General features: G+C 40.5%; 3 protein-coding genes, 1 long non-coding RNA gene and 1 pseudogene across 7 annotated transcripts; 4 read left to right on the top strand and 1 right to left on the bottom strand.

Moving 5' to 3' along the window:
* The first annotated feature begins 32035 nt into the window (after positions 1-32035).
* Positions 32036-47733, top strand: SERPINB2 (serpin family B member 2). Its single transcript, XM_014830775.3, has 8 exons — positions 32036-32152; positions 36159-36335; positions 39612-39731; positions 41068-41196; positions 41696-41813; positions 45279-45421; positions 46046-46210; positions 46765-47733. Exons 2-8 carry the CDS (start codon positions 36168-36170, stop codon positions 47167-47169), a joined length of 1248 nt encoding a protein of 415 aa, XP_014686261.2. The 5' UTR covers positions 32036-32152; positions 36159-36167; the 3' UTR covers positions 47170-47733.
* Positions 47734-49329: 1596 nt separating this feature from the next.
* LOC139045636 (uncharacterized) lies at positions 49330-78057 on the bottom strand. Its single transcript, XR_011504371.1, has 3 exons — positions 77924-78057; positions 61509-61583; positions 49330-49449 (listed from the first exon to the last, which is right to left on the bottom strand). It is a non-coding gene; the product is annotated as an uncharacterized lncRNA (long non-coding RNA).
* On the top strand, positions 51108-73593 carry LOC106824471 (serpin B10). The gene is made up of 8 exons (XM_014830780.3): positions 51108-51280; positions 55231-55407; positions 57612-57677; positions 58113-58250; positions 60099-60216; positions 66816-66958; positions 69959-70114; positions 72203-73593. The coding sequence occupies exons 2-8, from the start codon at positions 55240-55242 to the stop codon at positions 72605-72607; spliced, it is 1194 nt and encodes a 397-aa protein (XP_014686266.3). The 5' UTR covers positions 51108-51280; positions 55231-55239; the 3' UTR covers positions 72608-73593.
* A 42-nt stretch (positions 78058-78099) lies between the features above and the next one.
* Positions 78100-90659, top strand: LOC139045635 (serpin B6-like; annotated as a pseudogene).
* On the top strand, positions 90305-116398 carry LOC106824470 (serpin B8). 4 transcript variants are annotated; one of them, XM_070512891.1, is made up of 7 exons: positions 90305-90324; positions 106009-106186; positions 107498-107635; positions 109473-109590; positions 111545-111687; positions 113289-113441; positions 114986-116398. In XM_070512891.1, the coding sequence occupies exons 2-7, from the start codon at positions 106019-106021 to the stop codon at positions 115388-115390; spliced, it is 1125 nt and encodes a 374-aa protein (XP_070368992.1). In that variant the 5' UTR covers positions 90305-90324; positions 106009-106018; the 3' UTR covers positions 115391-116398. The 4 variants fall into 4 exon arrangements, with proteins under 4 accessions (XP_070368992.1, XP_070368991.1, XP_070368993.1 ...); XM_070512890.1 differs by lacking the exon at positions 90305-90324 and adding an exon at positions 99403-99606; XM_070512892.1 differs by lacking the exon at positions 90305-90324 and adding an exon at positions 100007-100069.
* Positions 116399-125021: the final 8623 nt, after the last annotated feature.

Genomic DNA, 125021 nt, shown 5'->3' with positions numbered 1-125021 from the left:
ATACAGAAATGTAGCAAGTTGTATGTGTGTGTGCATTGTGTTTGTGTTTGTAGGGCCTGGGCCTTGCTTGCTCAGCAAAAGCCCCCAAGCCCACTGCAACCATGTGTCCTCCTTGCTCCTTTCTGGGCAGGACATCCGGTTGCTGGGATGTGTAAGAATCCAGGGCCTGGCCAGCCTGAATCCTACCTTACCTCACTTCAAGAACATCACGTCTTAAAGGGACACAGAGCCCCTCCATGTGAGTTACTGTTCCTGGGAACGCTGGTCATTCCAAGGACAGGCCCTTGGCAAGTATATAGCCTTTGTGTCCCCTGCCTATGTAAGAAACACCCTCGCCACCCGCATTTGCAGGTGCATGCTGCTGTCCAGCCGGCTGCCACTGGACCTCCCTATGAGTAACTCCCAATAAACCCGTATGTCTTGTTCGCCGACTCCGGGTCTTTGGTCTCTCCACAACCTATCCCGCACTGCTCACGCAGCTGGGCATGTGGTGGAACAGTGTTTTATGGTCTTAGGCTAAAGAATGAACAGGCAGAGCCCTTGGACCCCCAAAATGCCCTCCTGGAGGAATTCTACAGTGAACTTGAGCCTGAGGATTCTTCAGAGTTACCAATCATTAGAAAACACCCATCTGTGGGATGGTGGATGGAAATACATCAACTGAATACAGGATAAAATTCAAAATTTTTATTGTTTAGTGGTAGCAAAAAAACACAATGATTTAATTTTAATGAATGGCAATATGTTTTGTTCCAAGAGTTTCCATGAATTAAATATTGCATGCCACACACTCATGAAGCAGAGTGCTCAAACTGACGAACACACACTTAGCATAATTACGTGCAGCCTTACATTAGTGGGATGTCTGCTATCTTAATGGACTTCTTACAATCATGGACTCCTTTTAGAATCTGCTGAAAACTATCAACCTTTCACCATAAAACATGAGGACATGCACATTCACACAAAACGTTTTACACAATTTCCCTGACCTCTTTAAATTGTCCACGCATCCCAAGCTAAGAAGTCCTCATACGTATGTGGATATACATTTGCATTACAGGTTCTCAAGCCCATCTAGGTGGCAGAGCACCTGAACATTACGATAATCTTTGTGAAACATCACCTATTTTCATTCCATCATACAATCTAGAAAAAATTTAATATACATGGATATATGTATGTCTATATATTCCTATATATATTATATGCATTATACACACACATATGTACGGATACGACTACTTTATATATATACTAAAAATTTCATATCATGTCCATTACTAAACAGCAGTGAAGTTAAATCCAATTGACTACTTCAAGTTCTTCTATTAATAGTTCTTTGCTACTTGTTTATGAAGTGGTATATTATATGTTAAAAAAATATATATTTCTGGGGCTGGCCTGGTGGCATAGTGGTTAAGTTCATGTACTCCACTTTGGTGGCCTAGGATTCGCTGGTTCAGATTCTGAGCATGGACCTACACACTGCTCATCAAACCATGCTGTGGCAGGGTCCCAGGTACAAAATAGGGGAAGACTGGCACAGATGTTAGTTCAGCAATAATCTTCCTGAAACAAAAAGAGGAGGATTAGCAACAGATGTTAGCTCAGGACCAATCTTCCTCAGGGGAAAAAAAAAAAAAGTTTCTGCAGAAAAAAGCTTAACATTAATAGAGTTTTATTCATGCATTTAGAAAGGTTTGTTTGCTGTTTTGTTTTCTGAGAATTTTTAAAAGCCTGCCTGTTTTTCTGCCCCAGTTTGCAGTTGTAGTTTCTGTGAAGGCCCGAGTGAGGAACAGTTAGCAAATACAGACTGTAGTGATTTCTGGGAGTGGGGTGGGATGGGGGCAGGGGGAGAAATGCAGATTTAAATATTGAATAAAAGTATATGAAATTTTATTTTCAGTTCTTCATCTTTTGGAGTCTATCCCCGAATTCCAGCAGTTTCACCCGCTTCCAGTGACTAAAGGTGCCTGAATGTGGCTCCCACACCTGGGGGTTCGGGAGGCCTCTCTGCACTGAATCCATGCCTTCTTCAAATATAGCGCCTTCTCCTTTGGGTACACCTGGGGGCAATTTAACCAACGTCACCCATCATTGTGTCAACAGCTGCTTGTGTGTACGCGTTGAGTGTCAGGCAGAGGCTGGGTACCGGACATACAGTGAGAACAAATTAGACCCAGCACCTGTCCTCATGGAACTTAGAAACACTTTAAAAAGCAAACACAAGAGTGTATATACGCTTATCCATTTTGATGAACACTATGAAGGACAAATGTAGTGTTTTAGGAGAGAAACCAGAGAGGAAATCTTCCCCCAGTGAATTTTCAAAGAAGGTCTGTCTGAGGAAAATAAGTGAATTAGAAATTGAGCCTTAATTCAGGTGAACATTAGAATTCTGCCTTGTGCAGATGTGGATATTACCACAAAATTGCTTCCTTCGTGTGCCAAGGAGCTGTAACAGGAAATAATTGATTGTGTCGGTCAGCTCATTTGAATGCCCTCTGAGTCAAAGCTAGCTTGACATGAGCACAAACCCTGACTCAGCTGCTGCAGGTGGCGCCTCCTGGAGCTTGCTGGAAGATTCCCTCCTTCCTTTGGGTAAGTTCCTGCAGACCCATCACTGACAAACTAAGGACCACCGACGAACACGACAGGGAAAGCTGCGATTCTCCGACAGAGCATTTGAATGTCGTTTAAGGGTCAGGGCTTTGAACATCTCATTTTATATTTGAAAACTTAAAGCCATTCATTTCTAGCAGAAAGGAGCCCAAGGCACCATCCTTTTTGTTAAAGATGCATTTGTATGTACACCAGAGTCCTTCGAAAGTATGTGGAGCTGAAGAAAAAAACTTACCATTACTAGTAATGGTAGTGATGGAAGGTGAAAAGTGTCTTCATTATTTTTCAACTGCTATTGACTAGTGCAAAATCTTCCCCCTATTTTTTTATTTTGAAAAGTTTCAAAACTATACAATGAACATCTGCACACTCTTCATCCAGATTCACCAATGTTAACATTTTGTTACACATGCTTTATATTTATCATCTGTCTATTATGGTGCTGTCTCTGTATTATTTCTCTACGTATCTATACATTGCCTGAACAATTTGAATGTAAGTTACAGACACCATGACACATTTCCTCAAATCCTTTACTATGCCTAAGAATAAGGACAGTTTTCTTCACACCACAATACCATTATTACACTTGAGAAAATTAGCTTTAACCAAATGTATCATATATGATAATTAAATTTTCTTAATTGCCCTAAAAGTGTTATCTATAATAATTTTTTGTGGGGAAGGAGATCCAGGATGCAACAAAGGTTTTCATGTTGTATTTTGTTGTATGTCTCATTAATCTCTTTAATCTGGATCTATCACTGATTTGTTTTGTTTAGTGTTTTGTGACCTTGACTTTTTTGAAAGGTTCAGAGCAGTGGTCTTGTATAAATTCCCACATCTTGGATTTTTTTAATCGTGTCTTCGTGGTAGATTCAGGTTAAACATTTTGGCAAGATTACTACATGGATGATGTGTCTTCCTCCGTGGATGACATTGACAGCATGTGATGTTAGGTTGTCCACTCTTGTCAAGCTAAGTTTGACCACCCCGTGCAGGTGACTGACAGATCTGTCTACTGTAAGCAGACATTTTCCTTTTGTTATTAATAAGTAGGCCATGGGGTGACACTTCTAGACAGTGACTGTACCTTCCCCAGTAACATTTCATCTAGTGGTTTTGACATCTGTTGATGATCTTTGTTGGAAGCAACAACTCCATTTGGGATTAAAAATCATAAAACCATATTTTAAAATTCTGTCCTTCCTTCTATGTTTATTAGCTAGCATTCTTCTATAAATAATATCCTCTCTCTGATTAATTTGTACCTTTTTTATTAATTCAAGGTATTATATCCAGTCTTTTGTTATCTTTTATCATTCACAAATGGCCCCAAATCTGGCCATTGGAAGCCCCCTCAAGCCAGATCGCATGACCTTTTGACATGCCCTCATCATGCTTTGAGCACTTCCTTACTCTCTGGCCCAACAACACAACAAAGGTTCATCTATCCTTTCTCTTTCCCACCCCTTGATTCAGCCAGTTCTTTGAGAACCTCTAGTTCCTTTTAGTAGAGAATGGTATTTAGAAAAGAAGATTTGGGTGTCAGGAGTGCTCCTTGCTTAATAGATGTCTTTATTTCTAAGCCTTTTCAGTGGGCAGAGATAGAATATTAATATGCAGGGTTCTTTCTCACCTCGTCCCATTTTTTATTTATAGATCTCTTCTCCCACAGAGCAAAGATTTAGTTCCCCCAAACATCAATATAGTTACTCGCTCCCTACAATACATGCCAAAAAGAGTTTTAGAATCAATGTGAAACTCATTGAACAGGTTGAAGATGACTTAGGCAGTGACATTTCATGAGCTTTTACTGACCCCTAGTGTTTTCTTTGTTGCCTCTGTAGTTTTCAAATGATTATTCATGAAGGGGATGCCTGCTCTACATCAGGTTTTCTCAACCTCAGTTCTGGTGATATCTGTGCCAGGTGGTGGACTTTCCTATACACTGAATGATACTCAGCAGCATCCATTGCCTCTACCCACTAGATACTAATAGCACCACTACCTCCTAAGTTGTGACCGTCAAAAATGTCTCCAGAAATTGCTAACGCCCCCCGGGGGGCAAAATCAATCCTGGCTGAGAACCACTGCTCCACTTAGACATGCAGTAGAGGAAAACCCCTATCACAAATACTTTATAAATATAAATATCTAACTTTCTGATTAAAAACTAAATCATTACCAGGATTTTTCACTTTGCTCCATTTAGTGGTGTTTACCAAGTTGCCCAGGACTGTGGAATTTACTATTGTAGAGTTTGATCTTTTGCTATGCAGTTTTCAGACAGAATAATATTAAAATAAAAGCAACTAGAGAATATGAATATATCCTGAACATATAGCCAAGACAGTCAAGTAAGCTAGGTAGGGCTGTTTTCAGCTACACCTTAAATTTGGTCTATCACTGATTACCTTTCCAATGAGTATCAGTTTGGCTAATCCCCAAAGGGGATATGTGAAAATTTCATTGGTTTGAAAGCATATCACTTCATTATATTTTTATTGTACTTTATTATGGTCATTCCGACATTCTGGGAAGAGACAGAACTTTGAGAAATGTAAGTAGGTCATGTTGTAAAGGACAAATTCAAGAGGAACTCACAAAGTTGCATATTTTCTTATTTCTAGAACTGAATGGCATCATTTCTCAGAAAGCCTCAAACCACTAACCTTAACCAAAAGAAGTAAATAGGAGTTTTGAACTCTCCAGATATCTTATTTGAATAACAAGAGCAAATAACAAAATACTCTCTTTTTAGTTCAAGCAATGTTTACTAAGAAATACCCACATAGAAAGCACTCCATGAGGCACAAGGAGGGTATGCAGATGAGTAAAGACAATCTGTTTCCAAGGATTAATGGTTCATTTGGAGAGAGGCGTTGCAATGTGCTACAGAATGAAATAAGTGCCATCACAGAGATGTGATTAGGAAGAGACTGAATCTAGGGTTGGGAGGTGGAGGGATAGTACCTAAGGATAGAAATAAGGGTGGGTTTCTTAGAAGCACTGGGACTGAACTAAATTTTGAAGGTCAAGTGGCATTTGCACAGGCAGATGGCCGATGAGAAAGTCCACGCCAGGCCACGGGCCAAGGAAACTCTCTAAAGGAAGACTCAAAGATGTGAAAGTTCAGGGCACATCTGAGAGGTTGGTCCAACTTGACCGCATCTGAAATTGTGTGGAGTGCTGTGGGATGAAGGCTGGCTGGATAATTTGTGAAGGGCCTTCGATGCCATAATACAATGTGGAGTATTACGTGTTGTTTTGTTCCAGGATAACGAGGAGGTATTTGAATAGAAGAGGGACCTACTTAAATATGACAATCTTTGTAGTTTGATGGCACACTTAGGAGTAAACAGGCAGGCAGCTGATACAATTCTGATCAGCACTTCTCAACCACGGGTCCTATCTCCCTGGAGGCCTCAATGTGTATAAGAGGAAACGGTAGCAGAGTAACAGCTACCGAACTGCACTTGGGCATAACCCACAGCCTATTTTATCTACACCACAATCCCTCAGTGTGTGTTGAGCATATGAACTATCTTGTGTATTGTGGCATGAAAATGTTTAAAATAGCTTATCTTAGATTTGCGGTGACTTGCCATGCTCAATTCTGATTTGAAGATAGTAGACAAAGTAATAGTATCTATAAAGAGTTTAAAATAAATGATTGAATGAAAAAAAAGAGGTGAAGAGAGGTGATAGTCAAATTACTTAATTATATTGTTTAATTACTTTTGCCAGTGCATCAACCCATAAGACTGACTCCAGATGTGGAATTGGAGCAGGATCCCAGAGGGCCCCTGCTGTGACACATGGTAAAGTTATAGGATCACTGAGTGACCCGGAATTCCCAAGGGAGGGATAGGGGCAGGGGAAGGGGGGATTGGGGAAATTGGTGTGCTAGAAATTTCTTGGTATGGAAGTATTGCAAGACTATTACTATGAGTCTACTGTACTGTACAGACCAGCTGAATATCAGCTCTGAGCATCAATATAATAAAACACGTTCTCTTAGTCCAGTCTTAATGAGAGAGTGTAATGAGTTCCAGAGGTGATGGACTATTATAGGTTTAATTAATTAGTCTTTGCTATATAAACTCCTAAATTTGAATTTCAGTCTTTTAAGTGGACATTTCCTAGGTAGCTTGGGATATAAGTGTTGTCCCCCAAACCATATATCAGGCCAGCTTTATGGCAAATCAGTGGAATTATATTTTTGGCCTTTGTTCCTAAATTTTTAGTCAACTACAATATTATCTTTGCCTCAGAGAAGAAAGAATGGAAGTACTACCAAGTTTTGGGATTTTAAAAAAAAGAATAAAGAGATCAAGATCATTGAGAGTAAGGCCTTCAACTCAGGAATCAGGGTTTTGGAGACTTGGCTGACCCAGGAAGGTGATCTTCTGGACTAGAAAAAACTACCTGTAGTGTGACCTGGGAAGAATCAGATAATATGACCAGATTCCCCGAGCGTTACGATCCTAAGTTATATGGAATATGCATATTGTTTTTATATTCTTGTAGTCCTAGCCAATTTCCAAAATGAATCAGCAATTTAGCATCTGCCTGACTCCATGTGGAACTAAGAAGCCAGCATTCCAGGATCCCAAGATGTGCTTCTTGATAGACAAGCCCTCGATGTTGATCTGGATGATATCAGCGGCCTCAGTTGGTTCCAAATTTTATCACTTGTCCTGGGTGTGCTAATCTCTTTAACAAGGAATCATAGAGAATTTATTCTTTAAATTACCCCTTTCTCTGCTTCCTCCAAATAGCTTGAATGGGAGCCAGGGGTACCTCCTTTCTGGTCTAGGCCAACAGTCTCCTATATGGTGTGAGAGTCACAGACTCAAGAATATTGCCCCATTTCCAGAAGCTTGAATCCTCCCTCTACATCACTCTTGCAAAGCTCTGCAAAGCTTTAAAAAAATCCATCCCTGTTAAAGTTTATATTTTTGGATTGAGTATATCCTGAATGTATTATCCAAATTCTTCCCCTTAGATTCTTGTCATCCACAAATTCAAACAACTTGTCATCAGTGCCCTCTGTGAAGTGATTAAACAGCATGTCCAATGACACTGTCTGTCCTTGAGTGTGATATGAACAGCTGTTAAAAACTCTCTGGCCAAAAACTTCACACATGGCTGAAAATTGCTTATATTAATAAATTATACCTTTGGATTAAGGTCTGAGAAGCGTTGTTGAAATAAAAATGTAATATCTTGCAGTGGTAATTGATGACATTTTGCAGCAACAAGACCAAGACTTGAAGCCAAGCCCCGTTGCCATGGGAATTTGGAGACTTAATTTGCCCCTCTGCTTCTTCTCTAGTGAAAGCACTTCCCTTAATATGATAGCATACATAATGTACCTAGTAAAGTCCCAGGTACATATAGACCCTCGATAAATGATTGTTCTTTATTAAATTGTTCCCACATTCACTTATGGCAGGAAGTAACCTGAATAGCTAGGTATGCCTGTTTCTTCCAAAGTGCTTCTGGCTTAAAAATCTTCATGGAACCAGTAGTTCCTGATTTAGGATCCCTTTTAGACTTGTCTAAAATGTTCTCTTCCCCTCAAATGTTAACTGTTGCAGCCTCACTGTAGGGGAATGCTTTCTCAGGGGGCAGAGGGGCTCTTCTACTAAACCATACTAGTTTTTGATTTGATGCAAATTAAATACACACACACACACACACACAGATTTCCTCCAACACTTCTTAAGGCTACTTTCCAGAGTGAAGGGGAGCCAGTGTATTTACAAGCTTCCTGACTTATTTTTCTGGAACAAGCCTGACCCCTAGAGGACAGAGGTTGCATGTAAAATGTCAAGAGCCTGTGTCAGCTACCGCTAAGTTATGGAGTCTTACGGTGGTACAAGGAGTCAAACAGATGCTGGGGTTGGCATGGTGTGAGCATAGGATCTTAATTCTGCACCAACTAGCTTGAGCAAAAGTCCATATGTTTTTGATCTCAAATGTATATTTTTTTCAACTTTATTGACAGATGTTATGTATAATAAACCACACCTATTTAAAATAAACAATTTGATCAGCTCGACATTTGTGACACACCAGGACAATCAAGATACCAAATATTTCTGTCTGAAGTTTCCTCATTTCCTTTTGCAATTCACCCTGCCTCCATCCTCTTTCTCAGACACTCTCTAATCTGCTTTCTGTCACTGTAGAAGAGTTTGCATTTTCTAGAAATTTTTATAAATGGAATGACAAAGCATCTACTCTCTTGTGCCTGGCCTCTTTTACTCAGCCTAACAATTGTGAGAGTCATCTAAAGTTGTGTGTGTCAGTGATTTGTTCCTTTTTATTGCTAAGTTGTATTCCATTGTACAGATATACCACACTTTGTTTAACTTGAGGTAGAGCATAAACTTTAATGTAAAAGTTAAAACTTCTAGGAGAAAATATGGGAGAAAATTTTTATGACCTGAGTTGGCAAAGTTTTCTTAGAATACCAAGTGAATAGATGGTAAATGAAAAAAAAAACATAATTGGACATTATCAAAGTTAAAAACATTTGCTCTTTGAAAGAAGCTGTTAAGAAAACAAAAAAGCAAGTCACAGATTGGGAGCAAATATTTGTACATATGTATCAGATGAAGGACTTGTATTCAAAATAATAATGACCTCAAAGACAAATATTCAATTTTTTAAAAAACAGGCAAAACATTTGACCAGCCACTTCACAAAAGAAAATGTACAAATAGCCAATAAGCAAATGAAAAGATACAGAACATCAATAGCTCTCGGGAAAATAATAATGTATATTTTAATGCCTCTGAAATTGGGTTACATCTTACAATTGATGAGTTTGCGATTGATGTGCTCCTTTTTATGTAAAGTTAATATTTTTATTTTTAGAAGCTAATATTTACTGAGTACCAAGATGCATGGCCAAGGAATTGAAAGAAATATTTCTTGGACTCTCAAGGTCTGGTAGTAGTTCTCCTTTACTCAGAGAATAGCGTGGAGTACCACGGGGACAGGACCCATGGGCAGTGAAGAGCTGCAATGGGTGGAGGGCAGGGCTAAATTTATAAGGCATAGGTATGTGAGTTATTTCTTTACAAGACAAATGAAAAATCATGTAAAAAAGACGCTAAAATGGTGTCAGTGCCGGTGAGGTCTGGTTATCGGGTGGTCCTATAACTTTGGATACATATCAGGTCGAATCCAGTCAGGACATCCTATACTTCCAGGAGGATGATACAGAACATCCTGTACTTCCCGGAGGATGATATATATGGGTATGTAGGGCCGGATGCCTTGGGCTTCTCTCCCTGGGGCAGCCTTGATCCGCATCACTAAGGTTTAACAGCATTCTAAGTACTTTGCATGCACTGTTTCATTTAATCTTCACAAAACCCTATCTTCACGGGTGAGGAAATTGAAGCTCAGAGAGTTTAGGTAACTTGCCCCCATCACACAGCTAGTAGGTGGCAAAACCAGGCTTGGAACCCACTATCTTCCTCTTTAGCTCGTGGGCTTAACTATTATGCTGTTCTTTTATCATCACACTGGTCTTAAATTGTCAGTGGGTAACATCTGAGACAACGGGACCTTCCCTGAGTCCTGATATTAATTTACTTCATTACATAGTGTGGGTTGTTAAATGAGCCAATATGAGTTAAGTGCCTAACTCCTAGCAGGTTTACTACATATATGCTAGCTCCCTTTCTGCCACATGTTTTGAGACATCTTGAAATTGCCAAGATAAATATTCCATTTACACAATTCAACGAATTTAAGCCAGATTTTATGTATCACTCCTTTTATTCAACTTTCATGGCCATCTTTCATGGGAAAGCAATTTGAATGCTGCAATATTCGTTATCCGTGTTTCTCAACTAGGAGTGATGTTGCAACATTTGGCAATGTCTGGAGACACTTTTGATTGTGAGATTTTGGGGGAGGTCCACTGGTGAGTCGAAGTCAGAAATGCTGCCAAACATCCTACAGTATACAAGATAGCCCCTACCACAAAGAATTCTCCAGCCCAAAATGTCAGTAGTGCGGAGGTTGGGAAATTCTGCTCTATGCAAACATGCAGGACTATTCTTTATTGATATCAGTGGAGAATAGTGAGAGGTTGCAGGAGATTAAGGAGGAGGAAGATGTGATCCCTGTTATCACAAAGAAATGAATCCAATGAGGGAAAATAACACCAGCAAATCTAACGCTTAGAACAATATAATAAATGTCACAATAGAAAATAATAGAATATGTTAATGTTTCAAACAAGGAGAATATAACCAGATAATCCAGTTGAGAAAATCAGTAAATGCTCTGTGAAGATCAAGGATAGAAATACCCTCCCTCCTTAATAAAACTAAAACTTGGCTTCTCCCAGGTTGGATAGAAGACAATTCTTAGTTGCCAAACATCATCTACTTTGTAGCACTCTGAGCTCAGCTAGAAGAGGGTTGAAATTGTTTAATGAAATTTTGTTAAAGGTGGTGGAGTTAACCAAACAGAGGACCATGAAACTAGATGATGCGTTACACAGAACGCTTGCTCTCTGGGGCTTGCAAGTACATCTCATGCTGATCTCGGCTCCCCTCTCCAGTGGAGGTGTCTCTGAGTACATACTCCTCCAAAGCACAAATACAGGCATCTAAACATCCTTAACTCTGTCCCCAGAGAGAATTAGAATCCAGCTCTGACTCTTACTACTGCGTAGCTGGCCTTCATGAGCAGGGGCCTTCAGGTCTTGAAGCTTCAGTTTTCTCCTCTATGCTGTGGTGTACTACTAGTATTAACGCATATGGTCACTATGTAAATTGAACTAGACAACACATGTAAGCTGCTTAGTACAGTGAAGGTACATGGTAGATATTCAATGACTGTTATTCATCATTACATTTTTATTATTGTTATTAATTGAACAAAGCCTTGTGCTCTTTTCACTAGGAAAAAAAATACTGTCTGCATGTAAGTACAAAAATAGAGGAGCACAAATGAGGAGGTTACTTCAGCCCAGCATTGATGGGAGAGGGTTGTGGGGCATGGATGAAGTGGTTCTTGGAAGTTTCACAGAGAAGGTCTTGGAACGGACCTGCAAATGATGTGGAGGACGGCACTGGGTAGCTGGGAGCTTGATTCAGTAGCGTAAAAAATAATTCAACTGGATTAAATTCACTCAACATTCACTGAATGCTTGCTCTACTCAAAGCAAAAACAAATGTGATTGACTGCAAAATTATAGCCTAGAGAACAAGATAGATATGTAAACATCCTTCTGTTAGAGTTTGGGGTGAAGGATCCAGGTACGTGCGGTGAGGGGGGAGGAGACGTTCTCATCCCAGGAAATAGCCACAGCAAAAATAAGGAGCAAGAAGACTAGAAATTAGGTGGGAAAGTCTTCATCCAAAAAAAAAAAGCAAAAAGGGGCATTTAAGAATCACCAAAGCCAAAGCAGGCCAAAAGCAATTACAAAGACTGGGATACGGAATCAGGAAGGAATACATATGTTTAAACAAGTTGAGAATAACTGGGTGGGGTGGGGTGGGAGTAGAGAGAGGCAAATATTTTGCATAGCTGTTTATGCTCGTGGATAAGTTTTATGATAGTAACATAATATTTTTTAATTAATATAATCTAAATCTTCACTGTGAATTTAAAAATATTAATGATTTTTATTGAATGAAATGAATAAATTAAAATAAACTGATGAATTGTTAATGAATGAGTGTTCACAATCTCCCCCACCCCTGCCTCCCTCCTTTCTCTTTGCTTCTATTATGTGGGGATGTTTCTTGCTTCATAGATTAGCTTCCAGGCAGGAGAAGCTGAGTAATGCACAGAACAAAGAGGAAATGAAAAGAACCCAGAGGGTAAATTAACTGATACAATCAAGGGCTGATAAAAAGGAAGGAGGGGCCCGCTCAGCTGCGGTGGCCCAGGGTTCGGATCCTGGGTGAGGACGTGGCACCGCTCGTCAGGCCTTGGTGAGGCCGCCTCCCACATCCCACAACTAGAAGGACCTGCAACTAAGATATGCAACTATGCACAGGGGGGGTTTAGGGAGATAAAGCAGAAAAGACAAAAAAAAAAAAAAGAAAGATTGGCAACGGTTGTTAGCCCAGGTGCCAATCTTTTAAAAAAAAAAAACAAAAGGAGGAAATGAAAAGAACCCAGAGGGTAAATTAACTGATGCAATCAAGAGCTGATAAAAAGGAAGGAAGGAGAGAGACACGATGAATTGTAGAGTAAAGGGTCCTGCCCAGGCTGGGCCAGTGTTGAGAGAACTGGAAAAGAATTGCAAAGGGATTTACAAGATGGTGCTATCGGTTGCCAACTGGAAACCCTCTAATGTTCTTCCAAGAGATGGAAGTAAAGGGAGGGACAGCTTTTTGATTATTTCTCATCGCTGTACTGACAGGACAAACTGTGGTATGGACTACACATTTCTGTTGATGTTAAATATAGAACTTGAATGGGCATTATCTTGGTGGACACTTGGGCAATGGGTATCAAAAAAGGACCCAGACTCAGAAACACGTAGATAGGAAAAGAAAAAGTTAACTTTAGGTTTCAGAAGGAAAAAAATGTGCAAAATTACTAAGGTTTCCAAATTTACATTAGTCCATCCATGATGGTCATTCCTGGTGGAAAAACAACTTTCATGCACCCTTGTCATATCAATATGGCAAAAATTGGGGCTAGTCCCAATAGCAGAACCAGAAGGACCTGCAACTAGAATATACAACTGTATACAGGAGGGCTTTGAGGAGAAGCAGAAAAAAAACCCAGAAGATTGGCAACAGAAGGTAGCTCAGGTGCCAATCTTAAAGAAAAGAAACATGTGGCAAACATCAGAAATACAATTGTTTCTTTTAGGGAGTCCAGGTTTATTCGAGGTTTTATTATTTGAGAGACCATCACCAGATCTGAGTGTGTTATTAATTATCTCAGGATGCAATTTTTTCCTCCCCATATGCAAAGTGCTTTATCATAATGAAAGCAAGGAAAAGTGTCTGTTTTTGTTTCCACACGAACAGGGTTTCCTAGTCTACTATAAAAGCATGAAGGAATAATCAGAAATGAATTAGAATGGACCAATACTACAATAACCCATTAAACAAGAGAAAACTGTGTGAAGAATCACCGGATGCAGACCAGCAATGCAAAATGTAAAACAGAGAGACTTACCTGTCACCCAAGTGTATGGGAGAGTGTTTTAGGCAAACATCCTTTGTCATTGATTCCACTCCTTTGAAAGCCAACATCAGATGCTTCAAACCTCTCCTCAGGGATGGAAATTGTTACTTGAGGCAAACATTTGGTTAACTTTTTATGTTTGTGTGTTTCTATTGTCAACTACATCTCTAATTCTATTATTTTGTTTCGCCTCTACATGGGCCATGATACTCATTCACTTTCTCTTCCATTTCTCTTTATGCTATGCAATAATTTGAGGAAGCGTAATAAAAAGATTTTGTGAACATTTTCCTCAAAATGTGCCATGCAAATTCATTGTCCTTAGAATGACGATGCTTCATACCATACGTGTATTTGCTGGGCCTGCATTCCAAAAGTCTTGCAAGAATACGTACACTGCAGGGTTGCCACATGACACAGCAGCTGTGTGATTTGTGCTGCCATTACAAATACAGAGGAAATGGGGTTTGCGTGTGGAGTGATCTTCCTGTCTTTCCTCATGATTAGAAAGATATGTTATTAGGGAGGAGCGCTGGGTCAGCAGCTCTGTGTTGACGTGGCAATTTGCTAGACGCTCTGGTATTCTTTCCTGGGGCAGGGGTGGAGGTTGGGCCAGGGGCAGTCATGCCAACCACTAAAGCCTTCAGCACAGATCTAAGTGGGGTCTGGCGACATGTGATGCTGAAACTTCTGTATCTCCTAGAGATCCCCGAATAGTATTCGGGTGGTTTAGAGGTGAGAGAGCGAATGGGCCAGCCCTGCCTCGGCTGGTACTTGGGTATCATGAGGGCTCAGGTTCTGCCATGACCACATGATCAAAAAATCAGGAAAGGTTTTAAATCAACTCTTTCAAGAAATTTGGTTTCATCATCCAATAAGTCACTCAGTTTGTCAAATTACAAAACTAAAACAATTAGTAACAAGTTTGATGTACTATATTCAAGGGAACACAACCCATGGTTGGGGGGAGGACAGTGCCTCACAAGCAGTGGAGCACTGTTCCCGAAGAGCCGCTTTCATAGAGTGTTAGAAGGGGCAACGCAGAAACAGGGCATGATGGGCTAAGAAGTCGAGGATTCCTGTAAATCTAGCAGGTCCTGTTTGCGAGGCCAAGAAGCTAAAACTGAGTTGGAGGATTGCGACTGGTTATGTGTTAGGTTCCTTGACAGGTATTTCTTGACTTAGGTTTAGATTTGTGATGTGGGCTGGGCCACTGGGCAGGTGGCCTCCATTTTATGCATACAGATATACAAATTAACTTTATCACGCTGAACCTGATGAAGCACTGACTATGTGCCAGGCGCTGTGCTGGGTGCTGGAAAACAGAGCACATGATCTCTTAATATGGAATTTTTCTGCTATAATCCCTCTCTTTTTAGATTCCATTAGAATATAAGAACCACTATGGAAGAGGCCACCTGTTTTAGCTTGGATTCTCTCAAAAGCAGATCTTAAGCTTAGGATTCATGTAGAAGTGATTTACTTAAGGAAGTGGCTCCAGGGAAAACCAGGAAGGGTCTAGGGGAGGCAAGATGAGGAAGGAGAAGAAGCCAAACAAGAGGGAGAGTTCAGGTGAAGTCCTAGATTCTGCCTTCTATCATGGTGAGCTCAAACTTCAGAGTTTGCACCACATCAAGACCAAGGAGTCAGGCTTTTGTATTCCCACAACAGTCAGCTATTGGCTATGAGCCTCTTGTAGGAGACACAAAACTCCCAGGCACTTCCAGCTCTCATTATTGGAGACGTAACTCTGGCATCCAATGGAAATTCTCTAAATGTTGCAGGCGCAAGCCATTAGCAACAAAGCAGACAGAACTGGGGCATGAGCACATAGGCAGGGCATCAACAGTGTCCACTACACCCCACCAGTGTGGGCAGCTGTAGACAGGAAATAAAGAAGGAGAGAGCACCCAGAGTCTTGCTCCTCAAAGTGTGGGCCTCAGACCAGCAGCATCTGGTCTAACAGAGATCCATCACCAAGGAGCTTATTAGAAATGTGGAATCTCAGGCCTCACTGAAGACCCAGTTTAATCAGAATCTGAATATTGAGAAGGTCTCCAGGAGACTTGTATGTACATTAATTTCTAAGAAACTTGGCTCTAGAGTGTTATAAAAAATGATTTACTGACCTCCTAAACTGGCAGGAAGAAGCATCAAGATCAGTGCTGCAACATGGTGGACTCGGAAAGTGCTCAGTCTAAAGATTCTCTGGCCTAGCAGCTGAAACCAGGGGAAAGAGAAGGCATTTCCAGCTGAAAGCAGGGCAGCGCCAGCTTCCCTACTCAATGCTCTATCACACCAGGCTGGCAGGTCCCAAATTCTCAGACTCTGCAGTCTGCATTACTTCACCCAGAACAGACATCTTTTTGGGTGTCAAGGGGTAGAAGATGAGGAGAGAGTGACTGAGGAGGAATGGTTTGGGGATGGACATAGGAAAGAGCAAAATCCAAAATAAGGCAAGATTTAGAGTTGACCCCACAATTGAAGCTTGAAAGACATTTTGAAGTGTCGCAGGTAAAGCACTTGACTCAGATATGCATCATTAAGGAGTCACGACACAACTCATACATGAGGAGGAACCTCTAGGCTATAATATATTGGTCACCAAAAGGCCCCCCACAGTACAAAAATGTCTCTTCTGCAACTTTGAAAATTCCTGCCCTCAGACTCACAATGTGGTCAGTCAACTAACACAGGGATGCTGCGGGAAATACTGGGAGACAACTTAAAGATGGGAGATTACACACACTCCTTTAACCTCAGGATCTTCCTAAAATCACACAAGAATATCATAAGGTTTTCTTATTTTTGCTGCTGTTGTTTAAAATTGACCCAAGAAGATAAAGGTAATAAAATAGAATATAACAGTAATAACATTTTGGAGGTTAAAAGGCAGAATGATTATTATGAGTGGTAATTGACTTAGCAGAACCAAGAAATCCTAGCAGGTGAGCAACGGGGAAGGCTGATAATTAACCTAATGTAACCACAGAATCTCTCTAAGGGCTGAAGATTAGCAGCGCCAGTGACCTCAGGAATGGAAGCTTGAGCCAAAAATAGACAAACAGAAGGACTGGTAGTCTGTTGAAGAGGCAGTTTGACATTCAGATCCTCTCCCACGCTCCACGCAGCCAGCACACTGCCCCACCTCTGCCAGGAAGGGAGGCAGATGACTGGAGGTTGATTCCTTAGAGGGAGTAAAACAGAGGGTAACCTCCAGATTGCAGTAAACCAGATACAGATAAGATCAGCGTTGCCATAATAAAAAAGGAGGAGTAAGTGAAAGTCTAAATTCTGAATTATACAGGCACCCCCTGGGCCCCAGAAAACTGGCAGGACTATCTTGCAGGCAGGAGATTGGAATATCTTCTTTGGGCATCTAAAGAAAATAATACTGGGAATATGCAAAAGAAACAGCCCAGCTAGATCATTCTACATTCAACACTTTCTCCCCTGTTCCCAGGCTCCCTTCTTCCCCCGCCTCCCTCAAGATTAGCCCTGAGTTAACATCTGCCAATCCTCCTCTTTTTTCTGAGGAAGACTGGCCTGAGCTAACATCCGTGCCCATCTTCCTCCACTTTATATGTGCAACGCCTATCACCTTGCCACACAGTACCATGTCTGCAACCGGGATCTGGACTGGCAAACCCGGGCCACCAAAGCAGAACGCGCGCACTTAACTGCTCCCCACTGGGCTGGCCCCTCCCAGGCTCCCTTCTAAGCAGAGTTCCAGTTAGCTTTTTGGTGCCCTATTCTGAAACAGGAGTAGACTGACAAGCATCCACAAGCATTTAAGGAAATCATCTAAAAATGAAAAAATGAAAAAATATCAAAGCATTTCTCATGTTAGAGATGCTTCTCCCAGAAGCTGTCCAGAGGGGCTGGGAAAGAACCCAGAAGCTGAAAGAGATAGGTTCCGCAGAACAAACTTGGACTAGACAGAGACAGGAGACCAGAATAAGCCTACAGGTAAAGCCCTCTCTTTTTCACATTGAAGGACTGTTCCAAGATGTGCTATTTCCATATAGCTTCCCTGAGATGTCCTGTGTGAATGAACATCTGGCTGGTTTTCTAGCTGGGGTCAGTTAGGTAATGGACCACTTGGTAACAGCTTTCCTTCTTTCTCTGCATCACTTCCTTTCTTCCTTCCCTCTTGAAGTTCCAGAATTGCACCCTATAATAATCATTAGTGTGTAAGCTTTGCCTTAGGCCCTTTGGCTAGGTGACACAGGATATTACACCTGGGTCTGGTTATGACTGCATAGAACAGAGCGTTCACCCTATACCCACTGATTCACACGGGACCATGAAGTAATTGAAAAAGGTCTTTTATTATATTAGGGTATTGATTTTTATTTTACGTTGATTATGGAAAATTTCAAACATTTACAAAAGTAGAAATAACAGTTTAATGAACCTCAATATACTCATCAACTAGCTGAAATGATTATCACCCTGTGACCTCTGTGTCACCTACACCTCCACCCCCCTTCTCCCTCGACTTTGATTACTTTGAAGCAAAATCTAGGCATCATCTCATCTCATCTTATCCACAAATATTTCAGTATATCTCATTAAAAGTCTGGATTCTTTAAAGTCATAACACAATATCCTTTATCATAACTAAAAAAATAACCATTTCTTTATGTCATCAAAAAGCCAGTCGTTTAAATTTCTCCACTTGACTACTAATTTCGTCCTTTTGTAGTTGGTTAGTTCTAACCAGACTACAAATAAGGTTCACAAATTGCATTTTTAAAGTATATCTCTTATCTCTTTCAATCTAGTTTTCTCCTTTGTACTGTCCTTGAAATATAATTTTTGAAGAAAATTAGTAATTTCTCCTAAATATTTTCCTATGAAATTCTATAGTTGCACTGTTGCATTTTTTGGTGGCTTTTCCTTTAAGTATCATTTTAACTCATGAATTTTAACATTCTTGAAATATTTAAATTCATCGCCGTTATATAGACAACCACTATTGTACTCAAAATCTTTACCTTTCTTCAGTTGTAAATAAACAAAAAGTTATGTGTAAAAACGATTCCTATATCAAACTCTTTTTTTTCACATTTTGAACCAACACCAGGCAAATCAATATTTAAAGTTTTTAATGTGACAAATGAGCTTGCTCCTTACTTTCTCATTTATCTAATGCAAATTGCATGAATAAATTTCTAAATTTTGATCTCTGAAAAAAGAATTCATCACTGTTATTATTATTTTTCATGCTCAAATTGCCTTATTTTTGTCCAGTGGGAGCTTTTTCAGATTGGTTTCTGTGTCCTTTTGACATAACCCTAGTAGTCTTTGATGGCCTTTTTGCTTTCTGGTGCGAAAATATGTTCCAGACTCATCTTATATATTTCCTTCCTCAGACATAGAAAAAATTATTTTTTCAAGGAGCACTAGTCCTCTCTAGAGGCAAAAGTTTTAGAAGTTACTATAGGAGAATATCTTTCTGACTTTGAGATAGAAAAGATTTCCTTAAAAAGACACAAAATACTGAGCATGTAAGAATGTATAGACAGACATAACAGCATCAAAAGACATCTTAAACAAATTTAAAAAATAGCAAACTAGAATATTTTTGCAACATATATAGTTGAAAATATGCATAAAGAACTCCAATAAGTCAATAAGAGAAAGACAAATAACAAAGCAAAAAATGCCTCCCCAAACTATTCCCCACAAAAAACATTTCAAGTAAGCATTTCACAGAAGAGGAAATCCACATAATCATAGAATTACGGAAGGATGTTCAATATCTTTGGCAATCAGGGAAATGCAGATTATGACACACCATTTTATACATGCCAGGTTGCCAAAAATTCAGAAATTGAACAATATCAAGTACTGGAGAGGTGTGCATTGGGGATATCTTTGCATATCGTTGATGGGAATATGTGTTAGAAAACCACATCAGAAGACAAAAACTGGAAACAACTTAAATATATATTAACAGGAGAACGGATAAATAAATTGTGATGCTTTAATTCATTCAACGGAGTAGCAATGACAAAATGAATTATACTGACAAGAAACAATGTGGCTGAATTTTAGAAACACACTGTAGAAGGGGGAAAACCAAGATCCAGAAGACTTGATAGAATATGTAAAATTTTTGTAAAGAATTTGGCATTGTTTTGTATATACCCAAGAAACTCTTGCATTTCCTGTGTACGTGTGCAGAGCTGGAGTCAGTAAACTACAGCGCATGGCCCACCACCTGTTATTGTAAGTAAAATTGTATTCAGACACAGCCATACCCACTTGTTTGTGACTGCTTTCCCACCACAACAAGAGTTGAATAGTGATGACAGAGACCATACAGCCCGCAAAGGCTAGAACATTTACTCTCTGGCCTTTTACCAAACAAATTTGCTGACCCCAGCTCTAGAATATGTATAAGATAATGCCAAATTTTTATGAAGCTCACCCACAAGCAAAAATAAACAATATGTTATTTGGTCATACTTTCATGTGATAAAGATATAAAAACAAAACTAGAGAATGATGAATATAAATTCAGAATAGTGTTTAATTTGGGTAGGGATTGGAAGACAGAGAATCAAACTGGAAGGAATCCATAGTAAATGGAAGTTAATAGTAATATTCCCTTCCATGCATTAAATGTTATATTACAAATATAACAAAAAACAAATTGGGGCTGGTCTGGTGGCACAGCGGTTAAGTGTGCATGTTCCGCTTTGGCGGCCCGGGGTTCGCGGGTTCGGATCCCGGGTGCGGACATGGCACCACTTGGCAAAGCCATGCTGTGGTAGGTGTCCCACATATAAAGTAGAGGAAGATGGGCATGGATGTTAGGCCAGGGCCAGTCTTCCTCAGTGAAAAGAGGAGGATTGGCAGCAGTTAGCTCAGGGCTAATCTTCCTCAAATAAATAAATAAATAGATAAATAAATAAATAAATAAAATTAAAAAGACAAAAAGAAATAATTCAAGAAAATTTCTCAAGATGAATGACATAAGCTTCTAGTTTAAAAGGGCCTACTGTGTACCAATAACCTAGATAGAGGTAAGCCACCTCAAGGCACATTATCGTGACTTTTCAGGACACTGGAGACAGAAGACTATAAGCTTCCAGAGATCAAAATTAAGGTCATATACAAAAGATCAGAAATTAGAGTGACATTGGACATTTTAATAGCAAGACTAAAGGCTAGACTATGATGGAAAACACCTTCAATTTTGGAGGGAAAATATTTTTTTAATCTGGAATTCTATACATCACCAAACTACCAATTTAGTAGAGGGGAGAGAAGAGGCATTTTCAGATGTTTGTGATTTCTTATCCTCATGTCTGTTTTCTCACGTAGCCAGTGGAGCACGTGCTCCACAAAAGTGAGTCAGTGAACCACGAAGAGGACGATAGAGGATGTAGGAAAAAGAGAACCCAATCCTGGAGAGATGTAGAAGGAATCTTCAGGATTTTAAGGCATCACAAGAAGATAGACCTTCAGAGGCCGAGAGAGCCATCCGTTTACTGTGGAGCAAGTCAGAGGCTCCAAGTGTCATTATTTGAAGAAAATGAAATTGATTAGATACTTCAAGTGTTTGAATGCATTAAAATAAGATTTGTTCAGCTAGGAGAGGCTTTTGTGTTTGAGTTAGTAAGTATATATAAAAATAAATTTAAAAAATGAGATAATTGATAATGGTAGGAAAACAAAATGTGCAGAGTGCAGTTCCAGAATATGACCCAGCTGTGAATTCCATGCACATAGTTACAATAATGTAAACAATTACTGACGTAATCAATAAAATCAAAACTAATATCAGAAACAGCAGGATGGGAAATGTACCTGTGTTTATCTCTAAAGACCATGTTTACCTTGATACTTCTTAAACAGTTTTAGGAGAGGTATGGAGGTAAATGCCAAAAGAATTAGCTAAAAGACTTAAGAATAATTACCTTTAAGGAGTGGGAAACATGAGAAAAAAGTTATATTCATGTATGGTTTTAATTAAAAATTTTAAAAGAAATACCAAGTATTGGAGAGGATGTGGAGAAAAGGGAACACTTATACGCTGCTGATGGGAATGTAAACTGGTGCAGCTACTATGCAAAACAGTACAGAGAGTCCTCAAAAGATTAAAAATAGGAATACCATATTGTCCAGCTATTCTACTTCTGGGTATTCATCCAAAGAACATGAAAACACTAACTAAAAAAGATATATGCACCCCTATGTTCATTTCAGCATTATTCACAATAGCCAAGATGTGGAAGCAACCTAAGTGCCCATCAACAGATGAATGGATAAAGAAGATATGGTATATATACACAATGGAATACTACTCAGCCACAAAAAAGATGAAATAGTGCCATTTGCAACAACATGGCTGAACCTGAAGGATATTATGCTAAGTGAAATAAGTCAGACAGAGAAGGATAAATACTGTATGATTTCACGCATATGTGAAAGATAAACAAACACATAGATATCGAGAACAGATTGGTGGTTACCAGAGGGGAAGTGGGTGGAGGGAGGGCGAAAGGGGAAAATGGGCACATTTGTATGGTGATAGATGGAAATTAGACTTTGGGAGGTGAACATGGTACAGTCTATACAGAAGCTGAAATATAGTGGTGAACACCTGATATTTACCCAATGTTATAAGTCAATGTGACTTCAATAAAATAGTAATCAATAATAAAATAAATTACAAAAATTACACTGTAAACCAAAACCTGATGTATTAAATATGATTGTCCTCTCCAAATCTAATGAATCGAAAAACAAAATATAGCAGTATCTGGAATTGGGTCTTCCTTAAAAGAAATTGGTTAAACAAGTTAGCTTGAACTCCTGAGGCTGTGATGCTCTTTTGTAATCTCTTTAGTACATGATGCAATCTTTCAATCCACGTGAAGTTGTTCCTCCAGAAATGAGGGCTGTTTGGCAGTTAGAGAGAGAAAAAAAAGAGCAGCCTCTGATATTCAGAAGCTGGTGTGACACTTACAGCCAGGTCCTCTTATTCTCATATTAGACGTAAACCATGTCACAGAATATCAACCTCAGACAAGTTACTCTGAGACCATGATAAAACGAGACAAAATAAAGCCATTTGTCCAAGCAAAGACAAAAGTGAGGTCTCCTTACCCCCCATAAAATACCAATTACCTCCATCCTCACCCAAAAATGATTGACTGCTATGTCTTTATTCTTTACAGTTTTATCCTCTTTTGAGTATCTCATCCCTATAGATGAGATTTATTGGGATACAAATCAAAGAATTACTCCAGCTTTCTGAACGCATCCAGCGTAGAGTATACCCCAGCCATAAATGGGGGTGGGATGTTTGATAATGCTTTGTCAGAGGAAACATGGCTGAAGAGGATCCAATTTAGTGCATGTAGTGAGGACTTACCATTTGCTAATTACATTGCTACCACTGGAGAAGTCAAGAGCTGTCCACTGTCTCTGTCCTTGAGGTCCTAACAGCTCCTTAAACAATCACAGAAACATAGAATCACACATTTCAGAACTGGAGAGAGCATGAAAAGTATTGTCAGTGGAAGGAGCACTGACCTAAACCACTTGGGTTTAGTTTAATCCTTCACCTTTCATTAACAATGAGAAAATCCCTGACTACTCTATTCTTCCATTTCCTCAACTGTAAAACAATGATTTATCCTACTCAAGCAATCATTGGAAATATTAAGATAATGTAAATTAAAGTATTTTATAAATTATATGGGGTCGTTACAATGTAAAGAAAGGGGAGCCCAAAGAAGTTAAGTGACCCATCCAAGATCATGCATCTATATCTTATACTAGTCTAACACTCAAATGGAGATATTACCAACAGTACTTCAATCGTAATAACAATAATATTGAGTGCTTATTATGATTAAACATTCTGCCTAACACTTCACTTTCATTATTCCATTTATAACAACAATACTTTAGTTTTGCATATATAGCATATGACTCTTTCAAATCTCTCCTTCTTCATAATTTTATCCAGAGCTGTTGGAACTCATTAGCACAATCATATTTTAAATGACTATATCAGAAATTTTGAAAATGCAGAGGACGTATTTATCTTTCCACGTTAATATGATAAGAAGAAAGACGATCTTCAAGATTATATGCAACATAATTTCCATATGAGTCACAGATACAGGCTAAGAAGCCATAACTTTTCATTAGAAAAGTGTGATTGATCAAAGCTTCTTCCTTGATGATGAAGTCTTCCAAAAAATTTTTGAAATGGACTTTATGTGCTCATGTTCAGGCAAACAGGAATTTGGTGTGGAGTAAGAATGTTTAAATATTTGTAAACTCTAAGAGATGGCCACAAGGATATACATACCTGAGTGCTGTAGAGAAGTCTAGAACTTTCCTTCAGTAAATGGTATGGATTAATTCCATATCTCTCCATGTATTTGGGTTTCTTAGCACTGCTTGATGACACATGAGTTTAATACAATATGTAGCCATTTCTGACAAGTCAGAGAGCCATTGAACACTAAGAAGTCACTACTACAGAAAAGTTAAGTTACTGCAGTCAGTACACTACCCTGCCAGTGTGTGAAAAGAGGGAGCAGCATTTTCATATTAAGGCAACAAACATATGGGCGCAAATATTGAAATCACCAAGAAATATGGTTGAAATACTGTATGGAAGGGTGATAGCAAAAATCACTGAGAAATAATATAATTTGGGGGATATTCATTCCTTTGACTCAGAGTTCAAATAAGTAAGCACTTCAAAGGGATAGATTAAGTATCTAGAAAGAAACGTCAGGGAAAAAAGAAAGTCATCACAAGTCCTGACCTGATGGAAATACGAGATGTTCTGAACTTTGTACAATCTCATCAGCCTATTCATTTCAATGTCTAATACATAGATCATCTAAATTATTCCTTTCTCTGGAGCCAATAATATTCTTGCCAACACTATGTACAGCCACGTGGTGCTTAACAATGGGAACACGTTCTCAGAGATGCGTCATTGGGCAATTTCGCCATTGTGTGAACATCACAGAGTGTACTTACACAAACCTAGATGGTATAGCCTACCACATACCTAGGCTACATGGTACTAATCTTATGGGACCAACGTCATATATGTGGTTCGTCATTGACTGAAACGTTGTCATGTGGCATATGACTGTAATTTATTACCTGGTACGTTGTGCTGAGTGGCATCTTCCTAAGTTTTTTCCATTAAAAGTTTTATTCATTTCTGTGTGTAATCAAGTTTTCAATAAAAATCTTCGAAAATTGAGGCAAGTGAAGCAGGTTTCTTCCCTGTGAGTCCTCCTCCAGTGGCCTTAACCTCTACCATCTTCTCTTAGCTCTCTGCCTCCTTCCTCAGTAATTGATACTTGCTCACTGCTTAGGACTCCTATGATGCCTTCACCCAAAACCCGGCGAAAGGAGATATTTCCCCTTCCACAGGCCTGATCTCCTCTGTGCCTATTGCAGCTAGCTAAGATCGTGATTTCTGTTCCTTTGCCTATGGAGTCCTACCCCAGCAGCTGCCCCTGAAGCTCCCCCAGCTCCTAGACCCAGAATCCCAACATTCACCTCAAATCTAGTTCATGGGACCCCAAACTGCACCTTGTCCTGGAAGATAAAGTTTTCTATCCTCATAGTGAAGGGGGAAGAGAAGGAAGGTCACACTTTGAGGCTAGCTCAGTAGTGATAGGGAGGATCAAATTTGGGATACAAAAGTTTGTTTTCAGTTTAGTTCAAAAAAAAAAGAAGTAGGCATCCCCAGTGAGCATATACTATACTAAAGGTAAAAAATGAGATACACAATTTCAGCCCTCAAGAGCTTTACTGGGGGAAAAATATGTAAAAATAAAACTTTAATACAGTTTTCTAAGTACAGTAACAGAGGTAAAATAGATAGTAATTATTAATGCTAACCATTTTGAGTACCTACTATGTGTCAAATATTATGATAAAGACTTACCTAGAGTCTTTAATACAATGTGATTGAAGAGGAAGGCAGGGGCCAGATCACAGATGGTCTTGGACTCAAGTGAACCCAATTAGGACTTTATCCTGTAATTAATCAGGACTTGAAGAATTTTGAAAAGAGTCACGGCTGGGTCAGATTTACACTGTAAATAGATCAAGCTTATGGTGTAAGGGATAAGACACTAGAGATAGAGATTGGTCTCTGTCTCAGAGCCAGGGCAATAGTTTTAGAGAAAAAAGGAGGAGCACACTGACTCAAAAAGTATTTCAAAACTAAACTTAGTGGGACTTGTTAAATGATAGATCTGAAAGTAGATAAAAAGAAGAGTCAGGACGTTGCTTTGATTTTGGCTTGGACAACTAGTAGACAGATGGGAAGTAGACGGGGAGAAACAGGTCTGAGAGAATGACGGGGAGATGATGTGTTCAGTTTGGGACATGCTGAAACTGGAGTGGCCACTGGCAGTTAAGCGGAGATGTCCACTAGGAGGCTGGATTTGGCAATCTCAAGATCAGGAAGAGTTCAAGGCTGGAGAAAGAGTAGTAGGAGCCTTTGTTATCTCCTTTCCCTTCCTGCTCCCCAATCACCCACGCGTCCCATTTATGTTCCCACATTCCTGTCCATGCATTCCAAGGATTATGACTAGTTAACAGGGGAAGAACTGAGCAATGATTTCCTCTCCCTCGTCCTCATTTTTACACAAGTCTAACTAAGGCTGTCATGATTTGAAGACGATGTAAATTCTCTGGTCCACTCCTGTGATAAAATGCGTCACTGTCTCAGTCTATCTAACTTTCTTTGACATTCTCTTCCTAGAAATTAAGGGATTCTCCCAGTCATTTTACCTGGGACCAAATCTGAAGTCTGTGTGTGAATCATGCATTTATTTTAGTAGTAAGTATTGATTGGTCTCTGGCCTTTTATCTACTCTTGATACAGAAATCCATAAGAAGATAAACAAAAGTAACTGACATTTGGACTTGGAATGCATTCTATGATAATGTGGTTTTACATTTTACCTTCTAAGTATGTTTTATGAAAGCTAACATTGAAATTTGTTACTTTTTACTAGGCATACAGCATTGGCTGAGATGTACTAGGAATATGCTAGATAAGAGAGACATTAAATTAAGACTTGTTAAGTAGTATAGTAATCCATTTATCCCTAAATAATCCACAAGGATAAGAGAGAGTTGAATGATGCGTGTAATTGTGATTATGTCATTAGATCCTTGAAGGAAACGTATCATTATAAGCATAAGTTTTACCTGGTGTATATGAGGATTGAATTCATGATTCACAATGCATTCTGAAGCTGCTCTGAAAACGCAGTCTCTCTTTGCATGCTTTTGGCGTGACAAGGTTTAGGAAGGTTATTGGCTTTTTCAAAGAGCTGAATCACACAACACTGGATATTTGTTCCCACAGTCTACCAACCATGGCATCTATGTTGGGGTTATCACTTGGCAACAAGATAAATACTCTGACTGAGGTGTTACACTCCCTAACAAGGCTTGCTTCATGTGTAAACTTTCTCACACTCAATGGATGGCCCAGGGCAATATCTTAAATTAGGCGAGGTTTGCTTTCTGTTGCTCTGGATTCTGGACCATTCCTCTTTGCGGCTTAGGCCCACTCTCATTCAAAGCCTTCTCACTCTTCTGCTTATCCTCTTTACACACCCTGAAACTGCTTCTCTCACCACTCTCCCCCTACTCCCTCAAAATCTCCTCTGCAGGAACTTAGATACACGTATTATTTCTCCCAGAGCCATTAACATGATAAGTTTTATTGCTAATTGTAGAAGGAGGTGTTTATTCTCTGATAAAGATATATCGAGAAGCTTATATTGGAGAATGATTGAATGAAGGTGACCCCAAATTCACATCACAGAGGTGACCACATTCACATATATTTGGTTCTGCTCATGGCAGCAGCTCCTTAAGTTTCTAGAGTGAACGATGTTGTCTGAATACTTAGGCAAAATAGTATTAATGATCTTTGTTATAAAAACGGTGTTTAATATATTTAACTGAAGGTCATTAATAAAATAAGATTATTATATGCAATTTTATGTCAAAATGGGACTTCCTTTTTGACCTACAATCATATCAAGCTTTGGAAAATTTCAGTGCTGACATTTCAGCATTCAGTGCTGATGTAGAGATGATACATTTTTCTAATTTGTATATGTAGCATCTTCCAGTAAATCACATGTAAAGGAATTATGGAAGTGCCAGTGGTTGCTCATTCAAAGTGGAGAGGAGAATAGAAACTCTGCAACGTGCTGAGCATGAGTAAGTCATTTAGCAAACACTTAGTGAGCACGCAATATGAGCCAAGTGCCTGTCCTAGTCATTGGGAAAGACCATCATGGTTGTAGACCTCCACGTGGTACTTATCATCTAGCAGCAAGATAGACAGTGCATAGTTAACTCTTCAGTCAGGCTATTCGATCACAGTTGGATAGGTGTTTCAAAGAAAAAGCACAGTGTATGCAATCTCCAAATTATAATATTAGAACTTTATTCATAAAGTTGTTTTCTTATTCTGTGTATTATTTCTCCTTTGTACACAATTCATTGTAGTGCCACTGGGAAGAAAAGTAACACCTCAGGATACTTTGATAATATATTTCTGATTTTAAAAGTAATGTATATCTATTAGGGAAAATGTGGGAAATTTTTTAAAGTATAAAAAAAACAAATGACAAGCATTTATAACGTTACCACACAGAGACACTCACTGTTCACATTTTGACATATTTCCTTCAACATGTTTCTGCAAATATTTTATTTACACTGTATATATAATCTTAGATCCTTTTTTTAAAATTATGATTATCTCATACACTTTTTCCTAGAAGATAGGAAAATGAAAAAGTGACAGACTTTCTGTCTCACTGCTCTCAGCTTCTGTGGAAGTGGTCTATCCCATGACTGATACACGTATGATGTCGGGTAATTTGAAAGACCTTGATATTATCTATTTTATAAAGGTAAGGAGCACTTTGCAGTATCTGTGCTCTTTCATCTTGTCGACCTGCTGACTGGGTTACTGCAATGGTCTCCTAAGAGGTGACTCATCCTTTGGGTTCTTTGTCTTTCAGAATTTCCAGATTTTTCTTCTTGAAACACCACTTTTTACAAGTCACTTCCATTCGAGTCTCTAGAATTTGCAGTAGGCTGCCTTTAGTTTAGATCTTAACTCAGTCTGCAGTCAGAGGACCCTCTGTAAAATACTGTCCCTCTTTCTCACTCTTCCTCCCTTATGAGACCTCAGACAGCCACTCAATGATCTTTTCTTTTCACTTCTATAATTTCAGTGCCTCCCCTTTCAACCTTCAGTTTTTCTCATTTACCTTGACCCTTTCCTTGAGACCCTAACACACGTTTATCAATCCTTTCCCCTCCTTCCTATGAGACTTCCTACCCTCGGCACAACTCAATTTGGCTCTTAATCATATATTGCCTTTTACAACTTTCTCCAGTTGTTTGGTATGTGAACGTTTTGTCTTCCTATATTGAGCTCATAAAATTGCTCTAATCTAGGCAGAAAGGCAACACCTGGCCACCAACAATCACTCTGTCATACTAGCTAACACTTGGAGAACTCACTATAAGAAAGATAATATGCTAAGTACTTGACAGATATTACCTCATCTGTTCTTCACAAAAGTTTGTGTCATTTAGGAATGCTTTTGGCTGAAAATTACAGAGGACCCAACGTGTCTAACAATGCCTAAACAATAGAGACTTATTTATTATCTCATGTAACAATAACAACAAGAACAAAAACTGGAGGTGAGTGGTTTCCAGCACTGGTTTAGGATCTTTCTGATGTTTGGGCTCTGGTTTGGCATTTCTGAAAATCTCTTACTCTCCCTCTGTCATTGCCATATGGTTGCATCACATCCTCACACAACCATGCTCCTGAGTAGGAGGAGATGGTGTCAAATAAGGTTTTCTCTGCATGTCTCCCTCTTATCAGGAAAGAAAAATTCCCCCAAATAGTCCCCAAAAGACTTCTCCCACATCTCATTTACCAGACTGGATTATATAGCTGCCCCCTTTACCAGCAACTAGGTCCTCCTTGCCCAAGATCAAGAAATCTCTTAATAATACATAAACAAAATCAGGAAGAAGTATAGTAAAAATGGATTGCTTTTGCATAGGCAATGAGAAGTGCCAGCCTTGTAGCATTACTAGGAAATTAAAGCTCAGAGAGGTTGAGAAATTTGTGCAAGATTATACAACTAGTAAGTGGCAGAAAAAGGATTCAAATTAGACCTTTCCGAGTCTCTCAGAATCCATATCTTTGCTCCCCATACTAAAGGGCCTTTTGAGGAAGTTTTAGTATCTTACTCAATTAGTCAAAAAATATCTAGTGAGTGTCTACTTTATGTTCGGCATCGTTCTTGCTGCTAAAGGGGAACCAAGCATATAATTTATTTAGGGATAAAAGCCCAACTCAGACAAAACATCTAGAATCACAAGATTAATTAATTAATTAATTAATTGTACATTATTATATTGCAAGTTCAGCTTTAAGAGATACAGTTCTTTGTAGCAGGAATTCACTGAGGGTTGAAGTCAGACGGGACTTCAGGGAAGCTATGGGATGTGAGTTGAACCTCACAGATTTGGATCAGTGGGCAGAAGGAAGAATGGCATTCCTGTTGAGAAGAATAACTTGAGTGAAGGCAATGAGGTAGAAACAGTAGAGCCTTAAAAGTGAGCGAAGCAAAGGATGGCTAAGGTTCTAGGTACATTTGCTATTGGTTCAGAAGACTGTTGAGCTGTCAACGTGTGGTTAAAGAACAGTTGAACAGATTGGTCAACAGACATTGCCAGAGGGGACCCTCCAGGGGACTGAGGCCTAAAAGAGAGAGAGACTTAGACCAGCAAGCAACAGCATCTACTGAACACTCACTGGGGCAGAGACCTGGCCAAGTACCAAGGGATGTTAAAACCTGTAAAATGGTCGATGGCTGCCTAAACATTTCCTTGGGTCTAATAGAGGAATTTAAGAGCAGAAAGATCATCATTGAGGGTAGAATTCCAATTATTTTTCTTTATATGACCTGAGATCTTCTGGCAATTAAAAAATCAGGTAATTTGGCTTTTGACTGCTAGACACAGATACTGAAGATCACACTTACCCTACCATCCCTCTAATAATAATGAGAGTCTTGGGTTAAGTCTCCCCACTCCTTTGGACCAGAGATTCACATTAGCAAGTCTATCTACGGATAGATGTATCCATAACCAAGGACACATCTGGCTCTGTGGACCACAGCCAAGCTAAGAAGCTCACACAGGGCTCAGACCCACAGTCTTGGTTTCACTGACTCCCCAGATTGTCATCCCAGACACGGAGCCCACCACACCATCTGAGAAGAAATATGTGCTTTTACTTCTCTTCATCCTTTTCCCTTTGGGGATTTCCATACATAAAAGTAAGGTGAAGAGAAGCCATCTTTACAATGTGCTCTGAACACTTTTCAATAAGCTCTAACAACAAGAATATTTTCAGACTCAAATTATATTTCATCATGCATATCTTTTATCTATTTTTGTTTTTTAAATTCCTGTGGTCATATCTAAAAATCTAGCAACATTTTCAAACAAGTTTTTGACACTACAATTTTCAATCAACACCTATGATTTACTCAGAGCTAAAAATTAACTTTATGCACACAGTGGATTTTCACTGTTTAATAAAAGATAAGATCTATGTTCTAAACAAGGACAAATGGAAAGTTCTTTGGGTGTGGCTTGTGACAGGAGATTAGGGTGGAACCCAGAATTATTTAGGCAATTATAGCTTGGGAAAATGTAAGACAGTTTAAAGTAAACAATTTCTGTGAAAGAAAAATAGAGGAGTTTTTTTCCTTCCCATGACCAAAGGGTCACTTGGGGCTGCCTAGACTCAAAAGAGAGAAAGGATTCCACCATCTTTATGTATTTCAAAGATGCCACAGGCCATCCCTGTCAAAGACAGAAGGGGTATTGCAGAATTTGGCACTATCTTTGAACACAGGTATAGAGGGAGACACTTGAAAGTGGGGCTGACACGCTATAGCTAATTTTAACAGGCATGTGTAGATATTGCCAAATTCTTAAGTTTCTGAATGACATCATCCTCCCAACAAATTTCTGAAATGGTGTCTTAGCAAAGAGGCATTTCTATTCTAGTGATGTCTTTCTGAGTAAAATGTTGAATCACTCAAAAGATACAGATTAGAAACAGAGGGAAAAAAAAATGCTGTGTGGGAGGGGCAGAGCTTTATAAAACCAGGCATCACCATGTCTGACTCTAAGGACACTCTCGGAAGACTCTTTCCTGTCTGACAGCACCTCAGAGAATAACAAGGTATTTCAGTGATTTCCACGGGCATCTCTATATAATATAGTTTCATTTTTTCTCTTCTTTCATACTGGTATTATTAACACAATGAAAATTAAAATGGGGGAAGTTTTTAGAGGATGGGTACAAATTTAGTGGTATTTTCTTGTTTAGTTGTTTGTTTAACTTGAAATATTTTAGTTCTATTTGAGTTAAATTTAATGAGATGATCTTGAATCTCAGAAGCCAGCAAATGCCAATGCAACATTAACCAAACCAAAATGTACATTCAAGTTGTGATGTCAATTTTATCAAACAGTTTGAATATGTATATTTTTTTTACCAGCAGGTGTTTTGACACTGAGTTTGATGGAAATAGCTAGATCAATTAAAATATATTAATTTAAGCATTGAAAGTAGTCTATAAATTGTATATAAATATAATACAAATAAAAAGATGACTCAGTTTTCATCTAAAACAATCAGAAACTGCAGAAATTAAGCAGCAATCTGGATTGGGCCAGTTCAACACCAGAATATATTTATTGAATTTAGTTCAATAATTGGTCAATTTAGTGAAAGAGAAAAATCAGCCAAACTAGTTGTTGGATTGACTGAAATAATAGTCCAACAGATAATCTAATACCCCATAAGCAAACACTTATTCATTATGAAAGTCATCAAATAACAAACTGCTTTTAATATTGTAGGGGGAAATGTGTCAATTTTGCACAGGAAGTTTCCTCAAAGTTGTTGTTTTCTCTTTGCTTTCATTGACTTCTGTGGTCAATTTCAAAATATTTGCACTGTGTAGTTACAAAAAAAATTGTTCTAAGTGCCACAGCAAACTGAAATCTAACATCTAGTGCCAAGAAGAAGATGGAGTGGGGTAGTGTGCCTTGTGGCTCCTCTCAAGTGTTTTGTGACCTGTGCCAAGTTTCAGTGGCACATTTGTCAACTTGTGTTTCAGGAAACAACATAAACATCATGGAGCCCAGCCCCATGTATGCTTTCCATCCATTCTTCCCAATGATGCTATTCAACATTAATTAAGAGCATAAGATTTAGAAGTTAATGAAGTTGTGTAACTTACTCTAGTGTTAAGAAATTTACAACAGCTGTGACCTGTTCCGGGAGATTATGTGATTTCATGGCCCTCCGTGACTTCAACTTTACATTGTCTTAGGCAGATTCCCATCCAAATGTAAGGCATGGACTTGTCCAAGAGTTGGGAAATGCTAGATGGGTGCCTTCCTAAATTTCTAAAACTATGAACTTCTCAAACCTCATTTGAAAGGTTTACAGGAGAAGCACCACACTTGGAATCAGGAGGCTGAGGTTCAGTCTAGACTTTGAAACTAACTAGCTGTGCAATTTACATCTTCATATTTTCATTTGTACAACAGGAATTACTAGACTCTATGGGGCAAGGAATTATGCAAAGTAAACAAAACAACGCGGCTGAAGGGATTTGGCAAGTACAAATATAGACATGAAGGTTTTTTTATGTTAACGCACTTAATTGCATCTTTTAAAAATAAAATTTAGACTATTTTTTAAATGAAGTAAATGCACCTGGGACAATTTAATTCTGTTCTTATTTACTCTTTCTCCTTTATAAAGTCACTGATAGTTTTTCTTGACACTCAAATTTTGTTAGTGTCAAAGCGACCAACTATGCAGGTTGTTACAAAGAATTAGGGATAGCAGAAGCCTACATTTACTTTTCTGGCTCCTATATCTTATTTACTTTTTTCACATGGGGATAGAGAAATATTTAATGTATGTTATTAATTCTCAGTTTATTTCCAAAATGTTAGTGAGATGATTTACAAAAAAGATCTGCTCAGTAAGACTAATTAATTATAAAGACAATTTTAAAAAGGTAGAAGGAAGAGGGAGCAAATTGCTGAGCCACTCAAGCTACTCTAACCTCAGTGATGAAGCAAAAGAAAAGGTAGAGTGATCTTTTATTTTTTGAGGAACATTAGCCCTGAGCTAACATCTGCCACCAATCCTCCTCTTTGTGCTGAGGAAGACTGGCCCTGAGTTAACAACCGTGCCCACCTTCCTCTACTTTATATGTGGGATGCCTTCTACAGGATGGCTTGACAAGCGGTGCATAGGTCCCACCCAGGATCTGAATCCATAAATCCGGGGCCACTAAAGTGGAATGTGCAAACTTAACCGCTGCACCACCAGGCCGGCCCACAAGATAAAGTGATTTTCTTTACTTGATAAGCCTTCTAGGAGCATTACAGATTTGCCTCTTTCCTCTTTTTATTTCCTCTTTCCAGTATTTCTCAAACTAGCAGCTTGTCTGAACTCTTCCACATAATAGAGAAGTTAAACATCAGCAGGTGAGGCCGTGTGGGACATTGAATAGCGTGGGTTTCTAAAGCAGACCTAGGCTTGACTACCCGCACCGTTACATACGAACTGTGACCTTATACAAGTTAACTTCTCTGAGCATCAGGATGTAACCTACAAACTGAAGCTAATAGCATCTACCTCATACAGATCTTGTGACGGTTCAGTGAGAAGAAGAGGTGAGAGAGTTTCAGGGACAAGTTTTACCTAATTTACTATTTTGTCTTGATAAAACAAAATTGAGTGGTATTTCAAATGAGAGATTTTGATACAAATTGCAATCATTTTCTTAAAAAGAAATGCTCATGAACCAAGTGTTCACCTAAGATATCCATGGATCAGGGAGGGAAGTGACTGCTAGCCTTCATTGGGAAGCCCTGCTGAGTGAGCCAAGACAACAGCTGCAGGAAGTGCTTCATCCAGGGACTTCCCCAGCCCCTCCTCAGCTCTGGGAAGCCACTGTCACAAGAAGGTTTTCTGTGAGTGATGAGTGTCAGTATTGTTTAGTATATTTATATATTTTGGTAATTATAGGGTGTTTTAAGCCACAAGGAAAGCATATTATACAGTCAGAAAGATGATAATTGGCCAGTACCAACAGATACCCACACACCTCGGGTGTGTCCAAGCATTTGGCTGCATGCAGAGCCTTAGGTCATGGAAGGCGTGTCTGCCATTTACCTTCAGATGGTTGATGGGGGTGTGTGTGTTTCGTATACCCAGCATGATCCCTGCAGTGCTGCCTGGAATTGACTTCTCTGCTAGGGAGTGGCAGGAAAAGAGGGGGCTGTTCCAGCACACCCAGTACTGAACTCAGCATAGGAAGCTCTTTTGTAGCAAGGCTGGGTATGTGCATGTGTTTGGGGGTGGAAAAAGGTGGTAAGGGCTGGGTGAAAATACCAACCCTCAAATAGTGAATCTAAGCCACTTCTAGAATCAAGGAATTTGAAAGAAGATTGACCATCTCAACTGGAGCCAACAGGAATATGTGTGCATGTGGCATACATCTGAATACGTGTGTATTTGCCTGTCTGTGTGCTATGAATCTGTGGGTACAGCACAGAGGTTGAGAGCATGACCCTGGAGGCCACTCACCCGGCTTCAGCCTAGTCCTACCCCTGATACTCAAGTGGCACTGCTCACTTTTTTGACCCTGTCTGTGCAGCAGTTTCTTCCTTTGTAAAACAGAAATAGCAGTGCCCTCCTCTTAAGGTTTCGGTAATCGTTAGTACAGTAAAAGGTTTAGAACAGCATCTATTGTACAGTAAGAATTCAATAAATGATATTTATTGTTACTGCTATTATTATCTTTATTGTGATGTGGAGGGTCACTACTCACATATAACTGTTCATTATATCTCAAGATCAGCTATACAATTTGCAGGATCTGGTGCAAAAGGAACGTGCAGAGTCCCTGGTTTAAAATTGTTAAGAATTTCAAGATGGTGACAGCAGAGCATTGTACCAAGCATGGGGCCCTTTATGGCTGCACAGGTCACATGACCATGATGCTGCCCTGCTCTGCTTCACATTGTTCCACGAAGGAAGAACAGAGAGGGCATCCCTGCCCTATGTGTGGTACAGCCTGAACTACTCTGTTGACATCACCCAAAATGTTGTCATCTTTTAGAGCTGTTTTTTTTCTTCCTCACTTTCCTTCTAGGTTGAAACAATGGAAAACCTTTATGTGGCAAACACAATTTTTGCCCTCAATTTCTTCAAATATCTGGCAAATACAAACAGCACCCAGAATCTCTTCTTCTCTCCATGGAGCATCTCATCCACCATGGCCATGGTCTACCTGGGTGCCAGGGGCAACACTGCAGACCAGATGGCCAAGGTAAGCTTCTGTTAACGCTCCAAATTAGGACTGGATGATTCCTGAACTCAATTGTAGAATTGCTCTAATGTTACCCTTGCGATGTCTTGACTATAACTATCTTGTCTATAAAGTCAGCAATTACAACACAATTTCCTTAAATTCAAACTTACAAAACAGCCAAACCACAAAAACCCTCAACTGTAGATAGCAGAAGGCATATCAGAGTTTCTTGTCCTGCAAGGCTGGAAATTGGTAATAGTGACACCATCTCACATTTTAATAATACTATGTTTATACTTTTCGAAGTATTTTGCCTGCTTTATCTCTTTTGGCTTTAAGACAAGTGTCATTTCACGGGTGGGAAACTGGCAGTGTGAATGAAGCAACTTTCCCAGAGTCTCCCAAGGCTGCCTCACTCCTGGCGAAGTTTCTTCCACTGCTCTGCCACTGTGGTGTGTTTGTTCCCCATGTAAAAATTCCTCCCAGTGGTTTTAAGAGAGGGTCATGAAAAGAAAAATAAGTCTCGGAGCTGTGGTCTCCATACCCTTGGAGATGCACGGAGAGCAATGTGACTTCAGAGAACCTCAGCCACGTTATCAACCCCATGAGGTCATGTCAACAAAATGGGGCCTGGCATGATGACTGGTCTTCAAAATCAAGGTGGACAGTGTGTGGAGCAGCACTGTGAGGTACTTCTATCAAGGCCACTGGCTTCCTTCCTTGGTGAACGGACACAAGTTCAGTCAGGGGACACTTTCACTGAATCTGGTGCCTTGAAAATACATTGAACTACTTCAACTGCACACTGCAATATTCCTATGGAATGAATTCAGCACATTTAAAATTCACATGATCCTATTTCCTAGGTCAGTGACCCAGCCGAGGTCGTCATATGCTGTAATTAAAATTCTTTTATAGTCACATATACACAAACATTCAAATTGGATGCTTTAAGTACAGGCTTTGGTTTCTCACAAGCACGCATTGTGCTTTCAGTCACGCCAAAATGCCACGGGCTACTCTCGGGTTTCCCATGAGAAGTACCTGAGTATGTACATATACATATACCCTTCCCAGATACACAGGGACCCATTTCAGATGGGCTTTGTTTGAAGTGGCTCACAGAGAGAGCATTGGTCAATCTCACTCCAGGAGGAGGAGGGATGGCTGCATCACTTTCTGTGTTTGTGGCGGTTTAAACACTGACTTACAACTCAATTGCTCAACTCTCTAATAGCAGCGACATTTTGCAACACTCCTTCCCCTTTATTTTCTTATTGAAAAAATAGTGAACTGCATTGGAAACTTTAGAAAACATCAGGGTCTTAATTTTTTAAGTGTAAAGGAATCAAAAGCAATATATTTTGAAGGCAAATGCTACATGAAGTACTCTAGGCTGTTAAAGTAAAAAAATTGACTTTGATACCAAAGGAGAATTAACTTATTTGTCACCATGGGCACAATATAGCTTTTCTGTATCTGAAAAGTGCTTCAAGCATATGGAACTATGTAAAGATTTTATATAGCTTTCTTGTAAGTCTGCTGCATGTACATATGTGGATAATTCTTTACTAAAAGGAAAGAGGAGAAGCTCTTTTGCTTGGAGGAAGAAGCATGGACTTTGGGGACAGACCTACCTGTGTTGAGTGGTGGCTCTGCCACTTGCTAGGTGCATGAGTGAAGGCATTTAAACTCTCTGAGGCTCAGTTTTCTCATCTATAAAATGAGTATGAAAATGCATAACCCGCAAGACTGTTGTGAGGATTGGAGATAATGTGTAAAGCACCTCTTAGCAGAAGTTGTCACAATAGCTAATGTTTATTAGTGCCTGAGCCAAGCACCTTTCTAAGAACGCAATTTACCCACATACTACAAAATCCTAGGAGGTAGTAGGCGCTATGATTCCCGTACTCATTTTACAGATGAAGAAGTTAGGGCAAGAAGAGACCACACAGTTGGGAACTGGTGTACCTGGTAAGGGTGGTATGATTGTAGCAGAAAGAGAGGCATAACTGGAAGGCATCCACTCCTACAGAGCACAGGTCTATGAGGTTAGCATGCCAACAAGGACTGTTCTCCCAGCTCTTACGTTTAGGGTAAGGCGCTGACCCACCCAGACCAACCTCCTTTCTGGGTGGTATACCTACCTTGTAATTTTTCCATGCCTCTGCAAGGCTCAGGGTCACCTCGCCAAAACCCCTCCCCTGCAGGGACTTTTACAGTGGTTCTGGAAGGCTTTAGTGCTGACCTGGGACCCCTGATTGAAGGGTCAGTTTCCTTAGAAGGGAGGATAACAGGGGAAGCTGTTACAGGAACATTCTTCTCATATGTGGGGGCAGAGTAGGACCATTTTTTTTGATAGACTATTAGGTAGGACTTATAACATACACTCTGAGGAGCAGAGAAAGACCCCACAAACCCTGACTCCTCTCCTTCCAGCCCAGAAACTCACCACCTGCTGGACAAGCCTGCCTTTCCCTCATTACCAGAGGCCCCACCATCAATCCATTTACTAGATAAGCTCCTCCTCACTGTGGGCTCCACGGGGATGGGGAAGTTCCACAGGACCAATGGGATCCCAAGGATGTTGGAGGCGGAAGGGACGTCTGGGTGGCAGGGCCAGGTTGGGAAGGCTACAGTGTTAGTGGAGGGGATCTGAGGCAGCTTCCTAGGAGCCAATCTTTTCCTACCAGCTTCACTGTGTTATCTGGATCTGCTACTTACACTATAAACAGATTCGTATTGTCATCTGACCCATCATCTGTCCCCCGACATGGGTATTAGTTTCTCTCTGTGTGTGAATATCGTTTGTGTAAATGTTTTAGGTGATTCCTGTTAACACTAAGTGACCTGTTTTTATGCTTATGCTGACTTTGGCTTGGAGTTTTTTAACAGATTTAAGTGAATAATACATAAAGATGCTGAGTAGAGCAATAGGTACAAAGTCCCTGGTGAAGCTTATTACTTTCTTCAAAATACTGGCATTTTTTTCAAGGCAATTTATGGGTTGGATGATAATTTAGGGAAGATGTTATAAATCATCTCATAAAAACAAATCATTGTCCAAAATGGCCAGTATATGGATTAGTATGGAGTCTCTCATTTTGTTTCTTGTAAGAGAAATTTCTGTTGGCTGATACTTACTACATATAAAGAGTATCTGTGTTTTTTCCCCACATGCAAAAAGGCAGGGAACTAGACCTAAGACCACTAAGAGGTATCAGATAGCCATTGGTTTAAAGTTTAAGTAATTTAGCAGGAAAACGTACCCATTCTCTCTAATTCTAATTGCAGGTGCTTCAGTTTAACAAAGTTATAGTCTGTGATGTCCCCCCAGTGACCCCAGAGGAGTTCACCAGTGGTGAAATCATGCAGCAGATCCAGCAGGTCACTTATCCTGATGCTATTTTACAGGTATTTAACTCATTCATTCACATTTCTTTTATATTTTATTTTTGGAATCTTCTTGTCTTAAAAATCACAATGTTAGGGAAGGAACCTAGTACAACTTTCCCCATTCACAGAAAGAAAACTAAGACTCAGAGTCCTTAAGTAAATATCCTATGGTCACAGTAAGAAGTAAGGGCAGAGCCAGGGTAGAATCCAGACTTTGTGACTTCTAGGCCCAGACTGTTTCTAAATTCTATCACACCCCTGGCCATTAGTAGGTATGTGTAATTTATTTCAAGACCATGGTAGAGAGTCCTAGAAAACACATGCATAAATACAGCTTCCCAGAGGGGAGGCGGTAAGGAGTAACAAATAATTGAGGAATGGGGAAGGCCAGGACCGATAACTTCATAAGGGACCACAGACCCTCAATCAATCTATTTATCTATCATCTCTCTATCTCTCTCTCTCTATCATCTATCTATCTATCTATCTATCTATCTATCTATCATCTGTCTATCTCAAGTAGCAACATCTTTTCTCAATACTCCATTTCCTTAAACACTAGCTATCCACCTACTTTATAGGAACTTGTCATAGATGTGCTCTTATTGGTAAGCAACCTCCATAATCACATTCCTGAGTTAGGTTGTGTGGAGCTTTCTCCCATAGCTTCCTTCATAGGAGTGCTGATGCTCCATCTGCCCATCACCGGGGAATTATGGGCTAGAGGAGGTGGAGAGGGCCCCTTCAGCATGGAGATTCACCAGGTCTAAATGGACACTTGGCAGTCCATCTGCAGGGCTCTGTCCTCCACTTCACCTGGCCACCGCTGTGACTAACCCCTGTCTGTCCCCGTGCTTACAAACTTCAGGTTGGGGATTGGAATTCTCCTTCACTTTCATGGCTGTCTAAAACCAACATTTTCCAGTGCCCAAACTACCCCTCAATTATAAAATGGGTATTTTTAGAAGTTATGTGAACTCTGTTTAGAACAATTTTAAGGTAATATTTTAATATAATAAAAATTCCTTAGAGACCTTGAGGTTTAGGAAACTGTAAAAGGAGCCTGACTTTTTTCTAGGATGTTGGTTACTTCATGGTTAAATCCAATCCATAGGCACAACAAAATTCGAAATGACTAAAAAATTATCTTGTTAGTTTTAATGCACCACATCTATATCAAGAGCATTTCCTCAGAGATTCCTCTAAAGTGCCAGAAAAAAGTAAACATTAATACAGTATTTTACTAATTAATTAATACAGCAGTGTTGTTTTTAAAAAAAAATCCCATTGCTTATGAAATATCTTGCTTAGTAGTCCTGTGTTATATAAAGAGAATCTCTCCTTTCTGTTTAAGGCACAAGTTGGAGATAAAATCCATTCATCCTTCCGTTCTCTCATCTCTGCAATCAACACATCCACAGGGGAGTGTTTATTGGAAAGCGCCAGTAAGCTGTTTGGCGAGAAGTCTGCCAAATTCCGGGAAGTAAGTTAAACCTGTAATTGAAATGACAGCGCCCCAAACCTGCAATGACGTCACGTCCAAAACTGTTCTCTATGATCCATACAGAGAGTCAGAATTCCATGCAGCTTCCCGATAGCTTCCTAAGATATCCCACATGCTCCCTCTGTCGGTGCTTCCTCTCCCTGCTGCAAAATTCCCACTAGATGAGTAGTAAGCACTTAGGAAGAACACAACTGATTTCCAGCACCAGCACTGCTATCCGTCTAGTTCAACCTTTACCCTCAAATTCAGTGTCTACAATGAAAAGAATGCAGGAGGGCAAATAGAATTGGGGATGAGTGTGGGGTAAGCAGGTCAAGAGAGCACTTAGAATCTGCATTCCCTCTTTCAGCCCACCCCATAGACCCCTTCCCCTACCTCAGTTCCCCCAGTCTTGACCGGAAGCCTGTAATTCACAATTACACCAAGGCTCGTTCAGTACATATTCTATGTAACCTTTACCGTTTTTCTTGCTTTAAAGGAATACATACAACTCTGTAAGAAATATTACTCTACAGAACCCCAGGCAGTCGACTTCCTAGAACATGCAGAAGAAGCCAGAAAAAAGATTAATTCTTGGGTTGAGACCCAAACCAAAGGTAAAACTAAGGAAATATTTTGTGTTCATTCCACTTAGAAAACTCTGATCTATTTTTTAAAACCATCCCTGGACTTAGCCCTTGCTCCCTTAAAATTCATTCAACCTTAGTTATTTTGGTTAAGGTAATCTTACTCTTATTTAGCTGAGTGGTGTTTTAAATAATTGAGGCCTACTAACAGAAGACATGGTTCAGTACTTAAATAATCTGATTTTGGATATTACCTTAGAATAGAACATGAGAGGAGGCAGACATTTTTCAACATAGGAAATATCAGTGTTGAAATAATTGTGACTGTACATCCACTGTGGACAAAAACAAAGAAAAAGGCTTGACCCTCACCTGAGTGATTGGTGTGAGACTATTGGCAATGGAAGAGGGCGGGATCATAAAATTATTTAACTCTTTCTTCTCTTTCACCATTCAGAGTCAATCTGCTTTCAAGTTCTTTTGGTCTCTGCTTCATCTCTCCTTGATTGTCGAAGCCACTTCTATCATAGTAACTTATGTCCTTAGTTCTTTCTTAAGCTCCTGTCTCTCTTTGTAATTTTTACAAGGACTGAAATGTAATTAAATCATTTATTCATTGTTATTGAATTCAGTCCTTCAGCCAACAATGATTTAGCCACCGCATATTATGTGCCAGACACTGTACGTGGAGAGGAGGATAAAAATGGTAAACAACACAGAATCCAGACCCTGCCATCATGGGACTGATGGTCTAGGGAGACATTCAATCCCATTGGCATTTGCTATCAATGGTGATAGGTGCTTCTACAGGGAAGCACAGGACCCAGCATGGGAGCACAGAGGAAAGGTACCTGACTCCAGTGCCCTGATAAGAGGAGACTTCCTGGAATAAGAAACATTTATGTTGTGATTAGGAGGATGGGCTGCAGCTGGCCAGGCAGAGGGCATTGTCTCTGGGGAGAGAGTTCGAGGCAAAGGGCACAGATGTGCAAAGATCCAGAGGTGAGAGACCGTGGTCTCTGGGGAAATGAATGGAGTTTGGTTTGACTGGAGAGTGGAGCTGAAAGGAGGAAATGAAGCTAAAGGGGTGAAGTAACACGTTTATCATGCTAGCCCCACACTAAAATCTCTCTGGGGACCTCCTACTGTGCTCAGCAGAAGATCCTACTCTACCTTGACTTTTGTGTTCTCCATAATCCGACAGACTATACTTGACTACTGCTGACTCCTGAGCTCTCATAAACACATCGCGACCTCCATACTTTCTTTCAATACATTCCTCAACTTCAGAATGTTAAATGGCAATCAGAGTCTTAGTCTTTCCTAGAGGGATCTCCCAACCATGTCTTCATCTTCCCTCTTCTCGACTCCTCTAGTACTTTGTCAGCTTCATGATTCATGTTAACATTTGCCATATATGGCCTTGAACTGTTATTGAACTGACTTTATTTTGTTTGCTTTGCCATCCCACTTAGACTATAATTATTTTAGAGTAGGGCCAGTATGTTACGCTCCTCCTGTGTCCCCACAAAAATTAGCACAGTCTTTTGATGATAGCTAAAATCCTTCTTTCCTCTAAATTTCCAGGTATTATTATAGGTCTTAAATAAGTAATTATTAAATAGTCACATATAGATGGGTTTCTAAGAGGAAAAAAGTAGAGATTATTACGGATGTAGAACTGTTTTGGTATTTCACAGATTTATGAGCTGCTAGGATTGCAATGGTCTTTGAGGATGATTTATCCAAACTGCCACTTTATGGTTGTGGACTCCAAACCCCTGAGGGGCTAACTGCCTCATCTAAGAACCCACTGCCACTTAGGGGTGAGGCTGGGGTTCCCTCTTCCGTCTAACCGTCTAACTCTGGAAGTCTTCATCTGGATGTTTAAAGAGTTTGATGACAACGCAAAAAAGTGGATCTTTATTTAACTCATGTTTAAAACATTGTTCCAAGCAATAGTTTGGTGTCTTGATTTTTTAGCTACGATAATGGGAAAAAGCACATAAATTAAGTTCTATAAAATTTAAAAAATACTTTTGTTTTTCTGAAAATAGTTGATCTGCTTTAGTTCTTAATTTTCATTACGAATTTTTAAATTACTGTCCTAAAATATTGACAAACCACTGACACAAAGGAAGCAGGGAAAGTGAAGATTCACGGAAGTGAAAGTAAAAACGGAGTGCAAAATTAGAGACACACGACAGTTTTGTTTTTTGCAGAACAGGATGAATTGTTTTTCTCTTTAAGCTTCATGTTGCATGGCTGTAAGTGAATCAGTTGTATTGCCAAACTGCCAAGTAGTCATTGGGCTGACTGTTTTACCAAATTTTACAATAATTTGAGAGAATTTTCTGTTTTATTTGTTATGATCAAATACTAGTTTTGTCATATGCATCACAAAGTTAAAGAAAACATTAGTAGATTTCAATGGTAACCAAGAATTTTAAGTGCCTGGGGATGTATTGAATGGAGATATTGAACGTATGCATTGACGGTGGTCAGAATACAGCGACCTTTTTACTAGAGTCCTGTATCTATCTGTAGGATTGGGAGGTGCTGAACTAAGAAGACAGAATCCTGATTAGCTTACCAGCATTGTGACCTCGGGAGGATTGCTAACCTCTCTCACCATGGTGTCCTTTTGTGTAAAAGGACACTAATAACACCAAATAAAATAGCTGTGAGGATTATATACAATAATGTACTTAGTGGCTGAAATATTGCAGAGCAGGTATTCACTATAAATGGGCTGTTTCTTAAACCAACTTTATCTTTTAAAAAACTATCACACTTGGATGTTATCATTTCTGAGACCTTTCTCCGGCTCACTCATTTACTCTGTTCTCTGTTTTGTCATAGCACTTTGCATTATTTAGCTCTATTATAGAACTTATCACACATTGTTTTACAATGTTTTCCAACTGATTTTGAAAGTCTCTTCCAATATTCTCAGCCTTATGAGGACAATTCTTGCTTTCTCCCCTCTTGTATCTGCACTATTCCTCGTGTAGGTCTAGGCCTAGCACAGCTTCCAAAAAAGTGTTGTTGAATGAATCAGTGAGTAGGACCCACAGATGGTCCAGACAGGTGTAGAAGGAGCACTAAGCGACATACTGTACAAAGGCACTGTTATCCTTCAGAGACTCCCTTTCACTCCCATCTGAACTGAATAACTTCATACAACTACAAAACTTTGAGAAAACAGTAGAAAATGAAGTGAAAATCTCCTCTCCAAGTTTGATAGTCATTCTAAATTTCAAATGCATTACTTCTTCATTTTCTCTCAGATTTTGCAAACCTGAGAAATTTGGTCTGAGTTTTACTTATGCTTTAAATAAATCCAGAGAAAAACTTGAGCTTGAAGATAAATCTCTCTGCAGAGTTTGACAAATGTGGGTGCTGGGTTTGAGGGCAACTCAAAAGATTCAAGAAATCATAATAACTTAACAGCTCTTTATCGTGAAACCTAAACATATGTCATGTTCTCCACAGGCAAAATCTCAAAGTTACTACCACAAGGTTCTGTAGATGGGGACACCAGGATGGTCTTGGTGAATGCTGTCTACTTCAAAGGAAAGTGGAAAACTCCATTTCAGAAGAAATTAAATGGGCTTTATCCTTTCCGTGTGAACTCGGTATGAAACAACAAGCCACATTTTCCTAACATATATTTTAGGACCTTAGACAAGAAAGAGAAAGAATTAGAGACGACGCATTGATGCTCATACATGACTTGCTAGTTATAAGTTACGCACATTGGACAGTTGATTGACTTTTTCAAGTTACTGAATATCATTCAGGAATTTTTTGAGAAGCCACATGAGCAGTGGTGAAAGACCATGGGCTTTATAATTCACAATCCTGGACTCGATGTAGGCTCTACCACTCACCAGCTATGACTTTACTTATGTTTGATGCATTACATGTTTTGATCTGTAAAACTGGGATAATAATAACATCCAACTCAAAATGTTGTTGTAAAGATTCAATGAAATTTAGCAGAGTTCTTGACCCATAGTAGGTACTGAACAAATGTTTTAGTATTATTACTATTATCGTCCATCTTATGAGTAATGGGTGTAATCTTGAAAGCTAATAAGATCAGAGCCATTGTAAGGGTATACAAATAACTTATTTTATTGACTTTAAAAAACATATTTCTTCAACACTTAAGCAGAACCCATTCTCTTTTATGTCTAATTGTAAATCTCTTGACATCTTAGTATCAACTTTCATAGTTTACTTTTTAATAATTTTAGATTCGGCGTAAACCTATACAGATGATGTACTTGCGTGAAAAGCTGAACATTGGATACATAGGAGACCTAAAGACTCAGATTTTAGAACTTCCATATGCTGGAGATATCAGCATGTTCCTGTTGCTTCCAGATGAAATTACTGACGTGTCCACTGGCTTGGAGTTGGTAAGCCTTTCCAACTTTAACTGTTTTAGACTTCTGGGGCTAAACTTACCTGTCACGGTGAATGTATCTACACCTTCGGAAATGATGTGCAAAAATAAAAAAATATATGAGTTGCGGCCGGCCCGGTGGCATGGCAAAGTTCACATGCTCCGTTTCGGTGGCTCAGGGTTTGCCAGTTCAGATCCTGGATGCAGACATGCACGGCTTATCCAGCCATGCTGTGGCAGGTGTCCCACATATAAAATAGAGGAAGATGGGCACAGATGTTAGCTCAGGGCCAATATTCCTCAGCAAAAAGAGGAGGATTGGCGGTGGATGTTAGCTCAGGACTAATCTGCCTCAAAAAAAAAAAAAAAATGTGAGTTGAGAGTAAATGTAACATGTCTCAAACATACATGCTACCTTCTTGCCAAAGTTTTACCAATCTAGTCAATTTTTTTGTCACCCGCAATACGGTAAAGTTAAAGTCACTGATTTTTAACATAGACTTAGAAGTTGTTTTCCTTCTCTTCTAAGCGCTCAGTGGTTCTGTTTTTTTGTTTGTTTATTTGTAGCTGGAAAGTGAAATAACCTATGACAAACTCAACAAGTGGACCAGCAAAGACACAATGGCTGAAGATGACGTGGAGGTGTTTGTCCCACAGTTCAAATTAGAAGAGCATTATGAACTCAAATCCATTCTGAGAAGAATGGGCATGGATGATGCCTTCAACGAGGGCCAGGCTAATTTCTCAGGCATGTCAGAAAGAAACGACCTGTTTCTGTCTGAAGTGTTCCATCAAGCCACTGTGGATGTTAACGAGGAGGGCACTGAAGCAGCTGCTGGCACTGGGACCATTATGTCAGGGAGAACTGGCCATGGAGGCCCACAGTTTGTGGCAGATCATCCTTTCCTCTTCTTTATCATGCACAAAATAACCAAGAACATCCTCTTTTTTGGCAGATTTGCCTCACCCTAAAATTGAAAGGTTCTGTTTCTGCACAGGATTTTGTAATATGAGCTATAAGCCTCAGATTTGCTCTAGTGCCCAAAATTTAGAGACTTTTTCTATATATTTCTGTTTTTCTGAACCTCTATTACCCCCTAAATATAAATACAGAAATAACTAGACAACTGTCAATCACAGCGTTAGCAACCCTATTAATCCTTTGATCTAAAATGGGATTATGTCCCATTTAGTTCTTCCTTACTCTTAGTTTATTTCATAGCATTATCTTTTGCTGTATTATTTATTATTTTGTAAAATGGTTTTTTAATTGTTGTTCACTATTTAATGAGGCTGATACCATTACAAAGCAGGTGATCAGTTATTTTTGTTTCTAAGGAAATGCATTTATTTGTTCTTATCATGAAGGATCAGTAGGTGTCCTCTGTGCCCGTTTATAATAAAAATCTAGAAGAAAGTATTGAACAACAAGGAAATATATATTTGCATTTCTAGCATTATGTATCACATAGATGTGTCAGTAACTTATGTAAAATCACAAATATACAATAAATAAACATGTTTCACACAACCATTTATTTGTTGTCATTTTATTAGGTCTTCAGATCATAAGACCTGTTATATCTTGATTCTCAGGAATCAGGCATTATGGTTCATTTGTGGGAATGAAGAAAAAATAGACAGAATAAAGGAACCAAGGAGATAACCAAACCTCTTGCAAGGAGCCATAGTGTTGGGGGTGGGATGATGTTATGTGAAAAATGCTTTAGAGCTTAGAGCTGCCTTCTCACACCAGTAAAAGGCATAGCAATTCAGAATAGTTTGGATCAGAGTCCCTTGGGGACACTCATGTTTAAACCTCAAGAACATCAAGAATAAGCCTCAAGTCCAGTGGTCCAGACATAGAATCAAGGTCACAGTCACTGAGCTGACAGTTCAGAGGAGTGGAGATGGGCTGGGTGCAAGAGCAGGAGGGGAAACACAAGATGGCTTCTTTTAAAGGCGTTTGGTTCAAATAGCACTGAATACTTTTGAGTGAACATAACAGAAGTGCTGAGAGCTAAGGCAGATCCGAGGTTTGGAGAGTCTGAGCTCACTGCAGGGTCTGGCTGCAGAAGTGTGGCTGGATCCTGGAAATGCACCTCAGGCATCACCCTCCTTGTGGCGGAAGGTGGGGATGGATGACCCCCTGGAGCGTGGTGGCTAAAGAGGTAGCCTCAGGACCTTGACTCCAAATCCCAGTTCTAACACTTACAAGTCTAACCATGGGCGAGGAGTGGTGCTTTGTCACGCTTCGGTTTTCTTTCAGTGTAAGCTGGGAAGATAATGCTTTCCTCGTAAGGCTGCTATGATGATCAAATGAATTCATACATAAGCAATTGAAAGAATGCTTAGCATATACAGTATTTAACAAATAATAGTGATTATGATTATTATCTTTGTCAGTAACAAAACTGTCTCACTTTCAGCTGATCAAACATGGAATCCCAGAAAATTATTCAGTTAATTTTTTAAGGCTGGAATTGTGATTTTTTTCCCCCTTTAATCAGATATTCATAAAAATTGGGGCGGTTCTTGCTTCTTGCATTCTTCTTCTTACTTTTAGATTCATTTTTCTATGTAGTTCAATAATTCATTCAGCAAGTCAACAGGTAGCAGCTTTCTGAATCACTGTGAATCTTAAGATATCCATATTTCTCTCTCGTTATTGAATTAGAGCATGAGCGTAGAATTCTAGGTTCGAAGCACTCTTCAGCACTTTAAGGGGAAGATTTTTCTATCTTCTGGCACCAAAGTTGCTGATGGGAAAGTTGATATCAAGATAATTCTTGTGCTGATAATTTTAATAATTTTCTCTTTATTCTTGATGATGTTCCTGATATTTCATTGCATTAAGGGTAATTTTTAAATTGTTTTTTAAAATTTATCTTGCTTATCAGCAGATTTTTTTTCCATCTGGAAACTTGCATATTGCTTCACTTCTGGGAAAGTCTCGGTCATTGCTATGGACTGAATGTTTGTGTCCCCCTAATAGATATATTGAAATCCTAATTCCCAGTGTGATGGTACTTGGAAGTGGGGCCTATGGGAGGGAATTAGGGTTAGCTTAGATCATGAGGGTGGAATCCTCCTGATAAATTCGTGCCTTTACAAGGAGAAGAAGGGACCAGAGCTTCCTCTTTCCACCATATGTGGACACAGAGAGTAGGCAGCCATCTGAACCAAGAAGAGAGCCCTCACCGAGAATCCAACTATGCTGGCACCCTGATCTCATGCTTCCAGCTTCCAGAACTGTAAAAAATAAATGTTTGCTGTTTAAGCCACCCAAGCTATGGTACTTTGTTATAGCAACCCAAATTGAATAAGACAGCCATGCCATTATCCACTCAGTTGTCTCTGCTCCACTCTATTGACTTTCTTCCAGATTCCTATTAGAATAACACTGATGCACCTGGAGTTCTTCTCTCTGTTTCAACAAATTTTTGAATGCCTACTAAAGTCATTCAGTCTAAACATTAAATATCATAAAAGGACTAGAACAAAAATTCTTCCTCCCACCCCAGTTCCCCATTCATTTAGTTCATATTCTTCCATCCCCACTAGTAATAACTGTACATATTACTAAATACACATAGGACAGGCCATAAATAACAACAAACAAAATTATGCTAACGGTATTATATTGTTAACCTAAGATATTATTATCTCTTTCTTCCCCCTCCCCAACAGGCACCAAAATAATGGGCAATTATGATTTTATTGATGTAGGTAGTATATCTATGTGTAAGGATTTTAATCAAGAGCTAAGTGAGGAAGAAATCTGGAGAAGGTTTTGGGGGAAAAAATGAGTAAAACTTAGTCTGTGACTTTAAAGAAGATGGAACAATTTCTTGGCTGGTTCAGAAGAATCTACATTGATGCATTTAATGCAAGATAAGTAACTGAAGCAAGTCTCCACGCTGTGCAGTGACGCAGCACAAGCCATTCTCTGGTGAACCACTGTGACTCAAGATGAGCAGTCCCTCTATCTAGAGCCTCCTTATGACAGTTTCAGCTAATAATAGTCTGGAGGCATCCTTGGATAATAATATCTGCTCAGCACACGTCAGTCAGGCAGGCCTCACAGGATTTCCTACCACAAGTCACATTTTCTGGTGAAATCCAGAGAAACATTCTGCTCTAGGTTCCACACCGACATTCAAATATTAAACTCCGAGCCAGTTTACCAGAAGATATGTGTGCCTCTATGAAGGGACAAATGGAAACTACATGAAGAAAAACATACCAAATATATTATAAACAAATAGGCTCTGCTTTTCCCTTAATCCCTTCTGGTTTGTTTCTCCATTCCCATCCGTCTCTTCACACCCTCCTCTGTTCCTTGAAGCACATGCATGCTGTGGTAGAAAATGAGACTATAAAGTATTGTTTTCCTTCCTAGTAAATATGGAGGAGTGAGGGAACACTCACAGGGAGAAATAAAAGAGAACCAGAAAATGATGAACCAACATCTGACTCAGTGACTGTATCTAAAACACTGATCTAGACCTCTTGTCCCTGGGGTGGGGAGAATGGACATCTCACTCATTGGAGTTACGCTTAGGGTTCTATACCAAAACTCCAAATGAGAAGAGTAACCTTAACAGTTTAACAGTAAATACTTCACCAATAATATTTTCCATTTCATTGCCCATTATTATTCCACTAATTTCGAGCTTTTTCTTTTTTGGTTTTTTAAAAAAAGATCTATTGGGAGAAGCACTCTAATTGTTGCCAGTTGGCAGACTAGAGAGGAGATCAAGCAAGGAAACTGTGAATTACGATTTGTCAGAATTCAGGTTTTGACATGTGAACAGACATGGAAAATGTGAGTAATTAAATAATTTAGGCAGAATCTTAATCTTCTATCTCTTTGTCTTTTTATTTGAGCTTCTGGCCAAGATAAACCTGAAAAGAAGAGTGTACAGTCTTGCGAATATGGATCAAAGGGTGGGGCTAAGAAGAAGGAGGTGCTAGAATTTTTTTTAAATTTCTACAGTTAAAAGTTACTTAACTCAGCCACAATCCCTCTATCTTACTGAAGAAGCAAATTGCCAATCCTGTTCCGGTGGAAGAAAACAAGGTATTGTAAACACTTCTTCTTAAAATGTTTATTTATGTTTTCCTTCTTTGTTGAAGTGCCTAGCTAAATAACAAATGATCAGGAACCTCCAAAACAGAAATAATAGATAAAGTTTCAACCCCCATGAATTCTGTGCCAGTCAGAGAGATTTAACCTTGAGCTGGTTAAAAGTTTGTACTAGAAAGAGCGTTAAGAGGGAGAGAGCATTCATTTCCAAAGAAGGTAAATTGTTTTGCCAGGAATTGTGAGACAATGAATGGAGTTTCCTCCAGTCACATTTCTGGATTTGTTACCTCTGTATCTGTCAACATCGGCAAAGAGACATAGACCATTCTCAGAATAATTGAGCCAAAACCCTTCTAACTCTTCAACAGAGTGGGCTTGGCAACATGAATTTGACCCTGGTCATTAATGTATGGAGCTAATGGTTTCACTCTTTACCCCTCATCCCCACCCAATGTTACCCAACCTGAAGTAAGTTCGCTCACCCGTTGCACAGCAAGCCAAATTCTGACACCGGGTGTGGTGGAAGAAAGTAGGAATTTATTTTTGCACAGCACTGAGCAAGGAGAGAGGGCAGCTAATGCTGAAATCCCAAACTCCCCGAAAAGCTAAAAGGAAGGGTTTTTATTTGGGGTTTTAGATAGGGGAGGGGGAGCATATGGCCTTGCTGATCCGAGCTTTCCCACCAGCCTGTCTTTGGCCTTGAGACAATTGCAGAGAGGATGGAGCCCGTGACCTTGCTGGTCACCAGCTTTCCCACCAGCCTGATCTCTTTGTGGGGAGGAGATAATCCAGGTGCTTGTCTTTGATGGCATCTGTCTCCATGGAGGATAGCGGATTCTGGAGCCAGGAAGCCAGAGTGTTTTGGTTTTAACCCCGTATATGCTGGGTTTAATGTGGGGAAACTGATATCAGGGTCAGTATCACCAACATTCAGTCCTGGCCACCATTCCATGAGCCATTAGCTTTCTTCCATGGAATAGTCTAAGCCCTGGCTGCCCCCACCTTATACTAGGTGCCCATCATAAAACACCCCAAACTATTACTTCCCTAAAATGGCTTTAGGTGAATATAGAAGTGCTGGGGAGAGATGTCATCTTCTGAAATGCACACCTCCGTGAAGTGGGTAATATCATCAGTATCTTCAGGAAGTCAAGAGGCCTTGGCTATTTCTTTATGGAAAAGGGGATGAAAATCCTTCCCACTGCCTCCTCCTGCTCATTGTCATCCCTCTTGTCTTCCTTCTCCTGTTCATCCTCTTTCATGACCCAATCCTTACCTTTATCATTAAAATCTTAAAGACAACTAAATACAATGACCAAAGCAATTCTATTCAGAATCCGGAGAATGGGAGTACTGTGATAACTCTGCTATTAGCAAGCGTTGCCCGTTAGTCAGCACATGTAACCGCTCCAGGCACTGTTTCCCAGCAGTTAAGTGAGTCAACTGGATTAGAGGGATTCCAGGTTCTTTCCAACTCTAATATGCTAAGAGTGTGTGTGTCTAGGAGGAGATACTTTGATGAGTAACACTATCCTTGTCTTACTCTCATAGTTGTCTCGCTTCTCCCCTAAGCCCCTTCATAGACCGAGATTTTACATATATATGTATTTATTTACCTAAACTGATATATCTTATATCCATGCACCTGTTGAGAGCTCCTGAAAATTTCAAAAGAGCAGTTCATTCTGAAAATGGTACACTAGGCTTCTGAGCTAGCCATTTATAGTCTTCTCTGAAAAGATCATTGTCCAATCCTTGTATGGACAAATTACGTCCTATAAAATCTCATTCCAATATTCTGCATCCTTCAGAAAGCACTTCTTACTGTTGGGTTAAATTTTACTAATGACTACATTACTGTAAATTTCTTTAGGAAAAAAAAAAGGAAGGCAGGAATGTTTCCTCTTCTATGTTCTGGGCTACATCTGGACATATTAATGCTGTCATTAATGAGAGATAACTAGATAGTAACTTTTCACAAGAAATTGGCTCTTTCATTAGAGAGATTTATTGTTTTCAGGAATTTTTAACAAGTAATTAAACTCTAGAATAACCATAAACCACAGGTAGATAAAAATCTCAGGCCCTAAGATGGTACTGTCTCCTTTCTTCCCTTTACCATGAGTAAGGTTTGGCCACAGACTCAAGCATTTTCCACAGAATCTAGCTCACGAGTTCTAACAAGATAAAGTTTAATATGTAGACAGTAAACAAAGCAATATTTCAATGACTATAGCCCTAAAGGAAATAGAGACATTATTTCCAAGATCTGTCAAGGATTGGATAACAAGAAAAATTACTCACAGGTAAGTTTCAAATATTTTATGAAGGTGTGGAATTATTACAAAACTAGAATTATTTTTTTCTTTAATCAATTGTTTGCCTAGGATTATTACTAGTTTCTGGAATTCAACAGGGGCATGATTGAGAGGCTGGGAAACTGTTTTGTTAAGTGTAAGCCTATGGCTGGCGGGATTTCAACAGTATCACTGTTAATCCAAGTTACGATGAAACCAAAACTTTGTCTGCACATGTCTCCCCTTTGATTCAACTATTTAACTAGACAGAACTCCCGACCTTTCTAATGTTCTTATTCTAGGTTTCTCAGAGGGCCAGGTGATGTCAGGGGAAGACCAAGTTCTATACGACATTGACACTAATGGCACATTCTAGGCCCAGGAATTTGATTTATTTTTGGTCATTTAACAAGTTTGAGAAATTAGTTGGCTATAAAATGACCACAGATTGAACCAGCTATTTCTTTGATAGAGACTCAATCTTAAAAGACTTAAATAAAAATGTCAGAGTAATTAGAGGTGAAATTTAGAAGTTGAATATCAAAAAAATGAGACAACCTGAGTGCCAAGAAGACCAGTTTCAGAGGGTTTTGAGCGAGTGAGAATAAAGGCAAAAGAGTCTTGACTTCTCTACTTCTCTATAAGCATTTCCCACTAAATCGTGCATGATTTCAAGTCTAAATACATAAAAAAAGGTAGCGAGAGCCCAAGAAATAAGCATTGCAAACAAGTATTTATAAGTATCCATTTTGTGCAAAGTTCTGAGCTAGATGTTGTCCTCGGGATGTACAAAGCGGCGTAAGACAATTCTGCTCTCAAGGAACTTACCCTACAGTTGGAAAGATATAAACATGAAAACAGAACTAGTAGTGTGATCAGTGTGAAGCAAGTAGCAAAACTATGTTGTGGGACTTGGGTGGCAGACATGGTCCTGTGCACCCAAAACATCAGGAAAAACTTCCAGAGGAAAAAAAGGAATTTGAACAGACTTAGATTTCAATGGAATAAAGGAGGATAAAGGCATTCCAGAAACCAAGAGTATCACATATAAATGTGTAAAGGAATAAATAAAGTTAAAAAACATAAAATATGTATGGAAGATGAGTGAGAAAAATACAATGTGGAAAAGATGTATAATTATTTCTAATTTACTATGTAAAGTCAGCAGCCGCTTGGTATATTGAAAAGAAGCACTGGGCTGAGAGAGCACTGGGCTGGTTCCAAGGCCATTTTTACTGCGGCATTCCCAAGAAGGAGCTGCTAACAGACCAGAATCCAATCGTTCTCTGATGTGCTAGCACTAAAATTTGAGGCAATTCTCTTAAACTCTCTGGATTTCAGTTTTCCGATATACAAAATAATAATATTGGAGTAGAATTTTCCTAAAGTCCATTGGGGTCTAAAGAATACACACATACACACACACATATATACATATGATACATACAATTTCATATGCATACATATATGGATGGATTATATTTTAATGATTATGTATATATAATCAAATTGGATAATATATATTTTTGTCATTTCAATGAAGGATGATTAAAACAACAATTGTGTAAGCCTACAAATTCTTTCGCAAAAGTGAAATGAATGGAAAAGGTTATTAACATGTTCTCTATCTCTGCTTTATTTTCTTAGGTTTTCCCAATGGATTCTTTAGCAAAATCAATCAACCAATTTGCCCTTGAATTTAGCAAAAAGCTAGCTGAATCTGCTGAGGGTAAAAATATTTTCTTTTCTCCCTGGGGCATCTCAACCTCATTGGCCATGGTGTACTTGGGCGCCAAAGGGACCACTGCAGCCCAAATGGCCCAGGTGAGTGGGAAGGGTCAGTCATCCTATGCTGCCTTGAAACAAAATGTTTTCTTTACTTTGCATCTTCATTTTTCTCCTGCAATCCAAATAGCCCACATTTTACAACTATATCCTCTAAAACAAAAGATACACTTTGAAAAATTTTCTAGACCATAAAAAGAAGTCTGGGAAAGGCAATCAATTTGAAAACTGTTGATAAGAAAGCCACTTAAGATTCTGTGTTCTCTAGCAAAATCAGATGGAGAGATGATGAAGTTATCAACAATTTTATTTTGATTATTAAAATATTTCAAGTAGTTATGGAGCAAGCTTTAAATAATAGAGTTAGTGATCATCTTTCTAATCTCAGAAGGATTTTCTTGAAGACACAAACCCAAAAATCATGTGAATTCTGTTCCTCTTGCTTTGTTTGGTTGTCTGGATGAATTAAAGAGCCCATTTAGGGAGCCCGGCTCCACGGCATAGTGGTTAAGTCCAGCGTGCTCCATTTCAGCAGCCCAGGTTCACCGGTTTGGATCCTAGGTATGGATCTACACCACTCATGAAGTTGTGACGGAAGATCAGCACCAGATATTCACTCTGAGCTAATCTTCCTCACCAAAAATAAATAAATTAAAAAAAAGTAGAGTCCATTAGGAATGTTAAAAATAGAAAAATAATAGTATTGTATAAGCAATTATTAATTTTCTGTAAGCATCCTCAAAACATAATGTGTGCACAGCCATAGATAGCAAAATATACAATAAAATAGCCGTATGTATATGTATTTATCTATATATATATGCATGTATAAATAGACACACGTGTGTTTTAAATAAAAATAAAAACAGGAAAGAGTAAGCTAGCCTTAAATTACACAACAAGCGAAAGGCCAAGTGACAGAATTTCCACCCAAGAGGGTGCCCTCTGTGCCAAGTGTGGAAATGGGCACAGCCAGCAATGCTGAGTAAGACAGGCAGAATATATATTCTGTCAATTTGGACCTAGGATATCGCCTTATTCTTGTAGTTCACAGGATATTGTGTGGTTTAAAACAAAAATATCCTGGTTCACAACTAGTTAATAACTGGCTAATTATTAAAAGGCTCACACGGGAGCAGACCTGGTGGAGCAGCACTTAAGTTCGTGTGCTCGGCTTCAGTGGCCCGGGGTTTGCAGGCTCAGATCCTGGGTGCAGACATATGCACCACTTACCAAGCCATGCTGTGGTGGGCGTCCCACATATAAAGTGGAAGAGGATGGGCACAGATGTTAGCTCAGGGCCAGTCTTCCTCAGCAAAAAAGAGAAGGATTGGAGGAGGATGTTAGCTCAGGGCTAATCTTCCTCAAAAAACAAAAAAGCCAAAAAACGCTTAACCATTAATATGATAGATTTAATCTTAGATGGATACCACTTTGGCCCCATTTCATCTAAATATATTGCTGAGTGTTGTTTGCCCTTGTTTTATTTAGCATTTATTTAAATACTAACAGCTTCAGTTTGCAATTGAGACTAATGAGTTGCCTGTGCATCTTTTTTTCTATGGTAAATGGTCCCTGTTCTAGCACCACTTTTCAGCACAAGCGTTGGTAAAATAGACTTTATTCCTTATTGTGAGCCGAGTCCGGGATGTGGGAGGTGGAATTGTTGCCTTGTTTTCCACTGTTGTACAGTTCAGGGGAAACAAGGATGTCCACATCCCTTCTGTTAACTTTCAAATGAAACTCTAGTGTAAACACAGAGAAGGTGTCTATATGTCAAGTGGTGGTAGACAATGAGAACTGAAGTATTAACCCAGAAAAGACAATTAAAACCCCTGAATTTTCCAGAGAATTGGGGCAATGGCAGCTTTTGCTTAAATTGCTAAATGATGGTCTCAATTGAACACCTAGCCTTCCTTTCAAAAAACAACCATAGACAAAAATGAAACTTGGAAAACAAGGCACTCTAAGGGTATTCCCAACATCTTCCTAATATCCTACAAAAAGTATTAAAATAAAGTCTAGCAACCTAAATTATACTTTAAAAAATTTATTTAAAGGTAGCTCTTGACTTACTCTATTAGTTCAGCTAACACACCATTTAAGTCAAATCAGATCCCCAGTTAGTTAATTAGATGTTCTATAGCTTTAAGGATGATTGACTTGTATTTACCCATGTGTATTTCATATGATTACTTGCCTGCAAAGTGCGCTTACGTACTGTCTTTTTATTAAAATTACAGGTGCTTCAGTTTAACAGAGACCAGGACATCAAATGTTTTCATGAAAGTGAAAAGAAAATGAAAATGGTATATCTTATATTTTAATATCTATTTAATGTAAGGAGAAAGCACTTTTAGCACACGTATTTTAGTAGCTAATTTAAACAACCTTTTCTTAGAAACATATGCTAAAATTATAGAAACATTTTTCAAACTACAAAATGCCTACAATTTTTGGGTCATATTCTTCCCCATTATCTTTCCCCCTCTGCTTCCCTTTCAAAACTGCTCCACTTTCAAACTTGTTCTTGCCTTTGCAAACTAAATATGAAGGAAATGATACCCCAACAACTTTTAAATTCTTGCATTGATAACATTAAAGAAAACGTTTTTTATCTACTATACAATCAATTTCAGTTTTTGTTCGCTGTACACCAAATCATTTCATTTAGATACCAGATGTTCATATATATGTAGTTCTTGTTCAAAATTTTCATTTGACTAATCCTTTTTTTTTTTAAGGAATTCAACTTGGTAAAGGTTGAAGAAATCCACTCTAATTTCCAGACACTTATCTCAGAAATCAACAATTGCAGCAACGCCTGCATACTTAAAACAGCCAACAGGGTCTATGCGGAGAAAACTCATCCATTTCACATTGTAAGTGCAAATGTGTTATTTTAAGTTGATGGGGAAAAGAGAGCCATGTGACACCAGTCAATAAACTCTGTGTATTTCTCTAGAGGTCCCAGAGGCAGTCTTAAGGTGGTCAGCACTTCTGGTAAAAATCATTTAGACCACCTTATAAATGTTCAATTGTAAAGGAAACCAATACTGAGTCTCAACCCAGATCTAGTGGTCAGATCTCTATGCCCAGAATAAAGTGGCACACCGTGGCAACAGCCATGAACACACACAGAAATGTGGTTTATATAATCTCTGGGCCAACGTTTGTTTCACAGGAAATGGAGCAAAAGATGTGTACTAACTAAGAAGGGTAAATCTGAAAAGCAGAGGGCAGGGTTGATCATAGGAGTGTGGCTGGAGACTGTGTACTCAAGAGAAAAGCTGACTTTGGGGTCAGTCAAGTCTTTTCACATCATGACTTTAGAGACTTTAGGAAAGACTCTTAAGATGGAATAATATCAGCTTCTCCCCTTCTCTGATGGAGGAAACCCCACAGTGCAGGCTGTGACTTTGTCCTCAGTTTAGACTCAAAGGCTTCTCAGAGTGGTCCACCCTGAAGCAGACCAAGCATTTGCTCTTCTCACGTTTGTCCACCACACCCTTCGGCACATCTCAGAATAGAGCAGGGGTCCCAGGTGTCCAGTGGGCAAAGAGTAAGGAAACTGGATATGGTAGAGGGATAGCAACGGAAAAAACATGTGATTTCAAGCAGGGCTATCCCTGCCCATATCCAGGGAACTCTGGGGACTTCAGGACTTGGGCTTTGTTAATACAAAAGGCAAAAAAGGAACCAAATGAGGTCTTAAAGTCATTTTTATTGGTAGAAGTCTCATGGCCTTGGGTTTTATTCAGAAGTAAGAGAGATGATTGAGCTGGATGAGCACTTGGAAATAAGAAAGACACAGAGACACAGAAAGATACATCTTTTAAAATGTCCACAAGCCCTGGATGTGCTCAGAGAGGTTGATCAGAACCCATGAGTCAGATAGCGAACGGTGCCTCGTGAATCTTTAAATTTTCTTTTTACTAGATGATAAATTTGACAGAATTTAAATTTCATAATCTTCACACCACTGCCTGGAAGTTGAACTAACGCACCCCTTTTTACTGCATATAATTCCTTCATGAAGTAAGGAAACTGAAGGAGTACCACAAGCATCCTGAGGAATAAATTATGTCCCCAAGGCAGGCATCCTCTTAAGTAGCAACCCAGTTACAGCCCACTTATGATAACTGCCATGGGGGTAATATCAAAGGGCGGGAAGGAAGAGGCCCAGCTTTTTTCTCAGAATGCCTGAGGAAACCTTTGTCCATGCTTAGAAGTCAGTCTCCGTGGCAGCATAGTTTTCCTCAGTGGACCCCATTGGTTCTTGGGTGTTTTAGAGTCCACAGCAGACAGCTCCAGACCCACAAGCCTCACTTTGGGTCCATCTCTGCTGCAGGAAGAGAGCCAAGTACAACTCCCAATACTTCTTGTCCCTCAGAGTCACTCCTGGGTTCCTAGGGCACTCCCCCTTTTCACGCCAGCCCCATTTCCCGGGAATGAATAAAACAGAAAAGCAGAGGATGTGGAAGCTCCAGAACTGTGGGAGGCAGGCCTTCCTTCCACACCTGGAGTTCTTCATGGCTCCTCAAAGTCCAGAAAATTTAAAGAGGGGGGTGTTTAGTTTTTGACCATAACACAGTGAGGAAAAAGAGAAGGGAGCAATGGAGAGAGGAGGTTCAATGGTTCCTCTGCCTAGTTTTTTTGATAATCTAAACAGACTTGATTTCTCTGTTGTGGACAAGCTCAACAAAAGGAGGTTTTTCTATATTTTCCAGAAATATTTAGAAGACATGAAAACATACTTTGGTGCAGAGCCACAGTCTGTTAACTTTTTGGAAGCTTCTGGACGAGTCAGAAAGGAGATCAACTCTTGGGTCGAAAGCCAGACTGAGGGTAAGCTTTTACAAAGGTGCCCACAGAGGGCTTTCTCCAAGCATTGTTTCATTGTTTTGAATTCATGTTATGTGTAAGTTACGTATTTCTTAAGTAGAGCTGTAAATGCATTCTAAATATTCACAACATTTCTTTCTATTCACACCCATAATTTTTAGAATCACAGATTTCCCAATAAGCTTCATCTAAAACATGTAAGTCACAACACCCACTTTACCATGTAGATGAGAAAATTATCCTATCCACTAATTCCAAAGAGGAGTCCAGGGGTAAAAAGCAAGTAAATGAAAAAAAGAAATTTGAAAATTGCTGCATGAGTGGTTTTTAAAGAAAGATAGCTACTAATTAATAACAAAAATGTGGCATTAAATGTGCTATATAATGTTAATTTTCAAAATAAGGTCTTGTATTAGTTAGAGGATGGGCTAAGCTGCTGTAACAGAGAGACCCAAACTATAGTGGCTTAATAATAAGGATAGAAGTTTATCTTTCACTCACATAATAGTCAAAAGGTAGGTAAGCATCCTATTCCATAAGGCCATCCACAAACCCAAAATTATGAGTCAGCTCTGCCATCCTCAAGACATGGCTTTCACTTCTAAGTCTAAGATGATTCTTGCAAGTGTCAGTTTTATAGTCCACAGGAAATGGGGAAGTGAAAACCTCTTTGCTTTTAAGGGGTTGCCCTGAAAGTTTCACACATCCATTTCACTCATATCTCAAACTTAGTTACATGCACACTATGCTAGGGTGACCAACTTGTCCTGGTTTGCCTGGGTCTTTCCTGGTTTTGGCACCAAAAGTTCTCTCAGTCCCAGGCAAACTGGGATGGTTGGTCACCTGGACTTGCTATAATAAAGGTCTGTAAAATGTAGTTTTAGCTGGGTAGCCACATGCCCACCTAAAATTTGAGAGTTCTATTTCTAAAAGGAAATAGTGAAAGAATTCTCATAGGTAATTTAGCAGTCTTTTATTATGATCCTTATTTTAGCAATTAGGACTGAAGTTTTAGAGAAATAACACAAAGTTTAAAGCTTTAGAAACAGGATACAAATAGAACTCAGTTTAGTTCTAAAGTCTGAACTCATTTCAATACATTAGCAGACTGACTTTTAAACTGATATTTCTATTGATTGTCCATTACATCTCACAAAGAAATACAAAAGGTGTAATTATTAATGAAGATTAATAATTAAGCCCTTGCTTTGCATCAAAGTACATGAAATGTTTCTGAATTCGCCTTTTCTTTCCAATCTCTTCCTCCTCTGCTTTCATTCTTTGTCATCACTTACCTGCATTAATACAATAATCTGCCTCTAATCTTGCTTCCCTCAAATCCAGTCTCCATTTAGGCAACCAAATGACACCTAAAATAAGAATGAGACCAGAAGGACAGATCACTCCTGTACTCAAAACCCATCCATGGTGCCCCATGACCTACAGAATGAATTCGAGCTCCCTAAACTGACACTCCCTGACTCAAAATTGATACTTCAGGAATTCTCACTGGCACAGATCCCTGGATCTCCCTGTGTTACTTCACAACCCTGTGCCTTTGCTTATGCTCTTCCCTGTATCTGAAATACCTGTCCCTGCCCTGTCACTCTCAATCTCTCCACCACCACAGGAGAATTTCTCAGGGCTTCACTCAGCTATAAGTCCCCAGGAAGCTTCTGGCTCCCAGCTGGGCTGAGGCTTCCTTCCTCTGCTCTCATAGCACTCTGTGGGAACCATTACCTTGACACTTACCACACTGCTATTGATTAACTGCTGATGCCTCTTCCTCCCCTACTGGCCTCAAGGACCCTAATTGCAATAATGTTGCCTTATTGGAGCTTCAGCTTTGAATCACTCATACACAACAGGCCTGCTCATAGCAGTTATTTAGAACATTAATAGTTATTAGAATGAATTCAGGAAGTTGGCAGCCCTGTATTCTCAGTTCCTTTTTCATTGAACTAGTGACTCAAAAGCCACAGTGAGGCAAGAGTGACCACTATACTTAACCTACTCCTGATTTGCATTCATGCAAAAGGTCAGTTTTTTAGAATCATAAATTAGCTAGCATTTACTGAGTACTTGCATGGATACACTTTGCAAAAGGAGCAAATGTGATTTTACAGGGAAAAGCACAGTGTAATACAGGACACAAATTCAATGTAGTAGAAGTAGAAGTAAAAATAATGCTGGAAATGAGCTAAACCTCAGGTCTCAAATTCCCAGCCCAGAGAACCTTATGTTGTCTGGAAGACAGGTGGGAACCCTATGGATAGGAAGGCCAGGAGCAACTGATCTGCTCTCTTACACCCAGCAAAGCCTTTTGGAACCGAGGAGAGCCACTGTCTGATGCTGTTTAAGCGTGGTTCTTAGGGTCCTTACCATGCTTCCCCAGTGTAGACTGACACACTGAAGGAGCAGGATAAGACCCAACTGTCTAGATTCAGAGCTTTCCAAGAGATCTTCCTGTAATGATTAAATGTGCCAAAAAGCTGCACTGTCCAATGTGGTATAGTCACATGCTCTATCCACATGTGACTACAGATGATTTGAAACATGGCTAATGTGACTGGAATAGAAATTTTATCTTTAGTTCATTTTAATTAATTTAAATTTAAGCAGTCACATGTGTCTGGTGGCTACCCCATTTGACAGCACAGAAGTTTTGCTTTCAATGCCGAACCGAGAGAATAATATTTTAAATTGAGTAGACCTCAGATTACACTTACTATACAGTGAAGACATGGAACGGCCACACTTTGAAAAATCCTCTGTTGTCATACCACTGGTTAAATGAGAAGTCCCCCAAAATAAGCTCACCCTGGGCAAGGTCAGAATCTTTTATTAAGCCTCTGCTTCCTACTTCCCCTGACTTCATTTCTGCAGCTGGCCCTGCTGACTATATTTCTCAGAAGTAGAATCTTCCAGAAAGACAAAGCCGTAATCCTTCTGTATTTTCTTTTACATACTGAACACAATTATTTGGTATTTGAGGGCTATTCAACATCAAATAAAATGAGGAATTAATCAATTATTTAGAAACTTCCACTTTGTCAAGACAGAGTTTCACACATCCTAAAGGAAAAGTTGCCAGAAACTCTTTGGCATGACTAGGTTCTATCTAAACTACCTAAAAGAAGCTTCTTTCCTTAAACTTTGAACCAAATCTTCTTCCAAGTGGCCATGTGGACTACTGGGACAACTGGCGTTCAATCAAGTTCTCAATGATAATATCAGTAATAGGTTGCAATTATTTTTTTCTTGTTTGTTTCCCTTTATAGTCTATAATCTCCTTGAAAGTGGAGAATCAGCAATGATTACTGTCTACATGTTTGTAGACCTCAAATCTATCACACATTTGGCACATTGGGCACTCTAGTGTCACGTTAATATGTGCTCAACAGAACTAACCCTGATTTATCTACAAAGAGAATGTTCTTTTGATTACCTATAAGTACCAAGGATGTGAGCAATGAGTGAGCCAGTAGGTGGCACTTTCACACTCAAGAGGAGAGTAAAGCATTTTCTTTGGAGTCAAACTTGCTCTGTGTGTTACTTTGAAGGTGTATTTAAGCACATGTTACACACCCTTTGTAATCTAAATTATATTTTAAATGTCCTAACGTGGCTGTGGGTTCAAGAGGCTAGGTTCCTTGAAAGCTTGTGAACCTAGAGATCAATGCAGTAAAACTTAAATCACTGGATCTCAACTTGAGACCAATCTGTGCAAACCACAATCCTCAATATGTTCTATTTGCATATATAACTTTATCCAATGGTAGAGTAATTAAATAAAATGACACAGAGCTTTTAAAAAAAAAACTTTCGTGCAAAAAACAAAATACAGAATGCCACAGAAGACCTCCCCATGTTGAATCATCAAAGAAATTTTAAATTAAGCTCAATATATTATCTTCAATAAGATAGAAAAACAAGTACTAAAACGTTTCAGAAAGTTTTGACATCAGCATTTAAAACCAAATTTAAATTTAATTTTTAATACCAAAAAGTCAGGGCACAGGAGTGATGTCAGAAACATGGTAGAATGAGCTTTGCCAGTAATCTCTCCCCTCCAACAGACAACAAAATGAACATTCATATGCTAACAGAGGAACATCCAAACACAACACAAAAAGCATCAGAGAAATCCATGCAGCCATATGATGGAGGGCAGACAGGCTGGAGCCCCCCTTGGAGGAGGTCGAATGGGGTAAGAAAAAACTTCACTCCCTCCCATAAAGACTGTAATCTGGGACTGTAGGAGGCCTCTGAGAGGGAAGGAACGGGGGAGTGGAAGTTCATCTGCGGGAACATCAAAGATCCCCTACTGCCCTAGCAGCCTATCTTATCCACGAGATTTTGAATACAAACCTCATGGTAACCACTAAAGAAAAAAGCAGAACAGAGACACAAATTATAAGGAGAAAACAAAGAAACACAACATAAAAAACTACATAGCTCAATTCGTAGACCAAAACACACAGGATGAGAAACAAAGGAAATGCAGGAGAACCAGAATATGAGTGATAAAATGGCAGCATTAAGCCCTCATATATCGATAATCACCCTAAACGTAAATGGATTGAATTCTCCAATTGAAAGACATAGTGGCGAGATGGATTAAAGAACAAGACCTCCAGGAAACACATTCTAGCTCCAATGACAAACACAGCCTCAGAGTGAAGGGATGGAAGACGAAACTCCAAGCTAATGGCAAACAAAAGGAAGCAGGTGTCACAACACTTATATCAGACAACGTAGACTTCAAGATAAGATAGGTAAAGAGAGACAAAGAGGGACAATATATAATGATCAAAAGGGCACTTCATCAAGAAGAATAACACTTATAAATATCTATGCACCCAACACAGGAGCACCAAAGAACATAAAGCAACTATTAACAAACTTAAAAGGAGATATTAATAATAAGACAATATAGTAGGGGACTTCAACACTACACTCACATCAATGGATAGATCATCCAGACAAAATCAATAAGGAAACAGTGGAATTAAATGAAAAGCTAGACCAGTTGGACTTAATAGACATACACAGAAAACTCCATCCAAAAACAGCAGAATACACATTCTTCTCAAGTGCACATGGAACATTCTCAAGGATAGACCATATGTTGGGAAACAAGGCAAGCCTCAATAAACTTGAGAAGATTGAAATAACAACAGTCAGCTTTTCTGATCACAATGTTATAAAGCTGAAATTAATTACAAGGAAAAAGCTGAGAAAGGGACAAAGATGTGGAGACTAAACAACATGTTATTGAACAAGAAATGGATCACTGAAGAAATTAAAGGGTAAATAAAAAATATCTGGAGACAAATGAAAATGATAACATACCATACCAACTCATATGGGATGCAGCAAAAATCGTATTAAGAGGGAAATTCATCACAATACAGGTTCCACCTTAACAAACAAGAAAATCCCAAATAAGCAATCTCAAAGTACACATAATTGAATTAGAAAAAGAAGAACAAACAAAACCCAAATTCAGCAGAAGGAGAGAAATAATAAAAATCAGAGCAGAAATAAATGCTATTGAAACAAAAAGGGCAATAGAAAGGATCAATGAAACAAAGAGCTGGTTCTTTGAGAAGATAAACAAAATTGACAAACCCCTAGCTAGACTTACACAGAAAAAAAGAGAGAAAGCTCAGCTAAATAAAATTAGAAATGAAAGAGGAGAAATAACAATGGATACCACAGAAATACAATGGATTATGAGAGAATACTACGAAAAACTATGCGCCAGTAAAATGGACAATCTAGGGGAAATGGATAAATTCTTAGCACTTACAACCTCCCAAAGCTGAATCAAGAAGAAATGGAGAATCCGAAAAGATCAATCATAAGTAAAGAGATTGAAACAGTAATCAAAAGCATCCCAAAGAACAAATAAAAATAGCTACTAATTAACAAAAATGTGGTATTAAATGTTCTATATAACCTTAATTTTAAAAATAAGGTCATGTATTAGTTAGAGTATGGGCTAAGCTGCCATAACAAAGAGAGCCAAACTACCGTGGCTTAATAAGATAGATGTTTTTGACTTCACCTTAACTTGATTATATCTGCAAAGACCATATTTCCAAATGAGATCACATTCACAGAGACCAGAGTTTGGGACTTCATATGTCTTTTTGGGGGACACAATTCAACCCATAACAGTAGTATTCTCACAAAAGTGCATAACTAAATATTATCTTGAGGAAACATGAGACAAATCTGAACTGAGAATTGAGGGACATTCTATAAAACCTTTTCCAATGTGTCAAGGTTGTGAAAGACAAAAAAAGAATGAGGAAATGTCCTCGTTAAAGGTATCTATGAGGAAATAACAACTAAATGCAACTTGAGATCTTGGATTGATTTCTTGTCTGGAAAAAGAACTTTGTTAGAACAATAGATGAAATTTGAATAAGATCTGTTATTAGTATTCTATCAATGCTAACTTCCTGGTTGGGATCAGTGGTGGATATAAGATGTTATCATTTAACAATATTTCATAATCATCACTTTTATAAGTTTGGCGTATCACCAGGATGTAACTATATTATTTGAAACATGTCCTTTTGCTCTTGTAGGAAAAATCCTGGATCTCCTACCTGATGACTCTGTGGATCCTACAACCAAAATGGTTCTAGTGAACGCCCTTTACTTTAAAGGAATCTGGGAACAGCAATTCTTAGTCCAAGACACCACAGAAAAGCCTTTCAGAATAAACAAGGTGGGAACTTTTTAATAATCAATATGGATTTTTGCATGGAATCGTAAAGGGGATTCTATTTTAATTCACTCTTCTTTCTGAATATATGTTCCTGTAAACCATGGCTCTTACTAAGGCTGAGCTAAAAGGCCCCTGTGCCATCCTACCTGGAAATTCCTCTTTCATTGTTTTTCTCTAAAAATAAGACTATTCATATATATTGGCACTCAGTCCTTGCTACAACTATGGTAGAGTAGGTAAGGTAATTGTTATATTTATTTCCCAGGTGAGAAATACAGCATGGCTAAGTGCCTGGAGCCATGCCTAAGTTAGAAGTCTACCAGAACCACACTCCAAAACTCTTCACTGTTAGTTCTGTTTTCATTCTACTAAACCAATGCTATCTTCTACCAATTTCTTAACCTTCTATAAGTAAAAAAAAATAAAAAATAAAAATTTAAAATCTCACCGCTTCCATTAAGGTTTCTTTCTGTGTTAGGACACAACAAACTTGTTTTTGTAACTGGAACCCACTACAGCAAAAAGGGAGATTAATATAAAGTGACAGGTATATCTCATAGAATCCAAGGGCTGGAATGTGGCTGGAATCCAAGGTCTTGAGACTTGAGTGGAAACAAGGATTTAAATATTGTCAAGATTCATTCCGTATCGTTTCAACTTTGTTTCTCCCATCGTTCTTCTCCCAGGCTGAAGTCTAACTTTCTCTGCTTCCCAGTCCACAATGGCAGAACGTGGCTGCCCACAACACCTGCTCCATTCTAGAGACCAGTCTGATAGATCTCATTCCAAATTCTTAGGAAAGGAACTGATTAGCCAAAATTTGTTAAAGTTGTTTAGTCCTGGGGTGGGTCATCTCACACAAACAGTGCTGCTGAGGACCTATTGCTGTAATCACGTGGATGTGTGCAATAGGCAGTGCTCAGATAATCAGCGGAATCCAGGGAAGGGACTGAAGATGTAATCCAATAGGTTAACTAGAAATGAGTTAGATAGTTACCTGGCTTAATATATTCACCAGGAATTTTCAGCTGAAAAGCATTCCAAACTAGTTCTGGTAAAACAGGAATTGTATTATCATTAGCTTATGTAACTAAGAGGAACTAAGAAGCCCAGGAATGGGATCTCTAGAGTCTCAAAACACCATCTCAGTTCTCTCTCTCTCTTTCCCCTCTGGTTGTTGCCCTCCTCTAATACTGAAGATGAAATTGATCCATATGACCAGGGAACATGGCTGCCCCATATTCAGTCTTCTTGCTTCACAACTCTACTAGATAGGGAAAGTCTTTGCTACTAACCTTAATAGAATGCTCCCAAGTTTAACTCTGGTCGATGCCATTCGTGTGCTTATCCCTGAAACAATCGCTGTCTTGTGGAGTATCCCGCATGAACAGACATAGTCATATGGCCACTACGTTAGCAGAAGGGTGGGACTTTGTGATTGACACTTAGCTGCACATAGAATGGATAAATAACATATATCTACAACATCTGAATTGTAGGGTTCTGTTTTTGTTTTACCATTGGCTTTACTAAAAATGGACAATTTTGTAGACCGTTTTTAGATTTACAGCAAAATTGAGAGGAACATACAGAGTCCCCATATACCAGCCCCCCGCCACAAACATACACACACACACAGTTTCCCCTATTATTAACACCTTGCATCAGTGTGGTCCATTTGTTGCAATTAATAAGCCAATATTGATACATTATTATTAACTAAAGTCCCTACGGGTTTTGACAAATTCATGGTGTCATGTATCTACCATTACAGTATTATATAGAACAGTGTCACTGTCCTAAAAACGCCCTGTACTCCACCTATTCATCCCTCTCCCTAAACCCCTGGCAACCACTGATCTTTTTACTGTGTGTATAGTTTTGCCTTTTTCAGAATGTCATACTATTGGAACCATATTGTATGTAGCATTTTTGGACTGGCTTCTCCCACTTAGCAGTATGTATTTAAGGTTTCTTCATTTTTTTTGTGACTTGATAGATATTTCACTTTATTGGTGAGTAATATTCCATTGTATGGATGTAGCAGATTTTTTATCTGTTCACCTTATTGAAGGACATTTTGGTTGCTTCCAGTTTTTGTCAATTATGAGTAAAGCTGCCATAAACATTTGTGTCCAAGATTTTGTGTGGACACAAGTTTTTAACTCATTTTGGTAAATACCCAGGAGCACAGTTGCCAGATCACATGATAAAACTGTGTTTAGCTTTGGAAGAAACCACTAAACTGTCTTCCAAAGTGGCTTCCATTTTGCATTCCCATTGGCAGGGAATGAGTTCCTTCTGCTTTATATCCTCACCAGTTGATGATGTTGTCAGTGTTGTAGACTTTTAGCCACTCTTTTAGGTGTGTAGTGGTATCCTCATTGTTTTAATTTTCAATTCCCTAAGGACATATGATCGAACATCTTTTCATATGTTGTGTGTCTTCCTTGGGTGAAGTATCAGTTCATATCTTTTGCCTATTTTTAAAATTGGGTTGTTTGTTTTATTATTGTTGAGCTTTAAGAGTTCTTTGTAAATTTTAGATACCAGTCGTTTATCAAATACGTGTTTTTAAAGTATTATCTCTTAGTCTATTGCTTCTCTTTTCATTCTCTAAGTGAATTTCAGTTTTACGATACTAAAATACTTCTCGATTGTTTGCACATGAAACACACCTTACTCAATTTCTGAATCATTGGTATTTATCTAGTGGGCATAAGATTAGATACTCTTTTAAGTGTTTGGTAGAATGTAGCTTGCTATCTTTTATGAAGATTGCCACAATAGCATTAAGAAAGAAATTCTCAAAGCACCTATTGATGATGTTATTCTGTATAATACATATTTCCAGAAACAAGGTCTGAATAACCTTATTCAGCATTTAGCAGAGGATCACCAATTTTGCCAGTGTCCCAGACTACTGGGAACCAATGATGATGAAGAATTAAGCATTTGATGGAACTCCTCCTCAGTAACTTTGCTACTTATTTTTTACAGACTACAAGCAAACCAGTGCAAATGATGTCAATGAAACAAAAACTTCAAGTTTTTCACGTAGAAAACCCACAAGTCATAGGCCTTCAACTCTATTATGAGAACCGCGACCTCAGCCTGCTCATACTACTGCCAGAAGATGTTGGCGGGCTGGCTCAGGTAAACACGTTATCTGTCTGACATGAAGATGCTTCTCCTCCTGAGGAAAAAATAAGGAAATGTTCTCCCTGTTCTTTAATTCCTGTGGAGGAAGGCAACCAACCTACCTTGAGCCCTGGATACTTGACCTTCACAATATTGTTTAAGCTTCACAAAACTCTGTAAAGTTGATATTACTACTCCTCAGAAATGTTAAGCAATCTATAGACACCTCTAGCATGGGGTAGCCACACAAACAGCCATGCAAACAACAGATACAGATATTTTTGTCAGTCCCATGGCTGTCTGGATTAATCAGAACAATCTTTCCGTCAGCCTAAGTTTTTCTTCTCCCTCAGGTAGAACCTACCTACTTGGACATGAAATTCTTAGTCACTTGCATTAATCTAGCTTTAGATATATATTTTAAAATATTAAACTGACTTCTAAAACTTTTTAAAAGCATTTTTATCAAGTAAACAGTCTTAAGGAGAAATAGTCTGTCTCAGTACCATCTTCAAATATTATTCCAGTTGTTTATCAGCCTAGTTTGTATTAAGCCTGACATAACTTTGGTCAGACCATGTTTCTGAGCAATTGGTGTGTGTAAATTGAACACTAGTTTCTTGTGCAATAGGTGGTTTGTCTTCTTTGCACAGTGCTTATTTTTCACATGTGCCAGATTCTTTATACTTATAAGTTCCCATGGCCCTACTAGAGTGTAGAAAAGATTTCCAAATTGTGTTAAAAATTTGTGAAACTGGAGAGGATGGTAAAAACAAGACCAAGTGTGGACAGTAAACCATTAGAGTCACATTCTTCCTAAAAGTGTAGGTTCCTGAGCTAAAGAATTGCCACATTATTTTTTTTTAGATGTTTTTTATTTTTTCCTTTTCTCCCCAAAGCCCCCAGGTACATAGTTGTATATTCTTCGTTGTGGCTCCTTCTAGTTGTGGCATGTGGGACGCTGCCTCAGCGTAGTTTGATGAGCAGTGCCATGTCCGCACCCAGGATTCGAACCAACGAAACACTGGGCCGCCTGCAGCGGAGCGTGGGAACTTAACCACTCAGCCACGGGGCTAGTCCCAGAATTGCCACATTATTAATGTACATCATTTACATTTATGTCATTGACATTAGTACTTCAGTCCAAAATCTCTCAAAGTAGCCAAAGCATGTGCTTTGAATCAAACATGTTATGTAAAAAAAAAAAACTCACTTTTTTTTCCTCATACACACTATGCATATGTATATATACATAAATATATATTTATTGTTTTTAAAATTTAAAATATAAAGAGGAGAAAAAGCACCCTCAAAACCACTTTAAAAAAAATCATTACTCTTAAGATTTAGGGATTTTTCTTTCTTTTCTTTTCTTTTTTTTATAGTTTGTAGTTACTAATGTTATATTTTGATTATAGAATATAGACATACTATTTTATCTCAGAATTCTTTTTCAAAGAACTGTCTCCCATGTTATTGAAACTAATGTTTTTTTGTTGTTTTTTTAAATATTTGAATTTTCCTTTTTCTCTCCAAAGCCCCCTGGTACATAGTTGTGTATTTTAGTTGTGGGTCCTTCTAGTTGTGGCATGTGGGATGCTGCCTCAGTGTGGCTTGATGAGCGGTGCCATGTCCATGCCCAGGATCCGAAGCAGTGAAACCCTGGGCTGCTGCAGCAGAGCATCGAACTTAACCACTTGGGCACGAGGCCAGCCCCAAAACTAATGTTTTTTGTGCCCTGGTATACAACTTGTGGTAGAGTATACGCTTTTGTGTAGACAAGATCTCAATGCTTATTTGTATTGATGTATTCGTGAGTGTAGTCGATGTCTTGCATGTCATTATAGAAGTACTTTGATTTTGAATCATTGTCTAATTCTCCTGTATCCTGAGAACTATTAATCTGTAAAACAAAGATTCTGTCAGTCAACAGTGTGAAGGATCTCATTATAAACAGAGAATTTCCAAATGTGTGTTTCAATACCCTTGGTAATGGGAATAATCAAAATTCATCAGTATAATCTCTAGAGGTCTCCCTCAACCAATATTTCTCACTCCACTTTGAAATTAATGACTCTTTCTTCCTTGGTTCCAAACCTGCAGCTGGAAAAGGCCATCACCTATGAGAAGCTGAGTGAGTGGACCAGTGCAGACATGATGGAGTTGTATGACGTGCAGCTGCATCTTCCCAAGTTCAAACTGGAAGAGTCTTATGATCTCAAGTCAACCCTGAGCAACATGGGGATGAGTGATGCTTTTAACCCGAGCAAAGCTGATTTCTCAGGAATGTCTATGGACAGAAACCTATTTCTGTCCAAGGTTTTCCACAAGTCTTTTGTGGAAATAAATGAACAGGGTACAGAGGCTGCAGCTGGCACTGCGAGTGAGATGGTTTTGCGAATTAGACTCCCCTCCATTGAATTCAATGCAGACCACCCATTCCTTTTCTTCATCAGGCACAACAAAACCAATAGCATTCTCTTTTATGGGAGATTCTGCTCCCCATAAACCCTACATCTCTCTCCTCAAACAAGAGCATCCTACAGTGTGAAAAATACACCATAACGTGGAAAAATACAGTTATAATAAAAATCAATTTGTAGCCTGGATATTTTTCACATACGAATATTAGCAAAAATATTTTGAAATAATGCATTCTAGTGATCCTATCATATCTGTATAGCTAGTGAGAATGGCAAATTTTATTCTTACCACTTAACATTTTATCTTAATGTGACTTTTATCTATATTTCAGAAATTCTTTATTCAATTGAATGCCTTACAATTCTTCAACTATCTTGTCACTGCATTTTCATTGTCACTTATATTTCACATGCATCATTTAATGAAGAAAAATCTTTATAAAGGCAATATATTGATAAACAAGAATTTTCTCAAGAATATTATTTTGATGGCTCAAAAATTGCCACTGTAAAATTAAACTCCCCTTTTCTGCTGACTATTCAAAAATACTTATGTTGACCTTAATGGAAAAACTAGTGAAATCCAAATGAAATCTGTAGCTTAGTTAATAGCAATGAACGAATGTTGGCATCATGGTTTTAAAAAATGTACCAAAGGAATGTTAGATGTCAGTATTAGGGGAAACTGTGTTAAGAGTATGTGAGAATTCCCTGTATTAGCTTTGCTGCTTTTCTGTGAATCTAAAATTATTCCAAAATAAAAACTTTGTTAAAAATAATTATCATGTGTAAAAGTTGTCATACTAACATCCTTGATTTTAAAAATCTTATAAACTAGAAGAGTAAATCTGATTTATATAAATATGTATTGTTAGTTATAAGAAGATATTCTTAGAAATACTGTATTTCCATAAAATTAGCTGTGTCTTTTTAATTTCTTTTACAAATGCTAATAGACAACTACTTATCGGTAGCCTCATCAGCTGTTATTCTAATTTCAGAGATTAACTGTATCATTCAAAGATGCCTTTTCTATATTCATCAATAAAGTGAAAGACCTGATCTGACGTGAATGATGTGTAAATTAGTACAAGAAAATGTGTTTCCTGTATCAACTCTTGGTTTGGTATTATAGAATAAAACAATGATTCTATCCTTTAGCTCCAAAGATAGGAAGTTGTAATACATATGACATTTTATCACATCTTTATGAAACATTTTGCCCCTACCCATAACATCTCAAATTAAGTAGCAATGAAAGAAATCCCTTGTGTCTGTGTTCTGGTGAATTAAAAGTCCTTAAATGTTATGGATCATTGTGGACTCAAAAGAAAAGTGGCAACAAGTGAACCAGAAATATGGAAACCACCCCAGAATAAAAGAATGCCAGTGTAACACTCTCAGAGGCTGACAATCAAAAAATAGTAAACATCACATGCTTCAAACAAATAATAAGAAAGGAAAAAAGGTGATACTAGAAACTTTGATTAGTAAGATTCATTCAGGCAGTCAGTCATTAAAAAGTGTTTACTGGGCACCTACACGGACTCAGTTGATATTCAGGCCATGGAGACTATACTTCCAAACAAAACCAGAGCCTGATCTCCTGGTCTCCTGGAATCATGGAGCTTACAAACCAGTGGGACAAACGGACTCAAAAGTGGAAGTTAGTACAAAGAATGATTACAAAATAAATAGCAGTCATCTGGGAGACAGGTGTCTGTGTGTATGTGTCTATCAGGCTTTTCGATACAGAGGCTTTAAACAGGGAACTTTGGTGATGTTACATGTGTGCAAGTGCATGTAACCCGTCTTTTTAGAAGGGTCACAGACATTAGGACAATAGACAATAATCCTGGTCTATTAACCTCCTTTGTTTCCAGGGAAAATAAAGCTATATTAGGGGAGTGTAGGAAAGAGGTCTCAGTTCCTGTAGGGGATTTTTGTTTGGGACTCTCTTTACAGATACTATGATTCCATTTATGTAAAATATAGAAGTTCCCAGTGATGGGGTTCAGGGCAGGCCACCCCCAAATATGCCACTTTGGTATATTGATTATTTTGAATTGAAGTTATTTAAGAAACAGCCGATGCAAGAAGGATACTCTGACCCTCCCCTGTTCCCCTTGAAAGTAGGAAATAAATCTCTCATGTGAAAGGTACCCTCCCTACTCCAGGTGGTAGAGAGAGATTCTTATCATCAGAGAGAGAGAATTCAGGGCTGAGAAGGCTGTATAAACAACCTTTCTTGATTTCTTCACTAATTAGCACCCAAGCCTGAGTTTCTTTGCCTTGTCAGTTCTTCACAAATTTATTGTTTCTTTGTCTAAGTGGTATAAAAGCTTCCTGCTTTGGTCACTTCTTTGGGTCTCATATTCTTATGGGGTCCTGTACATACATAATTAAATTTGTTTTTCCCCTGTTAATCTGTCTTATGTTAATTTGATTATCAGACCAGCCAAAGAACCTAGGAGGGTAGAAGGGAAACTTTTTCTCCCCAACACCACATATACATATTTTAATGTACCTAAAGGTGTCTGGTGAAGAAAGAAGAGTATTACACTCCTTACTTTCTATAATTCTGCATTGATTGATTTTATTACTAGCAGTAGAAATATGTATTGCTTTTACAACATTACTATAATAAAGTGTACTCTGGCCTGAGCGTGAAGCAGAAGGGGAGAGATGCATTTGCAGTATTAAAAACAGAATGGAATAAATAAATAAATACATAGAATGGAATAAACCTTTAATCCTGCTCTGCCATCTCCCCCATGGCGTTGCCTTGGTGGCCCTCTTGGTGCGACGGAGCCTGCTCCATCCACCTCCAGGGTGAGGGAGGCAGGGTTGGCTTCTCCAGCTGTCTCTGGCCCACTCCCAGGACACCAAGCAATGCCAGCTTCCATCCATCCTTCCACCTTCATTTCCCGATAGACTGGCTATTTCAGGACCATGATCTCAGCTTCCTTGCCATCCATGTCTCCACCATCATCCATCCACACATCTACAATCTTCAGTGTCTTCCTAGATAACAACCCTAGCCCCTAACCCATCTGATCACACATCTACTCAATTTTTAGGACATTACAGCTGCTCAACTATGACTACTCACTCCATTGCCTCCCATGGACCTTGTCATCTCCCCAAACTGCTCAACTCCTTCTTTAAAATTTTCTCCCCACCTTTTTGCTGTTATTGTTGTTGTTGTTAATAACCATCTTCCCTGATTCTTTTTATGCATCTCTGGTCACTCCAGGTTCCTTTTCTCTGGCTCTTTTTTTTTCTCTGTTCATCCTTTATATATTGGCATCCTTAGAGCTCCTTTATCCTTCTCATACTCCCAGGAAAATCTCACCACACCCATGACTTCAGCTATATCCATTTGCTGAGGACTCCCAAGTTAGTATTTACTGCCTAGACCTCTCTCCTGGGCCTTCCATGTAACCTCAACCTTACGTGGCAACATGAAATTCATTTTCTCCTCCAAATTCATTCAGTTCCCTCTTTTTATAATCTTTCTTATTGTCACCACCATTCACTGGTTTGTCCAGTCAGTAATCTGGGTATCATGCTAGATTCCTCCTTCCTTAGGCACTCACCCAACGATCCCAAACACTGCCTAGCCTCCTTCTAAACTGCTCTTCCAGGCATGCCCTCCTATCCGCATTGTCACTGCCCTGGTTCACCTCTTGGTGTCTTTTATCTGAGGTACTACAGCACTGGTCTCCAACCTTCTGTCTCATTCACATCCCATTTGTCCACATTGCTGCAGAGCAATCTTTCCAATACATAATTCTAATCATGTGAACACCAGCTCAGAATTCTTCAAAGGCACTCTAATACCTATAAGATAAAATAAAAATGTTTGGATTTGCAATCAGGATATGCAACCATGCACTGGGGCTTTGGGGAGAAAACAAACAAAAGTGGAAGATTGGCAGAGATGTTAGCTCAGGGTGAATCTTCCTCAGCAAAAAAGAAAAAAAAAAAAACCTAACCCATATGACCCAGCAATAGTGCTCCTTGGTATTGACCCAAAGGAGTTGAAAACTTATGTCCACATCAAAACATGCACATGGATGTTTACTGCAGTTTTATTCATAATTGCCAAATCTTGAAGCAATCAAGATGTCCTTCAGTAGGTGAATGGATAAACTGTGGTACTTCCAGACAGTAGAATATCATTCAATGCTGAAAAGAAATGAGCTACCAAGCCATGAAAAGACCCGGAGGAAACGTAAATGCATATTATTAAGAGAAAGAAGACAACCTGAAAAAGGTACATATTGTATGATTCTAACTATCTGACATTCTGCCAAAGGCAAAAGTATAGAGACAGTAAAAAGATCAGCAGATGCCAGGGGTGGTGGGAGTGGACAGGAATGAATAGACGACAGAACACAGAGGATTTTTAGGGCAATGAAAATGCTCTGTGTGATACTATAGTGATGGATACATGTCATTATACATTTGTCCAAAATCACAGAATGTACAACACCAAGAGTGAACCCTAATGGTTACTAAGGACTTTGGGTGATAAGGATGTGTGGGTGTAGGTTCATTATTTATAACAACTATACCACTCTGGTGGGGGATGATGGTAATGGGGGATGATGGTAATGGGGGATGTTGGTAATGGGGGAGGCTGTGCCTGTCTGGGGCAGAAGGCATATGTGAAATCTCTGCACTTTCCTTTCAATTTTGCTATGAACCTAAAAATGCTCTTAAAAAATAAAGTCTAAAGAAAAAATCTTTGTAATTAAAACTATGTGACCAATGGAACCGAAAACAAAATCCAGAAACATAGCCAAGTATATATAGCTCTTTGGTATGTAATAAAGTTAGCAGCTCAAATCATTAGTGAAAAGATGGAGTTTTTAAATACATTTAAACTGGAATAAACACAGTTTAGAACTAGTGGAAAGCCATTTTAAAAAGCGTTAATATTGGACCCATATTTCTCATAGAGTAGGATAAACTCCAAATGGATCAGCAATCTAAATTTTCACAACTGAAGCCATATACATATTGGAAGCAAACACTGGTGACCTCTATGCACTGCGGAAAGCCTTTCCAACTACGACTCAAACTTTAAAAGCAACAAATGAAAATATCCTTAATTTGACCATATAAAAAATGTGTGTGCCAAAATCGCCAGAAGCAAAAATAAAGTCAAAAACAAATGACAAATCAGGAGAAAATATCTGCAACTTAAACCACAGACGAAGGCCGGCCGAACCCGCCTGCGCCCCCCGCCGCCCCCAACCCAGCATATATTTGAGGCTCCGGGCTGCTCCGGGCTCGGTTCTCACTACCGCTTGGAACCCCTGGCAGCGGCGCCGAGAATTTGGGGTCTATGTCTGGCTTTGGTGGCTGCGCCCACACGCTGGGATCCGGTTACCTGCTGTATCGCTTGGAAAAGCGCGAGAGCCTGAGAAAACAACCCCAGGCGCAGCGCGCAGTGCGCCCTCTACGGGCTCCGCGTGTGTCCCCGGGCTCCCTCTCCTTCACTCTCTCGTGGGGCGGGGGCTCTGGATCCCCCAGCTCTCCACGGGCATGGGCGTGGCCGCTCCTGGCCGCGCCCCTGCGGCTCCGGGTGGGGACCGCGGGCGCCAGGCGGAGGATGAGCATCAGGGCGGGGATCCCCTAGGGAACCGGGCAGCGGGCGCGGGCTGCCGACCCCAGTGGGATGTGCGTGGTCGCTGCGGACCAACTGGATCCGCAGCGCGCAGGCCTCGCACCCGAGAGGCGGCGGCGGGATAGGGGCATCGCGGAGCCAACCGAACTGCAGCGCTGGGACCCCCGGCCACAGTTGACCTCGCAGGGAGCCGGGCGTTGGGAATTCCGAGGGGATGGAGGCCCAAGACAGAGCAGGGGTCCGTCCGGAAGGAGGCAGGACCCTGTTGCCCCCGCCCCTTTTCCAAGAACTTGCACCTTGGTGAGTTTCACAGCCAGCTCTGGCCTCCGAGTTTGGTCAATTCCACAATGTCAAGGTCATTTAGGCCTAGGGAGATAACCATAAGGGCGTTCTGGATTTTGTGGCTTCCTTGTTTTTATTAAGCTTACTGCTGGGAAGATATTACAAGGTACTTTGTCCTCAGGCTACGAGGAGGTGGGGGAAATTTTAATCCTGTTTATGGTTTGTTGTGCTAGATAAAATTGGCACTCAAGTTAGTTTCTTCCTTCCCCTCCTCTTAAAACTTAATTTTGGAAAACAAAGTATGGACAATTAGGGGCCGACCAGTGGCGTAGTGGTTAGGTTGGCACGCTGTGCTTTGGCTCCTGGTGTTAGTGGGTTCCGATTCCGGGTGGGAACCTGCGCACCGCTTATCAAGCCATGCTGTGGCAGCGTCCTACATACAAAGTGGAGGAAGATTGGCACGGATGCTAGCTTGGGGACAATCTTCCTCAAGCAAAAAGAAGATGATTGGCAATAGATGTTCGCTCGGGGCCAATTTTCCTCACCACACAAAAAGAAGTATAGATAATTGCTATTTATCTGCTGTCAGGCATACTCAGATGTGAAGGGGAAGCTGCGTCATCTGTGGGTACTTTTACTTCTGGGTCTTGCTTGTGCCTGACACAGAAACATGACTCACAGCTGCCTTCTCCCCAGTGTGGTTTGTAGGATTGATGTGATGTGATCTGATAAGTAGTATCTGTCACCTACTTAGGACCTGAAGCACCATTCTATGCTGGGCCTAAGTAATGTGCCCTGTGGTTAACATGAATTATTACTGTCATCAGTAGATACAGGGTGTCCTAGACTTAAGCACAGATGTAGAAATAAGTTTTGAAATCACTGTACTATTTTGTACATTTTTTAACGTATTTGAAAGTCTTAGGAAAGCCTAGTTTACTGGATTTACAAACCTTGATTTTTAGATTTATGAGAGTTAAAATGTTTACAAAAGTGTGTTTGTGAACTTTGTAAGTTTGCTTTTAAAGGTTTTTAAAGCTTTAAAGAAATCTGACAGGGGCCAGCCCAGTGACATAATGGTTAAGTTCGTGCACTCGGCTTCAGTGGCTGGGGTTTGCCAGGTCGGATCCCCGGGGCTGATCTTCGCACTGCTTGTCAAGCCATGCTGTGGCAGGTGTCCCACATATAAAACAGAGGAAGGTGGGCATGGATGTTAGCTCAGGGCCAATCTTCCTCAGCAAAAAGAGGAGGATTGGTGGCAGATGTTAGTTCAGGGCTGATCTTCTTCAAAAAATAATCTGACAGATTACGTAATCAGTGTTTAAACATTTAAGAGTAAATCATTTATTTGCTGTGTAGGCAATGTGCTTTAAAGTTTGAGGAGAACAATTATTTTAGCCAATTGACAAATAGGAAATTGACCATTAACTAAAGTCTAATACATAGTAGGGAAAGTTTTTCCCTGCTTATGAAAGTTACCCTTTGGGAATGACAATCCCACCAACTTTACAGAATCCTGCACTCCCCAGCAGGGTGGTGCCCTGGGAGAGAAAAATGAGACTGACCGATTATTCACATGTGTTTGAGCATATGAAAAAGTGACTGAAAACACTTGACTGATCTGTGGATCATTTGGGGGGAAATTTGCCATAGGCACATAGAAAACTAAAGAAATGCAGAAAAGGGCAATGTTAACATAAGGAAAACAGAGTTATTTGAAAAATGGAATGGGTTCATAGTATACGACTTGGCCTAGCAACGAATGCTATTTAGTGATAATAAAGTCAACACTTAGGGGAAGGGAAGTAGGGTGAGTGGTGTGAGAGAACTAAATCCTCGGCTTCTAAAGGAAGCAGTAGATAATGTCTCAAATTGTTAGGTCAAAAATAGCAGTATAGATGTATTATTTAGAAATACGGGAGAAAGAGCAAAATGACTTGTGAGTCATTGCTTCCGGGGAGGTGGGAAGAGTGGATAGGAGCCTGTTGTCTTTCGTAATAGCTCCTCTGGCATTGTCTGATTTTTCAGCTAAGTGTGTGTACATTAATTTAATAAGAAGAAAAATTAACTATAAAACCCCTAAGAAGAACACAAATAACATAAAAATTACCCATTGCCCAGAAACACTTGGTATGCAGAATATCCTTCTAGTCTATCTATAAATTGTGCTCATATGTAACTTTTTTTCTAATTTACACTTAATGGTGCATGCTCTCATGGCAAAACCGTATTTTTTCTATTAATACTTTTTAATATCCCATCATGGATGTGATAGAATCTAACCCATCCTCTGTGTTGGGTGTGTGAAGATTTTCTCTGTGCAAATGAAATAATTCAATGGTCATCTTTCTGCATAATATTTTTATCAATATTTGTGAGTTTTACTTTCCGTGAAATTCCTTGAAATGGAATTTTTGATTCAGAAAATGTCAATGTTTTCAAGGCAAATTCTTTTCTTCGTTCTTGTGCCATCCTTCCTCTTCTTTGTTAAACATAATTCTAAATTATACCCTGGAAGTCTTGGTATCCAAATTCATAGCATCCACTTGTAGAGGGAAGAAATAATGTCTCTCACCTTACCAGGATTAGAAATTGATAGTTTTTGTACTTGCCAATTTTGTCTTAAAAAGCTATCTTTAGCTTGTTCCCCACCGCTGCTTTCATTTTGGAAGCCTGTAGTGTACCATAGTGATTAAGACAGTGAACTCCAGAGTCACACAGACCTGTTTTCCAATCCTCTGTCTGCTGCTTGAGTGGGGTGACCTCAGGGACAAGATACTCAAACAGCTAAGGCTCAATGTCTTTGCTTGTAGAATGCAGATGTTCGGGCACCTGCCTCCAGGGCATCCAGAGGAAAGCAAGGCTATCGAGAGAAGTCCTCGTGGAGAATCCAGCATGTAGTAGAGACTCAAAAGATGAGATTTATTACTTTTCTTTGAGGTGAAAACTTTTCCATGTAATTTTTAGCTATTGTTTTTCTTTCCTGTACATTTGCTGATGTCCTTTGCACATATTTCTACTGGGATCTATTTTTCTTATCAACTTTTTTCTCAGGCCCCTTAAGTGACATTTAAATTTTTTTTCAATTATTTTCTTATTTTGTCATTAATGTTTTGATTCTTATGGCGTTTTTTGACATATGGAAATCAAATATTTTTAGTCAAATGTATTAAAATTTTGTGATTATTTTCACATGCCTCATTGTGAATGTCTTAGAATGCTAGTATGGTCTGATTGGTAAAATCTCAATTTGGTAAATATTCATAAAAGATGTCAGAGCAGACAGGTGCCGCTCCCAACAGAGCTCACCCACCTGCCGCCCAGGCCTTCTCTGCTGCATTTGTAGACTTCCTGACTAATTGGGTGTTAATTCACCTCTTGTTCTTTCACCCAGAATCCTCAGTACCTACCCGGATCTTCCAAAAGTAAGGACTTCTTGAGCAGCAGTCAAAACACAGGGCATTGGTCTGAGTTGGGCCTGTCTACTCCTTAGCTGAGACATATCATTTCATTTCTGTGAACTTGAGGTTGCCATCAGTAAAGAGGCGATTTATGACAGATATTTCTAAAGACCTGTTCTGCTTTAACATTTTATGCTTCTGTGACTCTGACCCGTCTGAAGACACCACGTGACCCATCCCATCCAGACTACTTAGGTGAATTCCTGACCTAGACATTGCCTGGGAAGCCAGGCCTGCTACCAGATGAACCTCCTGGTCCTCAGAGGCTTGCAGTCTAGAGGTGAGGGCAAGCATGCACCCCACTGATCGTGTGTGGTGGGTTGAATAATGTCCCCTCAAAATTATGTCCACCAGAACCTTAGAGTGTGACCTTATTTGGAAGCAGGGTCTTTGCAGGTGTAATTAGTTAAGGCTCTTGAGGTGAAATCATCGTGAATTTAGTGAGGGCAAGTATTTAAATATGTGTCCCTGCTTTTTCTTTTTACAAAAATGAGATCATATGATAAACATTACTATTCAATTTTTTCACTTTAATATTAGAAACACACAATATAAATTTGAGGACTTCACAAAGAACTACTCAGATTTTTTATGTGTCTCTATTTCCACATTAAACAAAAATATCAACCCTAACTGTGAATAAATAGAGTGGAAATGCGGTAGACGTGTATGCCTATGTTTATATAATATTGTTTTAAAACCTGTCCTTTCAGGTTCACCACCATGGATACTCTATCAGAAGCAAATGGCCCCTTTGTTTTAAAGCTTTTGAAAAAGCTGGGTGAAAAAAACTCGAAAAATGTATTTTTTTCATCCATGAGCATTTCATCTGATTTGGCCATGGTCTTCTTGGGGGCAGAGGGAAACACCACTGCCCGGATGTCCTAGGTACCAAAAGCCATTTAAAGACACAAATAAATGCTGTTAATTAATAAGTTGAGCTGGTCTTCCACATTTCAAATCCCAAAGAAATTGCCCTTACCAGATAACTCTGCTAGTGTCACGGGTGTGGATGGAGAGGCGGCAGGATAGGGCATGTTACCACAGTCTGACCATCCTGCGACCACAGAGCGTTTCCATGGATGTCTCTGATCTCTTAGGGATAGAGTGGTGGACACTTGATTCCGAAGAATGATGTTGTAAGCACAGTGTTCTAGCTTGTATGTGAGTTTGTAAGTAGATGTAACGATTTATGTCAATGTTGAGTCTTGTGATATTCTTTGGATATTGTCAAATGATTTTCAGTTGTTAAAAATAACTTTTACTTTTGTTTTCTCAATTAACTAATAAGACTCTCTTAGAATGGCATTTGTTAGCCAAACATGTTTTCACTAGTGTTTCAGTTATTTATTTTTGAGTAAGCAACCACTCCAAAACTTAGTGACTTACGGTGACCATTTACTGTTTTGTGATTCTGGATGGACCAGGACCAGGCAGTGCCTCTGCTCCACTTGGTGTTGGCTAGGGTCACTTGTGTGGCTGCATTTGGGGGGACCTCAGTTGGGGTGCATCTGGGCTCTTCCACATGACCTCTCCTCCACGTACTGCCTCACCCTCGAGGGCCTTTCCTCCTGGTGTCTCATTGGCATGGTAGCCTGGACTTCCTTACAGCACAATACCTGGGCCTCAAGAGGGAGCATTCCAAGAGGACAAGCTTGAATGTGCAAGTGCTTATCAAGTCTCTGCTTGTGTCATGCTGGCTAATGTTCCATTGGCTAAAGCCAGTTACACAGCCAAGCACAGAGTCAGCCCGACAGCGGCTATACAAGGGTATGAACACTGGAAGTATGGCTCACTGGGGTCACTAATGACTCATAGTTTACCTTCTGGCCCCTAATGATTCAAATCCCTCCCACAGATAAAGTACACTTACCCCATCGCAAGACCCCCAAATCTCACCCTGTTATGGGACCAGGCTCAAGCTTGAAGTCCAGGAATTTGTGCCATTCAGACTTTTAAAAATGCAGCTCCTCAGTCTGGTTCCTTGGGTGCAGATTTTTGTGAATTAAAAAGAATCATTTTCCCTACCCGCACCACACACATACACACAATATACAGTCGTGAGACAGGGAGAGAGAACTGTGGTAGACACTCTCGTTCAAAAAAGGGTAGTGTGTGTGTGCGCGCGCACATGCGTGTGACTGAATGAAGCACATAGCAATTACTGAACCATAGCAATTCTGAAACCCAGCCACGTATAGGTTGCCAGTTTCCTCTGTTCTGAACCCAGGGAATATTCCCTGATTACTCTCTCCTTGTGCTTCCAGAAGTCATTCCTAATCTCCTGTCTGCCTTGGTCCTTGGCTCTGCCCTCTGTGTTCTTTTTATTTTGAGGAAGACTAACTAGCCCTGAGCTAACATCTGCTGCCCATCCTCCTCTTTTTGCTGAGGAAGACTGGCCCTGAGCTAACATCTGTGCCCATCTTCCTCTACTTTATATGTGGGATGCCTACCACAGCATGGCTTTGCCAAGTGGTGCCATTTCTGCACCCAGGATCCGAACCCGCAAACCCCAGGCCGCCGAAGCAGAGTGCAAGATCTTAACCACTTGGCCACGGAGCCAGCCCCTTTGACAATCCTTTAGGTTCCTTTAAGTCATTCCTTTCTATCTTCTTTGGTATCATTTCATCCGTCACCTATGAATATCTAATTGTTCATTTTATTGTGTTTTATTCAAATTATGGTATTTTTCTTACCAGAGCTGGACACTAGATCTCAAGTTTTTGTTGCTGGTGCTTTTACTATTGTTTAAGGACTGTTTTTACTATTGTGTGCTAAGGACAAGCATCTCTTTAAATGGTTATTATATTTTGGGGCACAGTGAACTCTCTCCTGTGTACTTGACTATTCAAAGAGATGACCCTTTCTGAATATCGTTCCTAATACATCAGTCTTTTAGCTAAATGTTTTTTAAATTCTTCTCTACAGGTAAAATTACAGAGGTACTGTCTCCAGATTCAGTTTAATCATTGCCTATGCTGATTCTTGTGAATGCCATCTACTTCAAAGGAAAATGGAATAGTCAGTTTACGAAAGGGCTGACCATGGAAATGCCTTTTAAAATCAGCAAGACGAATATTCCGTGCTATCAGAGGGAACTCCGGGAACAGTTCCTGTGTTCATATTGGTTTTTAAACATTCAAGAAACTTAACCTCCAGAACTTTGACTTTACCTGGCCCTTTGGCAGCCCTGCAGTTGACTCTCCACCAAGCCTTGAAACCTTTCTCTTGCCCTTGTGCTCCTTTTTGTCTCTCACAACGGTGGCTGCATACTCCTTTGCCTCTGGCCCAGCTCCCTGTACCATCTGTACTGTGTTCTATCTAAATCATAGATCTGATGGTACAGTCCTTGGCTTCCCAAAACTTTTGAGAGAGTATGATATGTGAGGCTCTTCGTAATTTGCACCCTGCCTATTTCTCTGCATTTCTCATCACTACATAAATGCTCCTTTCATTCTGCCAGTGTCGCCTCTGGGAAGCCTTCCTTGACAGTCCAACCTCTGCAGTCCCACTGATGCTCTCCTCCAAGCTGTCACAGCGCTCCCTGCTGTCTCCACAGGAGCATTGCCGTGCTGAATGAGGGGTCTTCTCCCACCCTGCTAACGTTATCTGAGGGTAAAGAATGCTGTCTTACAAGTGCCTAGCACATACTTACTTGGTGCTTAAATACTGAACCAAAGAATTACCTTTAGTCTTCTTTTGATAATAAAGACAATACAAGCACCAATTTTTGTTTAAAAAACAACTGAGCAAAAGGACATATACATAGGCTACACAGAGTTTAGCTGCTTCCAGCTTTGAATATATTATTTGCTGAAGGCCCTTTATCTTTTTCTTATGGAATCCAATTTATTCTTTTTTTATTTAACTCTATATATTTTTACAAATGCACAAAAGTAGACAGAATAGATTAAGTTTATTCCTCATATTGAACATTAGTTGAATCTTCCAGGCAGGCTTGAGCCTGAATCTTCAGTTTCTCAAGAAATATATTTTCTTCCTGGCTTTATTCTGAAATTAACTGTCCCATTTTCTCCTAGCAAAATACTTCTCTCCTTTAAATTTCTTTAACAAGATGTCTGTTAGGATTTTATACTATTACAAGTAACAGAAATCCCAGCTCACAGTAGTTTAAACGCTTGAATTTCATCTTCCCTACCTGGAGGTCTGGAGGGGGCCGGGACCGGGGCTGATGTGGGTAATGCTCTTAAAGAACTGGTTCTCTCCCTTCCTCCTCTGTCGTCCTTAGCACATGACTTTCTTCCTCATGGTCACAAGATGGTTCATCCTTAATCCAGACAAGAGGAAAGGAGGAGACAAAGGGCGAAGAGCAAAAGCCTTCTCTTCCTGAGGTTCTGCCATTATTTTCAGAAAGGAAAAACTTTCTTCTCTATTTCATTGGCTAGAATTCTTTCATCCTGTGGGGAGGGGAAGAATGCTACTTTGCTTTCTAGTAGAGAAAGACAAAGGAGAAAGAAGTTGCAGTGAGTGTTAAGTACATCAACCGATAAGGTCCTTAAAGGGCACAGATTGTGAATTGATATTAATTTTCATTTTAATTTCTATATTTCTAAATAACTTTAAACTTATCTACACAATTGTATTTAGTCAATCATTCAGTTACTACAAATGATCAAGATTGGATTCTTTTATAATTTAAAGCCAGAACTTTTGAGACCTGGCGGTGGGGAAGAGGAGCAAGGGTTAGCAATACATCCAGTGATGAAATCCAGCCCACCTTCTATTTTTGTAAATAAAATTTATTGGGAAAGCCATGCTCAGATGTTTACATATTGTCCATGACTACCTTCATCCTACAACCACAGAGTTAAGTAATTGCAACAAAAACTGTATGGCCACAAAGCTGAAAATATCTACTCTCTGGACCTTTCCAGAAGAGTTTTCAAAAACCTGGCCTGGAGGGAGGTAACTATGGGTGAGGACAATGTTCTGGCTGAGGGTTAGTTTGGGTAAGCATCAACCATGTGATGACACAAAGATGTATTTTTAGTTTAATTTATTTAACAGAAAATTATATGATATCCCAGAGAACTGGAGAATATAAAGGACCTGCAACTGTGCCTCTCACTGATTATTTATTAAAGTCACAATAGCTGCTATCAGTAAACTACAGAAGGTTCAGGAGTTGAGGAGGATTGTTGCATAGAGCATTGTCACGGTCCCCAGACCTTTCTTACCGTCTGAGGATGCATTAGTGATAGGTGTGGTATCTTTCTAGTAAGTTGTGTTCATTTTGCCTGGCGCTTTCAGTGCTCCTGTTCATTAGTTTGTTTATTTATTTATTTAACAGATGTTAATTGAGTGCCCACTATGTGCCAAGTGTTGTGCTAGGTACTGTTACAGCCATATACAAACTGGCAAAGCAACCCTGCCCTCATGAAGCTGATGGTTTCCTGGGGAGGGCGGCAATAGCATCAATCAGAGAAGAGCAGTGTATCAGGACGCAGATACAGAGGAAAGGGGACAGGAAGTGGAGGAGGGAGTGCATGCAACTTCACATGAGGATTATCCAGGATGCCGTCACGGTAAAGAACAGAAGGAGGTACGGAGGAGTGCTCTGCAGCTTCTAGGGGACGAGTGTGCTGGGCAGAGTTGGGGAGAACCTGGTTTGTCCAAGGATCTTGAATAGTCCCCTGTGACTAGCAGATGAGCAAAGTGGAGTGGTGAAAGATGAGACAGAGAGGAAATGGGGGCTGAGCTCTTGTCATGAGTTAAAGGTCATTTTAAGGACTTCAGCTTTCACTGTGAGTCAGAAGGAAAACCACTGATGGGTTTTCAGGCAAAGAATGATATGATTTGACTTAGGTTTTAACTGGATCCCTCTGGCTTCTGTTCTGAGAGTCATCACAGGGGGTTAAGGGCAGAAGCAGGGGGAGCACTTAGGAGTTCATCGCAATGATCCTGGATGAGACTGATGGCACAGGTCAGAGCTTGGTTATATTTTAAAGGTGGAGCCAATATAATTTATGAATGGGTCAGATAGGCAGTGTGAAGGGAAGAGAGGAGTCAAGGTTATTCCAGGGTTTTTGCCAACTGGAAGGATGGTGTTGCCATCAACTGAGATGGGGAAGGATAGAGATAGATGTGGAAGAAAATACGAGGAGCCCAGTGCTAACTGTTACACTGGAGGTTGCTTTTCTATGTCCAAATGCAGCTCTCAAGTGGGCAGTAAAACATACGAGTCTGGATTACTGGGGAGAGGGCCAGGCTGGAGATTTAAATTTGGAAATTATATCTAAATTCACAAGACTGAATGAAATCACCAAGAGAAAATAAGCTTAAGGATTAAGTCCTGGCACCCTAGTGCTTGGAGGTTGAGGTCATGAAGATGAACGGGCAAAGGAGGGGGCTGATGTGATGTTCTAGAAGCCAAGAGAAGAAAGCATTTCTAGGGGCAAAGAGTGGCTAAGTCTGTTGAATTATACAGATGTATCACTTGAATTGTATTTCAACTGAATGTTTATCTGTTTCCTTTATAGAATGAAAAGAAACCTGTGCAAATGATGTTTAATGTATCTACTTTTAAAATGACCTATATAGGAGAAATATTCACTCAAATTCTAGTGCTTCCCTATGCTGGAAAGGAACTGAACATGATCATCATGCTTCCAGATGAAAACACCAATTTGAAAATGGTAATGTGTTCCAAGTACACATTGTATCATATTAAGGGCTCTGACAAGCCTTGTAGGAAAGAGAGTTTGTGTGTGTGTGTGTGAGGAAGATGGTCCCTGAGCTAACATCTGTGCCCATCTTCCTCTACTTTGTATATGGGATGCTGCCACAGCATGGCTTGATGAGCAGTGTGTAGGTCTGCGCCCAGGATCTAAACCTGCAAACCCCAGGCAGCCAAAGCAGAGCATGTGAACTTAACCACTACGCCACTGGCCCAGACCCTTGAAAGAAACTTTTTTAAATTCATTTTTATCATTGTTTCCTTAACATATTTGGTCATGTACCAGTTTCCCTTTGAATAGGTACATCCAGTGGGGATGGTATTGCTAGTATTGAACACACTTTAGAAAATACTCTTAATCCTGGAAAGGGCTCAGGTTGGGGCTGAACCAGGTCTGAGTTCAATGTCTTGCTTTACAACTTAGTAATTTTTCTTCTCTCAGCCTGTTTCTTCCTATGGAAAATTATGAAAGTACCTGTCTATGAGGGTGTTGTAGGATAAAAGGGGATGGTGTATATAATGCATCCGTTTTAATGCACAGGGTGTGCCATTGACAGATATTCGCAGGCTTCTTCCCAACCTTGCTAAATAATTGCGGCCTTATTCTTCGGAAAGCAGTTCCATGAGGCAGAGCCCCTCTGACACTGTGAATCACCTGGGGATCTTTTAAATGCAGATTCTGGTTTAGTAGGTCTGGGATGGAACCTGGGATTCTGCATTTCTAACAAGATCCCAAGTGATGCTGAGGCTGCTGGCCCCTGGGCCAGACTCTGAGTAGCAAGCTTGCGAAGAATGGGTGAATGTTAAGCAGGAAAGTCTTTTGCTTTTTTAGAAAGCTAATCCTTTTGGCTGCAGTGGATGAACTGGAAGAAGGGAGAATGGAGATAGAGCAGATAGCAGGCTGCTCTCGCTTTTCAAGCAAAACATGACAGGGCCTTAAAAGGCAGTGGCAATGGAGACAGAGGAAGGGCCAGATCAGACAGAGATTTTGGAAGTTAAATCAACAGAAGATGGTGATGGAGCCACTGGAAGGAAGTGTGGGTGAAAGAGAAGGCCAAGTCTGAGATGTCCCACCTAAACATGCTTTTACTAAGATAGAACACCAAATTTTAAAAGGACAGTCACTCTCTCACAAATGTAGTCCAAACTAATATCTTAGTTATAAGTTTCTGCCTCAGGAAAAAGGCTTGACTAAGTTTCTGGAATTGAGGAGTCGAGACATTAAAATGAAAAATCGTCTGATAGTTGAATGGTTTAGCATCAGTGTGCTTTCTTCCAGATCTGTGCTGTCCAGTATGGGAGCCATTAGCCACTTGTGGCTATTTAGATTTGAATTAATTAAAATTAAACAAAATAACAGATTCAAGTCTTCCCTTGCACCACCCACATTTCAAGTGCTCAGTAGCTATGTTTGGCTAGTGGCTACCATATTGGACAGCATGAGTATGGAATATTAACATCATAGCAGAAAGTTCTGTTGGAAAACACTGTTCTAGATCTGAAAATTTCCAACTCTCTTCTTTAGGTGGAAGAAGAACTTTCTTATGAGAAATTCATAGAATGAACAAGGCCGGGCAAGATGTGTGAAGAAGAGGTGAAAGTTTTCCTTCCTAGATTTAAACTGGAGGAAAGTTATGACTTGGAGGATGTCCTTCGCAGTTTGGGCATGACTGATGCCTTAGAAGAGGACAAAGAAGATTTTTCGGGAATTTCATCTAAGAAAGGTCTGTATTTGTCCAGGATCATACACAAGTCTTTTGTATAGGTCAATGAGGAAGGTACAAAAGCAGCAGCTGTCACTGCCATCATCTGGGTTCCCACATGCGTAAGAATCACTCCCAGGTTCTGTGCAGACCATCCTTTCCTTTTCTTTATCCAGCACAGCAAAACCAATAGTATTCTCTTCTGTGGTCGATTTTCCTTTCCATAGGAAATAATAGTCATTGGATATGGCCCTTCTCTTTTCTCTTGTTGACCCACTTTTGACCATGTGCCTGCAATCCACAGTGACCTTATTAGTGCAAGGGTGACAATTCAGAAATGAGGGACCCAGTTTTGAAATCTCTTGTTAAGAACACTTGTGTGCTTGTGTGTTTGCATGTTAAATGTTTTCTAGGGTCTGAAATGGACATTCTCTGAGGGTCTTCTGGTCACATTGGCAGTAGTAGCATTGGCCACTTAGCAAAATCCCTCTGCTTGGAATGAGGTGTCATCCCCACCACCCTCCTTGCCACACACACGCGTTTCAACTGTGCCTTCACTGTGCGGAGTGCTGCCCTCACCGTCTGCTCTGCCTCCCTTCTCCCAGGCACAAGGAGATAGATGTGACTTTTCTTTCTTCTCTCCCAAATAGCGTTGATATCTTGTTCCATTTTTAATGAAAGAATAGAGAGTGAAATGGAGAGGTAGGAGGAGGTGTGGGGAGCAGATCTTGAAAATCCTGAGAGGGGCCCTCTATCCCAAGATTTTTTGTGAGATCATCAGAGGCCAGCACAGAGACTGGGTGAGCAGCCAACTCAGACCAGTGAGGAACCTGTCCCGTTTCCCTTGTGTACTTCTGCTTTTATCATAGTTTGTGTTCATGAGGATTTGTGGGTCACATACCTATTCAAATGGACACCTATCTACTTTCCTTGAAAATTTAAAATTGCCATCGGTAGGCAGAGATGATTAGACATGCTCCATTCCCAGGAGGGTAGCTTTAGACGATTTCATGGGTAAACATCATATAACTTTCTATTTTATTTCAAGTATTAGAAAAAGAAGGCAGTTAAAGTTTCTGTGGCCATTTGTGTTATATGCTAAAAATGTGATTGCTGTGTTCAGTGATTCGGGAACAAGTTGATTAGTCAACTGAAGAGGAAAAGTGGTGCTGTTTTCTAGGGGGCAGCCGAAAGGACTTATTCCACTGACCCCCTTGCAGTCAGAGGATCCTGGGCCCCTCCAACTTACTGATGCAACTCATCTTTCTCTTCTCTGGCTGGTGCACTCCCCTTTGTACCCAAGCGAGCAGCGTAGCTGTGGAGAAAGACTGGGATCGAGAAGTCTAAAGAATAGTTGACATGATATGTGGGCTAAGAGAGGAAAGAAGGGAATGAGGGGTTGCTGGTTTTGTCGCTCTTCTCCCCCTCCCTCCTTTGCCTAGCACTGGGATGTGGAAGAAAGACTCAGGGGTGGGGAATAGTCAGTTTGTGTGATTCTTCCACTGCAGAGAGAGCCTCTGAGAGCTGCACCCAGCAGCAGCAGGCTGATTTCCTGTTCCTTGTGGAAAGGCACGCCACTGCACCCAGGCTTGCAGAGTCCTGTTAAGTACAGGATAGGAGTTACCCCAGCGTTAAGGTGTTTTTCTTCCCTTTCCCTGGGAGAGGAACATTCAGACCATATCAATAGCGAATTATGAAAATGAATGACAGTGGTCTTATCTCTTATAGACTTATAATACAATAGACCTTAGCCATGTAAATCATAAAACACAGAAGATAAAAATTTCTGCCCTAAGAGGCTTTTATTGTCTCACTGAGTTACCTTAGCTGTTTGTCAAATTGCCTTTGAAGAGTTACTCCTCACTATTTTATTACTATAGTGTAAGGCCTGAAGTTCCGTGTGCTACCTTGACATCTCTGAGTCTCCCAGGCCTCCAAAGAACATGTGTCTCCCTGTTCTCCCCTATATATGCACCCCTCCCCCGGAAGAGAGTCTCCCCGCCCAGCTACTTCCCCATCAGCTGGGCGGCTCTCCCACCTAGTCCCCGACCAACTGAGTTTCACTTCCTTGCAGTCTGTGAAATTATTCAGACACAATGGCCTCATCCTCCCGCAAGAACCAGGGGCCACCTCACCCTCTTGTGACTACAGAGCTTGCCTCCCACAGTCCTTGCTGGTTCACCTGGTCCCTGAGTGTGACCCCCCATGTGGTCCTGCAGGGCGTGTGTTGTCCTCCTCTCCCAGTTCGTGAGTGTATGTGACTAATAAACTGTTGCCAGTTTCATCTGTCCAGTGTCTCCTGTCATGTGTTTGGCCATCTTACAATATTTGGGGTGGGAGATCCCTCCTTCAGCAATGGCATGGAGATGATCAAAACAATTACATTTTAATAAAAGGCACAGCCACCCAAATAACACGTCCACCTCTTCTATGAAATTGTGCTAGAAAACCTTTCCATTATGCTTTGCAGTGTTTCTTGTAAGCGTCCACAAAATAAATTTCTTCTAGGATTTATTCTAGGAAAAGTTTATTCTTACCCATTCACAAATGAGTACTGAGCACCTCCTTGGCATTAGGGATTTTACACAGATTGTTTTATTTAATCCTTAGCAATAAATAAATCCATGAGGAATTTGAGGCTAGGAGGTTAAGTAATTTAAACAAGTTCTTGTAGCTAGCAAGGGGGTAGAACTGGGGTCCAATGTCAGATCTGATGATGCCAAAGACTGGAGTCTTCCTAACGGGCTCAGCTCAGCTCCTATTGGAAGGGCAGCTATCATCACAGAGCAGGAGGAGCTCTAAGGAGCTCAGAAATATGTGTGGCCCTAAGATACAGTCTTACTTCTCTGGCTCTGTCCTCCCATCTGGAAAGTGGGGCTTGGAAACTTCCAGCACCACAAGTACACAATACCGGATCCCTGGATGTAGTCCCTGGAGTGTGGAGCTAAGACCAGGTCTAGCTGTCCTCTACAAACTCTGCAAGCATGGCTGGCCCTGTCTGGGAGTTCCTGATGGAGGTCCTGAGAGCCTTCCCTCTTCCTCTGCCCAAATAACTGGGAGCCCTGGAGCAGCTCTTGCATCCCTGTTTCCAGAGGAAGGGCCACAGTTGCAAAGGAGGCCTCCAAAGTGACAGATGCTTTAGAGAGTGACAGGATGGATGCTGAGGCTGCAGAAGGCACTCCACGAGGACCTGATGCCCTTTTGCACATAACAGGTGTCCTTACCTGCAGTTTCTGGGTTGAAGGGGATAGAAGGGCCAGAGGGCCAGACTGGGGCTTGCTGCATGAGCTGACCCTGATCTGATACTCACAGGCCATAGCTTGGGCCATGCACAACTGACAGATACAACAAGTGGTTGTCGGGGAAAACAGCATCAAATCCCTCCCCCACCAGTGCTAGAGTTGAGTCCAGAAGGAGTTAGCTTTCCCTAGCTGTTTGTGGCCAAGCCTATGTCCTTGAAAGGGGAGGTTTCTAGAAAGGGTCGGCAAACAAGAGACAGATTTACTGGTTGCCTTTCAGATTCAAGCACAGGTTCAACTGAGAACTCTATTCACCGCTCTGTTTGTTATCAATACATTTATTGTCTCTCAGCTCTAAATCTCCCTTCATGGAAGTACTCTGTTACTGGCCCTAGCCCTTCTAAAAAGTAGTACTTTACCAGCTGGCACAATGTTAGGTTTGTCAATAGAGGGAGCTGGAGAGGCGCCACAAGGTGACAGTAGAAGAAAGGCACTTCCCTTCCAGTTTCAGGTCCTCATGTGATTATGTAGGGTAGGCACCCAGCATCCCACACGGCCATCTCTAGCCACAGTCTCAGGACATGCTTGTTCTGCACAATGGCCATTTCCACAGTTGTTCAGGATGCAACCTCTGGCAACTGTTTCCCTACCCGGCATTTTGCTTTCGTAGGCCAGCTCCACCTTGCCCACATCTTCTAGCAACGACAAACAGCTTCTGTGAGCTAGCTTTGATCCTGAGGCATGTTTCTTTGGCACTGGCAGACTGCATGTGCTTGTGGCAGCCATACCTTCAAAGAAGTCTGAACCTCAGCCTTGGAGCATTAGGTCTGTCTGCTCGGGCTACAATAACAAAATACCATAGAGTGAGTGACTTATACAACAGATGTTTATGTCTCACAGTTTTGGAGGCTGGGAAGTAGGAGATCAAGGTGCCAGCTCGCTCCTGGTGAGAGCTCTTTTCCTGGCTTGCAGGTGGCTACCTTTTCACTGTGTGCTCAATTGGCAGAGAGAGAATCTCTCTTTTCTTCTTTTTTTTTTGTGAGGAAGATTGACCCTAAGCTAACATCTGTTGCCAATCTTCCTCTTTCTGCTTGAGGAAGATTGTCACTGAGCTAACATCTGTACCAATATCCCTCCATTTTATGTAGGATGCCACCACGGTGTGGCTTGACGTGTGGTGCTAGGTCCACCTCTAGGATCCAAACCTGCAAACCCTGGGCTGCTAAAGCAGAATGTGCAAAGTTAACCACTACTCCACTGGGCTGGCCCCTCTTTTCTTCTTCTTATAAAGGCATTAAACCTATCACCAGGGCCCCACTCTTATGACCTCATCCAATCCTAACTGCCTCCCAAAGATCTCATCTCCAAATACCATCACATTGGGGGTTAAGGGCTTCATCATATGCATTTTAGGGAAGACAATTCAGTCCATAGGTCCTCTCCTAAGTCCTTAGTTCTTTCATTGTCCACATACTCCCAGCCATGAGATAGCAATTTCTCTTGCTATACCTGCTACTTCTGCTCGATTAGGGTCCTTTTTATTTTGTTAACCCCTTTACCAGTTAATAATTCTTTATATCAGTTCTCTCCTGTTTATATAACTGATGTGGTTTCCGTCTCCCGAGTGGACCCAGACTGATGTAACTGCATATGCGTCTCACACACTATCAGGAAAGACCACGACCGAAGCTTAAGTACAATGTGAAGGTTTACCAAACCCGACCTGGCTTAAGTTAATGCAGCCATTAACAAAAATACTTAGTTAAAAATGAAGAATCTGAGACAACTGCTGAACCAGACAAGACCCAAAGACAATTGGTGTAAGCTGGGACTGTCCATATAAACTGATAGGACTGAGCTGGAAATCAGGGTGTGTGGTCACCCTATTGATATGCCATATTCCAAGAGGATATCATGGATTCTACTTCCCTTTGAATTTACCATCTGCAGTACACCCACTCAAAGCAGCGCCCAAAGAGATGTCACTAATTACTACCCAATTCTTTATCATTTAATGCTTCCAGATAACACTCTTGGAATTAAGGGAGAGAATGACAGTGCACTAACAAGGCACGAATGGCAGTTACTAGGTACTGTAATATCATGTCAGAAACACTTTTGTATTTCTCATAATTTCCCTGAAATACAAAATTTGGCATGCTAATTAGTGTAATGTTTTTCAAATTTAGGTCCACTGGGCTCTACACATTCCTGGGTCATCAAGTGCTCCATAGCATTTCTTTTTCATTGCTTGCTTTTATTTTGGTAATAATCTAGATATTTTAACATAAGCACATTTCAGATCACCTAGATGTCCACTTGATAACTCTGAATACTGAGGACTGAGTACTCTGAATTTAGGATTGTCTTGGGACTAAGTAGTACTAATTTGATTGGGGAATGTTAATGAAAAAATACAGAAGCAGATCCTATCTAAATGACTCATTAATTCAAAGGACTGGCCAAATAATATCCAAGAGGTTTTGTAATTATCTGAATACAGAGAAGTGGTGGGAGAGCTGAATAGAGAAGATGTTTGAGTATATTGAATATACACATTAGCATAGGTGCACTGAACCCCCAAAAATCAGCACCAAAACAGGCAGAACAATTTTTAGGTTAAAAACAGCAATTTAGCTTCAGCAAAACAGCATCATAGATTACAGACAAGATTCCATTCACTCATTTAGCCCAACTTCTCTCAGAGAGTGAAAACTCCATTCCTTAAATGTTCTCAACAACCAGTAATTTTATTGATACTCGTTCATTGTAATTAAGCTCCTCTTCCCTCACAGAATGTGTGGAACACTCTTCAGTTATCTGGTGACAATATTATTATTGTGGGGTGTGGCAGAGTCACCAATCCTGATGATACTTTCTCTTACAACTTCATCATGCTATCTCTGTTCTCCTGGTATTTATTAACAGAGGCATATGTTTTTTACCTTAAACCTTCTCAAAACCATGAAAGGCTGATGGGAATCTTGTGGGGAGAGTGGGAGGTGAAGCAGGGCATGTATGGAGTGGCCATTGCTGAAGAACATGGTCAGTTTCTGAATGTAAACCCTTTGGACACCCAGCAAAGTCTATGGATGCCTCCTCACCATTGGTCCTCACTGAGATTCTTCTAGGTGGAACGTGTGTTCCCTCAACAACATGGAGTACAGAGATCTCAGATGACCTTAGGACTCTCCGCTGGACTCCACTGCCCTCTTAGACAAATGGAAGTCTGACTTGGAGGTTCTGGTAGGCTGGACTGAGAGTAGGCTAGGAATGTGTCTTTCCTGAGTCTGCAAAATCAGGAGCGAAGAGAAATAGGAAAACCTAGGTCAGGGTTGAATGAGGAGGTGAGAACCAACAGATACTCTCCAGCATCAGTTGAAGAGATGTGAAAAATGAGGTATAAGACAAGAAGACAGAAAATAGTTTCTGAGACTCTGCATTAGAAAGCCTGGAAACTTCTTTTCAGGTACCTATGGCCTCACAGAGCTTTATAAAATACTGCTGCCTGGATGGGTCCCCAGGAGATCCTGATTTACTTGATTAGGGTGCAGACTGGGGCATGGGGATATTTAAAAGCAGAAGGACCAAACACTTCTTGGGGAGGTCAGAGTAAGCTTCCCTTGGGAGGCATTATTTGAGATGGATTTTGAAAGACAAGCTAGGGTGCCAGGCATCCTATGTAAATATAGAGGATGTGGAGGGACTACAAATAGTTTGCCATGGCTCTAAAGAAAGAAGAGAAATCAAAACTTTAAGATAGTTTGTAAATTACCTTTTGGATACGAAGGTGGTATGAAGGATTTTAAAATCAGGGTAACAATCAGAATTAGAATGTTTATTTGGACTTTAAAGTAGAGAATAGGTTGTGGTGGATCTGGAGAACTGTTAGGTAGGAAAATGAATTGTTTAGGAGAGAAATGAGGAGGACTTCACCCAAGAAATAGATTGAGAAAGAGGGGAGGGATGGGAAAAACACTCAGATGTAGAAATGACAGGACTTTTGATCACTTAGTTAAGAGAACTGGGGAAGGGACTGACTCTAGGTTTCTGAGAGATGTCCAGTAGTACACCGGTAATGTCTACAGCTCAAGAGATGGGTTAGAGGTTTGGAAGGAATCAGCAAAAGTTGAAATCTGAACCCATGGAGATAGTCAAGTCATTCAAGAAGAGCATATTACATTATGAAAACAAGAAAGCTGTGGATGGAGGAAAGGAATGAAGAGAGGAAGAGAAGGAACCAGGAAGGGTGCTCTGGAACCCTGGGATGCAACAGACAAAAGGGCTACTAACAGTTGTCAGCAAACACAATGAAACAAGACCTGGGACATATCTTTCCACCCTGGCAATTACAGGGTCATTGGGGACCTTATCACAAGCAGTTTCATTCAGAGCTTGTTGAGGTGGAAGTCACACTGCAGTGGGGTGAAGGGTAAATCGGAAGGTGAGAAAAAGACAACAGCCAATGTCTTTTTTTTTTTTTTTGAGAAACTTGGCTATGAATGAAAGGATGAAGAAGCAGGACGGTAATTACAGGGTATTAAAAGTAAAGAAATTCAGGAGTTTTTGTTTTTGTTAATATGGGAGAGATTGAGTATATTTATGAGATACAAGAGAGGAGGAAATCAGTGAAACCATGTCCTAGAGAGGGAAGAGGTCTACTTCCTTCCCGGAAACAAAAGGGGTAGAGAAACGGCAGGTCCAGTGAAGGGGCCCAGTGGCCACCCCTCCATCATCGGGAGTAAAGAGGAAACCCTAAAGGTGCACGTGCTTCAGACAGACCTTCCTTTCTCTACTGTTGGCCTTCAGACCACAAGAACTAATCCCTGTATGGTCTTTACCCAACTTATGTTCAGTCAAGGACGTGTCAGGGCTGAGGTTCCTTTAAGACATTCCAGAGTAAGAACCCTCTGAAAATAGGGTCCAATATAAGGCTGAGGTGGCAGGGATACTCATCAACACTGTTCTGTGACGCTCTAAACCTGAGTGTCTGGGTCTGATTGCTAATTAGCCTTCCCGGTTCCCCTCTGGAAAGAGAACAGCACTGGCTTTGGAGTCAGGGACGCTTCCTTGGATTTGAACTCCAACTTGGCTCTCTGCTCCTCCACGTAGACACCTAGAACCAGGCGTCATAAAGCGTAGGTTTCAGAGTCGCATCCTCACATGTGTGCTTTCAGCAAGGTACTGAAAGGGACACATGCTACGAGATGGTATCACGTGATTAAATAAACAACCGCCACCACCTAGAACAGTAAATAGTAGAACACTTACCATGCTTTGTAATACGCAGTGCAGTGGCCATGAATATCTTCTGAAAACCCTGAGGCTTACTTAGCGAATGCCAAAGTACTTTAAAAAAGAGGTTCATTAGTTATTTGCTTATTTTTTCTTTTTTAAAAGGCTAGTGTTCCAAACCTGATGACCTTTTCTGTGATGAGAAGTGGCTGTCAGTAGTTGAACACTTAAACACTTAGTGAGCACAAAAATGTGTATTTCTAACAAAAAGTTTTTCTTTCTTATTCCTTCAAATTTGTTTTATAGCGTTCATAATATTTTCGTATTTAGCATATTAGCATATATAGTCATACTGATACCAGGGATGCAGGCTCAAAATTTTTTTGATGGGTGTCCTACCAAAGCCGTTTGGAAACCACTGGCGTTAGGAACCTTTAACCTCTGGTTTTACTTTTAGTTAATTTTCAAAGTTAAGTTCCAATTTTGAAACTGCTCTTGCATACACACACTAAACACGAATATTGCGCCTACTAACCCAGGAAAACAAATCAATCCCCTACTGGCGAAGTCTTCCACAAACGCCCTCAGAGGATGAGGCACTAGCCGCCCCCACCAAGCCATGAGCACCAGGGCGGGAGGATGCCGGGCGAGGTTCAGGCTCCTCCTGGGGTCCAGCCGGGGGATGCAGAGTGAGAGATTGCACAAGGCGGTGCAATCTCCCACTGCGCTGAGTCATCGCCGGAAGCCTTGCCCGAAATCAAAGCAGACGTGAAGGATCCACCAAGCTGGAATAGTAGCAGCAGCCGTCGCAGCAGCAGGAATCTCCCAGGTACTGGGGCCGGGGAGGCGCTGGTATCCTCGGGTTCCCAAGGCGGGCGCGTCTTGCCAAGAGCTCGGGCGGAGCGCGGAGAGAGGAAGGGAAGGAGGAAGACAAGAGGCAGACACAGAGGGAGGAGAAGCAGGAGGAGACGACTAGGGAAATGATGGCGGGAGGTAACCGGGCGGGAGTGCTGCGGGGCTGGGGGCGCCCTGGCACCAGCCGCCCTAGACCCCAGCCCCACGCTGCTTGGGGTCTCAGGTGAGCCTCCGCCAGGGCCGGGGCGGCGAGTCCGGAGCACAGAAGCGCGGCGCGCAGACACGCCCTGGGGCAGAGGCGGCTCGTCCCGGGAGCGGGGTGGCGCCTGCCGCTGACTGACGCCGCTGCGCTGCGATTTGCCAGCAGAGGGGGCGTGGCCGGTATTCCAGCCTGCCGTGTGGTTGCCGGAGTTGGACGGACGGAAACTTTTGGGAGGGTGAGTGGGAGGAGCCGCAGGGTGCAGCAGGATTTAGGGCACCAATGGTAGCCTTGCCAGCGATTTCTGTGGAGTCTTGGGCAAGTTCGCGGGACGCTGGGTCAACGCCACCTCCAGCACAAACGCCTATCCCCTCTGCGATGCAGCTTATGGTTTGTACCTTTCCTTTCTTTCCCCCTCCCTCTTTGCCTACTCTCTTCCTCCTTCCCCCCTCTCTTCCTCCCTTCCTTACTTAGTTCCTCCTTTTTTTCCCTTTCTTCCATTCCTTGTCTTTATTTTCTTTCTTTCACCTCTCTTATCTGTTCTTCTTCTTTGGCTGCTTTCCCTCAACTTAAAAAACATTCTTCCTAACCTGTCTTCCCCTCGTCCACAGTAGTTAATATAATCGATTCCTAACTTCCCAGATACTCCTCAGCGCTCTGTTCCTGTTTTCTGCCTCACGCATGCGCGCCACCTTCCTGTCCGCCTCCAGCCTCCCTGCTTCCCTGGGCCACTCAGACACACCCCTCCAGATCTGCCAGGACGTCCCTGATTGTTGGGTCTCAGTCCCTTGTCTTCCTCTTACTACCTGCAAATATTGGAAATTCCCCAGAACTTAGGTTAATGTCTTCTCTTATGCCTCCACTGTACGTTCCGAGTAACCTTATTCCATTAGCCTAGAATCTGCTGGAATCAGGATGCCGGTGGCTCCCACTCTCTTGCTTTAGGACTTTATCTACTTCTCCTAAGTAACCTACCTATATTTACAAACATTCCTTGGCTGTCCTTGTTACAGGTTCCGTGGGTATGGTATGTTCCACACATTACGTGGAATGTATCATCGTCCCCATTCCAAGCTGGCTCCTCATATAAACTTCCTCCGGTTCACGGCCCGCCCTAAGCATAAATTAGCTAGGAGCCTGTTAAGAGATAAACTTAGGCATATTAAAAATGTTAGGAGTGTGAGCGAAAATTGATTTGAGTTGGGCAGCAGGCAATCTAGCAGAGACAAAGGAGCTCTGAGGAGCTGTACAAAATCAAAGACTTTTATAGGCAGGAGGGAGAGGGAATAAGGAAGTAATATTGGCAAAAAAGCTGGTTGGTTATTGCAAAGTTACTTGCCCTTAGAGGTTGGTAGGGGTCTGTCAGGCAGATTTCCTCACTAGTGCTGGTCAGGAGATTCCTGATTGACTGGTTTACGATTCCATTTCTGGGAGAGCCAAACTGATTAAGTCCTGGTTTGGTGACATAGGGCTTAAAGTAAGTGACTTCATTTGGGCAAGTTGAATTGTTTTTAACAAGCCTCAGCATACTCCTTGACTCTTCCTGCTCCCTGGCCCTCATGTGATCAGTCACCCAGCCTGGCAGGGCCATCTTCCCCTCTCTCTCTATTCAGCAGTCGCTGGTGTACGCAGTGGTTTACCAGCAGCCTCCTCAGCCTTTTCGCATGCTAAATGGTGAGTCACAGTGCTTTTATAAAACTCCAATGCACTCATTTATTTAAATGAGTACAATTTGTATAATTTAAATGAGTTTAAATGAGTACTCATTTGTATCATTTGTTTAAAAACGATATGTGGCTTTCCAGACCATAGCTCAAATTCAAACTTCTAAACCTGGTGTAAAGCCCGTCCTGTCTCACCATGCCCAGTCTCTCACGGAAAACCACACAGACTGCTCCCTAGGCCACACAATCCGTGCCCTTCCTGCCACATTCTTTGCACCTGTCAATCCCACAGCTGCAGCCTTAAAATCCCCCCCCTCCCTTTCACCACCTTACAGAAGCTCCTGCCCAACCTTTTAGAACCAGCTCACCGCTCCCCTTCTCCCGGGCTTCTAAAGAAAATTCATTCTGCTTTTTTGTGGGCTTGCTTAGCACTTTGTAAATTATTCTGTTACAAAGCACAGGGCTGCTGGAAACCATGCATTTATGTATGTGTATCTCTCCTAGGGTGGGAGCTCCCAGTCAGGAATAATGGCATTTATTGTCTATTTTCTTCTCCAAAACCATATAAAGAAAGTTCTAGATAAATGCTTTTTGAATAAATTCACTTTTGGATGTGTGCGTGGGGAGGGGGGTAGAGCAGGGAGTTCACAGGTGTTCAAAGCACCCAGGAGAAGAATGATACCAGATACTTGGAAGCAGAAAGCTTGCTTTTGTGGCCAACTCTTCCATTCTTGATCTAAGACCTGAGGACAGTATTTAGTTGTCTTAACTTTGTTTATTCTCTTGTAAAAGGAAAACTAGCTTAATGCCAATTCATTTTATTGGCTGGAAATCAAATCTTTCCACATTGCTGTTTTTATGACACAGTTGAATTGTGGCACTGGCACTAAAGATATTATTTTGTACGATATTGAAATTAATTCCTTTTTTAGATTTATTGGGCAAAGTCCGTTTTGTTTAAAGTTCCAACCCTCTCAAAGGCTTTAATGTACAAATGAGATTAGGGCACCGAGAAGAACTGGAGGAAAGAGTCAGTCTGTTATCCTGTTTCAGCCCTTGCCTTTTCACTGGTGTGAGCTGGGACGCATCGTTAAGGTGCACTTGTGTGTAAGTGTGTGCAAGTGTGTGCCAGTGTGTGTCATTACTATGGGGCAGATACTGATGGGAAATACTGTGTTACTGACCAGCACCTAGATGTTGAAAAGGAATGGAGGGGAGGAAATGAGATGAAGGAAGAGGAAAGATGGAAGAATCCAGAAGTAGGCACTTGCAATTAAGAGCAGTTAAAAGGTAGAGTTGAAATTGGTGTGATATTCCAGTTAATTCCTTTGCCTGTTCAGGCAGGACAAACACACACACACACACACACACTCTCACACTCACTCACCTAAACTTACGCCTGCCCTTCCCTGAATCCAAAGCTCTTATGCTCCAGTAGGATCAAATCCAAATTTAGTTGTGTCTGCCATCTCCAATTTACCTCATTCTTTCCTTCTTTGGGTCTCTTTGGTGCCACCTTCTGGGAGGCCCCGCGCTATGCAGTTGGAATATCCCTTCTGCCTCCGGGCTTTTTATTTTCTGAAATATCCTCAAGTGTAAGGTGAGGAAATGCAGAGCCGGAAGTCACCTGGAGGCAGGATGCAGGCCGGCTGGACCCTGCTCTGCTCTGAGTCTTGCCCAATGCAGACAAAGCAGCCTCCAGCAGCAGCCCTTGATTCAAGCCATGCAGCTGAAGACTTGGAGTGGCTTCACGACGTGAGGACAGTGAGGAACTTGAATGTCTTGTCCTCTAAGAAATGACCTGTTGAGTATAGAGTACTGCTTTGCAAACTATGCCACTCTTGTATTTTCTGGCCTGGTGTTTTAATACCTTTTTTCAAGCTTTAAAAAATTTGCACTGGTTTGGGCTGTTATTCTGTATTTAGAGTATGGTCTTTACTATTTTTTTTTTAAACCACACATTTTTTTCCTTCCTAAAGTGAAGACTCTTGAAAAAATATCTTAGGTGGAAGATTCAAAGGAACCATTCAGCAGCAAGAGGCTCTGGTTGAAATAGTTGTCCCCCATCCCTCTGGCACCCACTCAGCTCCTCTTTCCTCTCCTGCACCTGAGACCCAGGAGACCCCCAAAACCTAATGAAATACAGTTTCAAGACTTCTATAGGAGGCACTTCTAGTCCGCTGGGAAACTGGAAGAAAAAAGATCATATGATGCCCCATCTCTTTAAAAATGAACACAGGCACAGTGACCCTTATCTCTAGGTGGAGTTTCCAGTTCTTTTGATTTTGCTTATTTGCTAATTTTCCAAACTGGAACATATTTATCTTGCATAACTTTAAAATTTTTGACTTAAAAATATACATGCTAGTGAAAAAAAGAGAGGATAATATAAGAGAAAAACATAGCTTATAGGGTCATGGGATTGTCGGTAATGGTTTGTCCTTTTATTTTCCAAAACATCTTCAACTGTAACAGCAAAGAGACTCAGGGAAACCAAAAGGATTTGATGAACTTTAATATTTTAGTAAACAGTAACCCCGGTTTCTATAAGGTTTAATAGTGTAGGGGAGGAAGACAATTCCTCAGTCCTCTAGGTCCTTCTGGCTGGTCCAAGAATTAAATTGATATGAGACAGAATAACCAGAGAAAATGAAACAAAGTTTAATAACATGTATCCATGGGAGGAACCCAGAAAAACTGAGTAACTCACCAGAATGGCCAAAACCACCACCTTAAATACCATCTTTAGCTAAAGACAAAGGCGGATGTTGGGGGCAATGGTTTGGGACTTCAAAGGAGAAGAAGGCAATTCACATGGAGATGGAAAGGCAAATGTTTGGTAGACGGAACTTTGATAAGAGTGGGCTTAACAAGGACCCTCCCTGGCTACTATACCCAGAGTTATCTGTGGTGATGGCCTGTCCTGGGGATAGGCCTTTTATCTTAAATTCTTTTAGGCCATTAGGGGGAAGGTCAAAGTTTCTTGCAGTCTCTTGTCCTTAACCTGAGACACATTTTGGGGTGGCCAATTCCGATCCCCACCATGGACATAAGCAATGCAGAACTTATAAGAACTTGCTAAAACTATAATAATTAATAAATTGTAATAATTTTTACAACTTGGAGCAAGGTGCCTACTGAAGTTTCACTCCAGTCCTCCCACAGGGACTGGGAGGGTAGGGTGCTATCTCGCATGGTCATTACAGTTTTAAAGGGATGATTCCCAGAGACTGAGAGAGACGGTCTGGTCCTGGGCTATCAAACAGGAAAGAGGCTTTTCAAAATATTTACATCTCAAAGAAGCAGAGAAAGAATTTGCAGTGACAGGTTGTCTAAAGTAAGTGCTCTAAGGCAGGGCAGATTAGGGCGGCGAGGCAGGAAGAAGCTGGTCTGAAGTTTAGTCCAGCTGGAGGGAAGGCCAGGCGGGATCCAAAATCCGGGCTCTCATTCAGTGTTTGCCTGAGGACTTGACATTTGGGCTTCATTTTTTTTTTCTTTTTTGAGGAAGATCAGCCCTGAGCTAACATCTGCTGCCAATTCTCCTCTGTTTTGCTGAGGAAGACTGGCCCAGAGCTAACATCCATGCCTATCTTCCTCTGCTTTATATGTGGGACGCCTACCCCAGCATGGCTTGCCGAGCAGTGCCATGTCCACACCTGGGATCCGAACCGGCAAACCCCAGGCTGCCGAAGCAGAACGTGTGTGCTTAACCACTGTGCCACCGCGCTGGCCCCATGGGCTTCATATTTTATATTTCTGCCCATGGGCTCCCTTTGCAGCTCCCAGGCCAGTTTAAGCAACTCTGGTGGAAAATGGTATATTTTTTTGGTAGTTCCCCTGACTGAAAATAAATTTTGTGTCTTCCAGAAGCCCATATTTTAGGTCAGATCATCCCAAACAAACCCTCCAAATCTGTTGAAATTCATCCAGCTGTTTTCAGGTGACATGGTAACAGAAATGTCATTTTTATTTATTTGGTGAAGAAGATTGGCCCTGAGGTAACATCTGTGCCCATCTATCTCTATTTTGTATGTAGGATGCCACCACAGCATGGCTTAATGAGTGGTGTGTAGGTCTGCACTGGGGATCTGAACCTGCGAACCCCTGGCTGCCAAAGTAGAGCATGCGCACTTAACTACTATGGCACTGCTGGGCCGGCCCCAGAAATATCACTTTTATTTACAGAGAGTTATTTATGATTCACAGAACATTGTTTGTAAATTATACTAGAGACACCAGACTGAGGGAGAACTAGCAGCAGTAGGGGGTTTTGTGTAACAATGAAGAATTCAGGCTCTGGAATCAAACTATGGGTTCTCCCATCTCAGGATCCTTAATTCAGTCACATCTGCAAAGTCTCTATGGCCACAAAGCTAAGGTGGTCACAGGCTTGGGGGATTTGACGTGGGTGTCTTTGGGGGTGCAGTTATTCTGCTGACCACACCCAGGACCCCTGACAGGGGTGCTAATGACTAGGTGGTTGATGGGCTTCTATGTTGTGCTTTTGATACAGACTTTCCCTGATGGATGATCTCTGTGAAGCAAATGGCACTTTTGCCATCAACTTATTAAAAATGTTGGGTGAAAAGGACAACTCCCGAAATGTGTTCTTCTCTCCCCTGAGCATCTCTTCTGCCCTGGCCATGGTCTTCATGGGGGCCAAAGGAAACACCGCAGCCCAGATGTCTCAGGTACGCATGCCTCTCACAAAGGAAGACCAAGCACATGCTTCTTTCTGTGCTTCCAGAAAGCTGGGCTTTTCATACCTCACCCCAGCTGCTGAAGCCACTGTGGCTGGTGGGTCGGTGGGGGGCACTGTGGTGAAGGACGAAGGGCAGACACGGGCAGAAAGGTAAATTCTGTGAGACAGGGAGTCTCCCCTTAGTGTTTATGGGAGAAATCAAGTCATTACTTTATTTCCTCTAGATAAAACATCAATATGCATCTTTGATAAGTAAGGTAAACTATACTTCTGTCCTACAAAAAGGCCAAGAAGTTCAACTTTGTTATATTTCAAACTTTTGCTAATATTATATTTCAAATTGAAATGCAGCTGTGCAAATGAACTTTTTGTTAAATGGGCTATTTCTAGTGTACATTTATGCAGAAGTGGAAGAACGCAACACAAATGTGGACTCTCTTCTGGAGTGAGTTAGAAGGAATATATAATCTGATTGATCTGAAGTGGGTTATGTGCAAACTTAGCTATAAAGGAATAGCGATAATACAAAGGGAAGTAGTCCTTAACCTCCTCGTGTCTTAGTTTCTTTGACTCTCTGGTGAAAGTGTCCCAGATGATTGCCATATGCATGTCATGTTCCCAGTAATGTCAGGGGTGCGGGGACCCTCTCCAGAAGTGCGTCCATGGCTGCAGTTGAACCCCTTGAGGTTGTTTCTTCAGCTCACTGGCGGAGTGAGGCTCTGGACTGGGGTTATTAGGAGATACAGGAACAACCTTAATTCTCACTCTGACTTGACATTTAAATCACAGTCTGGTCTGGAGAACTGTAAATTGCTGGTGAAACATTTTCGTGTTTATCTCTGCTCATTCTTGTATTCCCTGGGTCAGTTAGATACATCCCAGTATGGATCTTCTCTGCTCTGTCTCCTCCTGAGTTCTCACACGCTGCCTTCCTGGCCTGGATAACCTGCCGGAGCACTGGTTTTCACCCCGGGGGCCATTTTGCCTTCCCAGACATTTGGCAACTTCTGGACTGCTTTGGTTGTCCTAACTGAGAGGTGCTACTGACATCTAGTGGGCAGGGCCAGAAATGCTTCAAAATATCCCACAATACACAGGACAGCCCCCACAACAAAGTATCTGTCCCATAATGTCAGTAGTGCCAACCGAGGTCAAGAAACCCCACGCTAGACAGTTAAACCAAACTCCTTTTAAGATAGGCTCCTCTGAGATTTTCAGCACCGAGATTCATTCCGAGATGGCTCTTTGGGGGAGTAAAATGGCAATGTTAAAAGTTGGTGTCCTTGTTTTCTGTTACCAGGCACTTTGTTTGAACAAAGGGGGAGATGTCCACCAGGGTTTCCAGTCACTTCTCACAGAAGTTCACAAAGCCGGCGCTCAGTGCGTGCTGAGAATGGCCAACAGACTCTTTGGAGAGAAGACGTGTGATTTCCTTCCAGTAAGTTGTACTCACACATTGGTGAAAAAGAAATTGAAAATAAAATAGAAACTACAGAAAAACAGAGATAAAGTATATCTCTACTGCCTTAAAAATATGCTTAGAATTCTACTTCTGTAATTATCATTTTGAATTCTATTGTGGTTTCTGAATTATGTCCTTTTTTTATTGTTTTTAATATATTCTTCTGGGATGTCAGTCTCAATATGTCCATCTTTCTGCGCCCAGACCTGCTTCTCGCCCTTGATCCCCGTCCTGCAGTGACCACATGGTCCTGCATGTGTACACAGCTCCTCTCCAGTCTCCCCTCTGGTTGTGGCTGTTCCTGCAGAGCCAGCATCTCAAAGTCTCCTAAATTTGTCCCCTCTTCTGAATCACTGCCATGTCACCTGGCTCCAGACTCTTATTGTGTCTTCTACACTGTCCTTTTGTTTCCTAACTGATCTCTGCAAGTCCAGCCTGGTCCTTCCACACCGCTGACAGAATAGTCTTTCTAAAATTAAAATCTGCTCATAAAACTGAGGTTTTAGATCTGAGCAGTTCCTATTTACTGCAGCATAAAATTCCAAAGTTCTCTAGTCCAGTAAAAGCCTGCCATAATTCAATAAGTGAGGTCCAAAAAATGATGCCACATCATTTGCAGTGAGATTAATAAAATGATCAAGGCAAGCCAGGCCACCTTATTGGCTGGCAGTTCTAAGGATTATAGACTTATAATTATAAGAATCAAATTTGTAACTTGATTGTAAGACTCAAATATACCCTCTCCTGGCTACTGTTGGGTGCTACCCCATGGAGGTTGCCTGTATGGGCTTAAATATCATTGGAGATGATTCTGGATCCTTCAGTTGGCTAAGTCTTCTAGGATAAACACCAGTGATTCCAGGCATCTCCTGGCTAATTGATGTTCATTTTTGAATGTCAGCCTAATCTTTGGTTATTGTAATTGAGAAATACTGGGGACACAGGGGGAACCCTCCTCCTTTCTTGGTTGCTTGGCTCCTCCTTCTCTCTACATCTTCTTTCTTCTGTAGAAACTAAAATATTTGAGAACAGGAGATGGGCGGAGGATGGGAGCCAATTGCCAGGCATGGTAGATCTGAAACCAAGTTTTCGTGAGGTGAGTTATCTTTGGGTTGTAATGTATTGCATATAAGGCCCTTCCTGGTGTGACCCCAACTTACACTTCAAGGCTCACCCCCTACCACTGTATTTTCCCTAATCCACTACACAAACACACACACTCACACAGTGGTTTAGGCCTGTCACATTCCACTCCTGGAGGACCTGTAAGATTTCTTAATAATCCAGTTCCTCTGTGAAGCCTCCAATCATTCCACAAATATGTTTCAGACACTGTGTTTGGTGCTGATGATACAAAAATGAGTAAACAAGAGTTAGACTGTCTAGTGGGGGAGAGAGAAAATCAGACAGAAAGTCAAGATGGAGTTTAAGTGTTTGCCGGGGATGTTCATGGCTGTTTTGTGCATGGCTGCCACCATCCATGTTTTCCAAACATCTTAAGACTATCCGTGTATATACATTGTTGAGACTGTCTGTGTACCTATGTGGTTGAGACTGTCTGTGTTTATATGTTGTCTCTCTCAGCAGACTGGGAGCCATCTGAGGGCCAATGTCACTTCTTCACCCTGTTTCCAGCACCTAGCACAGTGCCAGGCATAGCATCTACATGTTTTTGTAATTGCGTGAATGAGTCTTAAAGTGCAGGATGACCCGTGCGAGTGTTTTTACTAGAAACATGTTAAGAAAAAAAAAATTTTCACACTTGGAGGAACCTTCGCCAAGTAGGGCTAAACTTGGTATTTTGCGTCTATAGGCCTTTAAGGAATCCTGCCAGAAATTCTATCAGGCAGAGCTGGAGGAGCTGTCCTTTGCTGAAGACACCGAAGAATGCAGGAAGCACATAAATGACTGGGTGACAAAAAAGACGGAAGGTGAGAGATTGTCATTTCAGAAGACTATTAGTTATGGAGGACAGAGAGCTGAGACTGGCGGGGGTGTGACCTCTCTGGTGTTGCCACAGTGACCCCATAACCAGTGACCTGTTTGTGTTTGGTGGGTTTTCAGGCCAGCAGTGTGATTCTGTTATTTTTCTTGGGCTTATGAAGTGGTGATTTCTAAAAAATACTTAAACCTAGTGTAAGGAGCTGAGACCCTGTCCCCTCTGGACTGTGCTGGAAAATCCCTGAAAAATGCTTCCTCTTTGGGACCCTGTTTAACTTCTATCTGGGAAGCTCCTTGCCATTCTCTGAGGGCAGAATGACACTCAATTCAGGTTACAGCTGAGACAGGGCAACATTTCTTGTCGTCTCCCTGTGGTGATGTGAACTGCTCTCATTTCATCCGCAGCCCTCTCTTTCCCTCTTAACTTGGCAGTGGATAAGTTTGCTTTCAGAGCGTGACCTTTTTGAATTTGCTCCAGATTCTTTAGGTGGAGCTAATGTGGAGCCTGTGGGGTCTTCTGTCTAGTCTACATTCTGTCTCATCAGAAATATTTCTGCCAGTTCTTGGCTAGAGCACAGAGGAAAGGGGCATGCTCTTAAGCACTCTAAATACCTAACATAATTTTGAGACTTCCGAAAGGTGGGGAAGTCGAATCACTTATTTCTTCATGTGCCTACCCAGCACTCCTTACATCATTGGTTCAATCTTTATGGCAGACCCAGTGTGTATCAGGCAGCAGTGGCCACAGTTATACTGAAAGCCAATAGAATAATGACCATTGGAAGGAAAGAGCCTTTCACGTTTTCATATATCATATGTGCAGTGGTCTCTCACTCTCTGGTGGATCTGGGAAAACCAGAAGCTTCTCTACACCTCACCCTCCCTGCACCACTCGCTTCCCCTTCATGGCTGCTCACGCTTTTCCCTCCGTCACACTGACCACCCACGTGTTTTCCTCAGATGTTAGAGCTGGAGGGGATTTGGGATCTCCCTGTCCCCACTCTCGTTGGACAATTCAATTTGGCCCTCTTATTGCATCCGCCTGATTCCTTCACCCCATTCACTCCGTTCAGGAAGCCCCTCTCTCTCACTTACAGGTCTGTATTCACCTCACTCTTTGAAAGTCTCTTCTCACCTAAATGAGATTTGAAGGTTGACACAGAACAATGATTCTCAACCAGAATCAACCTCCAGGTGACATTCGGCAATGGCCAAAGACAGTTTTCGTTGTCACAATTGGGGTAAACATCCTACAATGCACAGGACAGTCTCCACAACAAAGAATTATCCAGCCTGGAATGCCAGTAGTAGTGTGGTTGAGAAATTACGGTGCCAAAGTTGAGAAGCTTACAGTTAGAATCAAGACTCTTGGGTTATTTTCTCAGCTCAGACACTTGCCACCTATGTGACCTTGGCAAAAAAGTCAGGCAAAGGCTCGGAACCTGAATTTCCACATCTTTAAATTGAGGGCAAAATGGTAGTTGACCTGCCTACTTCAAGATTGTTATTTAAGGGGCCGGTGCACCAGTGTAGCGGTTAAGTTTGCACGCTCTGCTTTGGCAGCCCTGGGTTCACCGGTTCATATCCCCAGCACAGACCTATACACACTTATCAAGCCGTGCTGTGGCAGGCATCTGACATATAAAGTAGAGGAAGTTGGGCACAGATGTTAGCTCAGGGCCAATCTTCCTTAGTAAAAAGAGGAGGATTAGCGACGGATGTTAGCTCAGTGTTAATCTTCCTCAAAAAAAAAAAAAAGATTGCTATTTAAGAACAAACAATACACTGTGTGTGTGTGCACAGCACTATACACCATCCCCCAATTCATCAAGGATTCCAGACTGGCTCTCAACCAAGTCTCGGCTTTATATGTCGAGAGGATTTTTGTAGAAGGATGTTTATTCTCCGCCAAATAGCAATAAACTTCTCTCATGTTCTTTACAGGTAAGATTTCAGAGATACTGGGTGCTGGGACAGTCGGTCCCCTGACTAAGCTGGTCCTCGTGAATGGTGTATATTTCAAAGGAAGGTGGAATGAGCAATTTGACAGAAAGCACACCAGGGGAATGCGCTTTAAAGTCAACCAGGTAGGGAAATATTTTCCCCTACTTTCTTAAAGTAATACACTGGGAGAGATTGTGAATGAATGGAAAAAAATAATTTGGTTCACACTATATTGATTCTTAATCTAGTTCTGGATGAATTTCGTGCTCGCTATATATCTTATTGGAGAGAGAAAAGAGATCTTTTATTAGAGAGGGGAAGAGGAAAACTAAAACCATTTTACATTGGTTAAAGTATTCTTGGTCAAATAAATCTTCTCTCTCTGCTTATATGGTTTGGATTGAAGAAAGTTTCTTCTAAGCCTTGGAATTATGTTTATGTTGTACTGTCACTGTCTGTATTTACACAAACGCCTTGTTGCCATGTCAGTGACAGCTACACCTATTTATTGGCTTAGCATTCAGGGCTATACAAGTCCAAACACAAGAAAAAATGTGTTAGCAGATGTTCAGGATAACTTTGTTTTTATTTATTTTTGGGTCTTTTTTAAAAATAAAAATTGTATATATTTAAAGTGTACAAGATGACGATTTGATATGCATACAGTGAAATGACTGCAGTCAAGCTAATTAACATATCTTTTCCTCACAGTTACCATATTTCTTTGTGTGATGACAGCAACTGAAATCTACTCTCTTGGCAAATTTCCAGTATTCATACAGCATTACTAACTGTAGTCATCATGCTGTACATTAGACCTCTGGACTAATAAGCCTAACTTTAAAAGACCTTTCTGGGGCCAGCCTGGTGGCATAGCAGTTAAGTTCGCACTTTCCGCTTCTCAGCGGCCCGGGGTTTGCCAGTTTGGATCCCGGGTGTGGACATGGCACCGCTTGGCACACCATGCGGTAGTAGGTGTCCCACATATAAAATAGAAGAAGATGGGCATGGATGTTAGCTCAGGGCCAGGCTTCCTCAGCAAAAAGAAGAGGACTGGCAGTAGTTGGCTCAGGGCAAAAAACCCCACTTTTCTCCATTCACTTTCAAATATGATAATAGCTGGGGTCAATAGCTATTGGCGTGGAACTTGACCCCATCAACTTGATAACAGCATATTACACAAAGATATAAAAGTCTAGAATATATCTGATGCAAGCTTTAAAAATGCTAGACCCTACACATCTTGTCAAGGTCCCCCCTCCAAAAAAACCAAAGCCATAAAGCCGAATATATTATTGAGCAACTTTTCAGAATAGAAATGTCACTCCCTATGGCCCGTCCATCTTTTCTAACCAGATCCTTCACTCAAAGGCCTGAATATTAGTTTAATTCTCTTCCTATCTTGGAGAAATAACTTTTCAATGTAAAGTCCCTGAGAGTCCTCTCTTCACGTTCTCAAAAGAGAAAAAACACTTCTTCCAAAAGTAACATAATGTGTTTTATGTCTCTGAATATTCATCAATTTATTCTGTCTCACCTGGTGATACTTGACCTACTGGGTCAATAGCATGCTGTACTCAACACTAATAGGTAATAATGTAGATTTTACATTTATCAACATAACCGCACAGAAATCATAATTCTCTTACATGTACCCAGGGGTTCTGCAAATTAGACGTATCTTATTTTTAGTAAACTGTGCTCATTTTTCAGTAATCTGATTTTAGTTTCATATTTTAATTAGGAGAAAAAGACAGTGCAGATGATGTTTAAGCAAGCTAAATTTAAAATGGGGTATGTAGACGAGGTGCACACCCAGGTGCTGGAGCTGCCCTACGAAGGGGAGGAGCTGAGCATGGTCATTCTGCTGCCTGATGATGACACCGAGCTCCCTGTGGTAAGCTTTGGCAGTGAGTTTGAGTGTCTGTGGACCCAGCCTGAACTCCAGGTCCAGCCACCGCATAGCATTTGAGGAATTTCCAATTTAGGGTTATGACAAGGAGTTCTGGATGAACCCATTGCAGGTCTTTTGGTGAATATGTTTATGCATTTTGTTGCATATTTATTAAGGAATGAGGACAAATTTTAATGAAGCAAAGAAGAGAGAGTTCCCAAAATATAAGAACATTATTCTTTATTCTGAAAGGGGGGGCTAGTGATTGAACAAAACTGCTGGAAAAGGGTGGGGATTGAACTGGGCAGTGTTTCTGAAATGTTAATGTGCATATGAATCTCCTGGGGATCTTGTTAAAATGCAGATTTGATTCAGGGGGGTATGGCCTGAGATTTTGCATTTCTAACAAGATTCCAGGTGATGCGGATGCTGCTGGTCATGGGCTACACTTCCAGTAGCAGGAGTCTAACATATAGGTGAGGAATTTATCTTAGACAGGAGGAGAGGCACATCTTTCCATGACAGAAAAGGAACGGAGTTCAGGATGAGGGAAGGTAAATTTGTGAGGTGGGAGATAGAGGGCCAATAATATGCTTGTTACCTGGCTCTCCGGGCCGTGGGGGAAGCCTTCATTTATAACTTTGCTGATTCCTGTGGTGTAAATACTCCCACCATGACTGTGTTTAGGCTACCAAGGATTTAACAATTGACTCTCACCAGAGATGCAAGCCACTGTCAGCACACCGGTGCACAGGATGTTGAGGGTAGGGCCTACCTGGTTTCCCTGGTTTCTCTATGGCATCAGGAAGCTGGTGGCATAAGTCAAGGATGAGATCTGTCATGGTTACTTAAGAAGAAAATTAAGAAAGTCTAGGAACAGAGCTGACATCCAAACAGCTGTCACTGGAGAGGAGTACTCACCTGGGCTCCAGGTGGTAATGGGAAGGGGGAGACGCAAGGGCAAGCCCCCTCTTCCTCCTTTATTTCTTCCTTGTGGATAAACAGAATGAGTGATGGGTCTTGGAGGTTTCGAACCTAACTCCAGGACAGCCAGAATCCACAGTCCTATTGAATTCCCCATTCCTGCTCTCCCGTCCCCAGAAGCCATGTCTCCCTTCCTGTTCAGGTGATCCCTGATTTCCCCCTCTTTCATTCATCAGAGTTCTGAGCCATGCTGTTTGTCTGTCTTTTGTCAATCTCTTCAACTCACAGTAATGTGTACTGCATGAATATAATCAATTGGTTATGAGAATTTTCTAAATGAAAAAACATTTGAAATGAATTTGGTACAGATAGTTAAAAAAAAACAAACTCTATCCCTGTCTCAAGTGTTTTCTCACTGTTTTACTCTTGTTTCCATAAAACAGGGAGAAAGATGAAAATTTGAGGGAAAATCTTGGTGTGTTTACGAGAGGAACTCTCTCTGTAGATTGTCTTGGAGCACTCACCAGGACTCACCATCTAGGTCGTGGGAGAGGGGTAACGAGTTGGGTGGGCACCAGGCTATTGTCACCTAGATTTTAAGATTTGACTCTTCCTTATTTCAGGTGGAAAAAGCACTTACATATGAGAAGTTCAGAGCCTGGACAAATCCAGAAAAGATGGCTAAGGATAAAGTTCAAGTTTTCCTTCCTCGATTAAAGTTGGAGGAGAGTTATGACTTAGAGTCTTTTCTTCGAAGTTTAGGAATGACTGATGCTTTTGAGGAAGCCAAAGCAGACTTTTCTGGAATGTCAACCAAGAAGAACATGCCTGTGTCTAAGGTCACGCACAAGTGCTTTGTAGAGGTCAATGAGGAGGGCACAGAGGCAGCCGCGGCCACTGCTGTGATCAGGAACAGCCGGTGCAGCAGAAGTGAACCAACATTTTGTGCAGACCACCCTTTCCTTTTCTTCATCAGGCATCTCAAAACCAATAGCATTTTGTTCTGTGGCAGGTTCTCTTCTCCATAAAGAGGTGCAACTGCTGTACATAGGCTCCCTTTCCTTCTGCCCACCTGGCCTTAATTCAAATTCCGTGTGAGTAAATTGGGCAATAGTTTGAGCGCCAAAATAAAGTGTGTGCACCTGGGATGGTTGTGAATGTCTTTACTGAATATTCTACAGCCGTTGAGAATAACAGGGTTTCTGATGCGTGAAGTTTGGGGAGCTCCTGCCTCTCGTGGACTCTGCTCTCATCTGCCGATCATAGCATGGCCAGCTCCCTTCACAGTTGGTGCCCATTGTTTGTGGGAATCTTTAGGAGCAAATCAAGGATTCACAAACCACCCTCTAAATGCTCTTCCACCCTACATGGACAATTATTTCTTCCTTTAATGTTTGATAGAATTCATCAGTGAAGCCATCTGAGACTGGAATTTTCACTGTGGGAAGGTTTTAAACTAATTTCTTTAATAGATACAGGACTATTCAAGTTATCTGTTTCTCCTGGAGTGAGCTTTGGTACCTTGTGTCTTTCAAAGAGCTTGTGCATTTTGTAGAGTTGTCAAATTTAGTGGCATAGAGTTGTTTATAATATTTCCTTATTTTTCTTTAATATCTATAATATCTGTAGTGATGTATCTCTTATTCCTGATATTGGTAATTTGTGTCTTCTGTTTTTTCTGATCAGTCTTGCTAGAGATTCATCAATTTTATTGATTTTTCTCAAAGAATTAGCTTTTGGGTTCATTGATTTTATCCTTTGTTTTTCTGTATTCTCTATCATTGATTTTTGCTCTGAACTTTATTATTTCCTTTCTTCTGATTACTTTGCACTTAATTTTTCTACCTTTTTTATTTTTTTCTTTAGTTTTTGAAGGTGGAAACTGAAGTCATTAATTTGAAACTTTTCTTGTTTTCTAATATAGGTGTCTAGTGCTATAAATTTTCCCCCAAGGACTGATTTAGTAGCATTCACAAATTTTAATGTTTTCTTTCATTTTTTGTTCAGTTTGAAATACATTGCAATTTCCCTTTTGATTTCTTCTTTGACCTATAGGTTATTTAGAAGAGTATCATTTAGTTTCCAATTTTGGAAATTTCCAAAGATCTTTCTATTATTGACTTCTAATGTAATTCTGTACTCTGAGAACATATTTTGAATAACTTGAATGCTTTTAAAGCATTGAGATTTAATTTAACAAATTGATGTTTGTTTTATTATCCAAAATATGATCTGTTTTGGTAAATGTTCCGTGGGTTGAAAAGAATGTGTATTCTGTTGTTTTGGGGTATAGTGTTACAGAAATGTCACTTCAGTGAAGTCAGTTGATAGTGGTGTTTGGGTCTTCTATATTATTACTGATATGAATACTGGTTCTATCAGTTGTTGAGAGAGGAGTGTTGAAATCTCTCACTATAATTGTTGAGGAGTCTGGATCCAGGCCAGAGTCCTAAGGGTGACCTTTTAGGCCTGACCATAGGCAATTACAAAAGCTTTGCCTGGCAGGCCCCACAGGGGGAAGCTGCCCTCCCAACACAGATCTGGTGCACAGCCAGTGCACTGCAGTCTCTGGAGGGAGTTGCAGTCAGGGACTCGGGGCACTGCCGGCCTGTGCATGTCTGCATTGCTAGCCCAGACACTTCCATTCAGAGGCCTCAAAGACACTTTCCCACTCTGACTCTGACTCAGTATTTTCCACTCCTTGCTCTTCCCCTCTCCCTCCCATGGACCCAGGGTCCATAAAATGGACGGAGCCTTTTGTTTTGGGGGACCTGAGCAGTGAGACAAATCCCCTACCTCTGCTTGTCCTCTGACCCTTGCCTGATGCTGTTCCATGGAGGAAAAAATAGCACCATTTCCTGTGTAGCCTCTTGCTTATCCTATGAGGTAAGTGAATAAGGGCTTGACTCTTAGGTTCAGTTTGGCTAGTTGTTGTAATTGACCACGTTGACGTCTGAAAGCTCTCTCTCTCTCTTTTTCCCCCTCTCTCTTCCTCTCTAACAAACTGATGAAGTGAGCAAGGTGGCTAATTAAGACAACACAAAATAAAAGCAAAAGGTGTCCACAGGACACTCCAAGGTGCTAGTGGGTCATTTACAAGAGTCTGAGGGCCCCACAGGGCATGTGGCCGACCATGCCATCTGTCTGGGGAAGCTGGTGGACCCCATGGAGCACAATTGGTGTGTGCTAGAGGAATGTTTACACAAACTTTTTGTTTCTGAGGGGGACCACTGATCTCTCTCTTTTTAACACTTGACTCCCCAGCTAAGCTCACCCCGTGTCTCAAATTAGAAATCCGACAGAGTGTAGGAAAGCCAGGGGAGAGTGTCTTCCAGTGATGGGGCCAAAAGTTATCGTAGACTCTGCTACCTGAGTTGCACTCAATCACTCTTGTTAGCTCTAAGCAGTTCCTTGGCAACAATGAATGACCTGTGACACTGAGTTATTGAGATTCCTTGAGATTCATGCTTTCAATAAAAAACAGTATAGAGCCCTTCAAGATCGTTTTGCCCAGTGACCTTAAGAGACCTTAGAGACATGGCTAGTTGACCTCCACAATGAAGGTAGTAATCTTGTTGAACTTAGTGAAGGGGAATAGTGCCTTGTGGGGCACCCTCCTTCCAACTGCCTTGACAGTGGCCGTTTTGCCTAAGGAGGAGGAGGAAGGGGTGGATGAAAGGGCACGAACACCTGAGATCCTCTCCTTCCTCAGCTGGGTACTATTTGGGCTCCAACAGATTTGAGAGGTTTGGTCCACCCATGATGAGTTTCCTACCACTGAAAACTGCATCTGAACTACCCTCACAGAGGCTACAGCAGCCTTGGAGGCACTGTGGTGGTTCCCTGGGTGTACAATGAGAGGTTGAGAAAAGCAGATGATGAGGCTTTAAGCAGACTCGGATTTCTAGGTTTGTTCATGCTGCTTTTGCTGGTTATGGAGCCCAAGTAAATCCCATAAGTTCAGCTCAATCTGTCCACAACACAATCTAGGGATCTTAACTGACAAATTCCCAGGCATGGAAAAAGCAGCTACTGCCAAGAAAGCATTGATGGCAGAAAAAGCAATGTAAAGATGGTAATTGGGTGCCCTCTTCTGGATCATCCAGGCAATGGCATTCCCAAAGAGATCTGGGGTCTGATTATTCAATAATGGGGGTCTCAAAGGAGGAGACTGAGGTGCTCTCTCTCAAGGAACTCTTGGCCACTAGGGTCTGAACAACAACAGCCCCTCTGATCACGTCTGGAGATGAGTCACAGAGCCCTGCCAGGCTTTACCCAAACCTCTTGACTTTCAAAATAAAGGAGACTAGGGGTTAGTTGAGGTCCCTCTCCCCAGAGGGGACATATGTCAAGGTCATAGTTCAATGGGAAAGTGGGGAGAATTGTACTTCTTGGGCCTTTTGGATATCAGTGCACAGGTGAGTGTGATCTCCACAATTCCTGGCACCAGGAGGAGTGAAAAATAGATAGTGCTGTCTCATCTGGGGTCTGAGATCACCATAACCTGCTCCGGCTCTGGGAGAGTACCTTCAGGCCCCTACAAACGTCCATTGTTATGGTCCCCATGACTGAATGTACTGTTGGTATAAGCACGTTGTCTATACACTCCCCCGCCGGTGTTCAGCCCCAAGCCCTGACAGGAATTGTTGCAGTTAGGGCCACCTTAGGGGGGCATGTGGAAGACTGGGAACCTACCTGATTACCGGTGCCTGGGCCATTGTCTCCTCCAAAGAACATCAGTTGCCTGGGGGAGAAAGAGAAATAACTGCCCTCATGGCTGAGCTCTAAGGAGCCCAAGTTCCCCTGGGTCTATTTCTCCATCCAATAGCCCCATGTGACCTGTGTGCAAGGCGTGGGGTGCCTGGAGACTCATCATTTATTTTAGGTGGCTCACTGCCATAGTGTTGCCCTTGGCACTGGTGGTACATGAAATTTTGACTCTTAGAGAAGCTACTGGAGGGAACCTGGGCTGCAGCAATTGACATCGCAAATGGCTTTTTTCAGCATCCCTCTCCACTGTGATGATCAGGATCAGTTTGTCTTCGTGTGGTATGGATTTCACACACCTCTAATGTCCTTCTATAAGGCTATCTGAATTCTTTGGGTATCTACTATCAATGGGTAGTTCACAATCTGGAAAAAGTCCTGTGCCTGGAGGAAGCACTAACCTTGCACTACATTGATGACATCTTCCTGGAGGGCCTAGACAAGGGCACTGCCTATCAACGACTGGATGCCATGATGGCTTACAAGCAGCGAGATGGCTACACCCTTAACACAGACCAGGTACTCAAGTGAAATTCCTGGTGGCAATCTGGGGAAGGGGTATGACATCTCATTCTAGAGGAGATGATTGTCAAGATTTGGTCCCTCTTTGTCCCAACAAACAAAAAGGAAACCCAGTGATTGTGGGCCTATTCAGCTACTGTTGCTCTCACCTTCCCCATGAGGGGATCTTGATGACACTCATCTACTGGGTTACTAGAAAACGTTCCTATCTTTGAATGGGGCCCAGTCAACAGAATGTTCTGGAAGCCCTTCAATAGGATACCAGACCACCCTTCGTTTGGGCCCCATCAATCCACATATGCCATTTGACTTAAAGTTCTCAGCAACCTCTCAGTTTGCTGAATGGAACCTGTGGCAGAAGGATACCACCAGTCAGAAGCACCTATTGGGCTCTTGGATCCATAAGCTCCCGGAATCAGCCAAAAGGTATACACTCTTTGAGAGAAAATTATTGGCCTGTTATTAAGCCTTGGTAGATACTCATGAGCACACGACCCATGACCATGAAAGTTTTATGACCCCAAATCCCAGCCATGTTGTGATTGAGCATAGACCTCAAATCTCTGGACATGGGGTGGCTCAGGAGTTCTCTCTAGTGAAGTGGAAATGTTACATACAGCAGCAGGTGAAACCTGGCTAGGATGGAGTCTCAAAACTATATAAAAAGATCTTAAAAGTGCCCCTCTGCCTCCCAGGCATATCACCCAAAGAGTTACTATGAAAAGTGATTAGGATAATGGCACCCACCTCCTAGAGCTGTTGAGAGGATTTAATGAGTACAAAAGATTAGAACAATACCTGGTATAGTAGTACATGGCGTATAATTGGTAACCATCATTATTAGACAAGAGTCAACTGCATTTTTATGCATCTAGAAAGCAAGAGTTAGAAAATGTAATTAATTTTTTACTAAAGATATAATGTTCTTAGGAATAATAATTAACAAAAGATAAGCAAGACTGTTGTGTTGAAAATTGTAAAATGCTACTAAAAGTCATTAAAGATGACCAAAATAAATGGTAATACTTCATATCATGAATAGAAAGACCTTGAGTTGAAAAGTTGCCAGTTCTCTCCCACTTGTCCTGTAGATGTAATATAATTCTAATCCAAATGGCGGCAATGTTTTCTGTGGAACTTGACAAGTATATTTAAAAATTTATATGAATAAGCAAAGGGCCAAAAATATCCAAGACACTCCTAACGAAAAAGATCAAGCTGCAGTACTCGGCTTCAGCAGATACTGAAGCTTATTATAAAGCTCCAGTAAGATAGTATGGTGTTTACACAGGGATAGATAAACAGATTAATAGCACAGAATAAAGATGCCAGAAGCAGACTCATTCATATACGAAAATGTGAAATGACACAGAACTGATATTAGAGGTCAGAGGAAAATGACAACCTGTTCCAGTGTCCTGGGACAACTTCTTCATACAAAAGAAGAAAACAATTAATTACTGGGAGATTAAATACTTAAATGTGAAAAGAAAATTTTATATGTTTTACAATAAAATGTAGCAGAATATTTTTTGACTTGGGAAAGGGAAGCTTGGAAGACCACTCAAGTATCTGTTTTCCACCCAACCTGTTCTGGCCTTAATTAAGCAGTGATATATCTTAGTTCATGGCCTCCTTCTGCCAGTTTAAGACAGAAAAAACAATTAATTTAAAACAGCATTGACCAGGTTGTTTCAAAGCATTTGGATCAACAAAACTATCACAAGCAAAGCTCACTACTGTGTTGATTTCTATTGCTGCCTTCACAGATTACCACAATCTCTGGCTTGAGTAATGCAGGTTAGTCGTCTCGCCGTCCCTTAGGTCAGTAGACTTGGCTTGTCTGCACCAGTCTTACAATGTCGAAGTCAGAGGTGGGCAGGGCTGCCTCTTTTCTGGAGGTTTTGGGGGAGACTGCATTTATAGAGACATTCAGGTAATTGGCAGCACTGAGCTCCATGTGGTTGTAGGAATGAGGTCTCTGTTTCCTTGTTGGCTGTCAGCTGGGGGTCTTTTTCAGCTTCTTGGTGGCCCCTTTTTTCCTTTTTCAAAGCCAACAACGGTGGTTCAGTCCGTCTTATGCTTTTGTAGGGGCGGAAAACCTTCCCTCTCCCCATCTAGGTTTTCAGCTGAGACTGTTTAACAAAAAGTGATGAACAAGAGGAAAACTGTTTATTAACATGTGTATTTATATACGCTATGACCAGATATTCCAGTCCTAGTTAGGAACCTTAGAGAAACGGTATGTTCAAGAGACATGTAAAATGATGCTCTAGTAACATTGTTCATCAGAGCAATAAAAAATGTAAAAAACCTAGGAAAAATACTGAATTATTAAAATCAATAAATTATGTAGTATTCATACAGTGGAATCAAGGTCAACACCTTACTCAGCTCTGGGGCACCCTTCACACTGTCAGCACCTTTCATACAGAGCACAGTGTTACTGGTGTCTTCTGGAGGTTGTCCAAATTTGTACGGACTACCATAGATTAGGGAAAATGAATTAATCATAGCTACTAGCGTACAACATAAAGCAGAGCAAAAATAACGTGTCAATTGTATTTGCATAAAGTTAAACAATAAGCAAAGTGGTCATTATTTTGCTTAGAGATAAATATATGTAATAAGTCTATAGAGAAAAAAGAAAGGAATTATTAACACAAAATACAAGATAGTATTAAATTCAGGGCAGAGAAAGAATGTGCTCAGTTAGGTCAACAGGAGGCTTCAAAGTTATTCACGATACTCTATTTCTTAAGCTAGGTGGTGGAAATTAGATGTTTATTAAATTTACTATTAACCTTTAAACATACATGTATGTATAGCCATTGTGTTATCCACATGATACATTTCACAATAAAAGGAAATTTAACAAAAGAATGGAGAAATCATGGTATAATATAATGCAATGAGAACTACAATCAGCTAAGAGAAATAAGACTAAATATTGTAAATTTAATAATCAAACTACATGTAACTTCCTTATTAAAAGACAAAATTATTTTCACTTGGAAATGAAAAACAATATTTTGCCAAATGTACTTTTCAGTTAACATGTCTCAAACAAAGTGACACAAAATGAGCAAAGATATCAAGCAAATTTAAGCAAAAGGACAGCAGGAGTCATGCTGTATCAGAAAAAGCAGACTTTAAGGAGGTAATTAAAATGGAAAATTGGTGCCATTTGATACAGAAGAAGGTACCATTCACAGTGAAGATAAAATTTAAACTTTAATGTGCCTCTTTCAATACTGGACAGATGAACACAGAAAAAAATAATAAAAATTTGAAGAAAAAGCTCAATATTACACTGTATGTCACATTAAGACCATTTTTGTGCATCTTCACATCTCTGAAAGTAAAATACGTCTTGATGTAATTGTCCTTGTCCATACATGCCAGTTTTTAGTCACAGATGTCTATATTTTTTTCACTTCAAGTTATTGTTGGTACTATATGTGCTGAGTATAGTTGCCATTAATTTTTAAAGATTATATTATTTGGAAAAATGTCTATTCAAGTCCTCTGGCAATTTTTTAATCAGGTTCTTTGTTTTCTTGATATTAAGTAGTGTAAGTTCTCATACGGATGGCCAACAGGCACATGAAAAGATGCTCAACATCACTAATCATCACGGAAATGCAAATCAAAATCACAATGAAATATCATGTGATACCTGTCCGAATGGCTATTCTCAAAAAGACAAAAAATAATGTGTTGACAAAGATATGGAGAAAAGGGAACCCTCATACGCTTTTAGTGGGATTGTGAATTGGTGTGGCCATGATGGAAAACAGTATAGAAGTTCCTCAAAACGTTAAAAATAGAACTACAATACAAGTTAGCAATTCTGCTTCTGGATATTTATCTGAAGAAAATAAAAACACTAATTCAAAGAGATATATGCACACCTGTATTCATTGCATATGATTTATAATAGCCAAGATATGGAAGCAATCTAAGTGTCTATCAACAGATGGACAGATGAAGATATGGTGTATATATACAATGGAATATTACTCAGACATAAAAAAGAATAAAATCTTGTTATTTGTGACAACATGGATGAAGGGTAGAGAGTGTTATGCTAAGTGAAATAAGTCAGACAGAGAAAGGCAAATATTGTATGATTTCACTCATGTGGAATCTAAAAAACAAAACAAATCTACACACAAAACAAAACAGAAACAGGCTCACAGATACAAAGAACAAACTGGTGGTTAACAGAGCAGAGAGGGGTGTAGGGGGTGGGTGAAATAGGTGAAGGGAATTAAGAGGTACAAATTTTCAGTTAGAAATAAATAACTCATGAGGATGCCATGTACCGTATAGCGAGTATAGTCAATAGTATTGTAATAACTTTGTATGGTGACAGATGGTTACCAGACTTATCTTGGTGACCATTTTTTAATGTATATAGATATTGAATCACTATTATGTACATCTGAAACTAATAGAATGTTGTATGTCAATTATACTTCAATGAAAATGATTATATTATTATGTGGCATTGAAAAAAATTATTGTGAATGCTGAAAATTATTGAAATGAAATAGTGACGTAGAATTTGATATTAGAGAAGCAAATATTAGCTTTGGAGGAATAAGTGAAATTCCCTATTTTCTTTCAAAGAAATCACCATGATTTATAGGACCTCAGAAAGGACAAGTAGAAGAAGCTGTGCTATAGGATTAGCTATCACATGCCAACATCAAAACTTGCAGAAAGGGTGTCAGCAGCTTGGAAGAAAATCCCAGAGGCAAGACTGCTGTGTTTGCTTCCATTGGCAGTGTTGGATAATGCCCACATACTAAAGATCTTGATGGTACAGAAAGTAATATTGTGAGGAAGAACATGAGCATCTATGGTTTTAAGCTACACGACAATTTACAAGAGTCATATTCCAAATATGTCTTAAGGTTATTTTGCAAATAATTAATTTTACATATGAACAAGAATAAGATATAATAAAATATATATCTAAATACAGTTAAAAGAACTCTTCATATATTTATAAAATAAAAATTCAAGTGAAAGAAAGTATTGTATCATAATTCAAATGGCATGGCTTTTATTTCCTTGGTGATACATGAAATAATAATACATTTTAGAGCTGAAGTCATTTTAGAATTGATGAAATGTGGTACAATTCATTTGATTATTTCTTCCCTTCCTATCTTACTGTCTAGAAACAATGTGTGTCAAGTGTTGGACCCTCCAAATTGATCATCTACAGTTCAATTTTTCTCTATTTCCATTCTTAAATCCTGAGAGACTTCCCGAAATTTTTTTCCTAGCACTTTTATTGATTTTTTTTGACAATAATGTTTCAAATTTCACAAATATATTTTCTTGCTTTTAGATTAC

Source organism: Equus asinus, chromosome 7, assembly GCF_041296235.1.
Source record: "Equus asinus isolate D_3611 breed Donkey chromosome 7, EquAss-T2T_v2, whole genome shotgun sequence".
NCBI lineage: Eukaryota > Metazoa > Chordata > Mammalia > Perissodactyla > Equidae > Equus > Equus asinus.
The sequence above is the reverse complement of the archived record's forward strand: the minus strand, read 5'-3'. Positions and strand labels throughout refer to the sequence as shown.

Excerpts from the sequence above, each read along its gene's own strand:
- LOC106824471 (XM_014830780.3), top strand. The coding sequence starts at position 55,240 with ATGGATTCTTTAGCAAAATCAATCAACCAATTTGCCCTTGAATTTAGC. Across the intron at positions 58,251-60,098 it reads AAACTCATCCATTTCACATT|AAATATTTAGAAGACATGAA; the intron begins GTAAGTGCAAAT and ends TATATTTTCCAG. Across the intron at positions 70,115-72,202 it reads ATGTTGGCGGGCTGGCTCAG|CTGGAAAAGGCCATCACCTA; the intron begins GTAAACACGTTA and ends CCAAACCTGCAG.
- LOC106824470 (XM_070512891.1), top strand. The coding sequence starts at position 106,019 with ATGGATGATCTCTGTGAAGCAAATGGCACTTTTGCCATCAACTTATTA. Across the intron at positions 106,187-107,497 it reads CCGCAGCCCAGATGTCTCAG|GCACTTTGTTTGAACAAAGG; the intron begins GTACGCATGCCT and ends TTCTGTTACCAG. Across the intron at positions 111,688-113,288 it reads TGCGCTTTAAAGTCAACCAG|GAGAAAAAGACAGTGCAGAT; the intron begins GTAGGGAAATAT and ends TATTTTAATTAG.
- SERPINB2 (XM_014830775.3), top strand. The coding sequence starts at position 36,168 with ATGGAAAACCTTTATGTGGCAAACACAATTTTTGCCCTCAATTTCTTC. Across the intron at positions 45,422-46,045 it reads ATCCTTTCCGTGTGAACTCG|ATTCGGCGTAAACCTATACA; the intron begins GTATGAAACAAC and ends TAATAATTTTAG. Across the intron at positions 46,211-46,764 it reads TGTCCACTGGCTTGGAGTTG|CTGGAAAGTGAAATAACCTA; the intron begins GTAAGCCTTTCC and ends GTTTATTTGTAG.